Source organism: Somniosus microcephalus, chromosome 15, assembly GCF_052327205.1.
Source record: "Somniosus microcephalus isolate GS21.2 chromosome 15, FLI_Smic_1.0, whole genome shotgun sequence".
In the NCBI taxonomy this organism is placed as follows: domain Eukaryota; kingdom Metazoa; phylum Chordata; class Chondrichthyes; order Squaliformes; family Somniosidae; genus Somniosus; species Somniosus microcephalus.
The window spans coordinates 47,668,301-47,782,714 of NC_141001.1; the positions used below are offsets into that span (position 1 = coordinate 47,668,301).

Genomic DNA, 114,414 nt, shown 5'->3' on the forward strand with positions numbered 1-114,414 from the left:
CTCCCCTCGCCTTCCCCCCCTCACCCCCCTCCTCCCCTCACCTTCCCCCCCTCACCCCCCTCCTCCCCTCACCTTCCCCCCTCACCCCCTCCTCCCCTCACCTTCCCCCCCTCACCCCCCCCTCCTCCCCTCACCTTCCCCCCTCACTCCCCCTCACCTTCCCCCCCCTCCTCCCCTCACCTTCCCCCCTCCTCCCCTCACCTTCCCCCCCTCACCCCCCCTCCTCCACTCGCCTTCCCCCCCTCACCCCCCTCCTCCCCTCACCTTCCCCCCCCTCACCCCCCCTCCTCCTCACCTTCCCCCCTCACCCCCCCTCCTCCCCTCACCCCCCCCCTCCTCCCTTCACCCCCCCCCTCCTCCCCTCACCTTCCCCTACCCCCCCTCACCTTCCCCTACCCCCCTCACCCCCCCTCCTCCCCTCACCTTCCCTACCCCCCTCCTCCCCTCACCTTCCCCCCCTCACCCCCCTCCTCCCCTCACCTTCCCCCCCTCACCCCCCTCCTCCCCTCACCTTCCCCCCTCACCCCCCCTCCTCCCCTCACCTTCCCCCCCCTCCTCCCCTCACCTTCCCCTACCCCCCCTCCTCCCCTCACCTTCCCCCCTCACCTTCCCCTACCCCCCCTCCCCTTCCCCTACCCCCCCTCCTCCCCTCACCTTCCCCTAACCCCCCTCCTCCCCTCACCTTCCCCTACCCCCCCTCCTCCCCTCACCTTCCCCTACCCCCCCTCCTCCCCTCACCTTCCCCTCCCCCCCTCACCTTCCCCTACCCCCCCCTCCTCCCCTCACCCAATTCACAATTCACAATTCAAATCGCTTTATTGGCATGATAAGTTACATCTTATGTTGCCAAAGCATCAAAATACATTTATGGTTTAGCACATAAACGCAGTTCTATTCATAGTGTATAAACAGGTATATCCCTGAGTGTATAAATATACATTCGCATTGTTTATATATATTCTTTTCTTAGTTTACTGGTTGTCCCTCTGTTCATGGCAAGCTGTAACATAGTGTGCCGCCAGTGTTACACAGCTTCTCTCCTCTCCCAGTAGGAATGGGAGTTTTTGGTTGTCATTCAGATTTCTGAAATCAGGGCATATTTGTGAGAATTTTTGGTAGAAATTCTCCCTGATGCCCTGATATTTTCCGCAGGCTGTGAGGAAGTGCATCTCTGTCTCCACTACTCCCTGACTGCAGTGAGAGCATATCCTGTCTTCTCTTGGCAGCCTGGTCTGCCTGTGTCTGCCTTTTTCGATCGCTAGGCTATGTTCGCTAAGTCTGTACCTTGTCAAGGTTCTTCTCAGTTTGTTATCCTTTACCATGGTCAGGTAATCAGCTATGTTGTATTGTCTGTTTAGGGCCAAGTAGCAATTGAGTTTGCTTTGGGTTTTTGTTGTTTCTGCCCAATATGTCAGATATTTTTCCTTTTGCTTAGCGACGATTGTGTTGGGTCGAATTCTTTGTGTTACCCTGTCACTGTCCTGGGGCTGGTTATTGTTAGTATTGTTAGTAGTTACTTCACTGAGTCCCAGGACTAGTTGACTGAGGGTATTCTTCTTTATGGTCAGCTCTTGGCATTTCAGGGCGTCGTAGTGATAGCATTGGGGATTGCTCATTTGTAGGTGATTCCAAAATTTGGTGGCTCTTTTTTGGATAGTGATTATTAATGGATATTGGCCTAGTTCCGCCCTGCATGCATTGTTTACTGTTTTCCTTTGAGTCCGGAGGATACTTTTACAGAATTCTGCATGTAGGATCTCAATTGGGTGTTTGTCCCATTTTGCAAATTCTTGTTGAGTTAGCGGTCCCCATACCTCACTGCCATAGAGTGCAATTGGTTCAATTACTGATTTGAAAATTTTGAGCCAAATGCTAATTGGGATTTCTATTTGGATTGATTTTTTGATGGCATAGAAAGCCCTTCTTGCTTTCTCTTTCAGTTCATTCACAGCCAGTTTGAAGTTTCCCGTAGAACTGATTTTTAAGCCCAAGTATGTGTAGTTAGTGGTTTGTTCAATTTTGGTTGTTCCTACTGTGAAATTTATTTTGGGTCCCTGATGTTTGGATCTTTGCTGGAACACAAGGACTTTGGTTTTTTGGGGATTTATTGTCAGGGCCCAAGTCTGGCAGTATGACTCCAGCAGGTCCAGGTTCTGCTGTAGCCCCTCTTTAGTTGGTGACAGCAGAACCAGGTCGTCTGCATAGAGGAGGAATTTAACCTTGGATTCATATAGGGTGAGGCCGGGTGCTGTAGATTGTTCAAGTAGTTTTGCCAATCCATTTATGTAAATATTAAAGAGTGTCGGTGAGATTGGCGAGCCCTGCGTCACCCCCCGCCCCTGTGGGAAGTATTTTGTTTGTTTGTCTCCAATTTTAACTGCACATTTGTTGTTTGTATACATTGATTTAATTACATCATATGTTTTCCCTCCTACCCCGCTTTCGATAAGTTTCAGGAATAAACCGTCATGCCAGATGGAGTCGAAAGCCTTCTGGAAATCTACAAAGCATGCGTAGATTTTGCTTTTGTTATGGTGAACGTGTTTGTCAATTAGGGTCTGTAGGGTGAAGATATGATCGGATGTTCTATAGTTTGGCAGGAATCCAATTTGGCTTTTACTCAAGACATTGTGCCCCTCAAGGAAGTTTATAAGTCTTTTGTTTATGATGCTACAGAATACCTTCCCCAGGTTACTGTTTACACAGATGCCTCGATAGTTGTTTGGGTCGATTTTGTCCCCACTTTTGTATATGGGCGTTATGAGTCCTTTGTTCCAGATATCAGGGAAATAACCGACACTCAGAACCAAGTTGAAGAGTTTTAGGATAGCCAGTTTCATTTTGTTGTCTGTGTATTTAATCATCTCGTTTAGTATGCCGTCTGTCCCGCAGGCTTTTCCTGGTCGCAGGTCCTTGACTTTTTCAAGAAGTTCTTTTTCTGTTATTATGGCATCTAGCGGGTTTTGGTTATCTCCCCTCACCTTCCCCTACCCCCCTCCTCCCCTCACCTTCCCTACCTCCCCTCACCTTCTCCTCCTCCCCTCACCTTCCCCTAGCCCCCCTCCTCACCTCACCTTCCCCTCCCCCCCCTCCTCCCCTTCCCCCCCATCCTCCCCTTCCCCCCTCCCCTTCCCCTACCCCCCCTACCCTTCCCCCCCCTCCTCCCCTCACCTTCCCCCCCTCCTCCTCCCCTCACCTTGCCCCCCCTCCTCACCTCCCCCCTTCCCCCCTCCTTCCCCCCCCTCCTCCCCTTGCCCCCCCTCCTCACCTTCCTCCCCTCCTTCCCCCCCCTCCTCCCCTCACCTTGCCCCCCCTCCTCCCCTTCCCCCCCCTCCTCCCCTTCCCCCCCTTACCTTCCCCCCTCCTCCCCTTACCTTCCCCCCCTCCTCCCCTTCCCCCCCCCCTCCTCCCCTTCCCCCCCCTCCTCCCCTCACCTTGCCCCCCCTCCTCCCCTTCCCCCCCCTCCCCTCACCTTCCCCCCCTCCCTCCCCCTCCTCCCCCTACCCCCCCTCCTCCCCTTCCCCCCCTCCCCCCTCCTCCCCCTACCCCCCCCCTCCTCCCCTTCCCCCCCTCCCCCCTCCTCCCCCTACCCCCCTCCTCCCCTCACCTTCCCCTACCCCCCTCCTCCTCCCCTCACCTTACCCCCCTCACCTTCCCCTACCCCCCCTCACCTTACCCCCCCTCACCTCCCCTACCCCCCCTCACCTTCCCCTACACCCCCCCCACCTTCCCCTACCCCCCCACCTTCCCCTACCCCCCCCTCACCTTCCCCTACCCCCCTCACCTTCCCCTACCCCCCCTCACCTTCCCCTACCCCCCGTCCTCCCCTCACCTTCCCCTACCCCCCGTCCTCCCCTCACCTTCCCCCCCGTCCTCCCCTCACCTTCCCCCCCGTCCTCCCCTCACCTTCCCCCCCTCCCCTTCCCCCCTCCTCCCCCCTCCCCCCTCCTCCCCTCACCAACCCCCCCCTCCTCCCCTCACCTTCCCCCCAGTCCTCCCCTCACCTTCCCCCCCTCACCTTCCCCCCCTCCTCCCCTCACCTTCCCCCCCTCCTCCCCTCACCTTCCCCCCCCTCCTCCCCTCACCTTCCCCCCCTCCTCCCCTCACCCCCCCTCCCCTTCCCTCACCTTCCCCCCCCTCCTCCCCTCACCTTCCCCCCCTCCTCCCCTCACCTTCCCCCCCTCCCCTTCCCTCACCTTCCCCCCCTCCTCCCCTTCCCCCCCTCCCCTTCCCCCCTCCTCCCCTTCCCCCCCTCCCCTTCCCCCCCCTCCTCCCCCCCCTCACCTTCCCCCCCTCCCCTTCCCCCCCTCACCTTCCCCCCCTCCCCTTCCCCCCCTCACCTTCCCCCCTCCTCCCCTTCCCCCCCTCACCTTCCCCCCCTCCTCCCCTTCCCCCCCTCACCTTCCCCCCTCCTCCCCTTCCCCCCCTCACCTTCCCCCCCTCACCTTCCCCCCTCCTCCCCCCCTCTCCCCTCACCTTCCCCCCCCGTCCTCCCCTCACCTTCCCCCCCGTCCTCCCCTCACCTTCCCCCCCTCACCTTCCCCCCCTCCTCCCCTCACCTTCCCCCCCCCTCCTCCCCTCACCTTCCCCCCCTCCTCCCCTCACCTTCCCCCCCCTCCTCCCCCCCCTCCCCTTCCCTTCCCCCCCCTCCTCCCCTCACCTTCCCCCCCTCCCCTTCCCTCACCTTCCCCCCCCCTCCTCCCCTCACCTTCCCCCCCCTCCTCCCCTCACCTTCCCCCCCCTCCTCCCCTCACCTTCCCCCCCCCTCCTCCCCTCACCTTCCCCCCCCTCCTCCCCTCACCTTCCCCCCCCTCCCCTTCCCTCACCTTCCCCCCCTCCCCTTCCCTCACCTTCCCCCCTCCCCTTCCCTCACCTTCCCCCCCTCACCTTCCCCCCCCCTCCTCCCCTTCCCCCCCTCCCCTTCCCCCCTCCTCCCCCCCCCTTCCCCCCCGTCCTCCCCCCCTCACCTTCCCCCCCTCCCCTTCCCCCCTCACCTTCCCCCCTCCTCCCCTTCCCCCCCTCACCTTCCCCCCTCCTCCCCTCACCTTCCCCCCTCACCTTCCCCCCCTCCTCCCCTCACCTTCCCCCCCTCACCTTCCCCCCCTCCTCCCCTCACCTTCCCCCCCCTCCTCCCCTCACCTTCCCCCCCTCCCCTTCCCCTCACCTTCCCCCCCCTCCTCCCCTCACCTTCCCCCCCCTCCTCCCCTCACCTTCCCCCCCTCCCCTTCCCCCCCCCTCCTCCCCTTCCCCCCCTTCCCCCCCTCCTCCCCTTCCCCCCCTCCCCTTCCCCCCCTCCCCTTCCCCCCCTCCTCCCCTTCCCCCCCCTCCCCCCCCTCCCCCCCCTCCCCTTCCCCCCCTCCTCCCCTTCCCCCCCCTCCCCTTCCCCCCCTCCTCCCCTCACCTTCCCCCCCTCCTCCCCTCACCTTCTCCCCCCCGCTCCCCTCACCTTCTCCCCCCCGCTCCCCTCACCTTCTACCCCCCCGCTCCTCCCCTCACCTTCCCCCCCTCCTCCTCACCTTCCCCTCCCCCTCCCCTCACCTTCCCCCCCTCCTCCCCTCACCTTCCCCCCCCGCTCCTCCCCTCACCTTCCCCCCCTCCTCCTCACCTTCCCCTCCCCCTCCCCTCACCTTCCCCCCCCTCCTCCCCTCACCTTCCCCCCCCCCTCCTCCCCTCACCTTCCCCCCCCCCCTCCTCCCCTCACCTTCCCCCCCCCCTCCTCCCCTCACCTTCCCCCCCCCCCTCCTCCCCTCACCTTCCCCCCCCCCTCCTCCCCCTCACCTTCCCCCCCCTCCTCCCCTCACCTTCCCCCCCTCCTCCCCCTCACCTCCCCCTCACCTCCCCCTCACCTCACCTTCCCCCCCTCCTCCCCTCACCTTCCCCCCCCCTCCTCCCCTCACCTTCCCCCCCCTCCTCCCCTCACCTTCCCCCCCCCTCCTCCCCTCACCTTCCCCCCCCTCCTCCCCTCACCTTCCCCCCCCCACCCCCTCCTCCCCTCACCTTCCCCCCCCTCCTCCCCTCACCTTCCCCCCCCTCCTCCCCCTCACCTTCCACCCCCTCCTCCCCCTCACCTTCCACCCCCTCCTCCCCCTCACCTTCCACCCCCTCCTCCCCCTCACCTTCCACCCCCTCCTCCCCCTCACCTTCCACCCCCTCCTCCCCCTCACCTTCCACCCCCTCCTCCCCCTCACCTTCCACCCCCCTCCTCCCCTCACCTTCCCCTACCCCCCCCCTCACCTTCCCCTACCCCCCTCCTCCTCCCCCCCTCACCTTCCCCTACCCCCCTCCTCCTCCCCCCCTCACCTTCCCCTACCCCTCTCCCTCACCCTCCTCCCCCCCCCCCGGTACTTGACTCTTCCTCCTCCCCGGGCCACTAACGGATCCGGTGAAGTTACGGAGCTGAGGATCAACTATTGGGTATTACGCATGCGCGGCCTCAGTAATCAGGCGCAGAAGCGGAAAGTCCGCGCACGGCCGGCTCTGGGATACAGCGCGTGCGCAGAAGGCTTCAAAATGTTGGTTTGATCACAGCGCGATTGAATGATAGTTTGTAACACAGGGTGCTGGTTGGGGAGAAATGCTGGAATTTGACGGTGGCTGGGAGCTGGATTAGTATCAGTGGAGATACTGTCAGTAACACGGGATACTGGCTGGGACAAGTTGCTGAGGGTCTGGATTCAGTGCTGGGAATCAAAGGCGGAAGAGAAGAAACTGGATTGGGAGGGTTGGCAATGTCTCGAATTCGGAAAAGGAGCTTTACCGAGCAGATTTGGCCACAATCTCATTCAACTGAGGTTTACTTGAAAGCTCTTCTAGAAGTATCAGCCCCAACTGGTTCGAAAGATCAGGATTGAACCAATGCCTGCGAACGAGGGCTGTGACACAGCGACTTGATTGGTGCAAAAACTCTGCTGATCTCCTAGGATACAGCATCGCATTAATGGTTAATTCTTGTCGGATGTTGCTGGGCGGGCTGGAAATATAAGATGAACTGCTAAAGCAAAGAGGGCAGGTAGAGGGAGAGAAAGAGGAGAAAAGAACGTGAAGGGGAGAGAGAGAGGACAGAATGGGGAAAGGAGGAGAGAAAGGAGAAGAGGAGGGAGGATGCGAGAAAAAATTAGCCCTTTACACTTGGGAAGAGATTCAGAAGCACAATAGCAAGACGGACAAGTGGCTTGTGATTGATAGGAAAGTATATAACATCACTAACTGGGCCCTAAAGCACCCGGGAGGGCTGCGGGTTATCAGTCACTATGCCGGAGAGGATGCGACGGTAAGGAGACCACCTTAAAAATCATTAAATCAAATATAACGATTATATCTGCCTGTATTATTGGAGAGATGCTGCATGCGTGTAAAGTAAGAATGCATTCCAGTGAGTGAGGGATGCATTCTCTGAGCGTTGTTGCTGTTCTTTTGTGACCCGTCAATACATCGTTGCAACATTTGAGTTTGGGGATATTCATGGATATTCCTTTCATAATTGCGAATTGATAGTCTTTTCCCAGAACATCTTTTCGGCGCAGATTGCCTTGCACTTTTTAAAAAACATCTTGATTTAAGGTACGGAGAAACACCAGTTTCTTGGCAGAAGGCCAAGGTTACTTGAATTCAGCGATCCGAAGTTACTATCGGTCAGTTGAATCTGGGCCATCGTTCTTGAAGGAACACCTCCTTCTGAGGCTGGGAGCTGCCCGGATTAAATCTCTAGGCGAGTTCTACATATGGATTATTAAATCGCTGGGACTACTGGTGAACATTAGAGAAGCACAATTCTTCTGAGTCACGCATGGGAAGACAACAGTTTTTTTTAAATGATGATGAAGCATAATTACCAAAACCACTGAGTATGGTTTTCACAAAAAAGTGGATGGATTCTTGGAATACAATTTCCAAAATACCCATAGCAGCCTTGGAAAACCCAGTACTACCATGTGATAAAAATTGCTTTATTCATTCACCATAAATGAGTGGGCGATATAATATAGAATGCTGCTATAGAATGCAATCTCCAAAACACTGCTAAAAATCCTGGAATCCCAATTAATAAAAACAGATTTTGACTTATTCGGTCACTGTAATGCAGCGACCCTGATGAGTATGATTTAATTGGAATGCAATTCAAATTCCTGCTACAATATATTAACATAATTGAAAGTTCCCCGAGATGGGATATTGCTAATAATCTATACTCATTCAGAAGCGATTGCAAATAACAAGGACTTTTTTTCCCATTTTCTCCAATTCTCGCCCCATCTCTCTTGAAAGTGCTGACTTTTTGCTGAGGCACTGCTCCAATAGTGCTTGTCAAGTGGCCATTCTTCACGTGTGCCTAGACGAGTGTCACCAGGCTATTCAATTGTAGGGGACAATACAGCTCATGTTGTTACCCAACGTCAAACCGAATGGACCCTCCAGCAGGTGGTGCTGGATATTGGTCAGGAATTGGAACCTTGGCTGATTTCCACCTCCCAAGCTGAGGACAGATCAGCCAGCTCACTCTATACTTGGAATTGACCCTGGGAGCTTGTACTCTGTATGGTTTAGTCCCACATTTAGTGGAAGATTTACGCAATGAGCTATCACAGGAGCTTGATACAACATTCTTTTGATAAACTGATCTGTTTAAATATTGTTGTAAGTTTGTTGTGATGTCTGTTCATCCCAGTGTACATGCTGCCCCAAATAGGCCCTCCTGACATGAGACATGAATTCTCTTGATATTGTTGATAGTACCTTATTAATAGGTGTTTTTACTATACTCCCAGCTCAGGTACAGCATGGGTTAGCGTAAAACTGCCTTTAATTGGGAGAGCTGTCCCACAGACTAATCAAGCAACAGCCTGACATAGTCATACTCACAGAATCATACCTTACAGCCAATGTCCCAGACTCCTCCATCACCATCCCTGGGTATGTCCTGTCCCACCGGCAGGACAGATCCACCAGGAGTGTCGGCACAGTGGTATACAGTCGAGAAGGAGTGGCCATGAGAGTCCTCAACATTGATTCTGGACCCCATGAAGTCTCATGACTCCAGGTCAAGCATGGGCAAGGAAACCACCTGCTGATTACCACCTACTGCCCTCCCTCAGCTGATGAATCAGTACTCCTCCATGTTGAACACCACTTGGAAAGAGCACGGAGAGTAGCAAGGGCACAGAATGTACTCTGGGTGGGGGACTTCAATGTCCATCACAGAGTGGCTCGGTAGCACCAGTACTGACCGAGCTGGCCGAGCCCTGAAGGACATAACTGCCAGTCTGGGCCTGCAACAGGTGGCGAAAGAACCAACACGAGGGAAAAACCTACTTGACCTCATCCTCACCAACCTAGCTGTCGCAGATGCATCTGTCCATGACAGCATTGGTAGCAGTGACCACCGCATAGTCATTGTGGAGATGAAGTCCCGCCTTCACACTGAGGACACCCTCCATCGTGTTGTGTGGCACTAACACCGTGCTAAATGGGACAGAATCAGAACAGATCAAGCAGCTCAAAACTGGGCATCCATGAGGCGCTGTGGGCCATCAGCAGCAGCAGAATTGTACACCACCACAACCTGTAACCTCATGGCCCAGCATATCCCTCATTCTACCATTACCATCAAGCCAGGGGATCAACCCTGGTTCAATAAGGAGTGTAGAAGAGCATGCCAGGAGCAGCACCAGGCGTATCTAAAAATGAGGTGGCAACCTGTGGAAGCTACAACACAAGACTACATGCATGCTAAAAAGTGGAAGCAGCATGCTATAGACAGGGCTAAGCGATCCCACAATCAACAGATCAGATCAAAGCTCAACAGTCCTGCCACATCCAATCGTGAACGGGAGTGGACTATTAAACAACTAACGGGAGGCGGAGGCACCCTGAATATCCCCATCCTCAATGATGGTGGAGCCCAGCACGTGAGTGCAGAAGACAAGGCTGAAGCATTTGCAACCATCTTCAGCCAGAACTACCGAGTGGATGATCCATATCGGCCTCCTCCTGAGATCCCCACCATCACAGGAGCCACTCTTCAGCCAATTCGATTCACTCCACATGATATCAAGAAACGGCTCAGTGCACTGGATACAGCAAAGTCTATGGGCCCTGACAACATCCCTGCTGTCGTGCTGAAGACTGTGCTCCAGAACTAGCCGCACCTCTAGCCAAGCTGTTCCAGTACAGCTACAACACTTGCATCTATCCGACAATGTGGAAACTGCCCAGGTATGTCCTGTCCACAAAAAGCAGGACAAATCCAACCCGGCCAATTACTGCCCCATCAGTCTACTCTCAATCATCATCAAAGTGATGGAAGGTGTCATCAACAGTGCTATCAAGCGGCACTTACTCACCAATAACCTGCTTTCTGATGCCCAGTTTGGGTTCTGCCAAGACCTCTCGGCTCCAGATCTCATTACAGCCTTGGTCCAAACATGGACAAAGGAGCTGAATTCCAGAGGTGAGGTGAGAGTGTCAAATGCTGCCTTGATGTCAAGGGCAGTCAGAGTGTGGCATCAAGGAGCCCCAGTAAAACTGAAGTCAATGGGAATCGGGGGGGGGGGGGGGCGGGAAACGCTCCACTGGCTGGAGTCATACCTAGCACAAAGGAAGATGGTTGTGGTGATTGAAAGTCAATCATCACAGCCCCAGGACATCGCTGCAGGAGTTCCTCAGGGCAGTGTCCAAGGCCCAACCATCTTCAGCTGCTTCATCAATAACCTTCCCCCCAACATAAGGTCAGAAATGGGGATGTTCGCTGATGACTGCACAGTGTTCAGTGCCATTCACAACTCCTCAAATATTGAAGAATCTATGCCCACATGCAACAAGACCTGGATGACATTCAGGCTTGGGCTGATAAGTGGCAGGTAACATTCGCGCCACACAAGTGCTAGGCAATGACTATCTCCAACAAGCGACAGTCTAACCACCTCCCCATGATGTTCAACAGTATTACCAGCGCTGAATCCTCCATCATCAACATCCTGGGGGTGGTGACCATTGACCAGAAACTTAACCGGACCAGCCACATAAATACTGTGGCAACAAGAGCAGGTCAGAGGCCAGGTATTCTGTGGTGAGTGTCTCACCTCCTGACTCCCCAAAGCCATTCCACCATCTACAAGGTACAAGTAAGGAGTGTGATGGAATACTCTCCGCCTGCCTGGATGAGTGCAGCTCCAACAACACTCAAGAAGCTCAACACCATCCAGGACAAAGCAGCCCGCTTGATTGGCACCCCATCCACCACCTTAAACATTCACTCTCTCCATCACCGGCGTACCATGGCCACAGTGTGTACCATCTACGAGATGCACTGCAGCAACTCGCCAAGGCTTCTTCGGCAGCACCTCCCAAACCTGTGACCTCTTTCACCTAGAAGGACTAGGGCAGCGGGCACATGGGAACACCACCACATCAATGTTCCCCTCCAAGTCACACACTATCCTGACTTAGAAGTATATCGCTGATCCATCATCGTCGCTGGTTCAAAATCCTGGAACTCCCTCCCTAACAGCACTGTGGGAGTACCTTCACCACATGGACTGCAGCAGTTCAAGAAGGTGACTCACCACCACCTTCTCAAGGTCAATTAGGGATGGGCAATAAATGCTGGCCTTGCCAGCGACACCCACATCCCATAAACAAATTTTAAAAAAAATACCGTTCACCTAGCATGCTTGGGTCTTTTAAACCAGAGTAAGGAACCCCTGCTGTGCTCTATCTCATTAGACCACTGCAGTTTACCAGAGTAATATTCCCAATTTAATGCCAGCCATCCTTGCAGCCTCTTCAAGTAGAAGTGCCAATAAGGGCTGAATCATGGATAGTTATGCACTGTGTGTCCATGCCCACTACAGACTGTCCCAAACTCATTACACATTGGACCCTTCCAACCAGCACCAGAGGAGAATTTCATCCAATGAATCTTCGGTAGGTTTGAACCTGGATCGGAGTGGTAAAGGACAATGCTCTCTCTAATCATCTACATCACCCATTTCCTATATGCTTCAAAAATCACTTTCAATCTTTAAATGAATTGTTATGAATATAGATACAGCAGATTAATGTGATGCAATGCAAAATGATACCATGATGTCTTGTAGAAGATGGCACACTGAATTGCTTTGATGTCCAGTTTGAATTCAAATTTTTGGTGCAATATTACAGCTATATTGGGCCAACAAAGTGGCCAGTGATGTCTGATGGTTAAATAATCCCGTGATGAAATGCACTGGGGTGGCAGGTTCCCCCCAATGGCTCAATATGATACAAAGGCACCGAGAACTGAAATGTCTCCGGTTCAAACCTTAGCCTGTGTTGAATTAACTCGCCTCAGCACCCTGGGCTGAGGAGGAGGATAAAGTAAGCAGGGGTTTCCATTCCCACCCCTGATCACTGTTCAGACACACCTGTTGGAAAATATGTGGATATTTGTGAACGGAGGGTGCGAACAGGATCAGGCTTGTCCGTGATGCTCCCCTGTGGTTGAATAGCCTGACGACGTTCACAATGTAGGATCACTCAGGAAGAATGGACATTTGGGTAAGGTACTGCTGGAGAGTTGTCTGTGGAACCATACCACACCATGAGAGAACCCATTCATGAAAGGATCGGGTGTAGTACAGGCAGTCGAGAAACATGCTCAATAGGTAAAGTACATGTACAAGATATAGACTGTCCAGTGGTTTGAGTGAAACCCATTTAACTTTTCCCTGATACTCCACAGATGGAGTGATGACACAGTGTCCCTGTCCGTGAACGGTGGAATTATCCTGTCTGAATGATATTGCCACTGCCTCTGTAGCTGTTACTGAGATGTTAAATCTTCTTTTGAAGCTGCTCTCGATCGATTCATGGGTAAATGCAGCACGGGTACTAAGCAAGTCTCTGTCCTGTGCTGAGTTAGCTCATTGCAGCTGAGGCAGCGATAGGGATCCTGCAATTCATAGAATCATAGGATCTTACAGCAGGAGGCCATTCGGACCGTTGTGCCTGTGCCGGCTCTTTGAAAGGGCTGTCCAATTTAGTCCCACACCCCAGCTTTTTTTCATAATGCTGCAAATTAGTCCTCTTCAAATACTTGTCCAAGTGCCTTTTGAAAGTTATTATGGAATCTGATTCCACCACATTTTCAGGTAGTATGTTCCAGATACCTCTGAAGAAATTTCTACTAATTTGTCCTCTAGTTCGTTTGCTAATTATTTTAAATCTATAACCTCTGGTCGCTGATCCACTTGCCAGAGGAAATACTTTCACCCTATTTGCTCTATCAAAACCCCTCATAATTTTGAATACCACTATTCGGTCTCCCCTTAACCTTCTCTGCTCAAAGGAGAACAAGCCCACCTTCTCTAATCTCTCCACATAACTGAACTCGCTCATCCCTGGTATCATCCTGGTAAACTTCCTCTGTACCCTCTCCAGGACCTTGATATAATTCCTAAAGTGTGGTGCCCAGAATTGTACACAATACTCCAGCTGAGTCCTAACTCGTGATTTGTAACGTTTTAGCATGACTTCTTGGCTTTGTAAATAGGGGCACTGAATAAAAAAAACAAAGTATCCCATAAGCTTTCTTAACCAACTTATCAACTTGCCCTGCCACCTTCAAGGATAGGTAATTATGCACCCCCAGGTCCTTCTGCTCTTGCATCCCCCTCAAAATAGTAGTATTTAGATAAATACTGCCTCTCCATGTTCTTTCTCCCAAAGTGCATCACTTCACACTTACCCACATTAAATTGCATCTGCCATGTGTCTGCCCATTTCACCAGTCTGTCTATGTCCTTCTGAAATCTGCTACTATCCTGCTCACTATTTACTACGTTGCCAAGTTTTGTATCATCCGCCTGCTTCGAAATTGTACTCCCTATACTCAGTGTTCCCTTTAGGCTGCGCAGCTCTCTGGATGTTGAGCGCAGCCGGCTTGCCGGCTTTTCAATGCGAAAAAAAGCACATGCGCGGTATTTTGAACGGGCTGCACACCCTAAAAGAAATTAACGGAAACATTGCCTGTCCAGGTGATTTATATATAACAAGAAAAGCAATTGTCCTAATACCAACTCTTGGGGGACCCCACCCAATACTTCCCTCTTGTCAGAAAAACATCCGTTCACCACCACTCTCTGCCTCCTATCCCTTAACCAATTTTGTACCCAAGTTACCACCGTCCAATGGGCCCAGAAATTCAGGTCTCCACGGGTGAGTACGCATGGGGTACTCACCCGTAAGCCCAATGGAAGTGCCGGTTTCCTGCATGCGCGGGAAACCGGCACTTCCGTTCCCGTGAAAGAAGGGGTTAAGAGGTGGAACGCGTGCGCAGGAGAGGCAGCACGTGCGCATCGAACTTACGTTTTTTTTGCAGGTTTTCCCGGGAAGGTAAGTCTCCAGAAGTTAGACATGTAAAAAGCAGTCGCAAGGCCTGCTTTTTACAAGGTAAGTGGTGAATTGATTAAAATTAAAACATTTTATTCCAAAGGTTTATTATTTTTAAATACTTTTAAAGAAAGGTAAGTTTATTTTTTAGCCCCGTTAGAAAATAAAATTATTTTTTTCAGTAATTTAAATTATTGTTTAAAATAGTTATTTCATGTAATTTATAGTTTATTTTAAAAATGTGATGTTTTTTAAAAATTTATTTGAAGATTTAGTGATGTTTTGGGGCTTATAGTATTTATAGGTTTGACAGGTCTTCCTGTCAAACTTATGAATGAAGCATTCCCTGCTACCATTGGCTCTCCATGGCCCATATGATCCCAGGGGACGCATCGAACTAACTGCGCCCCTGGGATACGCAAGCACTGCGCGCCGGCAGTTGGAGGAGGCCCAGGATCGCAATTCCATGGGGGCCCACAGCTCAACGGCCGGCACGCTAGGTAAGTGTAGGTCGAGGGCTTGCACCCGCAGGAAGCCCCCGACCCGAATTTCTGGGCCCATATGTTTCTTTTTTCTGAATAAATCTGTTATGCGGTACTTTATCAAATGCCTTTTGAAAATCCATATATACAATATCTACTGCACTACCTTCAGCAACCCTCTCTGCTACTTTATCAAAGAACTCAATCAGGTTAATCAGATGCGATTTGCTTTTAACAAATCCGTGCTGGCTATCCCTTATTAACCCATGCTTCTCCAAGTGAGAATTAATTTCGTCCTTGACACTGGTCTCTAGTAGTTTTCCCATGTTAGACTGATTGGCCTGTAGTTACCAGGTTTATCCCTCCTTTTTTGAACAGAGGTGTAACATTTGCAATCCTCCAGTCCTCTGGCACCAGTCCCATATCCAAGGAGGATTGAAAGATTGTGGTCAGAGCTTCTTCTACCTCCACCCCAGCCTCTCTTTTCTGGGTTAGGAAGGGGAAAAAGATCAAGTCAAGGTTCCTAGTCTTGGTGGCAGCACAGTGACCTCTCCTGGAAAGGGCACATATGTGGATGGCAGGTAAGGGCAGAATTGGTCTCAGCTGTGATACTCTCCGTGACCAAATAGCTTGATAATACTCACTGTCTAGGCTTGCGTATAAAGAATGACCACATGGATGAAATTTTGGCACTTGACCAGTTCCTGTGCAACTATACCCACAAGTGTAGATGAGCACTTTCAGGAGAATATCAGATAAAACTGAAGACAATTGCCCCACTCCCCACCCACACCCAACTACATTTGGTTTAGTAACTGCAAACTTAATGTTTTGCAAATTAATTCCTCTTTCCCTGCTGCTCTTTTCTCTCATCCTCTCCTGAAGGCATTGGGGTATAGTTCCTCACCCAAGTAGCTAATCTTCATGGGTGAGCCAAGGCTATTTAACTGTGGAGGGCTTTGCAATCAAGCCCTGTCCTGTCCTTCCTCTCTTGAAAATTGAACTACAGATGTGCCAAGTGTAAAGTATCATGCAGTCCCTTTCTGTCTTTGATGTGTGCACACACACACTTTGCAGCATGGGTGGCGGCAGGGGGGGAGGGGGGTTGGGGGGGCGGGTGCGGTGTTTTCTGGATTGGAATTCAAAGGTGGGGAAGGGATGCTTCAGTTGTACAGAGTCTTGGTCCGGCCCCATCTGCAGTACTGCATTCAGTTTTGGGCATCGAACCTCAGGAACGATATACTGGCCTTGGAAGATGTACAGCGCAGATTCACCAAAATTATACCAGGCCATCAAGGGATAAATTATGAAGACAGGTAGCATAAACTTGGCTTGTATTTCCTGGAGTTTAGAAGGTTGAGGGGTGATCTAATCGAGGTATTTAAAATGTTAAAGGGGTTAGATACAGGGAAATAGTTTCCTCTGGTGGGGAATCCAGAACAAGAGGGCATAATCTTAAAATTAGAGCTAGGCCGTTCAGGGGTGAAATTGGGAAGCACTTTTCACACAAAAGGTAGTGGTAATCTGGCACTCACACTCCCAAAGGTTGTGGATGCTGGTCAATTGAAATTTTCAAGACTAATATTGATAGGTTTTTGTTAGGTAAGTGAACAAAGGCAGGTAAGTAGATTTGAGGTACCGATCAGCCATGATCTAATTGAATGGTGGCACAGGGTTGAGGGCCTGAATACCCTACTCCTGTTCCTATGTTTCTATAACAATTGAGAGAGACCCCTGATTTTTCTCTCTTTCTCCCTAGCTGAGTGGTACTGAGACCAATTGTAATGTTCAAACCGCCACCCTAGCTGAGTTTGGGTAATTCAGTGAGGATCAGGAAATTGAGCCAGGACCTTTTCTGGTCTATATGGGTCAGCTACATGCAGTTTTATCAGCTGAGAATCTGGGAAAGGTATTTTCACTTTAATCAATGGTGTTGTTGCCCAAGGAAGAAAATAGCAATGAAACCTATAATTAAGGCGTGGACTTGAGAAAGGTAATCAGCTGTTGTGTACATCGAATACCAGCACGACACAGAAATGGCACATTGATGTAAGGCTCACATACTGAATCCTCTGGGCATATTAATGAGCCCCAAGTGAGTAGAGTTTTTGCTTTGGCAGCTGGGTTACAGCGCCAAAAGGTGGGCAGAGGAAGGAGGAGTAGGAGACCCCAGAGGATTAGGCTTTTTCCTCTTGGGGAATTTAGCATTCACGTAATAGCAGTGTTTGTACTCCATACCAATGCTACATAACTGAGCCTAACCACCTGCACTCACCTAATCCGATACTTGATACAGTCGAGACAGACAAACACATGTTGCTTATTTCTACCTGTTGCAAACCGATTGAAAATCTATGTACTTGCAAGTTAAGATTGTTAGAGATAATTGGGAGGGTGGGGGGGGGGAGAACATTGGCCTTTAAATAATTATAGTGGATCTCCTGTGATATTGCTCATGGTAAGTTGAAGGAAACGTTTTATAAGGACAGGAGTGTTATATTATGCACAGTGTCTTCTGGTAATGCTGTGTCGCTTTAAGACCATAATGTCTAATTGTTAAGTGAGCAGCACTTCAAGCCAATTCAAATTTAATAGTTTGGTGAAGAAAAGTGTCCAAATTGTAAAATGCTTACGTTTCAGGATCCAAGTCAGAAGCGCCTGGTATTGTTACTGGCTTTTTTTTGGTATTTTTTCTGTAACAGTGACACATCTGGAGTGTAATGGACAAACCATGAGGTAGATGAAATATATTAAGCACACTCTGAAATGTCCTGTATTCCCCCCACCCTTTCCTCATAAGCTATTAAATTGAATTTCATCAGTCATCAGCTTGATGCATATCAATATTTTGGGTCATCTATAATTTATATGAAATCTTAGCTATTGGTTGTTAAAAGCTTCAGATCTCCATTTATAATATGGACTTAAAATGTTGACTTGTGCAGTTTTTAATGAATGTGGCTTTAAAATCTGGTTTCACTGCACATACTTGTGCAGTGATAAAATCACATTACATCAGCAAGAGATTAGTTGATAAACTGGAAATTCAATTAGATTACAAAATTCATACATATACAGGGTAATGTGTATTCAATTTTGTAATGCTTTCAAGTGTGATAAAAGATGGTGTAATAACGAATGTCTTACAAGCATGAAATATGTGTTGTCAGCAATACATGGATGACTGAACCTATACTGTATGTGAGCTCTCACTGAGGTAACCGTTTCCACCATGATCATCCTCCTATTGGCTCTTAGCATGTGTTGAAACTGAACTCTCATTATTAAGTAATTGAGATCAGTTTCATGCTGTTCTTGTCAAAGGATTTGGTTATTTGACACCAATTAAGCACTAAATAATGACTTAGTCCGAATTAAAACATTTATTAATTTGCTTGAAATCAAATCAAGCATCAAAGAAAAACCTGTAAAGAGAGGAAAGCATTGGACAAGTTATTCTGTAAATCTATATATTACAAATATGACAAATGAACACACGTAAATGATGGGCAGGAAAAGACCAGCTGGTTCATTAAGCCTGCCCCACACTCATGATGCCTGGACTCCTTGTGCCCCCCCACCCCCAGCAGAAGCCATATGATCTCCTGGGAGAGGCAAAAAACAGAAAAGTAACACAGGACAAAAAGGAGAAAAATATTCCTCTCCGACCCCCATCAAGGCATCGAAACCTCTCCAGGAGACCACATTGAGCCTGTGTATATTAACTGTTAGATCACTTGCCTTCTGTATGATGACATCTCTGCCCCAGCCAAGAACTGGTCCAGCTCCCTCTTGAAGGCTTGCAGAGAGTCAGCACACAGCGCACAAGTCAGCAACGCATTCCAAAGGTTAGCTACTCTCTGGGAAAAGCCTATTTCTACTCTTTATCCTAATATAGACTGGGATAGTAATAGTGAAAAGGGCAGAAAGAATCTGAGAAATGAAATAATCTATCAATAGGCACACAATCCAGCCCTTTAATTGTTTTATCAGGTCACCTCGAAGTCTGTGCTGCACTTTCATACTTTTATGTCAAAGTTTTTTTTCATTATAAATTATTATATCCACATTTATGATGGAAAAAGTCTTGTGTAAACCTGTCACGTTGTAATGGCACAATCTAGCCGCTTGGTAGCTCTCTGCACAGCTTTTATACATTATCAGAGACTCCATCTGCCATGTCGTTCTCTTTTTTTCTATCTTCACTACCCTGACTACAAGTATCTTTTTCCCTCCGCCCCGCTTCCCCCTGCAGCCTCTCACGTCCCCACACTGAGCACTAATGCCGTTCCCACCACTGCCAACACATCCCTCGCAAGCCCCATAGACGTGCTTTTTCAGCAGTATCTCCCCTCCCAATTCTCCCATGCCAAGAAGCCACTTTCTCAATGCTCCCATACCCTGTCACTGCCGATGGCCCCTTACCTGTGCCTCATGATCGTGACCCCAGAACCGCCCTGCCAACACTACCAACTCACATAGCCCACTCCCTGATTTTGCCACAGGCAGTTCCTACATTCCACCTCCCTGGAATCTTACCCTACAATCTTCCTCTGTATCCTGAGCTTTTTAAAAAAAAAGTGAGAAGAAATTAGCTACATCATTAAAGCAACATTTAAAAGTAATTACGGTCACTAATTTACAGTTTCTGTGTAAACAAGAATGGAATTTGAGCCTGAAAATATTAACACTCCAATTCTCTAAAAAAATCACAATTTGACTTATTTTAATCATTGTAAATCAGTTGCCGTGATAAATTACAAGAGCCACTGATTTACATATGTCCTATTGAGCAGCAGAACAGGAGATAAATTTAACACTTACATATATTAATTAGAAAATTTATTATAATGTGACTGTATATGCAGAGAAATCAGTTGGAAGAAATTTGCCTATAACTGGATGTGATATAGAAGTAATGCACAGGAAATGTAAGCGATGGGTACTATTTATTTATTGGTTCAAGTGTATGTTTGTCACACATATAAAGTCTCTATCGCACAAAAAAACGTGCTACATTCCTGGGAAAATTTATCGAATAAAAAACTTTACCCACTCTGAGCAAATCTGTCTCGAACGTCTTTCCAAATGCTTTCGCTGGCCACACGCACCTGCTGCACTCCAGCACCTCCATTTGCTCAGCATAACCCTGACTCACTGTGAGCACCATCATATTCAGGTATTTCGGTCTTTAATTGATCTGAGAAAGCTACGTAAAATAGCTTCAAATTGATTTCAGGAATCAAATTTAAAAATAAAAGCAGAAACTGATCTGACTTCTAATTGATTTGAAAAAAGTAATTAAACCTTGTGACCACAAAGGTACACAGTAAACAACAACAACACTTGTATTTATATAGCGCCTGTAATGTGGTAAAACATGCCTAGGCACTACACAGGAGTATTGTAAGATGAAAAAATTTGACACCGAGCCACATAAGGCAAAATTAGGGCAGGTGGCCAAAAGCTTGGTCAAAGAGGTAGGTTTTAAGGAGTGTTTTAAAGGAGGAAAGAGAGGCGGAGAGGTTTAGGCAGGGAATTCCAGAGCTTAGGGCCTAGGCAACAGAAGGCAGGGCCACTAATGGTTGAGCGATTATAATCAGGGCCAGAGAGCAAAATTAGAGGCGGCAGATATCTCGGGTGGGGTTGGTGGGTGGTGGGGTTGGGTGGTGGCGGGGTTGTGGGGCTGAAGGAGATTACAGAGATAGGGAGGGGTGAGGCCATGAAGGGATTTGAAAACAAGGATGAGAATTTTGAAATCGAGGCATTGCTTAAGCAGGAGCCAATGTAGGTCAGCGAGCACAGGGTGATGGGTGAACAGGACTTGGTGCGAGTTAGGACACGGGCAGCTGAGTTTTGGATGACCTCAAGTTTACGTAGAGTCGAATTTGGGAGGAATACTTTGGAATAGTCAAGTCTAGAGGTAACAAAGGTATGGATGAGGCAAGGGCGGAGAAGGGCGATATTACGGAGGTGGAAATAGGCGGTCTTCATTATGCTGTGGATATGTGGTCGGAAGCTGATTTCAGGGTCATTTATGACACCAAGGTTGCGAACAGTGTGGTTCAGCCTCAGACAGATGTTAGAGAGAGGGATGGAGTCAGTGGCTAGGGAACGGAGTTTGTGGCGGGGACTGAAAACAATGGCTTCGGTCTTCCCAATATTTAATTGGAGAAAATTTCTGCTCATCCAGAACTGGAGGTCGGACAAGCAGTCTGACAATTTAGAGACCGTGGAGGGGTCGAGAGAAGCGGTAGTGAGGTAGAGCTGGGTGTCGTCAGCATACATGTGGAAACTGGCGCTGTGTTTTCGGATGATGTCACCAAGGGGCAGCATGTAGATGAGAAATAGGAGGGGGCCAAGGATCGATCCTTGGGGGACACCAGAGGTAACGATGCGGGAGCAGGAAGAGAAGCCATTGCAGGTGATTCTCTGGCTACAATTAGATAGATAAGAATGGAACCAGGCGAGTGCAGTCCCACCCAGCTGGACAACGGTGGAGAAGCGTTGGAGAAGGATAGAGTGATCAACCATGTCAAAGGCTGCAGACAAGTCAAGAAGGGCGAGGAGGGATAGTTTACCTTTGTCACAGTCACAAAGGATGTCATTTGTGACTTTGATGAGAGCCGTTTCTACCTCTACCTCTCTTTCCTCCTTTAAGACATTCCTTAAAGCCTAACTCTTGGGCCAAGCTTTTGGTCACCTGCCATAATTTCTCCTTATGTGTCTCGGTGTCAAATTTTTTTGTCTTCTAATACTCCGGTGATGTTTTCCTACATTAAAGGTTGTTGTTGTTTCGGTACGTGGCAGGGGCGAAAACCTGATTGGAGGGATTTAAACATGGAGTTGCGGGAAAGATGGGCACAGATTTGGGAGGCGACAACACATTCAAGGACTTTGGAGAGGAAAGGGACGTTGGAGATGGGGCGGTAGATGGCAAGGACGGAGAGGTCAAGGGGGTGATGACAGCAGATTTGAGGGAGGGGGGGCAGTACCTGAGGAGAGAGAACCGTTAACAATGTCAGCTAACACAGAAGTCAGAATAGGAAGTTGGGTGGTCAGCAGTTTGGTGGGAATAGGGTCGATGGAGCAGGAGGTGGGTCTCATGGACAAGATGAGCGTGGAGAGGTCATGAGGGGAGATCGGAGAGAAACTGGAGAAAGATGTGAGTTCAGGGCTAGGGCAGGGGGGAACCTTAGAGGAAGTTTGGCCCAGTGGGATGGTGGAAGGAAGGGAAGTGGCAGAGGCAGCTGAACGGATGGTCTCAATCTTAGAGACAAAGAAGTCAATGAACTCCTCACACTTGTTGTTGGAGATGAGAGTGGAGGAGACAGGGGAGAGGGGTTTAAGAAGACAGTTAGCAGTGGAGAATAGAAGCCGGGGTTTGTCTTTGCAATCCAGAATGATTCTGGAATAGTGAGCAATTTTGGCGGACGAGAGCAGGACCCAATAATGCTTTGTGGTCCAGCCAGATCTGGCGGTGAATGGCTAAAGCAGTTGTCCACTATATCTGTTCAAGTCCGTGTCCCTTGGACTTAAGGGAGCGAAATGAGGGTTGTACCGGGGGAACGGCCAGGGTGAGAAAGAGTAATTGTTTCAATAGGGACTAGGGCAGCAAAGATAGTGGTGAGGGTGTGGTTGAGCAGATCGGTAGCTGCAGAAATGTTGTGGTAAATGGAGGGCCAAAGGTTGGACAGTTGGGATTTCATAAGTGCAGTTGTAAGAGAATTGGGAGAGAGTTTTTTACAGGGGCGGACACAGAAGGAAGTAGGGTTGGAGGGGGTGGAAGGGGGATGTGGATGGAGAGCGATACGAGGAAGTGGTCAGAGATAGCCTTATCTGCGATTGACACGATCGGAGTTGCGAGGCCACGAAAGATGGCAAGGTCAAGGGGGTGGCCACGAATATGGGTTGGGGAGTTTACGTGGAGGGAGAGATTAGGGGAGGATAGGAGACTAGTGAACTCAGAGGTGAGAGAGCATGATGAATTGAGATGGAGGTTGAAATCACCGAGGTTAAGAAGTCGTTCGTTGCAGAGGCTGAAGGAGGAAAGCATTGAAGATATCTCAGTACCTGTAATAACATTTTTATGGTACTTTGGGTGGGTGGTAGAGAGCAAGAATTTTAAATGAGAGGTGGGAAGGGTGGAATAAGGTGTGATGCTCAAAGGAGGAGAAAGTGCCGGAAGAGTAGGGGGACAGACTAAGGTGTGATTTGGTGATGAGAGCCACACCGCCACCACGACAGTCTAAGTGGGGCAAGTGGTGGAAAGTATAGCCAGGGGAGGCTTCATTTAAGGGTAAGGTGTCATCACCCCTCAACCAAGTTTCCGTCAGGGTCATGATGTCGATGCAATCATCCACGATAAGCTCATAGATGGCAAGGGCCTTGTGCGCAAGTGAACAGACATTCTGGATGGAGATGCGGAGAGGGTCGGTGATGGCTGACCCACTGCCAGTGTCCACAGGGTCAGTGCTGGGGGTCGGGGTGGGCGGGGGAGGTGAGTTGGACGGGGAGGAGATTGGCAAGATTTGCCCCCAGTGGGCGCGCTGGGTGGGAAGGTCGGCGAGAGAGTAGGATGGGAGAGTTGGGGTTGCTGCACGTAAGGAGGCAGCGATGAGTGCCTCGATGGGCCCTTGGTAGGATGCCAAGAGAGGCACAGAGGGAAGTTGTTGGCTTATCGAATAGGGAGTCAAGCCTGGGATGGCGGCAGGAGAGTAGGAAGGTCGCAGAGTAATGAAGGATTGGGGTAGGGATTTGGGAGGGCAGAGTATCCGAAAGAGGAGAGATGAAATGAGGCATGATGACAGGAGAGAGCGGTCAGGGTAGGATAGCGAGAAAAGGAAAAAGTGGTGAAGTATTGAATGGCTCAGGTTCGGAGCGGCAGCCAAAGTGTGCACGCAAATGGACACAGGAAAAGCTCAGGTTACATAGGCTTGATTAAATGTAGTAATTAATGGGATACATATTTCTGGTAACAGGGAATAGGTTGGAGACAATAGTAGGGAGACCAGGGTCAAACCGCTGTCCAAAGCAGGCGAGTGAAATCCAGAGGCTATTTGAAGAGGAGAGATTTTGACGATGGAGGTTGTTGCCGTAGGAATGAGTGCAGAAAGATGATGGCGAAATTGACACAAGTTGGAGGTCGCCGTAGATCAAAGTGACGGAGAAAAAGTAAAACCACATTCTAGCGACCAGCAAAGCTGGAAATTGGTAGAACGAGTCACAGCAAGTGAAACAGCAGCTGCTAGCTAGAGGCCGGCAGAGCTGAGAAACCAGTACAATCAGTTCAGCAGAGACACAGCCGCAGTTTAAAAGTTTAAAAAATCTTTTAGCAGCAGAGATAGAGACACAGCAGGTAAGTCTTAGTGTAGTCCAGTGTAGCAATGTAGTGGTGTAATCCAGTGTAGTTCAAAGCAGAAATGTAGTCTAGATGCCCAGAGAAGTCCAGGAACTTGGAAACCAATTTGAGAAAAGAATTCAGCAGCATAAGACTTGAAGTGACTGAAAAGCAGAGCAGAGTCACAGCCGCTGAGTCAAACGATGTAGTCAGTAGAGCAGCGTAGTCCTGTTGGTAGAGGAATCCAGTGATGGAAGTCAAGTTTCAGCAGAATTCCGGCAGCTGAAAGAACTCAGTGAGAACAAAGACACGTAGGGTCGGGGGATGGGCAGTGGACTCTGCAGGGGGAGCTTTAAAACTTGTATTTTGAACTTGTAGTTTGGGTTGAAATACCTTCACTATCAGAGCCAGAGCATCGTAAGTATTGGAGGAAGAAAGGGCAAAGGATGGCAATGGATGACCAAGGATACAGTTGAAGAGAAGAGCAGTTCAGTAAGGAGCTGCCAGCCCAGGAGCCATCTTGGGGGAAAAAAACTGCACACAGCTAGACTTTAGCAGCAACATTTTTTTAATTTATTCATGGGGTGTGGGTGTTGCTGACAAGGCCAGCATTTATTGCCCATCCCTAATTGCCTTTGAGAAGGTGGTGGTGAGCTTCTTCACCACATAGACTTCAGCAGTTGAAGATACTCCCACAGTGCTGTTAGGTAGGGAGTTCCAGGATTTTGGCCCAGTGACGATCAAGGAAGGGCAATATATATCCAAGTCAGGATGATGTGCGACTTGGAGGTGGCGGTGTTCTCCTGCACCTTTTGCCCATGTGCTTCTAGGTGGTAGAGGTCGCGGATCAGGGAGGTGCTGTTGAAGAAGCCTTGGCGAGTTGCTGCAATGCCTCTTGTAGATGGTATACACTGCAGCCACGGTACGCCGGTGGTAGAGGGAGTGAATCTTTAAGGTGGTGGATGGGGTGCCGATCAAGCGGGCTGCTTTGTCCTGAATGGTGTCGTGCTTCTTGAGTGCTGTTGGAGCTGCACTCATCCAGGCAAATGGAGAGTATTCCATCACTCCTGACCTGTGCCTTCTAGGTGGTCGAAAGATTATGGGAGTCAGGTGAGTCACTCGCTGCAGAATACTCAACCTATGACCTGCTCTTGTAGCCAGAGTATTTACCTGGTCCAGTTAAGTTTCTGGTCAATGGTGACCCCCCAGGATGTTGATGGTGGGGGAATCAACAATGGTAATGCCATTGAATATCATGGGGACGTGGTTAGACTTTCTCTCTTGTGGAGATGGTCATTGCCTGGCACTTGTGTGGCGCGATTGTTACTTGCCACTTAACAGCCCAAGCCTGGATGTTGTCCAGGTCTTGCTGCATGTGGGCGCGGACTGCTTTATTATTTGAGGACTTATGAATGGAAGTGAACACTGCAAACATCCCCACTTCTGATCCTATAATGGAGGGTAGGTCATTGAAGCAGCTGAAGATGGTTGGACCTAGGACCCTGCGCATTATATGGTATAATGCACTTGTTCTTTATAAAACAACAACCATGAGCAGCACCATGAGAAATCTGCCAGTATAAAAGATTTGAGATGTGTCCAAAGCACTTCAGTCGTCTTTGTTCTCTAGTGGTATGTTAATTTTTTTATCTTATCTTCTAATCAAGGTATACAAAAATTAGCAAGCATTCACCTTTAATGATCTCTGGACATGTAGAACAGGAATTAGCCTCTAGTTGTGCTTTTTACAGCGACTAGACCATGTGGTTTTAAAAGAACAAACCGGGTTAAATACAGCTGTACAATAGCAGCAGAATAATACCTTGTGGGCCAGATGGTGTAATTCTCCTTTGTTCTAAAACACCATGGGCTGGATTTTGTCAGCCCCGAGGAGGCGGGACTGCCGGTAAAGTTGCAGAATTCCCACCTTCATGCCCTTTTGCCAGGAGGCGGTAAGCCTTCCTGCCCCGGGTCCCATCTCCTCGAGGTGGGAAAGGGATTAAAGCCTATTAACTGCCTGTTAACAGGTAGTTAACAGGCAGAAAATAGGATTATCCCCATTTTTCCTTCCGAAGTGCAGGCTTCCCGACCTCAGGGAACCCCGCCAGGGTGTAGGAGACGAGTAGGAGGTCTGCGGGGGTCGGAAGGGTCTGAAAGTGCGGGGTCTGAAAGTGCGATGTAGAGGTGAGTGATGGGTGCAAGTGTGGAGTGGTAAGTGTGTAAGGTGAGTGTAAAGTGTTAGAAAATGTTCACTTACCTTTGTTTCTGCCTACAGCCTTCAGCCATTGTGGAGCCGGAGTCCCGACATCTCCATTGTAGATTTCACAGACTGGCTGTTGGATCCTCCGAATCAACAGCCAGGTAATTTCTGCAAAGTTGAAAGGTTTGATGAATCCTGAACACAAGTGCGCATCAAACTACATAGAATGTCAATGTTTGACAGCTTCACAGAGCTGTCAAACGACATTTCTTCTTTCAAAAGTTCTTGACAGATGGCACGTCATACGTTGACATGCTCTGTCACTGACTTCCCCCTAATTGGTCTGCTGAGCCTGCAGGTCAATCGGGAAAATCCCGCTGGTTGGCCAGAAGCTGATGGAGGCAGGATTGAAAGCCAGCAAGCAGCAGTCCTGCCTCCAAAAGCTTCCCATTGAGAAAATCCAGCCCCATATCTTCCAACTTACTGTGAACAACGTCACTGGAGATCTGCTAGTGTGTATATATAAAGGTTATTTGAGTTTGTCACAATTCAAATTGTTACACTTTGTTACAGATGCAAAACAACTAGTTTTTGTGATTTTTTTTTTTGGATGGAAGGGGTAGGGGAGGCAAGGAGCCAGGGATTTACAACTACCTATCAATCTGTACAGAAACAAAACCACTTCACCTGGGGATGTTCTTAAGAGAAATGAGTCTGTAATTTAACTCGGGATGCCCCTATTTACAGCATGTTGTGGGCTTAGCAATCAAATAATATGTGTTTATGTGTTATAATAATACTCCTGTTCTTCTAAAGCATAAAATCCTCTGACTCACTATGTCACAGGGTATCCGCTGGTATTCCGAGGTAAATCCAGGCTTTCCCCATGGATCAGCTGGTTAAGGCAGAAAGCAGTCGAGTCGTACAGCTGAGGAAGGCCCCAGGTTTGTTCATCGTCTGTACTGAGTTAGCTAATCTCAGTCAAGGCAATATCAGGGAAACTGCACTTGGCCTCCGAGGGGAAAATCAATCAGGATTCCTGCTTCTAATCATTACCCAATGATCCCCACTGGAAGTCCATGTGTGGATGTCTTGTGAGGCCATGATCAGCCTGAACTATGATCATTGAGTTGGAGAGTCTGGCTATTGCCCCACATACTGAGGGCATCCAAACCAAGAACTTGGACTGGAGTCTCTGCTGGTCCATCAGGCACTCGGCCTGGACCCTCTAGTTCCATATTGCAGAACATAAAACTTGGAGAGAATGGATGAGAAATATTTTAAATATCCCATAAAAATTATTTGGGAACAAAAGAGTGAGCTGATCTAAGCGTAAAGAGTGGAACTGCCTAATTCACTGTGGGGAACGAGTGAGACAAATAGAGAATTTTAAAATTCAGGTGCCACAGTGCAAGATGTACATTCCAGCCGCTTGGCTGCTGGCTGTAGGTCACTGGGTTACAGCAACAAGAGGCTGATTGTATTTGACATGGGAATAAAGGATGATGCCGGGACCATGTGATTAGCTGGTGGGAGGACTGCTATTCAGACGGAGCATTCCAAGTTCATGAAGGAGGGGAAACTGGTGTGAAATTTCAGTCAGTTCCTCTCTCTTCCCTTCACGGTTGTTTGTTTATTAAAGGGTAACGGCCCATGGTAGAGGATACCACAAATGTTGGAAAGAGGAGAGTAGACTAGGCAACTGAAGAAGCGTGATCTGTAGAGAGAGAAACAGAGTTAACGTTTTGAAGTCATTGTCTCTGTATCTCTCTCCTCCATGCTGCCTGACCTGCTGAGTGTTTCCAGCATTTTCTGTTGTTATTTCAGATTTCCAGCATCCGCAGTATTTTGCTTTTGAAGAAGCGTCATGCCAGGCTTGGATTGTAAAAGCCCGTGGATCATAGGGGAAAGGAAAACTGAGGAGGCGAGGAGTTAGTTAGCCTGAAACAAAAACAGAAACTGCTGAAAACACTCGGGTCAGTCGGCATCTGTGGAGAGAACAGATGAGTTAACATTTCAGGTGTAGCATCTTTGTCAGAACTCAATCTGAAGTTAAGCAGAACACCTCACTACCGCACAGGGTGATTGGTTCTCACACCAGCCATGTATGTGGTGACTATGAATGAAGCTGTCAGTTCACGCCAGAATCTGGTCAGTTTAATCTTGTAAACTTCTGTCAACGACAAACTAGATTGAGGATCAGGCTGACAAAATACTCAGGATCTCACAATATGGTATCATATTGCTATGCTGTGCACAGTTAATAGACCTGAGCAATTGTCATATTTGGGATGTCATGGTACGATGGTGTATCTCGAATTAGCCAATGTAAAGGAGTTGAACATTCATCTAGCTGCTGCTGCACTTTAACCTTTGTACAGGTTCCAAAGAAAAACCACGAATGCTGGAAATCTGAAATATAAAAAAAATAGGCCGGCATTTAGTCGAAGCGGCTCCCGCTCTGTTGCCGCAACTTTGTGGCATGTAATCGGGATTTCCGTCGCACTGCTGGTGAAGTTACAGCCGGGGAACGGGAGAAACTCCAAGGAAATTCCCGGCCTTGGAAAATGCTGGAAATACGAAAAATGGACGAATATTTCACGTGGATCCTTCATTCAGCCCAGCGGATGGGGAAGAAGGTCTGTTTCTAATAGGAAACTGGGCTGTGTAGTTCGATAATAACGCCTGTAGAAACTGAGACCAAATGCAGCCCAAAAAGAATGACGTTTCCTCTCTCTGGCAGACTGGGAGGTGCAGTGGGTGAGCACACTGGTCATTTGCCTCTGGGACCTGGGTTAAAATCCAGTCCACAGAAAGAGGACGAAGGATCAGTACAGGGGGCTAGACTGCGGGATAAAGTCACCCCTCTCTGATGCTCATTAGCTAAAGTGAAATTGGGAAGTCTCACTCTATTTATTGACCTGTCAGCATTAATTGAACGCCATCACACAGGCAGTAGATGGGGTGAGAAATGGAGCACCAGTCCATTAATGGGTGCTGTTATGGGTTTAAGACGGAGGGCTGCTTTTAACTCTGAGCTAGTTTTACACAAGGAGATAATACGGCAGGAGGAGGCTCGTGTGGAGCATAAACCTCGGCGTTGGCCTGTTGGGCTGAATGGCCTGTTTCTGTGTTGTAAAGTTCCATATAACATAATTAATTTCCCTTTCGACGGTAATTGGCACATTTCACCACAATAGAACTCGTTCGTTGACCAGCGTGCTAAGTCGGCTTTTTATAAAATTAGTCCCGACCCCCACCTGTCAACCATCTGGAGTCAGTTGCTGTTTACATGCTGTTTAACTGCACTGAAAGATTGCAACAGAGCACCAGCCCTCACTGTTTCCCAGCCCTCACTGTTTCCCAGCCCTCACTGTTTCCCAGCCTTCACTGTTTCCCAGCCCTCACTGTTTCCCAGCCTTCACTGTTTCCTAGCCTTCACTGTTTCCCAGCCCTCACTGTTTCCCAGCCCTCACTGTTTCCTAGCCATGCCAACTCATTGGCTGCTTTAGGTTGCATTTTATTTTACAGTAAAATGCCGCTCTTGGTTTCATATTACCTCAGGATTCTTGGACTTTAACAGCTGGAGGAGTGGAGCAGGTTCCTATCAGCTGCTACTCCACTGTACGATAAATTAACAGAACTGGGAATTGTGTGCTCATCTCATCTCGGCTCATGGGGAATGCCGGACTGAAATCCCTCAAAATTAACCACCAGATTTAGTCAACCACTTTTGACCATTACTGCTGCTGACCCAGTGAGAGCAGTTCTACTGTCCTAGACAGCCTTCTCATATTTAAACCACTTTCTTTGCCATTGCTACACCCTAGGTATCTCTGCAAAAATGGCTGCTGAAGAATTTGAAGTGTACAGGAAAGGGAAAGGATGGGATGACGGCCTGAGGACTGACCATGGGAATCGCAACAACAACTTGCACTTTTATATAAAATCTTTTAAACGCCCCAGATGCTTCCTGGCAGTCAAGCCTGGGGAACAACAGACGCTGAGCAGGAGTTGGGAGAAAAGTTAGGGGAAATGGCCAAAGGCATAGCCAAAGAGGAGGCTTTTGAGGGAAAGAAGTCTTAGGCAGTCCCTCGGAACCAAGGATGACTTGCTTCCACACTAAAAATGAGTTCGCAGGTGACTGCTGAGTCCAATGCGGGACCTACAGTCTCTGTCACAGGTGGGGCAGACAGTGGTTGAAGAGGCGGGTGAGTGGGGTGCTTGGGTTGACGTGCGCTCCTTCCGCTGTTTGCGCTTGGCTTCGGCTTGCTCCCGGCGAAGAGACTCGAGATGTTCGGCGCCTTCCCGGATGCTTCTCCTCCAATTTGCGCTGTCTTGGGCCAGGGATTCCCAAGTGTCGGTGGGGATGTTGCACTTTTCAAGGAGGCTTTGAGGGTGTCCTTGAAGCGTTTCCTCTGCCCACCTGGGGCTCTCTTGCCATGTCGGAGCTCCAAGTAGAGCGCTTGTTTTGGGAGTCTTGTATCAGGCATGCAGACGATGTGGCCCGTCCATCGGAGCTGATTGAGCGTGGTCAAAGCTTCAATGCTGGGGATGTTGGCCTGAGCAAGAAAACTGACGTCGGTGTGCCTATTCTGCCAATGGATTTGCAGGATATTGCGGTGGCAGCGTTGGTGGTACCTCTCCAGTGCTTTGAGGTGCCTGCTGTACATGGTCCATGTCTCTGCGCACAGCAAGCTCCCACAAACTGCAATGTGATAATGACCAAATAAACTGTTTTTGTTATGTTAATTGAGGGATAAATATTGGCCAGGACAAGGGGAGAACTCCCATGCTCTAATTCGAAATAGTGCCGTGGGATCTTTTACGTCCACCTGAGAGAGCAGATGAGACCTCATTTAACATCTCATCCGAAAGGCAGCACCTCCGACATTGCAGCACTCCCTCAGCACTACACTGGAGTGTCAGCCTAGATTTATGTGCTCAAGTCGCTGGAGTTTGGACTTGAACCCACAACCTTCTGCCCCAGAAGCGAGTGTGCTACCCACTGAGCCACAGCTGACACTGGATTATGTGTGAAATGAGTGTGGACAGTTTCATCAGTTTCCAGTGCTCAAAACGGCTCTTTATTTTGGCACTAGCTGGCACAAGTTTGGCATTTTCAGAGTACCATCATGGAGACCTAGAAGTGCCATGCTGTTGTGCTCTGCAGAATTGTAGCTGATGCATATTGTTGGGCAGAGGGAGCTTTACACTGCATCTAACCTGTGCTGTGCCGTACCTGGGGGTATTTGATGATAATACTGGTAATGACTAACAAATTGTTCTGCTCTTCAGCATTTACATCCCTTGCCTTGATGGGACACAATAAATTCACCACATCAAAAGATTTCCACTCTTCTTGCTCTGTAAGCTCATTTGTATCATTGCTTTTGTGATTTTTTTTGCAGGAGGCATTCCAAGCTTTCCACCCAGACCTTATCTATGTCTGTAAATTTATGAAGCCTCTCCTGATTGGCGAGTTGGCTCCGGGAGAGCACAGCCAGGACCGGCAGAAAAAGGTGAGCTGTTGTTTCATTAGATGATATTGGTTGTTTTGACCAAAGTTATCACAATAATTTTCCTGTGACTCTGTAGTGGTAATTTTGAAATATCTATACCAGTGGCACTCTCCTGGTTACTCTCCTGGATACTATCTTTTTCAAATATATTTTTGTGATGTCCCTTTAATGTGTTTCCTCTACCTACTTCCTCCATACCTTGAACAAACTCAGAAAAACATGGACGTATTTTGAAATAAAAACAGAAAATGCTGGAAATACTCAGCAGGTCAGGCAGCATCTGTGGAGAGAGAAACAGAGTTAACGTTTCAGGTCGATGACCCTTCGTCAGAACTGGAAAAAGTTGGAGATGGAAGAGGTTTTTAAGCCAGTGCAGGGGCAGGGAAAGGGGGGGGAGGGGAGGAAAGAACAAAAGGGAGGGTCTGTGATAGGATGGAAGGCAGGAGAGATTAAGAGATGGTGCAAGGCAAAAGGAGATGGTAATAGGACAAGTTAAGAAACAAAAGATGGCTCTAGATGGAAGGCAGGAGAGATTATGAAACATTAATCTCTCCTGCCTTCCATCTAGAGCCATCTGCAGAAGTAGTGTAAAGGATGCCATGTTGCAGATGGTGAGTTTCAGAGGGCAGAAAATGTTGGTTACTGCATTTTTAATACATATAGAGATTCCTTTAGCTTACAAGTTTATAGATCCAACTGTATGTCCAGTGCCACCTCATTAGAACCTCTCTCACCATTGACAGATCACTTCTGTCATCTCACCTGCAGCTGCCATCTATTGCAGCAACATCGGAGCCATTGAAACAATCAGACCTTGGTCCTCCGAATCCTTCCACGATCAGCCCCAATACCAACATCACTAGGCACACCAACAACATCACCAACCTTCTCCACCATCATCTGATGCTGCACTGGACACAGGGCATCAGCCCCTGACAACATTGCTGCTCAGGAGGCCAGCGATGGCATCACCATGGCCAGATTTTCTTCACTTGATGCTGTAAACCCTGGCTGCCACATGATGCGCCAGGTTAACACCATCCTACACCAGCACCGTGAAGCATCCCTTTAATGTCCAGGCCATTCCATGCACACTCATCACTATAGCAGGGGGAGGGGGCGGGGGTTGTCTGAACAATCACTGGAACTCAGTAAGACACTTCTCAAGGTACGCTCAGAAATGTCCAATAAGGGGCTCTTTTTGAAAAATAGATTTCACTGTATGACATCACATTACCAGAAACTTCACATGGACATTGGCTAAACCTCTCAAGTGCCCACCCTTGTGTGTTGTTAGTTGGCATGCTTGCAATAGGATGAAGGTGAGTGTGTGGGGTGGCTAGTGAGATGGGGAAGTGATAAAGTAGATAGAGGGTTGGGTGGAGTTGCGAGGTAAGTTGGTGTGAGTAAGGATGTACAGGAGAAGGGTATGGAAGGCAGAGTGATGGGGATGCGTTGAGTGACACAGCAGGGTGAGTTTAGAGTCATAGGCCTAGAAATTGACTATAGCCCCGTTTGGGGCACCAGCCTCGCCAGGGCGCTAAAAGTATCGCCCTGGAAGCATTCGCGGCCGCCCGCCGGAAATTCAGTTGCAGCGCCCCAAAGGGAAGCGCGGCGCTACTGGAGGCGCCCCGCATCCCTCTTGGGGCGCTGCGACTGAATATCATTGCGCAATGGCGCTGCGGCACGTTGCGCTGAGGTACTGCAGGCCTTCCTCCCCTTCTTAAAGGGGAGGGGCCTTGTTCAGCGCGATCTGGGGCCAGCTGGGCCCCCGAGGATCGCGAGTGCCGGCAAAAGAGCCTGGCACCAAGGAGAAGTGCCGGGCTCTTGGAACGCATAAATTGCGCCTCTACCGCCGCAGGTAGGCCCCCCTGAACCGGTCGCACATAGCGTCTGGCGGTAAATCAGGGGGCGCTTCCAAATATCGCGGCCGGGGCATCAGCGGGGCGCTGCGCACACCGATGACGTCATCGGTAGCGGCGCAGCGCTAACGGCTAGCGCCACCACTAGCGTCCCGCTGAATTTAGCGGGAGGTGTGGCCAGTGGCTTGCGACCCACTTAGTGCCCTCTTACGGCGCTAACGGGTGGCGCAGCCCACTGAATTTCTAGGCCATAGAGTTATACAACACAGAAAGAGGCCGTTCGGCCCATCGTGTCTGCGCTGGCCATCATGCCCTGTCTATTCTAATCCCATTTTCCAGCACTTGGTCCATAGCCTTGTATGCTATGGCGTTTCAAGTGCTCATCTAAATGCTTTTTGAATGTTGTGAGGGTTCCTGCCTCTACCACCCTTTCAGGCAGTGAGTTCCAGATTCCAACCACCCTCTGGGTGAAAATGTTTTTCCTCAAATCCCCTCTAAACCTCCTGCCCCTTATCTTGAAACTATGCCCCCTGGTTATTGACCCCTCTACTAAGGGGGAAAGTTCCTTTCTATCTACCCTATCTATGCCCCTCATAATTTTGTACACCTCAATCAGTTCCCCCCTCAGCAGTGTGTGTGGCTTTGCAGTAACGTTTTGTGATCCACTGAGATCATTGAAAGTTTGGCGCCACTGCAGCCAGGGACTCCTGATGACATTCCTACTTTTGCCCTCCTGTGCAATGTGCAACCAAGCTGCGTTGGTGTCCTGGGGAGGTCTCTTTCGCCCATGAGAAGGGAAAAGAACCTCCCTGCGTGCTGTGACTCCCTCCATAAACATAGGGAGGGAGTTACTGGAGAGCCTGGATGCAAGCGTTCATCTTTGTGTAGTGCTTGTCAGTGTTTGCAGCAGCTCAAACACCATGTGGACGTGGTCCCTTTAAGGAAACCGGCTGATGACATGTCATCAAATGACGTCATCAGGCCCGCTTCCTGCAATTGGCCGGGAAGCCCGCAGGGCAGGCTTAACAAGGCCAATCAAGGGAAAATCACATTTACAAAGCGGCTGCAGCCGGGAGTGGGACGGGAACCAGGAAACCAGCTATCCTGCCCCCTCCATTAAATTCGCGGTCATTGTCTTAAATTTCTACCTCTGCAATTTTAATGCAGCCATTAACCATTTTCTTTTCTTTTACTTTAGTTTATTTTAAATGGGTTAATAACTACATTAAAATAGCCCAGGAATTTAATGTTAATGTGTTTTTCTCTGCACTAGTGTGATGGTTATTTAAATATGATTGTTTCTGCTTGTCCTGTATAATGTTATGCAATGTTTATTGCGTGTTACTTCTATCATCTGACTGTGCCTCTCTGTTCCCCTCTTGTTCTTCTCTTGTGGTTTGCTTCTTTCCTTATGTCTCTTGTGTTCTCGTTCCTTGCCCTGCCTTGATAGTCGAGCATATTTTGCAGGGCACTACAAACCTGGGATCAGCTGACTGTAGAACAGTGGAAAAAGAGAAGCAAAAGGACTCTCCTACCTGCCCCAGATTTCCTTTTCCCAATCATCCAGCTATCTAATGTGTTGAATCTCATTACGATGCTTAGGTATCCCCAAACCAAGGCACTGAGAAACTCGTGTAGGTGGACTTTGTTTGCCTGTTTGATACAGGGTGCACACACTCTCCTATAAGAACACCCCTCACTTATCTAAGTCCAAAGAGCTTATATGCAGGTTGGTATGACCCAAGCCTTCAGCACTCCCAAGTATGTGTGGAATAGTTCTGGAGTTTAACCGGCTAAAACTGTTCAGCTTGCCAGCACAGATAATCTTCTCAATACCATTCAACTAGGACTACCTTATTTACTGGGCATTGACTTTCAGGGTTATCTGGAGCCTTGTGGGAAGAATCCCTGTCCTAGAGACAAGATTAACCCTCCAGGCCCCATTAGTGAGCCAGTTTGGATAGTTAATCATCAACCGTATCCTGGGGTACGGCGGACTTTCTTGGCTTAATTATTATTGAGCCTATCGCAGAGGGTTGACTTGGTTCTAATCAGCTGATCATCTGGTGAGCCATCTCAAGCACCCAAAGAGACCCTGCTCACCTGTCTCCCTTCCCAGGGCAATAGTCAGTAGTTGGTCATCAGCTAACTGACAAGTATGGGTTTGAGCCCTTGCCAGGCTGATAGATACTGATTGACCTTGGGCAGTGCTACATTACCTGATATTGGCATATAAAGTCACTTCAGTTAACTGGGCATGTGGGCTTACCTACAGGAATGATTTTTGTCACTGGACTCAAGAAAACTATCCAGTGCAGCCTAATAACTTGCTCGAACACCCTTCTCTTTCCTGTCCCCCCCATCTATCTATCAATGTCCTCAGTTCTCCTGCTCTTCCCTCCCCTGCCACCCCCTTTGTTGCGCTCTCCCTTTTTTCTTTCTCCCCCTTGCCTCTGGTCTCACTCTCCAACCTCTCTGGTTTCTCTCTTCTTCCCCCTCCTTTCAATCTCCCTCCCTCACATCTCTCCGTCAACCATTCTCCCTGTCTCTGTCTTTTTCCCACTACCTCTCAATTTCTTTCTCTCATCTTTGTCTCCCCCTCCTCCTCCTTGCCCCCTCCTCTTTTCCCTGTATCTCATTAGCTCTTGCCTCAGTCTCTACTCCTCTCTCTACCTGCCCGGTCTCTCTCTCCCTCCCCAATCTCTTCCACACTCCTCTCCCCAGGCCACATCAATCTCTTCCTTTAGCGTCTCCATCCCTCTCTTCCCCCCCCCTCCACTGGTCTCTATCGCTTCCACCGCCCCCCCCCACCCTCCCCTGTATCTCGTCCTCTCTCTCTTTGTACACCCATCTCTTGCTTTCCTCTCTCTCTAACCCATCTCGTTCTCTCTCGCTCCCTCTTTCCCATTCCTCTCTGTACCCCCTTCTCTCTCTGCTTCAATCTTTCCCCACCTCTTTCTTTATACCTCCATTCCTCTCACTGTACCTCCATCTCCCATCACTCTTGCACATCTCTCTCTCTCTACAGCCATCTCTCCCTTTCCTCTCTGTGCCTCCATCTCTTTGCCCATCTCTCTCTCTGCCTCCATCTCTTTCTCCCCGTCACTCTTCCCCATCGCTCTGTACCTCCATCTCTCAATCCCTATCTCACCTATTCCTCTCTCTCTATCTCCATCTCTCTCCTCATGCCTCTTTGTTCACCCTCTCTCTCTCCCTCCATCTCTCTGTCCATTCTCCCATCTCTCTCTCTCTCTCTCTCTCTGCCTCCATCTCTTTCTCCCTTTCTATCTTCCCCCATCTTTCTCCCATTCCTCTCTCTGTGCCCCATCTCCCGGTCATTCTCCACCATCTCTTCTCCCCCCACCCAAGTCCCACCCTCACCAGATCGCACCCGCCTTCTCTGCCGGACTGCTCGAACAACGGCTGGACCTCGTCACACCGCACCTCCGGGAGAAGCTTCCCCGTGAAGAGCTTCACCATCCTCGCCGTGCGGGCAGGTGCTCAGTACCGTCACAAGGCAGCTCGAACTGGGGAAGGGAGAAATGCAGAGTCATGGCCCGTCTCCAACCGCCCCCAATTCACAAAATGGGCCTTCCATTGGCTGCTCCCCGTCACTTCGCATTGTGATTGGTCTTCTCTGCCGTCAATTAACTGCCAGACCTGTGGACAGCTGTCGATCAAAGAATCTTAGCTGATTGGCTGTCAATCAAAGAATCTTACAGCTGATTGGCTGTCTTGTTCCCGCCCTCCTCTTCCTGCGGCGCACAGCCGCTGTTTCCGCCGTTATGTTAACCATTCGCCGCCCACTTCAGCAGCGCCAGGCCGCTCCGCTCTCTATCACCGATTGGGGTTTTTTTGTGGACCCCCTGGAAAGTCTCTGTGTTCTCCCCCCGGGTCTGCGGACCCCAGTTTGAGAACCACTGACCTAGAGGTCCTGGTGATGCCAACTTCAGCCTGGACACAGAGAAGGAGGAAAAGGCATTTTGCTCTTTCTTCAATAGCAGAAAGCCCCAATGCGGGTTAAGCTTGTGGTGTATAAGACGTGTTCAAAGAGCTTTTTTTCAATGGCTCAGAGCTCCTAAAGGTGCAAGAGAGGGGTTTACGTAGATATGAAATGGATTTGCAGCAAAAAGAGGAATGGCAGCAGTGAGGGAAGGAGCCCTCCGGCCTAACGCCAGCCTATGGCGGAGTGACATGGAGAGGAGTCAGTTTCACAGAGGGCACAGCAGCCTTTTTGACAAAGCCCCTAACTTGAGGATAGTTGGGGATGAATAAACCTGGTGCACGGCAATGGACCTGGACATTAGGAACATTGAGGTGGATGGCATGTCACAAGCTGTCCTGTGAGCAGGTTCTTGTACTACACTGAATACAGATCTCTTTCCTATAGCTGATGAGGAAACTCTGAGACTTGGGATGACCTTGAGGCCAGATATGAGAACACTCGCTCATTTATCTAAGTGCCCTGGGTGCCTAGTGCAAATGAATTGCAGAGAGTTAAACGGCTATTCCGCACCTCCCAACTTTTTTGGGTGTCCTCTTTAGGAGAGACGTAAGTAAGAGATTCAACTGCCTCAACCACTCCAAAGTAAATAGACAATGGAAACATTTCAAGTGCAAAGTTTCATTTGTATCACAGGTTTATTCGTCACTAACTGCTTAATCCAGGTGTTTGTATCAGGGAGTTTAGTAAAAGGTAAGCGAGGCGGGGTTCCCCTCCAAGGTGCCCAGTGACATGTTGATGTCGGTCATTGCCCTCCCTCCCTGCAATCAAAATGGCCACTGAGATTCTGTCAGATATATGTGATCCAGTTTGTACTTTTTTGCAGAGAATTTTACTGTTTAGTCATTTGGAGGCCACTTCTAAATAGCACAGGAAAAGCCACAGCCTGGATCTGTGTAGAGCAGCAGTGTTTGTCCCATTGGAACACAAGCCTGATTTTTCCTACTTATTGCCAGAGTCCTCATTGAGCTCCAAGTACCATGATAGGGAATTCCATGAAATCTGCCAATTCTTCAAAGTGAAACCATGTAAGCACAGACCATGTTACTATAGCAATGCCATTTTACAAAGAATTAATTAGATTCAGATTATATTTAATATTCATGTGTCTTGTATTTAGAATATTTCAACACTTTTTGAATCGGTCATTTGTTTGAAGGCCTACTATTTGTCACAGGGTTTGGAGAAAATATTGAGGTAGACATTTTCTCTCTCCCTTCTCCAGTGCCTCTGGCCTTCCCCTCCCTCCCCACCCCTCAGCCTTGTCCAGTAAAGTGGGTAGATGATTTGCTCACGGGTCCTACTTAAGGTATTTTTCTCAATGTCACACACATGCTTGGGAGCCTGTTGCACAGAGTATAGCAGGTACAAAAATATTTCCTAACAACCTGTGTCGCAACACACAGGCACGTCAACACATGCCAACACAATGCTGGGCTGAAAACCAGATTCAAATGTATTTGGATGACCAGACTTTGACCGTGTAGTTTTATTGCACCCACACATTTTTGTGAAATCTCAGTGCACTGTATTGAGGTGTTTTTAGCCTGTGGGAGCGAGGGCAGTAAGCCTAGTCTTCTCTGTTTCAGGTGGGACATCAACACTGCAATAAGAGGCTCGGTAGCATAGAACAGCCTATTAATAAGGATCAAGCAAGAAACAAGGCTCCAGTTACTTGTGATCTAAAGGTTCCACTAATGCACTGTACAGGACTGGTATCTGCTTATCAGTGCTGAATGAAATTGGTAACTGTGCACTCTGGCTGCTACTTCACCTGGAAAGGATTTTGTACAATAACAGACCTAATAGGAATTCAAGCTCCCTCTTTGTGCTGTGATGTACAGTCCGTGCTGGAGTGGATGAGGGCCAACATCTCAGTCATTGTAGTCTTATTAATCTTCAGGGCATTTTTTTTTGTGCACATTGAAGTCAAGAATGTCAGTGCTAGGATTGGGCAGTATTTCCACTTTTGACTTCAAGCCTGTGAAGATCACATGCACATGGGTTAGGTTCAAGTTAATGTTCCCTCTACACTATCCCATCCCAGATCAAGTACTTTGGTTAGATGCAGAGTTAAATTCCCTTGATACCGTCCCATCAAGTATTACCAGGTCAGGTACACTACATGTTAGACGCAGAGGAAAGCTCCCTCTACTCTGTCCCAAAAAACTTGCCTTAACAAGCAACTATATTTCAAACAGGATCCTTACAGGCAGCACAGAGAGGAGACTTAATTTCATCGGCTGGGCTGGTTTTGAACTCTGTCCCTTTTAGCTCTAGGATCTATGTGCCAATCCACTCCTTCACTCTGAACTGCTCGATACTGTGTAAAATTACATACATTTACAGGTTGACTGAGTGGGTCTGTCGTCTACTCATGATGAATATTTTTAATCCAGTTTATTTCTTTCTCTTTAAAAACAAAAGGCAGCACTTACCCAGACAGTGGTTGTAATGTAATGTGATTTGAAGTGCTTCAACCAACAACCTATAGCACTCCTTGTGTATAGTGAGGTCTTGGAGTGCTTTACAGGGTGAAAAGAGAAAAGTAGGGACTGAGCAAGAGAGAACAAAACTGAAAACACTGTCAAAGATAAGGGTTTGAAAGCAGAGCAAGAGGTGGGAAGGTTTAGAGGTGAAATTCCAGAGGGCAGGAGCATAACAGCTGAAGGAGTGGTGCCAACAGTGTAATGGAGTGACCAGGGAATGAGGACTAAACTGATGGTGAGGAGGAGAGGGGAGTTTATGCAGGAATGCATGGCTGGAGGAGATCATTGAAGAAGGATCAGACAAGCCCATGGAGGAATTTGAAAGCTAGGATGAGAATCTTAGTCGTTTCAGTGGAGTTTGATTCTAGTGGACTTAAGAGTGATGGGTGAGGAAAATAAGTCAATGATCCAATAAAGGACATTTAACTGTGGAATTCCTTCCTTTTGTCCTACAATCTACAGGATCTTAAAATCCAAACTTTGTTTCAACTAATCACCACTTCTTGATTAAAGTTGTCTTTTCTGCTACTGTTTGTTGCTGGTATCCTTAAATGATGAGTGCTTCTCAATTTGACAAACAGACACGTGTATACTATTTCATGGCCTGTGCACACTGGATGGTGCTACTGCTGCTGTGATATGTTTAGTCATGGGTCAAAGTTGATATCTGAGGGGAGACAACAATGTTTGTCTCAAGTCTTAATCAAAAGAGTGATGGGGTTGTGTGGTTCCTGAGGTGGAAACAGCAGAGAGATGAAAGAACTGGAACAGAGAGAAGTACTTGAGGAGGATTCAGAATACACTAAAATTAGAGGAAACAAGTGGGGGGGGGTGAGGGGAGGGGTTTGGTGGCACAGTGGGTTAGTCACTCGCCTTCCACCTCTGGGACCTGAGTTTAAATCCAGCCCAGAGCGATGAGGTGAAATTCTCCTCTGCTAATTTGTAATTGTGTGAAATGTGTTTAGCCAGTCTTAATCCAGCTGCTAGTGGACACAAGCCTACGCAATCAGCACTCAGGTGGGCTTAAGCATGGTTGTTGGAGAAAATAGAAAGAAATGCCACACTGGTGCAGTAGGAGGAGCTGTTCTGAGATTGGGACTGAGGCACATCATTGGGCTAAGTTAGAGTGATCTTAAATCTGCATCTAACTGACCTAGACTTGACCTGGGAATACTTGGTGCTGAAACTGAGTGCCTGAAAAGGGATGTGTTTCATTCTCCAGCAGTAACATCCCTTGCCTTGATGGAAAAGAGAAAGCAAGTTCACACCACAGAGATACACCACAAACAGAAAGGGGAGGGAGAGACCCAGAGACCAAAGTTTCTTAGGTTGGAAGTGACAAATATTGAGCAATGTAGCTGGAACCAGACTGGTGTCAGTGTTGTCTGTGAAGTAACACTGGGCACCCCAGCTCCAGAACACCGGGAGCAGCGATACCACAGGCGACAGAGGGAAGAACCACTGACCGAGGACAGCTCAGGCTGCAAGGGGGACCCCTACACAACACTGCCGTTGCCACCCCTGCAAGAAACCAGGACTGTTTTTTCAGCCCGGGGTAGTACAGCAGTTCTTGCATACCGTGGGTATGCAGGAACAGACCCAAGGGCTGGGGAACAGCCTAACGGACTGTTCAATTTGATGGGACTTTGGACTTTATTTATTTTTAATGTGTGTAAAGATTGCATCAATTAACATGCGTAGCATCAAATGCACTACGCAGTAACATCCCTCGCCTTGATGGAAAAGAGAAAGCAAGCTCACGCCACAGAGATACATCACAAACAGAAGGGGGAGGGAGAAACCCAGAGACCAAAGTTTCTTGGGTTGGAAGTGACAAATATTGATCAATGTAGCTGGAGCCAGACTGGTATCAGTGTTGGGTGTGAAGTAACACTGGGTAGATGGTAATTTCACACCATTCCAGTTTCAGGTTCACACTGACTGCTGCAAAGGCAACACTGTCAAGTTTAAAATTGAAACATAGAAACATAGAAGATAGGAGCAGGAGTAGGCCATTCGGCCCCTCGAGCCTGCTCCGCCATTCAATGCGATCATGGCTGATCATCCAAATTCAATACCCTGTTCCTGCCTTCTCTCCATATCCCTTGATCCCCCTAGCCTTAAGAAATATATCCAACTCCTTCTTGAATATATTTAATGAATTGGCCTCTACTGCCTTCTTTGGTAGAGAATTCCACAGGTTCACCACTCTCTGGGTGAAGAAATTCCTCCTCATCTCTGCCCTAAATGGCTTACCCCTTATCCTTAGACTGTGACCCCTGGTTCTGGACTCCCCGACCATCGGGAACATCCTTCCAGCATCTAGTCTGTCTAGTCCTGTTAGAATTTTATAAGTTTCGATGAGATCCCCTCTCATTCTTCTAAACTCCAGTGAGTACAAGCCCAATCGACCCAATCTCTCCTCATACGTCATTCCTGCCATCCCAGGTATCAGCCTGGTGAATCTTCGCTGCACTCCTTCCATGGCAAGGACATCCTTCCTCAGATAAGGCGACCAAAACTGCACACAATACTCCAGATGTGGTCTCACCAAGGCCCTGTACAACTACAGCAAGACATCCTTGTTCCTGTACTCAAACCCTCTCACTACGAAGGCCAACATACCATTTGCCTTCTTAACCGCCTGCTGCACCTGCATGCTTACTTTCAGCGACTGGTGCACAAGGACGCCCAGGTCTCGTTGCACTTCCCCTTCTCCCAATCTATTGCCATTCAGATAATAATCTGCCTTCCTGTTTTTGACACCAAAGTGAGGTTTAAAGAGAACCCTTGTGGTGCGTTGGACCGGCTTTTAAGTTGTTGATGTTTGAGGATAACATTCTGCCATTTTAACTATTTTAACACAAAATGGCCCTGGCAGTCAGAGCCCAGTGAGGAGATCTCTACTATATTAGGTGGTGTCAGACTAAGAGAGAATACAAGAAGGTCTAAGATAGGTTTACAGTGCATGTGTATGAATGTACGAAGTGTGGTAAATAAGGTTGGTGAGCTGCAGGCGCAAATAGACACATGGAAATATGATGTTGTGGCAATAACGGAGACCTGGCTCAAAAAAGGGCAGGATTGGGTACTAAATATTCCTGGATATAAGCTGTTCAGGAAAGATAGGGAAGGAGGTGGGATGGCATTATTGATTAAGGAGAATATTACAGTGCTGGAGAGAGAGGATGTCCTGGAGGGGTCAAGGACAGAATCTATTTGGTTAGAGTTCAGAAACAATAGAGGTGCCACTAGCTGTAATGGCAACTAGGAATGGGCAATAAATGTTGGCCTTGCCAGCGGTGCCCACATCCTATGAACAAATTTTTTTTGTAAAAATTCTATATGCCGCCAGCTAGTGGGAAGGCTACAGAGGAGCAAATTTGCAGGGAAATTACAGAGAGGTGCAAGAATTATAGAGTAGTGATAATGGAGGACTTCAACTATCCTAATATAGACTGGGCTAGTAATAGTGTAAAGAGCAGAGAGGGGGAAGAATTTCTGAAGTGTGTTCAGGAGAACTTTCTTGATCATTACATTTCCGGCCCAACGAAGAAGGAGGCATTGCTGGATCTGGTTCTGGGGAATGAGGTGGGTCCAGTAGAGCAAGTGTCAGATGGGGAACATTTAGGGAACAATGATTACAGTATCATAAGGTTTAGACTAGCTATGGAAAAGGACAGGGAACAATCTAGAGTAAAAATATTTAATTGGAGGAAAGCCAATTTCAGTGGGTTGAGAATGGATCTGGCCTGGGTAAATTGGAATCAAAGATTGGCAGGGAAAACTGTAATCAAACAATAGACTGCCTTTAAAGAGGAAATAGTTCGGGTACAGTCGAGGGACATTCCCACGAGAGGGAAAGGTAGGGCAACCAAAGCAAGAACTCCCTGGATGACAAAAGAGATAGAGAGTAAGATGAAGCAGAAAAAGGGGGCATATGACAGATGTCAGGTTGAGAATACAAGTGAGAACCAGGCTGAATATAGAAAGTTCAGAGGGGAAGTGAAAAAGGAAATAAGAGGGGCAAAGAGAGAGTATGAGAATAGAATGGCAGCTAACATAAAAGGAAATCCAAAAGTCTTCTATAGGTATATAAATAGTAAACAGGTAGTAAGAGGAGGGGTGGGGCCGATTAGGGACCTAAATGGAGACCTGCGCATGGAGGCAGAGGGCATGGCTGAGGTACTAAATGATCAATTTACATCTGTCTTTACCAAGGAAGAAGATGCTACCAAAGTCATAGTGAAAGAGGAGGTAGTTGAGATACCGGATGGGATAAAAATTGATGATGAGGAGGTACTAGAAAGGCTGACTGTACTTAAAGTAGATAAGTCACGAGGACTGGATGGGATGAATCCTAGGATGCTGAGGGAAGTAAAAGTGGAAATTGCGGAGGTACTGGCCATAATCTTTCAATCCTCCTTGGATACGGGGCTGGTGTCAGAGGACTGGAGAATTGCAAATGTTACACCCTTGTTCAAAAAAGGGTGTAAGGATAAACCCAGCAACTACAGGCCAGTCAGTTTAACCTTGGTAGTGGGGAGCTTTTAGAAACGATAATCCGGGACAAAATTATCAGTCACTTGGATAAGTATGGAATAATTAAGGAAAGCCAGCATGGATTTGTTAAAGGCAAATCGTGTTTAACTAAATTGATTGAGTTTTTTGATGAGGACAGTGCGGTTGACGTGGTGTACATGGACTTCCAAAAGGCATTTGATAAAGTGCCACATAATAGGCTTGCCAGCAAAGTTGAATCCCATGGAATAAAAGGGACAGTGGCAGCATGGATACAAAATTGGCTAAGTGACAGGAAACAGAGTAGTGGTGAACGGTTGTTTTTCGGACTGGAGGAAGATATACAGTGGAGTTCCCCAGGGATCGGTTCTAGGACCACTGCTTTTCTTGATATATATTAATGACTTGGACTTTGGTGTACAGGGCACAATTTCAAAGTTTGCAGATGACACAAAATTTGGAAGTATAGTGAACAGTGAGGAGGATAGTGATAGGCTGGTGGAATGGGCGGACATGTGGCGGATGAAATTTAATGCAGAAAAGTGCAAAGTGATACATTTTGGTAGGAAGAACGAGGAGGCAATATAAGCTAAAGGGTGCAATCCTAAAGGGGGTGCAGGAACAGAGAAACCTGGGGGTACATATGCACAAATTGTTCAAGGTTGAGAAAGCGGTTAAGAAAGCATACGGGATCCTGGGCTTCATAAGTAGAGGCATAAAGTACAAAAGCAAAGAAGTTATGATGAACCTTTATAAAACACTGGTTCGGCCTCAACTGGAGTATTGTGTCCAATTCTGGGCACTGCAATCATGGAAGGATGTGAAGGCCTTCGAGAGGGTGCAGAAAAAATTTACAAGAATGGTTCCAGGGATGAGGGACTTCAGTTTCGTGGATAGACTGGAGAAGCTGGGGTTGTTCTCCTTAGAGCAGAGAAGGTTAAGAGGAGATTTGATAGAGGTGTTCAAAATCATGAAGGGTTTAGACAGCGTAGATAGAGAGAAACTGTTCCCATTGGCGGAAGTGTCAAGAACCAGAGGATACAGATTTAAGGTGATTGGCAGAAGAACCAAAGGCGATATGAGAAAATACTTTTTTACGCAGCGAATGGTTAGGATTTGGAATGTACTGCCTGAAAGGGTGGTGGAGGCAGATTCAATCGTGGCTTTCAAAATGGAATTCGATAAGTACCTGAATGAAAAATATTTGCAGGGCTACGGGGAAAGGGCGGGGGAGTGGGACTAGCTGAAGTTCTCTTGCAGAGAGCCGGCATGGGCTGAATGGGCCGAATGGCCTCCTCCTGTGCTGTAACCATTCTACGATTCTTATTTCTATATACTGTTTCCGATCGGGTAATTCGACCTTGGCAGGAGTCACGTGTTGACACTTTCATTAAAACCAACATTAGCACCTTGATAATGTAATCATTCCCTGGATTTGCTTACTGCTGTTACACTTTTATTAAACTTTTTTAATTTGGACATAAGTCAAATTGAGCAACTTTGAATTAAGAGGAGTAGAGTGTAATTATTCTGCATCGACCCTGTGCTGTACTTGATCCAGGAGTGCTTGATGCTGATGAGGGGACAAGTGTGCTATCACATAGCAGTTCTTTACAGTATTTTGTTTAGGGGATAGAGTTAGACGCTTGCCTGGAATCTGGGTTCTTTCATTTGCTTGCAGTGGAGCTTCTCTGTGAAATGGGTTTGTGCAGTCCCAACCCAGTTTATTCAGGCATGAGCCTGCAGCAGTACGTGGCAGCAAGTAAAACTAAATTGGTAATCTCGCTTAAGGAAACTGTGGGATGGCTATGTGGAAATGTTGAATGCCACACTGGTGCAATAGGGGATGCTTTTCAGGTTGGGACTGAAGCACATTTTGGGGTGGAGTAGAGGAAGCTTATACAGGCTACTGATAATTCAAAGTTATCTGCTTAAATAAAATGATCAAGCAGCATGAATTAAGCAATTATAATAAAACACAGGCTTTTTTATTACACTTTTTAAATTTGGATTAATCGATAAGTCAAATTGAGCAACTTTGAATTAAGAGGAGTAGAGTGTAATTATTCTGTATAGACCCTATGCTGTACTTGATCCAGGAGTGCTTGATGCTGATATCAGGTGACTGAAATGGAAAATGTTCCATTCCTGGCACTAACACTCCTCACCTTAATGAGCACAAAAGTGGAGAATACAAAACAGTTCCTTTGGAGACTGTGTGGGAGTATCTGTATCTGTAAACACACGAGTCACAGGGCAGGCAGCAGTGACAAAGGGCATGCAGCATAGGGAAGAAGGATGAAATCATCAGTAAATAATTTATTAAAAGGTTCAGTTTACCTCATTGATCCAGGTTACCATTTGCCTACAACAATACAGATGGTCTCAGTAATCCAATTCCCCGCTCGCTTTTCGGTAGAAAGCCCTGCTTTGCAGATGGTGTATGTGAGCTAGAAATGTTTGTGACTCCTTGTAACTTTGGATGATCTAAAGCTTGGTTGAGCAGCACAGAACATAAATGGACTGAGGGGAAATGTGTTTTTAAGTTTTTGTATTTCCGGCCCCCACCTCCCCCAACCCCCCGCACACACAATCATAGCTGGAGTACGGTTGCACAGTTCCCCAGCTGCTCTTCACTACCTCACCTAAATATCCATTCTTCATCTGTGAGCTGACAGCTCTATGTACCATCAGGGTATTTGCTACAACAGTGATGCCATTGATGAGCAATCATGTCCTCACCTGACCTCCACATAGCTGTGCCTTCCTACAGGTGTCATTGGATCGTGATCAGCACTGGGAACCCAAAATGATTTTTTACTCTTCTAACCCCACCTCCCCAACATGGAGGTACTGAGCACAAATGGAGAACTCCTACCACCTCCCCGTCAGAAAAATCAAATCAAATCAAAAATCAAATCAAATCAACTTTTATTGCCATTGTTAGTGCACAAGTGCAGTACAACGAAATGTAGGCTTGCGGCTCCCGAGAGTGTACATTTAGATTAAGACATTTAAACATTCAACATACATTTGGCTTGTAGTATATTAACATAAACATAACCATAATAAAGTGCATTGGCAGATGTGCAGGCTTTAGAGTTTATTTGTGGAGTTCAGTAGGATGACAGCCCTGGGAAAGAAGCTGTTCCTAAATCTGGTCGTACGGGTGCGAATGCATCTGTAGCATCTCCCAGATGGCAGGAGGGCGAACAGACTGTGGCTGGGGTGGGTAGGGTCTTTGATGATGGACCGTGACCTCCGTAAACAGCGTTTCTGGTATATGTGCTCTATGGTCGGTAGCCGGGTGCCGGTAATGCGTTGGGCAGTTTTGACTACCCGCTGCAGGGCTTTCCGGTCATAGTAGCTACAGCTGCCATACCATACTGTGATACAGTTCGTCAGGATGCTCTCTATTGTGCAGCGGTAAAAGTTTGAGAGGATCAGGGGTGACAGGTTACATCCCTTCAGCCTCCTTAGGAAATATAGGCGCTGCTGGGCCTTCTTCACCAGAGAGGAGGTATTGAGGGACCAGGAGAGGTCTTCCGTGATGTGGACTCCGAGGAACTTAAAGCTGTCCACCCTTTCCACCACAGCCCCATTGATGTGGATGGGGGTGTGACTTCCGCCTTTAGACTTCCTGAAGTCCACAATGATTTCTTTGGTTTTCTTGATGTTAAGGGCCAGGTTGTTATCGGCGCACCACTTCACGAGATGCTGGACCTCCTCCCTGTAGGCTGACTCATCGTTGTTGGTGATCTGGCCTACTACCGTGGTATCATCCGCAAACTTGATGATGGTGTTGGAACCATGAACAGCCACACAGTCGTGGGTGAAGAGGGAGTAGAGGAGGGGGCTCAGCACACATCCTTGTGGGGCCCCTGTGTTCAGGGTCAGGGGGGGGGGGGGGGGGAGGTGTGGTTACCTAATTTGACAGACTGGGGTCTGTTTGTTAGGAAGTCCAGGGTCCAGTTGCAGAGGGAAGTGTTCAGGCCAAGAGTTTGGAGTTTGGTGGCCAGCTTGTTGGGGACGATAGTGTTGAATGCTGAGCTGTAGTCTATGAACAGCATTCTGATGTAGGTCTCTTTACCATCTAGGTGATTCAGTGCCGAGTGTAGAGCAGTTGTGATTGCATCCTCCGTTGATCTGTTTGCACGATAGGCAAACTGGTGTTGGTCAAGAGAGGCGGGAGCACTGGCTTTGATGTGAGCCAGGACCAGTCTCTCGCAACACTTCATTATGATGGGTGTGAGTGCGACAGGTCGATAGTCATTCAGGCACGTCACAGCCGTTTGTTTTGGCACAGGAATAATGGTAGCGGTCTTGAAGCATGTAGGACTACTGCCTGGGCCAATGACAGATTGAAGATGGCGGTGAAGACATCAGCCAGCTGATCAGCACATTCCTTGAGTACCCGTCCAGGGATGCTATCCGGTCCAGCAGCCTTTCGTGTTTTCACTCCGCGTAGAACACCCCTTACGTCGGAGGTCGACAGAGTGAGCACCTGGTCTTCCGGGAGTGGCAAGGCTTTGGTAGCCGGCTCCCTGTTGTCCCTGTCGAAGCGAGCGTAGAAGTTGTTAAGCTCCTCCGGAAGGGAGGCATCGCTAACCGGGGGGCTGGTGTTTTTGCCCTTGTAGTCAGTGATGGACTGGATGCCTTGCCACGTGCGCCGGGGGTCCGAGTTGTTGTGGAAATGATCCTCTATCCGCAGTGTTTGTTTCCTTTTGGCAGTCCTGATACCCTTTTTTAGGTTGGTCCTAGCTGCACTGTAAGCCGCCGCGTCGCCAGATTTAAATGCTGCGTCGCGTGCTTTCAACAGCGAGCGGACCTCTCCGTTCATCCAGGGTTTCTGGTTGGGGTATGTCCTGATATTTTTATGGGTTGTGACGACCTCGACGCAGCTGTTAATGTAGAATAGCACTGTGGATGCGTATTCCTCGATGTCATTATGGGCAAACATGCCCCAATCAGTGCGTTCGAAGCAATCCTGAAGCTCCGAGACTGCCCCCTCTGGCCATACTTTCACTGATGTTCTCACTCTTTTGATGAGCGGTTTGTATGCCGGGGCTAGAAACAGGGAGAGGTGGTCAGACTTCCCAAGGTGGGGGCAGGGAATGGCCTTATAAGCGTCTACAATGCTCGTGTAGACTTGATCCAGTGTGTTCTCCCCTCTTGTGGGGCAGGAAACATTCTGGTGGAATTTCGGTAGTACAGTTTTTAGGTTTATGTGATTGAAGTCCCCCGCGACGATAAAAGCTCCGTCTGGGTGCGCAGTTTGTTGTTCGCTGATGGCCCTGTAGAGGTCCGCTAACTCACCACAGTTAAGAGATCAAACCTGGAACCCTGCTTGGTGTGTGTGGTCAGTTCCACACCAAGCAGTGCATTTCCTCTTCAGCCGTTGGTAGAGGCCTGAAAGGAAATGTTTGCGCCCGGGACTGAAATGATTAATTCATGGGTGGAGCTGGAATAATAAGGTTTGATTGTAGGTGACCTTTGGAATTTGACCTGTGGTCTTCCAGTCAAGGTCACTGTTGTAACTAGCATTGTGGTTCCACAGGAAATTCAGGGTTAGAAGCCCGTCGAAGGGAGGGAGATTGAGATGGACAGTATTCAAGAGGCATGGATTAAGGGATATGTTAAAGGGTTAGGAGGGGAGGCTCAATGACAAAATATACCAGCTTGTTCAGCCCTATGGCTTTTTCCTGCTTCCAAATAAAAATGTTTGATCATATCTACAGTAATTAAGTCTTGATTTTTATTCAACCCTCCACAATGCTCAAACCATTACCCTGTTGAGAGAACAACCAAAACCCAAGTCAATGCCACCTTTGGAGATGACATTGGGAGATAACGCAAGAGTGCCCCATGGTGACTCTGCACTCTGATTTCTGTCTCCCTGTGGGAGAAATGGCTTGCAAAATGGCCAAGATCACGAACCTATGTATAGAATCGCAGGAACAAATCAGTATCCCATGATACCGTGCAGTCAAGCATCATGCCAGTGACCTATTTACAGTTTGATTTTAACTGCATTGAAATGGTTTGAAGCAAAGGAAACCCTGGTGAAATCATTGCAGAAATCAGATTGTTATTCAACAAATTAGTACATGCCCGCTGAGAATCAATTCCCACTCTAGAGCATGACCTAAAAACTACACTTGGTATTGATTCCCTGTGTGCAACACCATGCAAAATAGACTACTAATAGATTAAAAAAATCTTCTGTCAACACGTACTTCCTGCCACCATTTTGCCATTATAAATTCCTACGCCCACATTTATAATGGGAACCGTCTATGTAAACTTGTCACACTGTAATTACTCCCTCCCCCATTAGAGGCACTGCAGTGCCTCTACTGACAGGAAGGTGACCAGTTTACTTAAGTAGTTTCCATTCTTAATGTGGGCACAGGAATTTATAATGGGAATAGAAAAGTAAGGACAAAATGTATGGTTTTAATTTGGAGACTGAATTAGATCTGCAAACCCTGAGCTAATTATCCCAGCCCTCTAACCCCGTTTCATCTGGGGACTACACTTGGTTTTCACTCCCTTTGTGCAATGACACTGAAAATCAACTAGTTTTAAAATTAAAATGAAATGAATTTGAATGTAATAGGGGCTTTGCTTTTTATCTAGGGAAAGTGTTTGATTCCCAGCAGTAACATCTAACACTAACATTTGATGAGCATAAAATTCATTGAAAAAAGAGTGGTTACGGAGCACCCGTTGAAGATTCAGTGAACACTCATTCATTTGGTTTCAGATTGAGTTGATTGAAGATTTTCGGGCATTGCGGAAGACAGCGGAGGACATGAAACTATTTGACACAGATCTGGTGTTTTTCTCTCTCTACTTTGGCCACCTCTTGGTCTTGGAGTTCCTGGCCTGGGTGACGCTGTCATATTTTGGAACTGGCTGGATTCCAACTCTCCTTACTGCATTAATCCTGGCAACCTCACAGGTAAGGAACAGTCATCACTACATAATCAGATCAATGAAGGGCGTGGAACCAAGCAAAATGAGAATACCTAAGCATGGCAGGGTGAGGTACTGTGCTACGTCACTCCCTTTTTCTCCAGGGTGCAAACTCTAATTAAGTTTAATCGAATGGGATGATCTCTTAATGTGATTTCAGTTAAGGATCCTGAAGAACACGAGTTTGGCTAATCCCAGTGCGGGATCCAGAAGGACAGGGAGTTTAGCCGATCCTATTCCAAGATCCTAAAGGATAGTACATTCAACTCCATTCAATCACTGACATGCTCTCTCTTTCCCAGCCCTACGCTTGATGTAAAGTGGGCAAGCAGCCACGATATGGGATAAAATGAATGCTTCCTCCGAAATCTATGGATTAATTAAGGATAGCCGGCTCAGATTTGCAAAAGGAAGTTGTATCCGACGAATTTAATATTGTTTTTTGAGGAAATATGGAGCGTATTGATAATGGAAATGTAGGGGTCAGTTTTTACCCGGCCAGTTTCCTCCAGGTAGGCAGTTAAAATTGAGCAGGTTACTTTCCTGCTCATAACCCAATCCTTTCCGATATTAAACTGCAGGATTTCACAAGCGGATGAGTCAACTGCCTAAAGCAGTCGGGTGCCTCAATATATGCAAATCAGGGTCCTATTAAGTCAATAGGTGTGTTCAACATTATGAAGGATTTTGCTAAAGCAAACACAATAACTATTTCCACTGATCGATGAGTCAGTACCTAGAAGACATAAATATAAGATCATCGACAAAAGAGAGGGAGGCTAGGAGAATTTTTTTAAATGTGTATATATTTATTATGCAGAGGGTTGTTAATGGAATGGCTTACCAGAAACCGAGGTGGAAGCAGAGTCCATAATATCTTTTTAAAAAGGAGTGAATAAATACTTGGGGGAAAAAAAATTAAGACTGTATGGGGAAAGGGATGGAACTAAGTCAGTAGCTCTTTTTGGAAATTGGCACAGGTGCAGTGTGCTGACTTGTCGCCTTCTGTGCTGTAATACTCTGTAAATAACTCAGTGAATCTCAGTGTGACTCGTACAAATCTCAGACATCCCCATGGCAATTGATTATGGGAATCCTTGATGCTGTGTAGCTACAGGGATTTAGAATCTTCATCCTTTTGAGCGAGGGGAGTCTTTTATGACTCTTGAATATCTCCTGGATATAAACACTGAGGAATTCTCCCTTGAAAATAATGGACCAGTCCTACATAGAATGAACAAACCCCTTCAGCCTGTTCTCAGGGATCTCAAGCCTTGGTTGAAACCCTTGCCTCTACAGTGAGATGGGTGAATGACTGCCATGAAATAATGCTGAGTTATTTGTTGGATGAACTGATCAGCAGTTGTGGGGGTGAGGAGGCGGGGACGGTGAGAGCCGCTGAACTGTTTATCTGGGAGGATCATTGTTTTTATTACTTTCTATAAAACAGTAAAGAGAATTCAATCTATTTTCCTATCCCTGTACAATGCTGTAAAGGTGTTTATCTTTTTGTGGATTCCAGGCCCAGTCAGGCTGGCTTCAACACGATTTTGGACATTTGTCTGTATTTCGGAAATCAAAATGGAACCACCTGCTACATAAGTTCCTGATCGGTCACATGAAGGTTAGCATGGGGGAGGTGTTCTTCAGACAATGCTAATTTAAAAAAATTGGAATGCTGCAGGGTTTTCTGTAGTCTATTCCAAAGGACTTTACAAAGAATGGGTGTGGTGTATGATTATGTTGAGGCTGAAGCTACTTTTCTTGCTGATTCTGAAGCTGGCTAGGGGAACTTCAGCTTTGCTGATCCCAGACTTGGTATTTGCCCATTAGGCCAGTTATGTTACACAGTTTGCAGTAATGTGAAATAAAGCCAGAAACCTTTTGGAAACATTCAGCAGGTGAGATAGCATCGGTGGAGAGAGCAGACAAGTTGAAGTTTCGGGTGTGCGGACCCTTTGTCAAGACATGGTCTTCCAATGTAGGGGCCCCAGCCCAAGCCCCAGGAAGGAGCAGGTTGGTGTTTGGGATGGGGACCCTCCGTCAGGATACCATGATGGGAAGTTGGTCTGTACCCTTGGTGTCGACTTGCTTTTTACTTCTACCAGGCTCCTGGGCCGCTGGAGCACGTTCTGCTTTGCCATTTATGCTTCCCTCTCCACCTGCCCATCAGCCATCTCTTTAAGCTATTCACACATTTTCTGTGTCTTGTATTTCTTTAATTTCGCTCATTATGTCTCCTATTGTCTCATCCTAATATTACTTCTGCCATTTAACCATCTCCCCTTCTCCATTTAAGCACTTTAGAGGTCATTCTGTTTCTTTCTCTGTGACCGTGTCTATATATTTTCCGTCCCCTTTCCCATGTTCTGTTCCTTTTTAAATGCTGTTCATCGGTAATATCGGCAGTCTTTACTTGTCTGTTCTCTCCTCCGATGCTGACTGACCTGTTGAATGTTTCCAGCATATTCTGTTTTTGTTTAAGATTTCCAGCATTTGTAGTGTTTTGCATTTGTTCATAATGTGCAATTGTTAAACAGCTTTGATTTCATATTGATATAAACTGTGTAGTGTAATTTGAGTGTGGACTCACTTTATGGGCAAGGAGACAGTCTCGCAACATTTCTGCTTCACACCCATTGCAGTGTATCTGTGGCCTTGTGCAAAGTCAAGGTTAAAAGATTTGACTGGATTGCCTGGGAACTTCTTAGCTGTGTTTTGACTCTTTCTGATGTTATTAGAAAGCCAAAAGGACAGCCCACTAACATTAGCATTTAAGCTCTATGAACAAGCATGCGCAGAACTTTCTTTGCCTGGACTAGACAGCACCATAGGAGCTGGCAACTTGGGTATGACAACCTTAGCTTGCTGTGAGGTACCAGTATCAAACTGGCATTTGTGGCACAGCAATGCCCCAAGTAAAAGTGAGGGGGAAAGGGTTGCAATTGTGCCAGCTGTTTAAAGATGATTCTGACAGAGAGCAAATGCTGAGCATGATTGTCAACAAGTGTGAGACACTAGACCTGGAGGGGTTGAGTGAGATACCGAAACTCGTGTGGGTGATTAAGAAAGAATTTGAAACTCATATAAGTAAAGAGCTGGATTGCCATGCTTTTAGTATATTGTGTGATACTGTATCTCTGTTATAAGGGGGCATCTGGGAACTGGTGGAATCATCGACACTTCCAGCACCACGCCAAGCCCAACATCTTTAACAAGGACCCTGATGTGAACATGCTGAAGATGTTTGTATTGGGAGATACACAACCCGTGGAGGTAATTTCTTTATATTGAGAAATCTAGGAGAAGGGCCTGGGCCCATAGTGCAGGACAAGACCAAGTTTGGAAAGAGTAGGAGAGGTGGTGAGATAAATTGGGGAGTTCTGACTACATGATGCCAAGCTTGTGCTGCAAGACGATGGATTGAAGTAGGTAAGGAAGCCTGAGGAAGGTAAGGAGCGCCACAGTTTTAAGGTCCTGGCGAAAAAGTGAGTTAGAGTAGGAGACAGCACAATGAGTCTTGCTTTCAATAGAGCAAGGATTCAAGGAAGAAGGATGGAGTATTCACATCTTAGGAGGAACAGTACAGATTCACTCCATGTTCTCTGTGTTTAACATTGGAACCAGAAAGGATAAGATCCTACAAGTATAGTAGAATGTTATGCAGTCTGAACTCTTCATACATTTAGCAACAGAATCATGTGGGCTGGGATATTTCCCTCAGTGTCACAAAAACCTCACCGTTAGTATACTCTGGGAGACATGTTTACACTCGCACCAACTTTTTCACTAACATTAGCAACTGGAGGAAAATACATCTTGCAGAATAGCAGATAGCCGGGAGTGAGTAACAGGTTGAAATCGAATCAAGGGGTTCAGATACTTTATATGTAGAATAACGGATACCCGGAAGTGAGTTGTAGGTGTGGAATTTCCTCCCATTTACATTTCCCACTGGAAGTATGGTGGGCCAGGACTTCCACCTGCCTGCGGCCTGGATTTTCTTCTGTAAAACCACCTGTTCTCAGATGATCATAGGTTGGAAAGTGAAAGAAAATGGGGCAGGGAGGCCTTCTGCCAAACCCTTGCTCCTGCAAATGACGGACGGTATTTTTCCTCCCCATTTGACAATGACAGCACTCACCTGCTCACTGCCCATCCCATTACATGTAAATAACAGAAAGTAGGCAGGGCAAAGGTCTTAAGTCAATGTCCCTCTGCTGCTCCAATTGAATGGCCAGCATGGACAAAAGGAAGAGGCACTGGGGATACTGTAGTGGCAGGTGGAACAGACTCTTATGGAACTACTGGCAGCTGGACACTTTTCTCCCTCTTCCCACTGCTTCCTACTTCCCATGATCTAACCAAAGGGTTTGGATGATCATATCTAGAATAGTGGCTATCTGAAAGTAAGTTTACAGGCTGAATCCAATCAAGTGTTTGGATGGATTGTTTGTATCTAATAATTATTTGGTATTCTGTGATTTCATGCTTCTGGCAGGTAGTTGTGCTCGCTTGCAGCAGGGATGAAGAATCAGGGATAAATGCTGTAGCCCTGTCTCCAGTGTTCTCCCTGCTGGGAATATTGGACTGCAAAATTACCCCATAGAACAATGGATACCTGGGAGGGAGTTGTGGGCTGGAATTTAATTGCGACGTTTAGATGGTTTTATACAGAATAATGGGTCCTCAGTTCAAATGTTTCTGTGAAAGATTTACGGTCCCTTGTACTGAAGGCCTAGTGTAGATGCTGACCTGATTCCTCCTAATTCCTCTTTTCTCCCTGTAGTTTGGAAAAAGGAAGATCAAGTATTTGCCGTACAACTATCAACACGAGTACTTTTTCCTCAGTAAGTATGACTCCTTGACCAGTCAGTGTGATGCTATCGGTTGTGACGGTTGTTTCCTGTTGTGATATCACCTGTGTTGTCACTTGCTGCTCTCTCTTTCAGTTGGCCCGCCCCTGCTAATCCCGGTGTATTTCTACATTCAGATAATGATGACCATGATTACCCGTCGAGATTGGGTGGTAAGTACGTCAGAACGTGTAATATAAGGATTTGTTTTCCCTCTCCCACTCCTCACCACCTCCCACTTTGAATTTTATTTTCCTCTTTGTCTTCCCTCATCACATTCTGCCATTGCTCGATGGAAAGGGCAGGCTGGTGACCCTTGCCCCGATCTAGAACTAGCCAGTGACACTTGTGTGAGAAATGCCAAGGGTGACTGGACCTGTGAGTTCCTCCTGCCTCCCTGAAAGGAAACGCCACCTCTTGCTGGCACTAGCCCCTCTTGAGTTGAGGGCCTTGTTATGCAGGAAATTCTGGGCACCAAAACAGACTTACAAACACTGCAGCGTAGCACATTAGCTTTCGTTTATGTATAAAAAGACGCTGTCCAACATGTAACTGGGGAGCCACAGTAGATTGACACATTGGCACCAAATTCCTGGGGCCTGGGAGGAAGGAAAGCCTGATTTCTGTCCCGGGTAGGAGAGCCAGGCATTTGGATTGGAACCTGGTTACATTGGCAATCCTCCCCAGCAATTCACTCCCCAGCAGTAACATCCCATACTTTGATGAGCACAGAATTTACCCCCCAAAAATGCTTCGAATAACATTACTTGGATGGAAGTGATAGCATAAGATGAGACCTGAAGCATGGCACTATCTGGACTTATTGCACTGCACACACAGCAGAGCAATTTCATAGCTTTTATATATATACTAGCTGGGGGAGCCCGGCTTTGCCAGGGCTGTTTTGGGCTGGGCGGTTTAAATCGAGTGCCAGGCTTTGGGGCCTCTCTGTGAATCTGCTGCCGGGCAACATTTTAAATCGAGTACCAGGCTTTCAGGCCCTGTCTGCCTGTCCCTCTGTGAATCTGGTGCCGGGCAACATTTTAAATCGAGTCCCAGGCTTTTTGGCCCTGTCTCTGTGTCCCTCTCTCAATCTGCTGCCGGGCAATATTTCTACCTTTTAATACCTTGAAAGATGAAAGTGAAAGTACTTCTAAAAGATTTTTGGTAAATCTTTTTAAAATAACATAAGAGATACTAACGTTTTCGAAGCTGCATCAGCAGATTTTGAGCTGGAAGGAGTTGAAGCAGCAATGCTGTTTTTAGCTTGAGGCAATGGACGCCACATCCCTGAGATGAAAACGATTAGTCCCGCCCCCACACACACACCGATTGGCCAACCATCTGTACTGTAGGATTGGTCAATCGTGACGGCACAGGATTGGTCGAACCTTGACGTCAGTCAATCAATGCTAAGTAGCAGATAATGAGTTTAATTTTGAAGGTTTTTTGCATAAGGCGCGAACAATTTTCGTCCGACCGAAAAGTAAATACGCTTACGACCGTCCCGGAACCGTAAGCTTTCTTTGGAGGTAACGCACGCGTAGGTACGCTCTATAACTTTCGAGCGCATAGCCGGACAGACGCACACGTGAGGACAGACAGACAGATAGACAGACAGAAAGAAGTATCCGTTTATATATATATAGATAGATAGATAGATAGATATATTGTAAATCAGTAATGATATCACAATGCCTTTAACACAGTTCAGTTTCCTTCTTCTCCACTTTGCAGGATCTTGCCTGGGCTACAACATACTACATCCGCTACTTCAACACCTACATCCCATTTTATGGATTTTTCGGTTCCATACTCTTTGTCCTCTTCGTCAGGTATGTACAGTTGGAGAGAACTCCTCCTGTTCCAATCTCAGTCACTAATGTTATAATTTATTAGGATTCTAAACCAAGGTGCTACCTTGTTTAAATAGTTGAGGAGGACTTTAGGTTAATTTAGTATTTTGGAGAAGGGGATGTAACCCAAGTCAAAAATATGTGAGGGAGATATTTCCCCCTCCCCTTTTGTTCTCCTGTCAGTGGCTGTGCCTATGATTTAAGTGATGTGATTGGATTATCAGACAATTCATATTCAGTGTCAAATGCCCAACCTGCCCCAAATTCTTGTAATGACCAGTCTAAATTGGCTCATTCAAACTGGTATCAATTTAGAGCAGCTCTGTATCTTCATTTATATCTGAATTCCAGGTTTTTAATTTTCCTTTCCTGGTGGGACAAGGTGTTGCAGCAGACACGGTGGAAAGGATAGCAATTTACTGACAAATAAACCACTGACGTCGGGTGCACAAAGTACAAGCTAGTTAGAATTTGAACAAAATGACCATGTATAGAAAGCAAAGTCCATTAAGAAATGTTCTCCAGCTCGCTAGATGGCGGTCAGTAAAAGTGTATGTAACGGAGCTATTCAGAACAGGAAAATCCCAGGTTTAATCCCCCAGTCTGTGCAGAGTTAGCTGATCCCAGCTGTAAAAAGAAAGACTTGCATTCATGACCTCAGGATGTCCCAAAGCATTTTTCAGTCAATTAAGTACTTTTTTGAAGTGTAGTCAATGTTGCAGTGCAGGAAACGCAGCAGCCAATTTGCGCACGGCAAAAACCAATGTGATAATGACCAGATAATCTATTTTTTGGTGTTAGTTGAGGGATAAATATTAGTCAGGACACCAGGAATATGCTCCTGCTCTTTGAAATAGTGCCGTGGGATCTTTTACGGCCACCTGAGGGGGCAGACAGGGCCTTGGTTTAACATCTCATTGAAAAGACGACCTCTGACAGTGTAGCACTCCCTCAGTACTGTGCTGGAGTGTCAGCCTGGATTTTGTGCTCAAGTCTCTGGAGTGGAACTTGAACCCACAATCTTCTGACTCCAAGGCGAGAGTGTTACCCACTGAGCCACGGCTGACACTAATGGCAGTAGGGGGTGCTACAATTGGCCTTAGTTTCTCTGAGCTAGGAGGGGGAAAAAATCAGTGAGGCTTCCTCCTCATGATTGCTGTCCAAAAAGCCTTCTAGAAAGTGTTTGTATGTGGACATTGGGTGAGGACAGGTTCATTCTCAGCTGTGATACGTCTTGAAACTTCCCAACTTTCAGTGTCTAAGCTCACGCATGAAGAATGGCCATTTGGGAGTCTGCCGGTCCCTATGGAACTGTACCCAAGTGTGAGTTGGTACCTTCAGGAGAGGGGGGAAAAACATTGGAGAGGCAGAAAGTTAGAGGGAAAATGTTCTCTGGTCCCAGTTTATAATGTTCAAAGGAGGAAGAGCACCCAAAAGAGGTTTCCAAGAAACTGTTTAACAAGTACCTGTCTGTTCTGAACAGAATGTAGAAGAATCAGCACTTGAAGAGTTTAGATAGTAGTTGATACCTGACCATTGCCCTGGTTCTCTCTGCAGGTTCATAGAGAGTCACTGGTTCGTGTGGGTGACCCAGATGAACCATATTCCAATGAACATTGATGATGAAAAGCATAAGGACTGGCTCACTATGCAGGTAACCCTCAGTATAATGGTCAGATTTGGAATTTACTTTTAGCCGTTTGTGACAGTTCCCATTTAAAAGAAACAAAATGTTTTTAGTCATAAGTGCATTAGAATCATGTATTCTTATCAAAATGGCTGCCCACTAAATTGTAGTCAGTACAGACAAGCTACATCATGGGGTAACTTCACAAAATGGCCATTGTATCTCAGTTTTTCCAAGTGCCCAAATTGCTGCCATCATCAAAAAGGCCATCTGGCTTATAGACAGTGATCTTGATTGGTTGTCATCATGAAGACTGGTTTTCTGCATCAATGAAGAACGTCTGTTTGTTTGTTCCTTCTGCCTCTTATTGAAAGTATATGATATGGAAGACTGGGGGTATGTGGAGTTGGATGAAGACAGGATCAGTCTTGGCTTTGATGTCACTCTGGTCACAAGCCATTGTTTAGTCTCAAATGGAGAATGGCTACTTGTAGAAGGTCCTCGAAAGTGGTCCAGTGTTTTCAGGAGAGCAGTGAGGAAACAAAGGAGAGAGGCACAACAGGAGCACAAATCAGCAGAACTGTTAAGAACATAAATAGGAGCTGGAGTAGGCCATTTGGCTCTTCGAGCCTGCTCCGCCATTCAACAAGATCATGGCTGATCTTCTACCTCAACTCCACCTTCCCGCACTATCCCCATATCCCTTAATTCCCTCAGTTTCCAAAAATTTATCGACCTCTGTCTTGAATATACTCAACGACTAAGCATCCACAGCTCTCTGGGGTAGAGAATTCCAAAGATTCACAACCCTTTGAGTGAAGAAATTTCTCCTCATCCCTGTCCTGAATGGCCTACCCCTTATTCTGAGACTGTGACCCCGTGTTCTAGATTCCCCAGCCAGGGGAAACGTTTTCCCAGCATTAACCCTGTCAAGTCCCTTAAGAATTTTATATGTTTCAATTAGATCACCTCTCATTCTTCTAAACTCTAGAGAATATAGGCCTAGTCTACTTAATCTCTCCTCATGGGGCAATCCCCTCATCCCAGGAACCAGCCTAGTGAAACTTTGTTGCACTCCCTCTAAGACAAGTATGTCTTTCCTTAGGTAAGGAGACCAGAACTGTACACAGTACGTCAGGTGTGGCCTCACCAATGCCCTGTATAATTGTAGTAAGACTTCTTTACTCTTATACTCTAATCCCTTTGAAACAAAAGCTAACATACCATTTGCTTTCTTAATTGCTTGCTGTACCTTCATGTTAACTTTCTGTGATTCATATACAAGGACACCCAGGTCCCTCTGAACGCAAACAGTTCCCAGTCTCTCACCATTCAAAATGTTTTTGTTTTTCCTACCAAGGTGGATAACTTCACACTTCTCCACATTGTATTCTATTTGCCATGTTCTTGCCTGTCAACCTGTCTATATCTCCCTGCAGCCTCTTTGCATCTTCCTCACAGCTTACTTTCCCACCTAACTTTATATCATCAGCAAACTTGGATACGTTACACTCAGTCCCTTCATCTAAGTCATTAATATAGATTGTAAATAGCTGAGGCCCCAGCACTGATCCCTGCTAGTTACAGCCTGCCAACCTGAAAAAGTCCTGTTTATTCCTACTCTCTGTTTTCTGTCCATTAACCAATCCTCAATCCATGCTAATATATTACTCCCAATGCCATGAGTTCTAATTTTGTGTAATAACCTCTTGTGGGCACCTTATCGAACGCTTTTTGAAAATCCAAATGCACTACATCCACTGGTTCCCCCTTATCCAGCCGACTAGTTATGTCTTCAAAATACTCTAAGAGATTTGTCAAACACAATTTCCCTTTCATAAAACCACGTTGACTCTGCATTATCATATTACGATTTTCTAAATGTACTGTTACCATGACCCTAATAATAGATTCTAGCATTTTGCTTACTGCTGATGTCAGGCTAACTGGCCTATAGCCATTGCTTCTCTACCGTCATACCTTTTAATGTAGTTTCCCAATCTACCTTAGGCAACTCGCCCCTCATACCTACGTAGTTTGCCTTGTTTAGATTTAAGATCCTAGTTTTGGACTTAACTAAATCACTTTCAAACTCAATATAAAATTCTATCATATTATGGTCACTCTTCCCTAAAGGCCCCTTTACTACAAGGTTATTAATTAACACTTTCTCATTGCACAATACTAGATCTAAAATAGCCTGTTCTCTTCTATGGGGTGCTTCATTTCTGTGCCTCTATTGTCACATTGAGATGTTGTATACTAGATGTGCAAAGATGTGCGGGTTAGGTTGATTGGCTATGATAAATTGACCCTTAGTGTTAGGGGGATTAAATACGTGGGGATAGGGTGGGATATGTGTTGGTGTAGGGGTTACGGGGATCAGGTGGGATATGTGTCGGTGCAGGCTCGATGGGCTGAAATGGCCGCTATCTGCACTGTGGGGTTTCTGTGATTCTGTGATCTCTCATTAACCTGTGGAGGCCAGACTTTGTCCTGAGAAACAGATTGAATTATATGCCTGTTCCTGTTATCTATTTCAGCCTCAAATTTCAATGACTTTGTTCTCCAGAATGTTAAGAATACAGAAGGCAGCTCATTAAAACATTAATGTAAAATATTTAGAATGTTTATAGTAGATTAAAGTTTCATGATACAGAAAAGTGCAGCCATGATGACGCAGATCCATGTCAGGAGCTGACAAAACAGACGGAATCTGACAATTGCAAAGAGAATTTAAAGGATGCTGTCATGTGTCAAACTGCAAAGAAAACCTGGCACGTTACTAAACCGAACAAAGTGCATTGGCATGATTGGTGATACAAAGATGTCATGTCATCACAGATCACCCTGCTGCTAATTTGTAAAACTGTGCAGCGCTGAAGATAGCTCATTTCAGCAATGTTTAGATGCTTGCACAAGCAATGAGTTATCTCATTGGAAACCTAGGACCATTAGAGCTTTCAAATGTAGGCTTAATTTTAATGTAATGTTTTGATGTGGTTCTTCCAGAGATACAACCAGATCAGGCTAAGCTGTTTAATTTCTTGATTGGCCTAAAATGGTGTTTGGAGCTACATTTTTAGCCAATATGGGTCATACCTGGGACCAATATTGTGTCGAAGACATTCAACATCAATCGTGAAGGGGGTCAAGCAATGTTGTCTCAGATCAGTCACCATTAGGAATTACATGAAAGTCCACCACTCTGGCCAATATCAGTCAGGCCTGGAAACAAGCCTGTGGTTCTGGGGACCACCATGGTGGTGTGTTTTATTGGTGCCCCAGTGTATGATGCTGTGGACTGCTAGGTATGAGTTTGTGACCATGATTCCCTGCGTAGTGAGTTCCCTATCTTGGTAAAGGTTCAGAGGAGGCATGAAAACAGAATCAGGATGTGCAAGAGGGCAGAATTGAAGGAGTGCAGAGATCTGAGGCTTTGTAGGGGTGCAGGAGGTTACACAGATGGGGATGTAGATACCTTGAGCTATAGAGGATGGGTAGAAAAGTAAGATTAGGAATATCGATCACCATGGCCTCCTGCAACTTGTTCGATTGCCTTTGGCGAGGAATTTTCATAGTGTTTTCCTAAATTGGCCGAGAATATTTTTTTCAGTTTTTTTGCCTCTTCCAGGAAATTGCCTGACTGGGAGAATGAGTTGATGGTGCCTATAGGTTATACCAGGTCAGGGTGGGGCAGACTTGCTGGACCAGATGATCTTTTTCTGTCCTTTTTCATATGTTTGTAAGTACACTCTCCTCCTTTGCTCCCCCACATCCTTTCTTTCCCTATGTGCTTTAATATTCCTCTTTTTCAAACAGAGATTAGGCTAGAGATGTCAGACCAACTTCAGGAGATGGCACTGCTTCCACTTCACATTCTCTGCAGTATAACTGCAGGCTGATACAAAGCCAAGTTCTTAAGAAATAAAGAGAACTAATGTAGCACTTGACTCTCTAACATTAAAATTTAACAAGCAGAGTTCTGTTACATAGGAACAAGAGTAGGCCATTCAGACCCTCACGCCTATTCCTCCATTCAATTAGATTATTTCTGATCTGTATCTTAACTCCATCTACCCGCCTTGGTTCCATAACCCTCAATAGCCTTGCCGAACAAAAATCTATCAGTCTCAGTTTTGAAACTTTCAATTGACCTAGCTGCCACAGCTTTCTGGGGGAGAGAGTTCCAGATTTACACTACCCTTTATGTGAAGAAGTACTTTCTGACATCACTCCTGAACAGCTTAGCTCTACTTTTAAGGTTATGCGCCTTGTTCTGGACTCTTCCACCAGAGGAAATAATTTCTCTGATCCACCTTATCAAATCCTTTAATCATCTTAAACACTTCAATTAGATCACTCCTTAATCTTCTATATTCAAGGGAATACAAACCCAGTCTATGCAATCTGTCCTGATAATTTAACCCTTTTGGCCCCAGCATCATTCTGGTGAATCTGAGCTCCAAGGCCAACATATCCTTCCTGAGGTGTGGGACCCAGAACGGAATGCTGTACTCCAGACAGAGTCTAACCAGAGCTCTGTACAGCTGTTGTTCTTATGCTGAGAGTGATTTAGAAACTGGCAGTATAACTCTGGTTTCTCACTCCCATGCCACTCCGTACAAGTATGAGGTCAGTACCTGTAATATAACAACTTGCCTTAGAAGACAGTAATGATATAGAATCTGTTTCCAAAACAAGCACCATTGATGGTTTGTTTGTCAATGTGCAGCTCAGTGCTCCCTGAAAAACAGGCTGGTCTGGGCAGAGCAACAATACAGAGAAGTTGCATTCAACCTGATTCAGCTCAACTCAGCAAACCTGTATTATGTATTTTGCCTGGCTCATGTCAACAAAACAAATATAGTGAGGGAATGTAGCTTTATAATAAACTCAACAGCCAGCTTCATGTCCTGATACTGTACCAACAAGACACCTGATGTGGGTGGTCAACAGGCTGGAGTGTCGAGGCACAAGCCTATAGGCCGTCTTCAACAGTTTGAAGTCTGACTGTCAACCTGCATGCCAGGTGTTTTCAGATCATTATCCTTCAGGATGTCTAATGACGTACCATTCTGTTTTTGATTCTCCAGTTGGACGCCACGTGTAATATTGAACAATCCTCCTTCAATGACTGGTTCAGTGGCCATCTCAACTTCCAGATCGAGCACCAGTAAGTACTGTCCTCTTTCAAACAGGAAACATTTGGTAAGGTAGGGGACAGGTTTTTTTTTTGGGGGGGGGGGTTATGGATGGGGGCTCACAACATTAACATATTGGCCTTTCACCTCTTTGAGACCAAGGTTAGAATCCAGACCTGATTCATGGGATCTTTTCATGGGCTCCTGATCTGAGTATGTTTGCTGTGACACTGTGGGGAAATAAATGTTCCATTGACAAATATGCTTTGCCTTAATAAGTAAAACAATGACCCAATAATATTAATACATCATGATTAAAACCTGTTTACTGCTGCATTTTAAATTGACAAGATTGCTAGATCTCTGGCTCTTTCTGTTTCATTGGTGATTCTGATTTAAATTAGCCATTCCACTCTCTGTACTTTTACTGCTTCACTACACTACCACATGTACTGAGTTAATAATTCATACATTCCATCATTACACGTTATGAATATGATACTGGTATTTTTGTAAACTGTCTCACAAAGCACAAAGTCCATAAGATACACACCAGGTAAAAGCTGACTGTCCGCACTCATCACCTGGTCATGTCCCTGTTGTGTGCCTTTGTCATGTAGATGAATTGTGTGATCACCATTGTAGTAGATCCAATATCTGAGAATAGGACAAGCGGTGCAGGTGATGGAGGAGCTGATATTCATTCATGTCTGATGGGCACAACAGCCAGAGAACATCCTCCATCTCCAGTACAGATATCTGTGCAACATATGGCATGTACGGTACACACTCTGGTGTTAGCACATTCACCTGACAGATAAAGGAGTACACCCCATCTCGGGGAGCATGTAACATGTGTTTTGATTTGTAACAGGAAATGTTTGTATAGCCCGTGTTACCACACGGACTGCAGCAGCTCAACAAGAAGGCAACTCACCACCACCTTCTTGAGCAACTAGGGCTGGGCACTAAATGCTGGCCTTGCCAGCGACACCCACATCCTGAGAATGAAAAAAGGACATTCTTTGTTGGCCAGAGCTCAGATGTTCCAACCTGAGGAACATTTTATGAGGTGAAGGGTTTAAACACTGATGGTGCGAGATGCAGTAAACTTGCTAAGGATTTGGAGGCTGCTTTGGGCTCCAGAGCTTTTTGTATTTTGTAACAAAGTAATGAGATTTGTGTATGTCTGTTAAAATGTGAGAATGTCATTGTTTAACTGGGACTGATTTAGATGTTCTGAGTGTTAGACCTTGAAGATATCAGTAACATGCCCTGGCTGGGGGATGGAGAAGCCATTTGTTGATTTTAACTCTTGGGGCGGCTGGTCAGTGGAGTGTTCCCAGTCCTGCCAGCGAGTGGCCCGGTCCATTCCAAAGGCCAGGCCTCATTATCATGCAGCTCGCTGGATCTGGGCCGGTGCAATATCTGGTGTCCCAGAAGCTGACGCGGCCAGCAGAAAGGTAGGTAGGTCCGGGGCTGGGGAGGGGAGGGGGGTGGTGGAGTCCAGGGTGGCAGAGGCCCACATTATTCTGTGGAGCCTGGAGCAACACTCCTCAACCCCTGGCTCCACGAATATAATTTTTCACTTCCCTTTTTGAGGTTTCTTGTTTTTCACTGCATAGTACAACTGGAAGAAACCTGCACGGCACATGCTGTGCCCAGTTATCCCTCGATATTACATTGGGATATGATGTATGGCGTAGGAGCACGATTTGTTTAGAGGAATGAGGCCCCCACCTGATTCAGGCAGACGCCTGGGCCACCCAGCAGAAGGCCCCAGTAACTATGGCGGCTGAGCGGAAACAGGGAGCTAAGTTCACCGTGCTGATTTGAACTCTGCCAGCGCCCTGATTCTGCCAGGTGGGCTGAGTTAAAACTGGTCCCTTAGTCTTGAGTAGAAACAAAGGAAGGAAGAAGCTGGGGCTGGACTGGGGTAAAGGGAAAAGGGGTCAATAGTGGGGCTCCAAGTCACTGCTTCTAGTTGCAGTACTATTCAGACACCAGCCTCCTTTACAAATGAGAGCATTTAATTTCCTTTCTCTAATATATTTTTCTGCAGTCTTTTCCCTACGATGCCTCGTCACAATTACTACAAGATTGCTCCTTTAGTGAAATCGCTGTGTGACAAGCATGGCCTGAGCTACCAGGTGAAGCCTTTGTTGCAGGCCTTCAAGGATATAATAGGGTGAGTAACCCACACATCATTAGCACCGTGACACCGGCCATCAAGTGTCCAGTTTCCACACACACAGGTTGCCATCTTAACCCTCTATTCTTTGGGAGATTTAAAATTGAGCCTAACTTCCACCTCAAAGCTGTCGGGGGGAAAAGAGTTTAATTCTATGCGTGGCCTTTGTTCCTTTATTTCCTGTACCTATTATAGGGTTAAAACAGTGGCATAAAAAACCTGTTCCTTTCAAAATAGTGCGCACTGATTACCTGCCTGGGGAATTAGCTGAAGCCAGACGCAGTGCGAGGGAGGTGATGTGACATTCATACAGATAATAGTTGGTGACACAGGGTGCTGGCTGGAAGGAGTTCATTGAGCCTGATGCATACATGCCAACTGTGTGTTTTATGCAGACACTCAGCACTTTTCTCCTCATGTCAGTGTTTGCCTGTAAAAATTAGCATGGCTTCAAAGTTCTTTTGCTGCTCCGAGATTGCCCCATCAGCACCCCTACATTGACTAGTCTGGACATATGTGGTGGCATTTCCTAATTCACTCCCCTCTTCCCTGCTCTCCTCTCCTTGCCCCTTCTCTCTGCTCCATGGCTTAATGCCTTTTTTCTGGCCAGCAGGCTTCAGTACTGTTATTAGAGATTGTGCAGGCTGTAGTCCCAGTGGCTTTTTATGGAATCATGGAGCAGCCGAGGAAAATGTAATGTTGGTATTTACAGGGATCATTCTGGAGAGATTGCAGAATCAAATAATGAGCAGGACATTAGTCTGGGCTGTGGACAGCATGGGTAGGAGAGTGTAAATGGTGCTGTTTACAACTCAGCAAAAAAAAGGGACATAGGAATTGGCCATTTGGCCCATCAATCCTGCTCTGCCATTTTGTTACCCATGGTGGCTCAGTCTTTGTTCATCCCAATTCCCTTCCATTTCTACATATCCCCTAATAACCTTACTTCCCAATAGCATATTAACTCCCGTTTTAAACATCTGAATTAACTTTATATTCATGTACGTCTTCGGTAGTGTTTTCCGTATTCTTGCAAACCTTTGTGTATAGATGTTTTTCCTAGATTTACTTTTAGCCAGTGTAGCTGGAATTTTAATGGGGTGATTTTAATCCTACCTTTCCAGTGGAAACTGGGTAGGCTGTTACAATCAGCCAGGTAACATACCCACCACCTCCCACATCGATCCTGCCACCTTCTGTTTTAACCTGCTTTGAGCAGGTGGCAAGGACACCCACCTGAAGCTGGCAGGGTCCTGCTTTAAATATGCAGATCAGGGGCCCATTGACGTCATTGGGCCTTGACGCTAATTCTAACGGTGGCTTGAGTGGAGAGGTTGTTATGGGCCCAGTTGAAACCCTCTCTCCATGATTTACCTTGTTGCAAGTGACAGTTTCTTTGGTTCCGCCCTCCTGTTGTCCAAAACTCAGCTCCAGTATCAGGCGGCCAGCAGACCAGCGACTTGCAGATGAGGCCTAGGAGTTAAAATCGCTTGGGCCTCACGCTGGCAAGGTCGGGGGGGGGGGGGGGGGGTGCGGTTGGCACCTCACCTTGCCCCCTCCCATCCGATTCCCACTCCCAGTTAAAATTGGGGCTAAAGATTATGTCACCTTGTTCAGGATTCCTACATATGCATACATAAAAGGTGGCACCCCAGCACCAATCTTTGGGGATACTATTTCTCACTACAACCAATCCAGGAATGCCTCTTTTATCCCAACTCTCTGCCTCCTACCTCATAGCCTGCTTTATATCCATGATGACACAAGGTTATCTCCAATTCCACAAATCTCAATTTTAACTAGCAACTCTTGTCTGGAACCTCCAGAAAATCCATGTATACAATATCCATTGATTCCCCTATCTACCAACTCAGTGACTCTATTAGGCTAGTTTTATAAAGGGCCTACCTTTAAAAAATAACTCTGACTCTCTCTAATCAACTTATATATTTTTCTAACTGGCTACTCACTCTACTCCAGATGATGAATTCTCAATTTTCCCACTATTGACACTAAACTCACTGATCTATAGTTAACCTGGTTTCTTTCGTTCTCCTTTTTTGAATAAGGGTACAACATTGGATACATTTCAAAGTTCCAATCCTCTGGTATTATCCCTGAAACTATGGGAACTTTATAACTAATATTTTCAGCAAGCAAATATTCAATTTATGAGTTCTGTTGTGTGTGTCTAATGTTAGATGAGGGAAAAATGTCGGAGCAAATTGGACATCGATTCATACGTGCACACCGTTCTTAAGCAGACACTCAGCAATTACAGATCCGATGTCTGTTCATCTGTGTTTGTGGACAGAGGTCAGCAGGGATTCGAACTTTCCACACTCCAGAGATGTTGCCATGAGCACACACCGCTCTGTGGGAAGATCCAGCTCCGTCTCCCCACACTCCCTTCACCGCTGCTCCCTTGATGCCACTGCACTTCCAGTGTAACTACATTCGGGCCTGTTTTTGAGTTGTCAGTTTTGTGGGGGGGTGTTGTCCAGCTATTGCTAATTTTCTAGGTTGGCATGTATGTTAGCACAGTGTGAAGGAGCTGGGTTAAACACCAGTAGGGATGCATTCAAATGATACAGGGTGCTGGCTGGGAGGCAGGCATCACTGAGTCCCACAGTGTGAAGGAAATGGATTAACATCAGTAACAAATGTGTTTGTAGGGCACCAATTCAATGCCCACAGTGAGGTCCGAGTACTATTCCTAGTGGGAAGTTTTTAACTATTCAGTCTCTTAATTGCCCCATTTACGGTTCCCTAATATTTTGTAAATCGAGCCTATTTAAGTCTGCCACTGATTTACCTGATGTGCTACTTTTCTCCCCCCAGGTCCCTGAAGAAGTCTGGTGATCTGTGGTTAGATGCATACCTCCACAAATGAGGCAACTCCATCAATCCTCGCTTCTCTCTCTTCCTGTCTCTCTCTCTCTGAATTCCAGTACTGCGTCAGAGTTCCTGTTTCTCGCTCAGTTGTGTGCATCTCAAGTGATTTCTGCAGTATTAACAGGAAGCTGCCACTGGCTTTCAGCATGACCTGATGAATGATCTGATCCTCAATTGATGGCTGGTGAAGAGTATCTTGAATCGAGTTGCTCTGTCTCCCCTACCCCCGCCCCCCCTATTCAAGCCTTGGTAGGCATCCACTGCCAATGGAGTAGACTCCATTTTAATTAGACAAGAGACATATGTAGGACAATGAGCTTGATTTTATTTCAATTTATTGTGTTTCCTGACACTGAACAGAAGTTCTTTAGTGCTGTGACACCAATAGTTTATTTTGTTGAGTGGTGCAAAGGGGGATTACTGCAGCAGCTGTGTGAATGTTTAACCTTCAGTTAAATGTACGTCCGACATGCTTCACTGTAGCCACTGCCATTTATTGGAGGGGGTGCCAAGGAGGAAGGGCAATGTACAATACCAGTGTTGAAAGCAACAATTTTACCTCTTCTCTGTCTAACCCTGGCAGGGTTAATTTACTTAAATTAGTCTTTTTTAGATACAGTTGAAATAACGCAGGTCACGGGCGGGGGTCTAGAGCCTGCTTTCCTTCTCTTTCGCAAACATTCCAAATGGCAGCAGGTTGCAGTGGCAGTACCACTTCCAAAATGGCCTTATGGGTGAGACTGGGCAGATGGGGCATTTGTCACTCCAACTACCAGCTACCCTGATGGCACCACTCAGTGTGGTGCAGAGCCTTACAGACCAGGCAGATCCTATGTTCATATCCCCAGTCTGTGCTGATCTCGGCCAAGGTGGCAATCTGATTCTGTTGTCACCAACACCCGTACTGACGCACTTTTCAGCAGGGATCGCAGCCTAGTGATCAGAAGCCAGAACCCTGGCTGATTTAAGATGCTACAATTAGTCTTAGTACCCCTGGACTGGGAGAGACTGCTGCTGATTGCTGGCCAGTGATTTCCCCCTACTGCCAAGTGCACTTGGGTGGATGTAGCTGAGGACATGATTAGACTCTGCTTTGATGTCCCTTGGATTCAAAGAGCTTGCATTTATTAACCCTCAAGAATGACACCTTGAATGAGATACCAAAGGGCACCTATGCCGATGGAACTCGTGTACCCCAGTGCAAATCACTGCCTCATGAACAGGGTACAAATTGGGGGTGGGGGGGTAAACTGTTGCTACCTCCTGTCCAATACCCACCTCCCCGCCCCCCCCCCCCCCAACACCAGAAACTGAGGACAAGCAAAATATGTTACGCATGCATTTGGTGATACTCAAAAGTGAATAAAATCAAGCCCCGTGAGTCCATTTAAAAAAGAAAATATTAACGTTTCTACAAATGACCTGAGGAATGAATGGTTCTGTAACAGTTTGGGGTGAGTTTCAGCGATCTGGTTCTGTGCCGGTTTGGAGTATGATACATCCAAAATGTGGATTCAAGCCGCCATCAACCCCTTTCTCGCGAAATATCATTCCTTCCCTGCTTTCTGCAACCATGATTGGTAGGTTCCCCACTTCTATGTTTGTCATATGTCTCTATACCTGGTTTGTTATTCTAACAAGCAAAGGTCTCTTTCAGTCATGTCGGTCTGTAATTTATAGTAACAAGGAGGACAATGGCATAGGTAATTTTTTAATAAACTGACTAATCCTGTTTCTGTCACAACTCAATATCGAAATAATTGTTGATTCCTTTTAATCTCACCCACTCACCGGTGAACATCATTAACAAAGATTGTATTCTTTAACTAACCTTAACAGCAGCGTCAATAGTTGGCCTCACTCATACCACCAGCTGCATATTTACTGGTTATCACCGAGTACAGTTTCTGTCCTGAGTTAGTTTGCATAATAACTGATATAAAATTTAAACACCCACACACTGTGCTTTATAAATATAGAGGCTAGATTCTACACTACCAGTCTACAGTTGGTCTCAGTGCCACAGGGCAAGGGAGGGGGAGAAAAGCAGCCAGGACACAAAGCGGCCATTAACTGAAAGTGGAATAATGTCTTTGTTATTTTTTCTGTAATGAACTGGCTAATCAAACTGCACCGTGGTAAGCGGAGACCAGAGATCCCGAGCTGAAAATTGAGTAGCGCCCCATTTGGGGCACTAACTTCGCCGGTAGTGCCCTGGAAAAATTAGCGCCCCCGCGCCAGAACTTGAGTGATTGCGCCCCAAGAGGGAAGCGAGGCACGACTGGAAGCGCCCCGCAACCCTCTTGGGGCGCTGTGAGTCAATATCGCGGCGCTACGAGCCGCAGCGCCACGCACTGCGGCACATCGTGCTGCGGTCTTGCTGGCCTTCCTCCCCTTCTTAAAGGGGAGGGGCCTTGCGCAGCGTGACCCAGGGCCCAGCTGGGCCTCCGGGGATCGGGAGTGCCAACAAGAGAGCCTGGCACTCAAGAGAAGTGCCGGGCTCTTGGAGCGCAGCCGGCACTCCGCGGGGGGGGGGGGGGGGGGCGTTCAGGAGGCCGGGGACGGGAGCGCAGGCAGGTGCTGGCAGGCGGCCAGCAACAAAAATGGCCACCCCGCACCTCGCCTTTAAATTGTGCCTCGCTGGCCGCAGGTAGGCCCCTCTGACCCCGTTGGACATAGGATCCGGTGGTAAGTCAGGGGGCGCTCCTGAAGATCGCGAGCGGGGTGCTGCGCACGGCGATTACGTCATCGCTGGCGGCACTGCGCTACAGGGCACTACCGGTTAGCGCTGCCACTAACCTCCCACTGAATTTCGCGGGAGGCGTGGGCGGCACCGCGCCCGGCGCTAGTTGCTTTGCGCCCCGTTACTAACAGTAGGCGCAAAGCAACTCAGTAACACCCCCCACCCCGGTCTCTAAATACTGGGCTGACATCCAGAGGTGTACTTACATGAATGCTGAAACCCCCCCCACTCTCCCCAATTGCATCTAGCTGGTGCCCCCTGGTCAGGCTAATGACCTGTCTACATAAAAAGGTGTCTTTTTTATGGGAACAACCCAGAGTACAATTTGCTGGATGTAAAAGCAGTGGAAGAAATAGGTTGCTTCATGGTCACTAGGCACGGAAGAGGAATGAAACTGCAAGAATGTGAAACTTTGTGAATAGCTGATTTCTGAGAATGTGATTTCATTTGTGAGTTGATCATTATGGAGAAAAGCAGTTATTGTGTTTTCAAAAGGAATGCCCCATCCCCCATCACTGTCCAATGACCCCTGCCTGAAAAATGCACATGTAGACCTCAGGTGACAACAGGATTGGGCTTGACTGTGATGGTTCCCACAGTTGAATAGCCTGCTGACACTTGGTGCCCAGTTTCTTGTGAGAAGGAATGGCCATTGGGTAAAGGAAACGAAGAGCTGATGCAGTCACTAAACCATATCCCAGAAAGAGTCTTCTACACTCCTTTTTGATCAACTCTGGCATGCCAGGAGCAGCATCAGGTGTACCTGAAAATAAGGTGCCAACCTGATGAAACTACAACAGTTTCATGCTAAACAGGTGTTGCAGCATGTTATAGACAGAACTAAGCGAGCCCACCTACCCTTGAGAATCCATAGCATTGCCATTGCTGACTCTTCCCCCATCAACATCCTTTGGGGTGGGGGGCAGGACGGGTCACCATTGACTAGGAACTCAACTGGATCAGCCACATAAATGCTATGGCTACTAGTGCAGGTCAGAGGCTGGGTATTCTGTGGCAAGTGGCTCACCTCCTAACTCCCCATACCCTCTCCAGCACCTACAAGGCACAAGACAGGAGTGGGATGGAATACCCTGTACGGGCCTGGATGGTTTCAACTGCAGCAACACACAAGCAGCTTGACGCCATCCAGCAAAATGCAGTCTACTTAATCAGCAGCCCATTCACCACCTTAAACGTTATTCCCATCCACCACAGGTACATCGTGGCTGCCGTATATTATCTACAGGATACAAGTTGCTAAAGCTTCTTCAGCAGCACCTCCCAAACCTACAACCTCCACCACCTAGAAGGACAAGGGCAGCAGGTATATGGTAACAACATCGGCTCCAACTTCCCTTCCACATCACACACCATCCTGCCACTTATTGTTGCTGGGTCAAAATCCTGGAGCTCCCTACTTAACAGCACAGTGGGAGTACCTTCACCACATGGACTGCAGCAGTTCAAGAAGGTGGCTCACCACCACCTTCTCAAGGGCAGTTAGGGATGGGCAATAAATACTGGCCTTGCCAGCAACACCCACATCCTGAGAATGAATAATAAAAAAGTACAGACCTACAAGGGAGGAGAAAATAGTTGAGGGTTGAGGAATTAGATTCTTCCACTAAATATCTCTGCAATCCCAAACATACAGAACATATTGCAATCAGTGATGATGTGAATTTTTGTACTCTAATCATGTAACTCAAATTTCTTCAACATTTTCTGACCTTGACCCAAATTTCCTTGAGGGAGGGTGAAAACTTGGCCGATTGCCTATTGGGTTTCCGCCCTCTTTACGATACGACCCAAATTCCGATGGGGGAGGGGTGGGGTGGTTGGAGAAATCTTCTACCCATACTCCCTACTTCGGCATCCAGCTTTGGGATGTTCCTGGGCTACACCAATAATTACACCCATTACACTTGTTCGGGCCCAGTAGAAGTCACAGCTGCTGAGAACAGGTATGGGATCCGTACTGGGTCTGCCCAAGGAGCCAAACAACTCAAAAGTAACTGATGGAATGGAGGCCAAGGCCTGTATTCAAAGTCTATACATTACCTCTTCAGCCCGTGAAGGGCCTCTGCCTCCCCCAAAATCTTCCACCTGATGTACCTCCTGACTTCAAACATTAACCTATCCCCTGGGTCCTGCTCCAATTTCCCTGCATTTTCTCCAGGTGGGCACCTCTCTTCCACCTCCCCAATTATTCAAATGGGATTTAGGATGGGGTCAGCATCCTCTTCAACAGGTGACGGGCTTCCCACTCCACCGTACTTCTGGCAGTAGAGCAGGGACCGTAGAATTTTGGCCCCCGAGTCTTTAACTGCAATGATCTAATCTATTTAATAGTGACCCAGTGGCTGGCATACATAGGGAAAAAGGGTAACCTAATTTTATCTCCTGAGTGTGGGGGATAGGAACCATGGAATAAGGCCATCTCTAAGAGGATATCAGTGGTGCAGCATCTAATTACTTATGGTACAATAAAACAAGTTAACCATAAGAATATTTAGAAACAAGGAAAGGTCATTAGGTCGAATAAACCCCTCCCTTTTTCCCAAATCAATCCCCAACTATCCCCTTCCCACCATATCGCCCAATCCTTCCTTGCTCCAGGAGCATATATAATTGTCTCTTGAACCTATTTAAACTGTCCACTTCAATGGCCTTTCTTGGCAACTTGTTCCACAAGTCAATTATCTTTCAGGTGGAAAACTTCCATCTGACTTACCTTCTTACTAATGACATTCTAAATTTTAACTTGTATCACCTGCTTTTTGAACAGCAACAACTAAGTCAATCTCCTTCATAATCTCAATCTCTTTTGAAATTAAACAATCCCAACCTACTTAACCTTTGCTCGTAACTTAACTTTCTTGGAATTATCTTTTCTGCTGATGTCCATGGGAGGAAGTAAAACTCAATCTGTGACTCCACATTGATGCGCTATCAATTACTCATAAAAGACTGAGAGTTAAGAGAGTAACGAAAGGCTTTTATTAACAAAAGAATGAAGGTCTGTCTCGAGTGGTCGACTGGTCCAGAAATACAAAGGGCTGGGGAGCAGTCACCTTTATACTAGGACTTGTGGGAGGAGTCAGCTGAGGCATGTCCAGGCATGTACACAGTGGAATACAAACAGTGGTTTACCACACACATAACGACAGCTGTTGGATTATTTTAGCAGAGGTGTGTGCGCATTAATTGCCTTTTGATAGATGCTGTGTTTCTCATGTTGCTGAGTATTCTGATAAGCATCTGTGCATTATTTGTAGATAAACTTATGGTAATTATGTCAGGTTATTTATCCTTTGGCAGGTCCACTGTGATACATTTATGCTTTTATTTAACATAGTAAAACATCCCAAGACGCTTCACATGAATGTAATCAGACAAACATTGACACTGAGCCAAAGGAGATATTAGGATAGAGGACTAAAAGCTTAGTCAAAGAGGTAGGTTTTAAGGGGCATCTTAAAGGAGGAGAGGTGGAAAGGATTAGAGAGGAAATTCCAGAGCTTGGGCTAGACAGCTGAAGGCACAGCTGCCAATGGTGGGGCAAAGGAAGTGGAGGATGCACAAGAGAGGCCAAAATTGGAGGAATTCAGATTTCTGGAGTTATAGGACTGGAGAAGGTTATAGGGAGGGGCAAGGTCATGGAGGGATTTGAAAACTAGGATGAAAATTTTTAAATCAAGGCATTGGTGGACCAGGAGCCAATGTAGGTCAGCGAGCAAAGGGGTGATAGGTGAACAGGACAGTGCGAGTTAGGATACGGGCAGCAGAGTTTCGGATGAGCTCAAATTTATGGAGGGTGGAAGGTGGGAGGCTGGCCAGGAGAACATTGGGATAGTCGAGTCTGAAAGTAACAAAATCATGGATGAGGGTTTCAGCAGCAAATGGGCGGAGACGGGCGACATTACGGAGGTGGAAGTAGGCAATCTTTGTGATAGAGAGGCTATGGGGTCGGAAGCTCAGCTCGGGGTCAAATAGGATGCAGAGTTTGCAAACAGTCTGATTCAGCCTGAAACACTGGTCAGGGAGGGGGATGGAATTGGTGGCTCGGGAATGGACTTTCTGGCTGAGACCGAAGACAATGGCTTCATTCTTCCCAATGCTTAATTGTAGGAAATTTTAGCTCATCCAAGGCTGGGTGTTAGATAACACAGAGGCAATGGAGGGGTCGAGAGAGGTGATGGTGAGGTAAAGCTGGGTGTCGTAAGCGTACAGATGGAACCTGACGTCATGGCTTCAGATGATTTTGCCGAGGGGCAGCATGTAGATGAGAAATAAGCGGAGGCCAAGAATAGATACTTGTGGGACAGAGATAATAGTATGGGGGTGGGAAGAGAAGGCATTGCAGGAGATTCTCTAGGTACGAGCGGATAGGTAAGAGTGGAAACAGGCCAGTACAGTTTCACTCAGCTGGACAATGGAGGAGAAGCATTGGAGGAGGATGGTGTGGTCAACCATGTCAAAGACTGTAGAGAGGTCGAGAAAGATGAGGAGGGATAGTGCACCATGGTCACAGTCACATAGGTTGTAAGTTGTGAATTTGATTAGGGCTGTTTCAGTGTTGTGCCATGGCTGGAAACCTGATTGGTGAGATTCAAATGTGGGGTTGCAGGAAAGATGGATACAGATTTGGGAGATGACAACATGTTCAAGGACTTTTGAAAAAATTAAATCATTCCCCCACCTCCTGGCGTAAATACTAATAAAAGAGCAAACACCCTGGAGTGATTACAGCAATCATCAATCAAGGGCTTCACGTGAAGTCCTACATTGTCAGAAAGAAGCTAAGAGGTTTATAACCAGCATCCTATCCCCTTGATTAGGATCCAGCAAATAACTCACTTTTGGGTATCAGTTACTCTGTATATAACACATCTGAACCCTTTGATTAGATTCCAATCACTCCCAAGTTCTTATTATTCAGCTACGTATGAACCCCTCGATTAGATCTCAACCTGTAAGATATATGTTGTCCTGGTGTGAATATATAACCCTCTTTATATGAACGAAGTCCTCAGTAGCCAAGAGTTCTGATGTTAGGCACAGACATTTAATGGTGGTAGCTGGTAGGGTATGCTGCACGGTCTGGGAACCTCATTTACTGACTGTTCCTCTTTTACCGATTGTAGTGCAGACCCTATGGAACATAATTGGAGTTCTGTAAATCTGTTACATTGTTGGCAAATCTCATTAAATGACTGATGCTGAAATACTTATGGTCAGAGATGACCTGTATTCTACCACAAGTGCAGGCCACCTGCCACACACCATCATTTCAAAGGCTACCTTTGTCCAGTTTCCTGTTTCCTACCTGAACCCCTCTAGACTCCACCTCTGCATCCTGATGTCCAGTCTCTCCACTTACCCACTTTGTGGCAGAGGTCACACAGGCTGCTTGAAGTAGGTGATTGTGGATTCCAGGGATGTGAAATATTGAAAAATCTCACCTACTGTAAGCTTTCTATGAAAAACAGGCCTCTCTGGTGTGAAGAATAATAATAGTGAAGAAACTTAAGGGATAGAGATACAGTCTGCATTAACCAGGATGAGCTGGACCAGAATATTTCTTTGGTACTGGTCTGTTGCTAATTTAAACAATTATTATATCTAGCTACAGCTGCTATTAACTTGAATTCATCACTTCCCAGTTCTGACTAAAAAAATGTTTATTTAGAAAGCACCTTTCACAACCTCAGGACATCCCAAAGTGCTTTACAGCCAATTAAGTACTTTAGAAGTGCACTCACTGTTGTAATGTTGGAAACGTGTCAGCCAATTTGTGCACAGCAAGCTCCCACAAGCAGTAGTGAGATAATGACCAGATAATGTTTTTTTTTTAGTGAAGTTGGTTAGATATAGCTGTCAAGAGACGTGCTTTACCAGGACAGTCTTCAGTATATCACAGGCTGCAGTCCCTTCTCACTTGCAGAACATTTCATTCCCACCAACAAACACTAAATGAAACCCTTGCCCAGGCCTTAATTGACAATGTAGGTCATAGCCTTGTGGGCAGGCAGACATTTTAGGCTGTTTCTTAAATCACTTACGTCAAGAATCACCAGAATGTTGAAATTGTTATCGGTTCCAAAATAGCAAACGACAATTGATTCTTTGATTAATCAGAACAACTGCCTTGAACTGTATTTATTTTGACTTAAGTTTCATTTAATCTACTGAGGTACAAGAGAGAAGTTTGATGTTTTTAAAAGTACAATGCCTCAGATGTACAGTTAATAAAACCTCTGTTAAATGGAGTTGAGGTGTTTGGTTTCCTTATTCTTGTTAAAAAGCTGAAAAAGCTGTCTGGAATTATTTATAAACATACCCTGGGCATAAAAATACATTTTCCTTTTCTGATAGAAATCTGTTTTCCAGCTACGTGAAACTGTTGTCTCTGGCCCTGGTACCATCCTGATGCGACATCATCAGAGTAACATTAAAGCTCCTCCAATTCCCTGATATCCTCTGATGATATAGCCTGTATTTGGCTGCTGGATATTTGAAAACTTTGAGAGTTGCTATGTTTTACATTATCCCTAGCAACTCTTTGAATTTGCGAGGGATGATGTTAAAAGTCCAAAGTCCAGTTTTAGACTTGACAAAAGATCAACCCCGTTAACAGTACAACAGCTTCATTCCAAACTCACAGTCTGCTTCAGTAAGATTCCTTTAACCACTTCCGATTATGTCTGGCTTTGTATCCATCTTGGATTCCTTCAAGACCACTGCTGCAGCACTAAAGGATGCAGGTTATTTCTCATTGGCAACCTCTCCATGAGTCCGATGGGAGATTGTTTTAGAGTTACTCTTGCGTATTAGGGTGTGCAAAAGCCCAAGTCTACCTCAAATGATAAGGGATTGGTTTGCGGTCAGATCAGCGGTACCACGTGTTGTGTTAGTTCCTATAGGTTGATTGCCGAGTTCTTGCATTTGCACCACTTGACTCAACTGTCAACAAAGCTCAGTAATACCAGAGGGCTTGTTAGAGAAGCTGAGGTTTGGTGCCCATTTTCTATCTGTGTCCATTCCTCTTCTATTCATTTTAACCCCGATAATGCCTCCCCAACAATATCCATTTTGGTTCATTTCTATTAATTCACATCTATTATTAACCATTCCTGAATGCTTCAATTAATTCTGTCCTTTTTGGTTTATCTCCAGTTTTCAAACTCCTCTTGTGCTGTTAGTCAGTTCCAACACTGGCTCACACAGCAATCTGTCAGCCCCTCTTGTGGGGGGAGGGGAGTGTTCCCTCAGTCCCAGCACTAGTTCGCACAAATCTGTCAGCCCCTCTTAGGGAGTGTTTCCTCAGTCCCAGCACTGGCTCACGCTGCAATCTGCCAGCCCCTCTTGGAAAGGGTAGCTGGGGGTGGGGGTTTCCTCAGTCCCAGCAAAGCAATAAGCTGCAAGTTGTGCTGTAAGGGAGGAGAATATGATTCATTACTTGTGTGTAGCACAACTGCCACAAAATGCACTGATGTATATTCAAGAAAATCCAGTCTTACTCTTCAAAGTGATGAGATAAAGTGCAAGTAATACCCTCTAACTACTATTGGTTGTGTCCAGCACGTGTTTGTAAATACTCTACCATTATAAAACCATCTAATTGGAAAATGGACGTTCAGAGCTCTCCGCTGAATAACTTGCTCTAACTACCTGCGGATGTTACACGATGGTTATTCATATTTATAGAATCTATTGGAAGCTTAACAACATGTAGAAGGTTCTTGGCTAACAGAGCCACTGAGAAAGATGGGAAAATAGTAAATTGTACATTCAACATGCATGAGATATTAAAGGTAACATTTTTGAGATTTAGTGAGGGTAGTGTGTACCATAAAAATAATTGGTTAGAAACTGGCTTGTCACCTATGGCACTTAGGTTCAACTCTAGCTCAGACTGAGGAGGTGAAATTCCTCCCTGACTACTGGTTGTAAGGGCCCCAACTATAACGAGCTTGGGCAGTGAGGATGAGTCCTCAGGTCAAAACTGAGCGTAACTCAACACTCATTGGCACTCTCACTCTGAAGAACAGGATGTTTGGTGTGGAAAAAGGGGAAAATGTCAGACTGATGAGTAGGAGGAGGCTTTTTTAAATATATGGCTAAGACATATTAGGGTGTCGTTGAAGGAGTTTTGCATTGCTCTTCCTGACCTTGATGGCAATGCTTCTTGTTATAAATCTCATCATTCATCAAGAAACTACTCATGAAATAACGCTGGACTGCCAGCTGGTGGCGCCGTCCAAGGAGTATAAATACTCGGGCGTCGGCCCCAGCTTCCAGGGACATTTTGTAAGACAAAGAACTAGTGAAATACAACTAGACCTCCATGTTCTGAAACAAGTTGATTAAAGACTTGCTTTATGCTCAAACCAAGTGCGTAGTGAGTTTTATTACGTCAATTTAATCAACTTGATATCGACTCCACGCTTTGGGTGATTTCGGGAACAGCCAGCTACGACTCGAACCGTAGAAGGGAACTCAGACAAGTAATCGATCCATCATGGAGAAACTACTCAGACCCACCCGTCTTGACCTGGACCCGAATTCACTTACAGCTGCTAAGGTATGGAAACACTGGTATCGTACTTTCAGCAACTTCCTCAGGGTGTGTGGTGAAAATGTTCCTGATAAATTAGAGATACTTGCTAATTATGTATCCCCTCATGTGTTTGATTATATCGAAGACTGTGTAGACTATGACGCCGCTATCCAAATACTACAGCAGCTATATGTCAAGTCCCCAAATGAAATTTTTGCTCGGCATCTACTGGCCACAACTTGACAACAACCCGGGGAATCACTTGACGAATTCCTTCAGAAACTTCGCAGGCTCAGCAAGGATTGTAATCTTAAAGCTGTTGCAGCTGAGCAGTACCAGGAGGAGTTAATTCGTGATTCCTTTATTAATGGGATTGCGTCTCCCTTCATACGTCAGCGTCTGTTGGAGAATAAAACCCTCAAGTTACAAGCTGCCTATGACCAGGCATGTTCTCTGGACTTAGCAAAGAGGAATGCAGATACCTATCTTTCACCATGTGCACGGGCTGCTGCTATCACTTTTAGTGACTCTTTCGATAGGCCTCGGGCGGAAGCCCTCACGGATGACGACTCCAACCCGGCTGATGACAACCCTACCCTAGAAACCTACACTGATGACGACCCCGCCCTAGCGGCATCTCGGCAATCTGGATGGAAGTGTTTCTTCTGTGGCGGTGCGTTCCATTATAGGAAATTTTGTCCTGCTCGAAACGCGACCTGCAATCATTGCAGCAAGAAAGGTCACTTTTCTATGGTATGCCAGTCAAGAGCCGCTGTTAGTAAGAAAGGCCACCTTTCTAAGGTATACCGGTCGAGAGCTCCTGTTAGTTTTGCAGCTACTATCTATAAAACTGCTCCTGCCCCAAGAGCCACTACTAAGGTTAAAGCTGCAAGCTATAAAACTGCTCCTCCCCCAAGAACCACTACTAAGGTTACAGCTGTCAAAGGTAAAACTGCCCCTCCTCCCATCACAGCTGTTTTTCCCCAAAGTCTGTCCCATGCAGCCATGAAGGTTTCGGTAAATGGACACATTTTGAGTGCACTAATCAACTCATGCAGCTCTGACAGCTTCATTAGTGAGCGGGCTGTCAGTAAGTTAAAACTGCGTATTTACCCCTTGGACAGGGAAATTGCAATGGCTCTGACGACACTGACCACCAATTCTTCCGGCTTTTGTCTTGTCGACTTTATTCTCAATGGCTGCACTTATTTCTCCACCCGGCTCAGGACATCCAGTTTGTCCTCATCCAATTTGACCGTTGCAGCGGAGGCGATCAGGAATTTTTCAAAGCACCTAAGCCAGTGAGCAAACTTGGTGGGTGCGTCCGCCTCCCGATGGTCTAAGTCTAGGCATGCTGGTGTGAGGATCTTCTCCATTATAAAAAATCTTGTTAATAAAATTGATGCGCTATCAATCACTCAAAAGACTGAGGTTAAGCGAGTAACTAACAGGCTTTTATTAACAAGAGAATGAAGGTGTGCCTCGAGTGGTCGACCAGTCCAGAATACAGAGGGACTGTGGAGCAGTCACCTTTATACCTGGACTCGTGGGAGGAGTCAGCCGAGGCATGTACAGACATGTACACTGGAATACAAACAGTGGTTTACCACAAACAGGAGAACTTAACGGACACTTTTCCATATCTGGATAATATCACCATTGCTGGTCATGACCAGAAGGAGCATGATGTCAACCTCCAGAAATTTTTTGACGTTCTCCGTCGTCGCAACTTAACCTTAAATGAGTCCAAATCTGTGAAATCAGTACCATCAGTCAACATCCTTGGCTACTGGGTGGGCAACGGTGTCATCAAACTGGATCCAGAGCAACTTCATCCGCTTCAGGAGCTCCCTCCCCCTACGAATCTCGGCTCTCTTTGTCGGGCACTCGGTATGTTCACCTATTATGCGAAGTGGATACCCCACTTCTCTGACAAGATCCAGCCCCTGCTTCACGCAAAGTCATTCCCATTAGAGGCAACGGCTATTTCAGCTTTCAACCTCCTCAAGCGACAACTGGAAAAAGCCATGCTTTGTTCCATTGATGAAAATCTTCCTTTCGTGGTCGAGTGCGATGCATCTGATGTGGCAATCGCTGCTACCTTGAATCAAGGTGGTCGACCCGTTGCATTTCTGTCCAGAACTTTGCAGGGTAGCAAGCTCCATTATCCTCCTGTCGAGAAGGAGGCTACGGCCATCATCGAAGCGGTACGTAAATGGAGTCATTTTCTCGCCCGTCGCCATTTCACACTTATAACCGATCAGCACTCCGTGGCCTTTATGCTGGATAACCAGAAACGCACTGTGATGAAATAACTCTGTGTTCTAGCATTTGTATTGTTGTTGTTGTACTTGTTAATGTCTGGAATGTTCCACCGGTGTAACCACTAATGCTCCTCCCTAGCCCCGCCCCTCTTCTGGAATGTTCTACCAAGGGCTGGGTCAGTGATGAATGATGGCTGCCCTGTGTTAACTTGATGCCATGTTCTTACTTAATAAAAGCCTTTAGTTTTAAGCTTTAACCTCATGGATTCAGGCAGTTATTTGGCACATCAATTTTATTAAGTAACAACTTTTGGAAGATGGATCGATTTTTGAAACCAGAGCGCCTGGATATCGATCCCCATTCGGCAGACGTGTCAAAGAAATTTACACATTGGCTTCGATGTTTTGAACACTTCATCGCATCGGTCGATTCGACGGTTAACAAGTTGGGTCTTCTAACCAACTTGGTGAGTCATCAAACTTACTCGATAATTGAAGATATTACTACATATGAAGAGGCCCTCGCAGCCCTCAAGGCCCAGTACCTTAAGTCGGTTAACGAAGTATACGCCAGGTATCTTTTGTCTACTCGCAGGCAATTACCCGAGGAATCTCTGGATGATTTCCTGCAGGACCTTAAGGCTTTGGCTAAGGATTGCAACTACAAGGCTATCTCTGCCATAGTGTATCAGGAAGAAGCCATCCGCGATTCTTTCATATCTGGCCTCCGATCTAATTATATTAGACAGAGACTCCTCGAGAACAACTCGTTAGTTTTAAAAACGGTCGTCGCTACTGCTCGATCGTTAGATGTAGCCCAGAAGAATTTAGAAGTGTATGCATCAGCCCATGCGTCTCTCTCAGCCTCGTGTGTTCCGAGTATGGAGGCATCCATAACACCAATGGCGCCTCCACTTAATCCTATTGTTGCGGCTGTACCCCATGGGTCTAAGTGTTATTTTTGTGGCCAATCTAAACACCCCAGGCAAAGATGCCCAGCCAGAGAGGCTACCTGTTTTAAATGTAAGAAACAGGGACATTTTAGTAAAGTGTGTTAGGGTAATCCTGTACCCGATGTCTTCTCTGCTGCCGCCTATCGTTTTACTCTAGCCTCGGCTATGGTTGACCAGACCATACCGTGTTCCTTGTCGAAATCTATGATGGACATCAAGATTAATGGTCGTCCTACTGGGTGTTTGATAGACTGTGGCAGTACTGAAAGTTTTATACACCCCAACCTTGTTAACCCCTATTCATTGAAGGTGTATCCTACTCGAAGTGAAATTGTGATGGCGTCCAAGTCCCTTACTTCGGAGGTAACTGGATATTGTAAAGTCACATTGACCGTTAAGGATATGGGGTATAAGGACTTTAAACTCCTCATATTACCTCAGTTGTGTGTGAACTTAATTTTAGGCTTGGACTTCCAGTGTCAGCATGAGAGCGTTACCCTTAAGTATGGTGGATCTCAGCCTCCACTCACAGTCTGCGGCCTTTCTACTTTAAAAGTAAGTCTGCCTTCTTTGTTCGCGAACCTTGCTCCTAATTGTAGACCTATAGCGACTAAGAGTCGATGGTATAGTTTAGAAGATAAAACATTTATAAAAGAGGAAGTGGAAAGGCTTCAACGGGAGGGAATCATCGAACACAGTAATAGCCCGTGGCGTGCCCAGGTGGTGGTGGTTAAAACTAATGAAAAGAAAAGACTTGTGGCCGATTATAGCCAGACTATAAACTTGTATACCCAATTAGACGCCTATCCTTTGCCTCATATTTCTGAGATGGTGAACCAGATAGCTCAGTACCGCGTGTTCTCCACCATTGATTTAAAGTCTGCCTACCATCAACTCCCCATTAAAATAGAAGACCGACCTTATACGGCCTTCGAAGCTAATGGGCGCCTGTACCAATTCCTTAGGGTGCCCTTTGGAGTGACGAATGGGGTATCCGTCTTCCAACGGGAGATGGATCGTATGGTGGATGAATACGCGTTGGAAGCAATATTCCCGTACCTGGATAATGTTACTATCTGTGGGCGCGACCAACGGGAGCATGATCAAAATCTCGCGAAGTTCCTAGAGACTGCAAAGAGGTTAAACCTGACCTACAACGAAAACAAGTGTACCTTCAATACTACACGTTTGTGTATTCTTGGTTGCGTTGTGGAGAATGGGGTAATCGGGCCGGATCCTGAAAGATTACGCCCACTTAAGGAATTACCTTTACCTCACACTGTAAAAGCTTTAGCAAGGTGTCTGGGATTCTTCTCGTACTATGCCCAGTGGGTGGCTAACTACTCAGATAAAGTCCGACCTCTTATTAAGTCGACAGCTTTTCCGCTATCGGCGGAAGCTCAGGAGGCTTTCCTTAATATCAAACGGGACATTGATGAGAAGATCCCTTTTCAAGTGGAAAGTGATGCATCTGATTTTGCGTTGGCAGCAACTCTTAACCAAGCTGGTAGACCAGTAGCTTTCTTCTCTTGTACATTGCAAGGACCAGAAGTTCGACATTCTTCAGTGGAAAAGGAGGCACAGGCAATTATCGAAGCAGTCAGGTATTGGAGACATTATCTCGCTGGCCAACGTTTTACGCTCATTACTGACCAGCGATCCGTGGCCTTTATGTTCAACACTAAGCAGAGAGGCAAGATCAAAAATGATAAGATTTTAAGATGGCGAGTAGAACTGTCAACATATGACTATGATATTCAGTACAGGCCTGGAGTATTTAATGAGCCATCGGATGCTTTGTCATGAGGAGTATGTGCTAGTCTAGGTATAGATAAGCTTCAAAGTCTCCACGACGCACTCTGCCACCCTGGGGTTACCAGAATGAACCACTTCATTAAGTCCCACAATCTACCCTACTCTATTGAGGAGTTCCGGACAATGACCAGAACCTGTCGTGTTTGTGCTGAATGCAAACCCCGCTTCTATAAGCCGTCCGAGCCAGCTCATCTTATTAAAGCAACTCAACCACTTGAGCGTTTGAGTCTCGATTTTAAAGGTCCCCTTCCATCGAGCGACCGTAATGTCTATTTTCTTAATATTATAGACGAGTACTCTCGGTTCCCTTTTGTTATCCCCTGTCCGGATGTGACTAGTGCTGTTGTAATTAAATGCCTCTGCCAACTGTTTTCCTTGTTTGGCATGCCTAACTATATACATAGTGATAGGGGTTCTTCCTTTATGAGCGAAGAATTGCGACAGTTTTTGCTATCGAAAGGGATTGCAACAAGTAGAACTACCAGCTATAACCCTCGTGGTAATGGGCAGGTCGAGAAAGAAAATGCGACAGTGTGGAAGGCTATCGTACTATCTCTGAAGTTGCGAGGCCTGCCGACCTCTCGCTGGCAGGATGCCCTGCCAGACGTGCTGCATTCCATAAGGTCTCTTTTGTGTACAGCGACGAATGCCACCCCTCATGAAAGGATGTTTAGTTTTCCAAGAAAAGCTACTAATGGAGTAATGTTACCCACATGGTTGACGACCACGGGCCCTGTGTTGTTGCACAGACATGTGAGAGGCCACAAGACTGATCCACTGGTGGAGGAAGTACAACTCCTCCATGCTAATCCCCAGTATGCGTATATTCAATACCCGGATGGGTGAGAGGATACGGTCTCTATTAAAGATCTTGCACCATCTGGAACTCGAAAAGAGTTCGACTCTGAGAGTAGAGTTTTCAATCGTGGTATTGGACCTTCAGAGGCACAAACCCTCAGTGTGGAAAATACTGGTGATTCTGGGAATTCGAATGAACCGGAGTTAGTACTCCGGGAGGAGCCTCAGCAAGAGTTACGTCATTCCCAGAGGATTATCAGACCTCCTGACAGACTGAATCTATAGCAGGGGGTGAATGTGATGAAATAACTCTGTGTTCTGGCATTTGTATTGTTGTTGTTGTGCTTGTTAATGTCTGGAATGTTCCACCGGTGTAACCACTAATGCTCCTCCCTAGCCCTGCCCCTCTTGTGGAATGTTCTACCAAGGGCTGGGTCAATGATGAATGATGGCTGCCCTGTGTTAACTTGATGCCATGTTCTTACTTAATAAAAGCCTTTAGTTTTAAGCTTTAACCTCATGGATTCAGGCAGTTATTTGGCAGATCACGCACTAAGATCAAGAATAACAAAATACAACTCTGGAGGATGGAATTGGCCGCCTTTGGATACACCATACATTATCATCCCGGCAAAGAAAATGTGGACCCGGATACCCTCACGCGTGCATTCTGCTCTTCTATGTCAACTTCGACTCTGGCGGATCTTCATACTGACTTATGCCATCCTGGCGTTACCCGTATGTTGCATTTTGTGTGATCTAAAAATCTCCCATTTTCTACAGAAGATGTGAAAAGAACATGCTCCTTGTGATAATAATAATAACTTCCGGGCAGTTATGTGCATCACTTCCTGTGAACTGTGAACTATGAACTATGAACTTTGTACATACATCACTTCCTGTCATATGTCACTTCCTGTTGGACTGGTATAAATAGTGAACTCCTCAGTATTGTAAGGGGCTTCTACCAGAGGCATGGTGAAGACTTCTCTTGTATATAGTATAAGTTGCTTAAAGCTTACTTTAAAGTTACTTAATGTGTGAGACTCCTTTTTCTTACATCAATTTAAGCAACTTAGTATTTACACTCACAAATACTAGACCTTCGGACAAACTCGGAGTTAAGGATCCAGGGAACCACCCATCATGGAAAAGATCCTTAAACCTACTCATCTGGACTTGGACCCAAAAACACCAGCAGCTGGCAGGGTATGGAAGCATTGGTACCGTACTTTTGAGAATTTTCTGGATGAATGTAACGCGGATGCTCCAACTAAACTGAGGATACTTATCAACTATGTGACTCCAACAGTGTTTGAATATGTTGATGAATGGGATAATTACGATGAGGTGATTCGGGCGCTTAAAAAACTGTATGCCAAGACTCCAAATGAGGTCTATGCTAGACATCTACTGGCCACAGCCTGACAAGGGCCAGGGGAATCGATTAACGAATTCCTTCAAGGACTTCGCAGGCTCAGCATAGATTGTAACTTTCAGGCAGCCTCAGCTGAGCTGTACCGCGAAGAAATGATTCGCGATGCTTTCATCTGCGGGATTACCTCTCCATTTATACGCCAGCGTCTACTAGAAAGGAAAACACTTGAGCTACAAAAAGCTTTTGACCTAGCTTGTTCTCTGGATTTGGCAAAGAGAAATGCAAACCTCTATCAGCTGCCCAGATCTCGATCTGCTGCTGTAACTGCAACCAGACAATCCAAGTGGTCTCAGGTGAACCCTATCATGGAGGAATCTAATCCTGATAATTCTGATGAAGAAGAGGAGGATGACCCCACTTTAGCAGCCTCTTGGCAATCTAGGAAGAAATGCTTCTTTTGTGGAGATGCTTTTCACCCTAGGAAACTCTGCCCTGCCCGCAATGCGTTCTGCAGTCATTGCAAAAAAAAGGTCACTTTGCTAAAGTTTGCCAATCAAGGGCCTCTACGAGGGCCTATCCAGCTAAGGCCTACCGAACTACCCCAATTAGGGCCTATCAAGATGCTCCAGCTAGGACCTATCAAGCTTCCTCTCGAGCTCTCTCCCGAAGAAGCACACCGAGAGTTTTAGCCACTCTCTGTGCAACGACACCAATTACAGCTGCTTGCCCACAGAACCTGTTTCATGCAGCTACAAAAGTTTCAATTAAAGGGCATACCTTAGATGCCTTAATTGACTCAGGAAGTACTGATAGTTTCATTAAAGAACAGATTGTTGCGAAATTGAAACTACATGTCTTCCCATCGGACCAGGCAATTGCGATGGCTCAGTCATCACTTAATACCAGAATCTCCGGCTTTTGTGTTGTTGATATGACACTACATGGTCGTATGTATCCCTCCACCCGACTTTCGGTGCTCAAGGACTTATGTAGTGATCTCCTCTTAGGGCTGGACTTCCAAAAACAGCATAAGAAACTCACCATTGAGTTCGGTGGATCCAAACCCGGACTTACTATTTCTAATATACCGTCTAAATTACCGTTTTGTGCATTGTCAGCAGCTTCACTTGATGAACCCTCATTATTTGCCAGTATTCCGCCTCGATGCAAACCAATAATAACAAAATTGCGGCGCTTTAATCAGGAAGACCAATCTTTTATTGAGGCTGAAATCTCTCGACTTCTAGCAGAGGATATCATCGAACCATGTTCGTCGCCCTGGCGGGCTCAAGTCGTCATTGTCAAGAACCCTCTAAAACCTCACAAACAGCGACTATGCATTAATTATTCGCAAACCATCAATCAATATACCGACTTGGACGCCTACCCATTGCCACGCATTGATGATATGGTTAATAAACTGGCCGAATACAAAGTGTTCTCAACTTACGATTTAAAAAGTGCCTATCATCAGGTACCCTTGAAGGTCTCAGATAAGCAGTACACGGCCTTTGAGGCTAATGGACGGCTGTACCAATTTCGTCGCCTCCCATTCAGGGTTACTAATGGAGTGGCTGTCTTCCAACGGGCAATGGATGGCCTGGTTAAGCAGGAAAACCTAAGGGACACTTTTCCCTATCTTGATAACATTACCATTGCAGGTCACGATCAACAGGAACACGACGCCAACCTCCAAAAATTTCGGGATGCCCTCCATCGCCGTAATTTAACCCTGAATGAATCCAAATCTGTTGAGTCGCAACCGACCATCAACATCCTTGGCTACTGCGTAGGCAATGGTATCATTAAGCCAGACCCAGAAAGACTTCGCCCGCTCCAAGAGCTCCCGTCACCTAAGAATCTGGCTTCTTTACGTCGGGCTCTCGGTCTGTTTGCATACTACGCTAAATGGATTCCTCATTTTTCAGACAGAATCCAACCCTTGCTGCATGCGAGATCATTTCCATTGGAAACGGCGGCTGTTGCAGCCTTTAACCTTCTCAAAAAACAGTTGGAGAAAGCGGCTCTTCACTCCATTGATGAGAATCTCCCTTTCATAGTCGAATGTGATGCCTCGGAGGTGGCGATCTCGGCTACTCTAAATCAGGAAGGTCGTCCTGTAGCATTTATGTCCAGGACCTTACAAGGTGCCGAGCTACATTATCCTCCGGTTGAGAAGGAAGCCACAGCCATCATAGAGGCAGTACGGAAGTGGAACCATTTTCTAGCTCGCCAGCACTTTACATTAATTACGGACCAGCGATCAGTCGCCTTCATGCTCGATAATCGGAAACGAACCAAAATTAAGAATAATAAAATACAACTTTGGAGGATGGAACTGGCCTCTTTTGGTTATACCATTCACTATCGACCTGGCAAGGAGAATGTGGCCCCGGACACCCTCACACGGGCATTCTGCTCCACTATGTCGTCCTCTACTCTCATAGATGTCCATAATGGATTATGTCATCCTGGCGTTACGCGCATGCTACATTTCGTACGATCACGGAATCTCCCTTTTTCTACTGGTGATGGAAAGAAAATATGCTCAGAATGCCGGCTTTGTGCGGAATTAAAACCTCAGTTCTTCCGCCCCTCAGATGGTATACTCATACATGCAACCCAACCGATGCAACGACTTTAAGGGCCCAGTGCCCTCTTCAATTCGGAACACATATTTGCTCACCATGATTGATGAATATTCACGTTTTCCGTTTGCCTTCCCCTGCTCCAATATGCTGGCGTCCACAGTAATCTGCTGCCTTGAGCAGGTATTTTCTCTCTGTGGCATGCCGGCTTATATTCACTCAGATCGGGGTCCATCCTTTATGTCAAAGGAACTCAAGGACTACCTCTCAGAACGGGGAGTTGCTACAAGCAAAACAACACCATACCATCCCATCGGAAATGGGCAGGTAGAGAGGTATAACAGTATCATCTGGAATTCCGTACGTCTTGCTTTAAGATCTCGGGGCCTACCAGACCAGCAATGGGAAGCAGTGCTTCCGGATGCATTGCACTCTATACGGTCCCTTCTTTCTACAGCCACAAATACTACACCTCATGAGCGGTTCTTTGGATTCCAGCGTCGCTCATCTCATGGGACATCACTCCCGTCATGGTTAACTACTCCTGGACCGGTACTACTCCGAAGATACGTTCGGACGTCTAAAAATGAACCCCTCGTAGACGAGGTCAAACTAACCGATGCCAACCCCACCTATGCAAACATACGATATCCCGACGGCCGAGAATCTACCGTATCTTTACGAGATCTGGCTCCCTGCCCGCCAGGACCTAGTGGGACATCGGGTGATGGTATTTCACCAGGAAACTCTTGGGCCTAGAAATTCATTGACGCCACTTTTGGGGCGCTAAAGTGGGGCGTCCGCTAAAGTTTGCGGCCGCCGCCAAATCGATGCCACTTCTCCGATATTCATTAGCTTCGCCCTAGGAGTTCGGGCGAGCGCTAAAACTGCTGCTGGACGCCTCTCTTTGGGCGCTAAGCCGGAGGTGGTGATCGATAGCGCCGAGGCCGGGCGCAGCGCAGGTGCGGCCATCTCGTGATTGACAGCAGACACCCTGGCGCCGGCCAGCTCTTAAGGGGGAAGGGTCGACTGTGTCTGCTGCCACGCCCTGGATAGTGGAGCCCTCCAGCTAGGCCTGAACACTGCTGCTGGACCCAAATAGCGCCTGAAGACATGGAGAAGGCCCGTGAACGTGTGCAGCGCTTCTCAGAGCGTGATCTGAGTGTGCTGCTTGCTGCTGTGGAGAAGAGGCGCCATGTTTTGTACCCGGACAATGGCAAGAAGGCGACGGTCCGCGTCTACAGGAGAGCCTGGAGGCATGTCGCCACCAAGCTGTCAGCCAACAGCGACGTCCCCAGGAGCGGTGCCCAATGCCGCAAAAAGTTAAATGACCTCACATGCATTGTCAGGGTGAGTACCCTTTCCAGTGACCTCCTCATCCTTGCATGTGCACCTCACATTATGGGCAAAGGGACCTGAAAGCTCTAATGGCCAGCCTTCATCCAGCAGCTATGGGACAGGCATGAGCATCAATTGCACATTCTGCACTTAACACACTGGCCAAGCTATTCCACCATGGGAGGCATTGCACACCAGATCATGGCAACACACTGGCCAGGCTATTCCACCATGGGAGGCAGTGCACACCAGATCATGGCGACACACTGGCCAGGCTATTCCACCATGGGAGGCAGTGCACACCAGATCATGGCGACACACTGGCCAGGCTATTCCACCATGGGAGGCAGTGCACACCAGACCATGGCGACACACTGGCCAAGCTATTCCACCATGGGAGGCAGTGCACACAAGATCACGGCGACACACTGTACTTAGAGGCCGTCCTTTCTCTTGCAGGCCAAGCTGGCGAATAATCGCAAGAGCCGGACTGCGACCGGGGGAGGCCGACCCCATATCCAGCCACTCACCGACCTGCAACATCGCGTGGCGCGCCTCATGGGTGGCCGGGTGATTGGGCCCATTGCATGTGGAGATGCCGACCCTGTTCTGGGCAGCAATGGTAAGGACATCACCTTTTGCACCTCTCTCGTCCCACTTGCGCATCAGATCTACATCCTTTGCCACTGTCCGACCAATGCGCTGAATGCCACCACTCATGCATCCCGCACTGATGCCCTCTCCTCACTCTAAAGCTACTCTTGTGCCTTCCTGCTTTCAGATGGTGAAGAGGAGGTCCCTCAACTTGCCAGTGACAGACCCTCCGAGGAGGAGCAGGAGGAGGAGCAAGAGGAAGGCGGCCCATCAGGGGAACCCTCAGCCGCGGCCACCCAGGCCAATGTAGGGGACACGTCTTCCCTGGAGGGCAGCGTGGCGGAAGTGTCGAAGGGGAGGGGAGCTCCTGGGACCTGCGGGCTGCAGAAAGGCGGGAGGGGGGTGGAAGCTCGGCGGCCTTCTCCCCAGAGGGGGGAAGCGTCGGAGGGGAGTCCAATTGCTGGGCCCAGCGGCCTCCAGCAACGCAGGAAGGGTCGGCCAGCTCGGCGGCCTTCTCCCCAGAGGGAGAGTCCGGCCTCCAGTCAGGAGATGCTCTTCGCCGAGGAGATGGAACGCCTCGAAGACTTGTCCGCGGACTCGGAGCGCCGGCACACGGAGCTCATGGCGGCAGTGGCACGGTTGCCTGAGTCCATCGATTCCCTCTCTCGGAGTGTGGCCGAGTTCGGGCCCTCAGAGGCCACCAGTCGGGTGGAATACCGGGCAGATCAGGCAGCGAGTCGGGCGGAATTCGGGGCAGCTCTGTCAGCGACTGGCCAGATGATCAGTGGTGCCGTCCAGTCACTGGCTGCTCTGATGCGGTCAGTGAACAGGTCAACACGGGCACTCACTGCTGCCACACTCGCTGTGTCAGCCAGGCATCGCCAGGGCACCCGGCGCGCTGCAGCAGCACAGCGGTCTGTCCCTCGGCAGATTGGTGCACATGCTGCAGTGCTGGCCCGGGCGAGTGCCAGTGTCTCAGGCTACCAGCGAGCGCCTGCCATCCGCCAGCTTGCCGCCATTCCTCCAGCCGCCACTGCCAGTCCCCCAGTGGAGCTGCCAGGAGCTGCTGCAGCGACTGATGCTGGCCAGCCACAGCTGCAGCAATCAACAGCCGCCCGCTCGACGGCCAGACCTCGACTAGGCCGACCCCCAAGGGCATCTGCCGTCATGACATGTGCCCCTCAGGAGCCTGCCCGCAGCCTTGCAGCAGCCAATGGCCTTACTTTGAGGCGGAGCAGCAGGGCGGGCAGGTGCCACCCAAAGATGGCCAAGGCATCGCCCTAGCGGGCCAAATAGTCGAATGTGTGGCCATTTGTGTTTGTTTCTTGAGGCCGAGAATTGGATGTTTGTTTTTTGAAGGCCGATGATGTGATGTTTGTTTTTGACGAAGGCCGAGAATGACGGCCATTTTAGTTGCCCTATTTTGTTAATCCTCTCCAGGTTGTGGGAGCGAGTAATGTGTTTGAGTGTTTTTCGGGGGTTTCGTCTGTTTTTGGTTTTCATGTGGGAAGGGCCCAGAGTTTGTACAATAAACCATTTTATTTATTCACATTGTCCATGTTTGATCTTTGAAGTGTTTGTTGCCTTAACCGGCTGAGGGCTTGCGGAGCGGCTGCAATCATGTTCTATCATTGGCACAAGCCATTCCCTGACAGGGGGCCTAGAAGTGACGTTCAATAAGCCGACGACGGGCGGCCCTTGGACCTTGTGCCTCCCTCCTGGGCTGGTACTCCTCGTCCTCCTCATGCTCCTCCTGCTCCTCCTCCTGAGGTGGTGGTCCAACGTGAGGTGGCAGTGCCTGAGTCCTGCGGATAGCCAGGTTGTGCAGCATGCAGCAAACGACGATGAATTGGGAGACTCGATCCTGCGAATACTGGAGGGCTCCCCCGGAGCGATCGAGACAGCGGAACTGTTGCTTGAGCATGCCGATTGTTTGTTCTATGAGGTTCCTCGTCGCTTGATGGCTCTCGTTGTATGCCTCTTCAGCAGGGTCGTGGGCGCGCGGAGCGGGGTCATGAGCCAGGTACACAAAGGATAGCCTTTGTCCCCGATAAGCCATCCTCTTGGGGGAGGCTGTGCCTGGAACATGTCAGCCACAGTTGTCTGTCGCAGGATAAAGGCATCGTGGCTGCTGCCTGGAAAGCGGGCATTGACAGCTAGGATGCGCTGCCTGTGGTCACACACCAGCTGTACATTGAGGGAATGGTAGCCCTTCCGGTTGCGGTAATCCTCGGCATGCTCAAGAGGTGCCCGCAAAGCCACATGCGTGCAGTCAATGGCGCCCTGCACCATGGGGAAGCCCGCTATTCTTGCAAACCCCACTGCATGCTGCTGCTGCTTGTCCAGGGTCATGGGGAAGGAGATGAATTGATGTCTCCTTCTGAAAAGGGCTTCGGTCACCTGGCGGATGCAGCAATGCACGGCGAACTGGGAGATGTTAGCGATGTCCCCAGTAGCGGATTGGAAGGAGCCGGTGGCATAGAAGTTGAGAGCCACCGTCACCTTCACTGCCACCGACAGAGACGTCCTGCGCATCAGCTGTGGCTGCAGATCTCTCTGAAGCAGCCGGCAGATGTCTGCAACCACCTCCCTTCGGAATCGCAGCCTCCTAACACACATCGCGGCAGACATGATCAGATAGGAGGTCTGCTGGCGGTATACCCTGCGTGGGTAAGGCCTCAGTTGGCGACGCCTGTTGCCCCCTCTGCGTCTAGCCAGGGCTGCCACTCTCACGGCGTCTGTAAGCCCTTCTGGCATAAGGCTGAAATTCAGCTTTGCCACCCAATGCAGCCCCCATTATATGCTGGCAAACACTGAGCTCTGAATGAAGGCAAAGATAATTGGTAAGCTCTGGCCTGAGCCAAAAATACCTGTCCAAGTGTTGGTCCAAACCAGTAAACTCTCCTCCTTGGTCTCTGTCCAAAAAACCGTTGCACAAGAGTGAATGCTGCAAAATGGCTGGCCTTTATACTGCTGGGTAAGTGCCCTTTAATTTGCGCTCCCCGCGGCCCGGCTGGGCTGTGTACCGTTCCACTTCACAGTCGCTCGGGCCGCCCGGCGCACAATGGGCCGGCGCGAGTGAAGTTCCGGTTCGGGGCACACAAAAGGCATTGCACTAGCAAATGACGTCATGATGTGCGCGCGCAGCAGGGCGCGCGCTAAGACTTTGCGCCGGCGCTAAATGTGTACTGAAGTTGGGGCGAGGCGCAGATCACGCTGCGCCCGGCCGCTAAGCGCCTAGCGCTCGAAATCCAATCCTCCTAAGGCGCTAACGGCTGCCGCGCCCAACTGAATTTCTAGGCCTTGGAATCTATCGGGTACCCCTCTCCAAGATCCTGATCGGACACCAACTAGCTTGGTGCCGGTAGAACCCCGTACTCAAAGTTGCGACCCTCCCAGTACCGCACATGAAAGTACTGGTCCGCCACAGACCAGCTCTGCACCTCCCTCTGAACAGAGGCAGACTGACTTTGAACCTATTGGGGCTCGTACACGAAGCCATGATCTCCCCGACCCTTCACAGGGTAATCCAGGCCACACAGACTCTGACCAATGGCCAACTGCATGTAAGCGGACCAGCGACCCTCTACGACGGGAACCCAAACGGGTGCAACTCTTCCTCGTTCGGCGGCTGCGGAACAAAAGGAAGACCACAGCCTTCTAATCCTGCAGGAGGGAAGAATGTGATAATAATAATAACTTCCGGGAAGTTATGTGCATCACTTCCTGTGAACTGTGAACTATGAACTGTGAACTTTGTACATACATCACTTCCTGTCATATGTCACTTCCTGTTGGACTGGTATAAATAGTGAACTCCTCAGTATTGTAAGGGGCTTCTACCAGAGGCATGGTGAAGACTTCTCTTGTATATAGTGTGATTATAAGTTGCTTAAAGCTTACTTTAAAGTTACTTAATGTGTGAGACTCCTTTTTCTTACATCACTCCTCCTGTAGAATTTGTGCAGAATTAAAACCGCAATTCTTCCACCCATCGGATGGCTCACTCATACACGCTATGCAGCGACTCAGCATTGACTTTAAAGGGCCATTGCTCTCCTCAATGCGAAACACCTACTTACTGACTATGGTGGATGAATATTCATGCTTTCCCCTGTCCCAATATGCTTACTTCCACAGTGATCAAATGTCTTGATCAAGTCTTTTCCCTTTGCGGTATGGCCAATTTCATCCACTCTGATCGGGGTCCCTTCTTCATGTCAAGTGAACTCAAAAGTTATCTCTCCCAATGGGGAATCGCCACAAGTAAAACGACACCATACCATCCCATTGGTAACGGACAGGTTGAAAGATACAACGCTATCATTTGGAACGCTGTTCGTCTTGCGCTGAGGTCACGCAACCTACAAGACCAGCAGTGGGAAACTATGCTCCCTGACGTGTTGCATTCCATCAGGTCTCTCCTTTCTACGTCTACCAATGGCACACCTCACGAGCGATTCTTCAGCTTCCAGCGTCACTCCACCCATGGGACGTCTCTACCATCATGGTTGGCAGCTCCCGGCCCCGTGCTGCTCTGAAGATTCGTCCGATCATCTAAAACCGATCCTCTCATCGATGAAGTAGAACTCACGGACGCCAACCCCACGTACGCGCACGTGCGGTACCCGGATGGCCGGGAGTCCACTGTTTCGCTCCGGGACCTGGCTCCCTGTCCAGCCGGTTCCACGGACCCAACCGATAGAGGGACCCACGGGGATGATGCTGACACTCTGCGCTCCCCCGAAGATGACGCTGTACCTGGGGCATCGAGAGATCTGCCAGCTGCCCCACCGGATCCACTCGGGGAGCCGAGTGCTCCCCATGGGATGGCCACCTGAGGCCAGGACGCTGGTCAATCCCCGGCTATCCAACAGGATGAAGCCAGTTCTGTTCCTGTGGGGACCCACACCCGAAGTCACGATCTCCCCAGCCTCCCTCGGGTCGATCAGAACAACACGGGCCCTGTCGATCCACCAGTACGGATCAAGCGGCCCAGGGACCAAGACACGGTCCGGGGAGATGTGCCTTCTAGCCATAAACAAAAATCTAAAAGACTGCGGTTATTCGTGGTCCGCCTGATCCGCTAAGAGGAAGTCGTCGGACTTCCAAATCTTTTAGGCAGGAAGAATGTTATAAATCTCATCATTCATCAAGAAACTACTTGTAAAATAACGCTGGACGGCCAGCTGGTGGCGCCGTCCAAGGAGTATAAATACTCGGGCGTGGGCCCAGCTTGCCAGGGCATTTTGTAAGACAAGGAACTAGTGAAGTACAACTAGACCTCCATGTTCTGAAACAAGTTGATTAAAGCCTTGCTTTATGCTCAAACCAAGTGCGTAGTGAGTTTTATTACGTCACTTCTGTTCCACAGCAGGAACATCCCTAGACTTGCTGAACACAAAATTCAATAAAAAATTGAAAAGACATGCCGTCTTCCTGCAAGGGGATTTTAGGACCGGAGTAATCAGCAGAAAAAAAAAGGGAAAAAGTTTGGAGCAAAAATAGCCGAGGCCTTTGTCCTACGTGAAAAAGCTTTTCAGCTATGTGAAGTGTGACTTCTAAAGCCCCATCATGGTCTGCTTTAATCCAGTCTCAGGAGAGTTATTAAGGCACCACAGCCACAGGCAGATACTACTCCCTTTGTTGGCAGAGGCAGCCATGTCTGAAAAGGCCAAGAACCAGCATTACCAAGTTGGCTTCGGTCCAGTGAATAATGCTATGGACTAGACCCTGCAACTGAATTAACACCAGTTGAGTACAGCACAAGGGTGCCCACTATGTGGACATTCTGAGTATGTGTACAGCAAGTATGGGGTAATGTCACCCATTTACCACAAAATGCCAACATACAATTTACTACTTTCACAAGTGTAATGTTCTGCTGGAGTAAGTTAAGTCACACAATCAGATGTAAGGGAACCACGGGACTCAAAGAGGAAGATGGGAAATCTAAGTAACTGGCTATTTGGACCACTTGTTTTCACCAGCCTGCTCCTTTTGGTGATTATCCCAGACAGTGATTACATCTGAGAAAAAGAAAGGTGACCTTGAGGAAGTTGAGGGTGATTTTAACCAGGCGGGTGGCCAGTTAAAATCGACACGGTTTATTACCTGCCTCGGAGCCACCAGAAACTAACCAATTCTAATTTTAACCTGCTCTACTGGGCAGGTGGCAAGAACAACCAGCAAATCTGGCAGAACCTTTTTTTTACATATACGTGTAAATCATTGAGACCTGACTGCAATTTTAACTGGATGGCCTGAGTGGGAAGCCACAGTGGCTTTCCTACCAGTTCAAGACAGCAGGTAAGAGGATCTGGGTCAAAACAGGTCAGCTTATTTTCTTTGTGAGGTCAGGAGGAGCAGCTTGATTTCCAGGCTCCACAGAGAAAGCTTAAGCCTCCCCTGCCGCGGATTCACCCCCATCCGCCCATTCCCAATTCCGAGAAAGCCCGGCAGTCAATCCCGTCACCTACCTGGTCTTGGTGCACAATTTTCCGTCGCTTCCCGTCGACTTTCCACCCAGGAATGGTGGGAAATTGGCCAGAGGAATTAAAATCGTCTGGCTCTCATTCTGCTGTGGGCAGGCGGGAAAATTAACTCGCCAGCATGGTTACCCACCCGAAACCCACTGGCAGTTCAGATCCAGGTCTGGTCTTGCACAGGCTGAGTGAGGTCAAGTCCAATGCTTCTGAATCTAGGAAGAGCTTTTATTACAAATGGTCTTGTCAAACAAATACTTATTTTGGAATATTGGCCATATTTCTGACAGTGAAAAACATTTAGCAAAAGTCTAAAGACATTAGACACAACAGGTTCATCATTTTTGATACATCAACCCCACCCATCCACTTTCTCACCTTATCCCTCAATCCTTTCTTTCTTCAGAAATGCATTCAATTGTCCCTTAAACCCATTTATACTGTCCACTTCAATGTCCTTCCCTGGTAATGTCTTCCTTTGTCTATTATCCTTTGGATTAATGTTACACCTGACTTTTCTTATTCCTAATCTTTTACTTAGCATCGCTTGTTATTTAAACTGTACTTCACACTGAACAATTTGCCTGGATCAGCTTTGTCATATCTCTTCATATTATTAAAACTTCAATTAAATCACCTCAAAGTCTTTTCTTTTGCAAAGAAAATAGACCCACATTTTAAAAACTTTTTGTGCTAACTTAGATTCCTGATAACCTGGAAACAAGATATCAACAAGATTAGTATAGTGCAATCCATTAATACAGTTTTTTCTATGCAATTATTGTTTGGTTACGACAGGTTTGCTATACACGGTATGCTATACATGGTGCACTGTGGTAGGAAATAAGCTTTACTGAGTGTCTTGGGTTGTGGATGATTTGGAAACTGATTCCAGGAAGTGACATGGTATTAGTGTGTAATCCTGTATTTGGCTGCTATGTTGGTGCCTGATGGATTTTAGTTATGAAACCCGAGCTTTGGGAGCTACCTTATTTGGTTGGGATCATTCTTCCAGGTGGCAGTGGTGTTAATGTGCACTGCCATGTTTACCTGTTGCATTAGCAAGCACAGTCATACACACCAACACAACTGCTCCACGTTCAAGATCACCATACAAGATATGCCGCTCCGCCATTAGCTTCACGAAAACAGCAACTCACTGTCTGACTCCCCATTCCAATGCATTGAATGGTGTGAAGTTGCTGTGCTTGCATGGCAGATACAAAGTAAACTTGCCACAGAGTGTTAAGTCTTGTCCATTTCAGCCTAAGTACCCTTTTAATGGCGTGATAAGTGTTAATTACTACCAGTCAACCTCTCTGGCACTGAAAATAACTATTACAAATGTGGGGTCTCGATCCTTCAGGTTTTAATTGTTGGAGATTTTAAAATGTAAAATTTAAAATTAAAAAAATGTTTTTTTTTACTTTTCCTGTCTGTTTCTTTATTTCTCTCTCTTAATTCAATCTTTCTTTCCCTCTCTTTATTCTCTTTCTGCACTTGATTTGGCATTGAATTCACCCACTCTAACTTACATTTACTTCTCTGTTAATTTCACAAATCTTCAATCTGATTGGCTGAGGAGATACACAGTTGCTTGCCCTGTTCATTCAGGTCCCAGATGCCCGGTTTCCCTCGCTGCGACGTTATCAGCTCACACTCTCAGCAACTTGCCATGCAAAAAATTTTTTTTTTTAATGTGCAAGGGCCAGTCTAACTCATGGCAGAGACTGTTAGATGCCCCGCCACAGCAAATTATGGCCCAATATGACTGGTGTCTGAACTAAAGGAATCAAAGCTAAACCAAGACAAAACGGCTTCATTTTTGTCACAGCTGCATTAAAATTGTCAGATTAAATCTCCCAGATTCCGAGGAAATTTAAATCTGCTGATTTCACTGGCAGCAAATGTGGGCTGCCTGTTGGCTGTTCTGAGAGGCCTGCAATGACCAAGGCTCAGGACTTAGTAAAGGTTTGTTCTCAGCCCAGGAGCAACTAAGATTTTATTGAAAGATGCCAAATCCTGGAAAGATGAGACTTCACTTAACATTTCCAGTTGAAATCTATCTTGAAAGAGTTAACTCAGGACCTTATGTACCTCACTGCGAGATGTTTCTGGTGCAATCCGTGAAGGATGTGATAGCATCTGACCTGCCAGTTACCTGGAGAAAGGCCGATACAAAACTCATACTACTAGAAAAACACTAATGCTCTGCACGTTAGCTCAACATTTTATATTTTGTCACCAGTGTTCAAATTTGTTCCACTTTAAATCAACATAGAACCTAATTCCGATTAGGCACTTTACAGCCTTCCGGACTCAACATCGAGTTCAACAATTTCAGATCATAACCTCGGCCCCTATTACATTTTTGCTTATATTTTATCCACATCTTTGTTTTGGCCCTTTCCCCCCCCCCCTTTTTCTCTCTCCCACATGGCAGCTGTCTCTCATTCTGCCAGAACATTTCACACCTAATCTAGAGCCGTCTTTTGTCTCCACTAGTCCTATCACCATCTTGTCTCGTTTTGAATACCTCTTAATGTCTCTTTACTTCTTTTGTTCTCTCCCAGCCCTGCCTTACGATCTATTTCATTTCCTTCCAGTTTTGAAAAAGGGTTAGACCCGAAACGTCGACTCTATTTTCTCTCCACGGATGTTGCCTGGCCTGCTGAGTTTTTCCAGCATTTTCTGTTGTTATATAGAACCTAATAGATTCACTGTTTCAGTCTGTCCGAATGCTGTTGTGGATTCAGGGTGTCGTAAATTAATGTATGAAGGAAAGTAGTGATATTGAGTTAGCTGACCTTAACCAGGGTGATGGCAGGGGAGCTAAAATTGGTCTATGTGCCCCAGGGTATCTGCTCCTGATCACTATCCAGTGACCCCTGCTGGACAGTGCATCAGTTGTGACATCCTCCATTTTGGTCAAATACCCGACCGACATTCACTGCCCAGGCAGACACGCGAAGAGCAGCTCTTTGTGTGAGATTGGACAAAACTGTGGAGCCTTGTCCCAAGTCAGTACCTCAGCAGTGGGGGGGGGGGGGGGGGGGGGGGGGAGGAGATGGGGGGTGTGGGGGGGTGGGTTAGGGGAATGGGACCAATTAAATTGAAAATCAAGAATTAGGTTAAGAACAAAAGAATGTCTACATCATGCCTGGTTTTGAAGGGTCCGCAGGGGTGATTGTTTCCGTGACAGAGAGAGAGCCACATTAACATTAAACTTCGATCCTCAGTTATTCCACAGTTTAAACTGCCCTAAAATTGGAAATAGCAGCAATAAAGGGATTGAAACGTCACCCCACTGCCAACATTGATCAGTCGAGAGATATATTTCTCTTTTTTACTTAAAACTGCCTATAAAGCTGAAGAGTTGGATTAAAATGATCACCATTTTGAGAGTTTGTGGCCATGCAGAGCAATCCCAGCACTCCATACATGGCAGGCAATCTATAGGTTTGTGGTTCAGCATTTCTTGAGCAGAGGAGGGCTGTTCAATCCATTTCAAAATGATGAAATATCTCTGGTTGGTTTATTTTTGGTTGTTTTGGCTTGTTAATTGCTGAATTACTGCTCAACAGCACACCACGCCCATATTTAATAGACTAGTGGAAAATGCCAGTTTGTGCTAATTATGGAAGGGATAATAGCAAAGTAATCGTTTTTCTAAAGGTGGGAGATATTCCCGCAGACTGGATGATTGCACCCACATGTCCTTTGTGTCTTATTTCCACACAGTATTTCAGGAGCTTAAACCCCCATCCCCGACATCACCTCAAGGCTTGATCTAATCCATAGACATGCTGGCTTGGTTCGGCAGTTTCCAATTCCTGCTACTCCTACACACTGGTGCAGTAGGTAAATGCACTGCCTGGTGAGGTACTGAGCCATACAGATTAGCAAGTCCCCAAGGTCAGTCTCTGATCTTTACTGAGTTAGTTTAGCTCAGCTTTGCTAGGGGGAGAGACCTTACAATTGGTTTCAGTTGCTCCCGAGGCCATGAAAGAGGGGGGAGGGGTGGGGGGGTGAAGGAGGGAGGAGGGGGGGTGAAGGAGGGAGGAGGGGGCAGAAGGAGGGAGGAGGGGGTGGGGGGGGAAGAAGGGGGTGGGGTGGGGCGGGGGGGGGGAAGAGGGGTGACCGGGTGAGAACAGGCTCAGCTGTGATGTCACCTTGAAGGCAAGGGAGAGGAAGAAGGGGGTTGGGGAGAAGAAGGGAGGAGGGAGGAGGGAGGGGGAGGGGGAGGGGGAGGGGGAAATTCAGCTTGTGCTTGTACTCCTGATCACTGTTCAGTGAGGGGTGACTGGGTGAGAACAGGTTCAGCTGTGATGTCACCTTGAAGGCAAGCAGTCTGCTGACTCGTGTCTAGACTCCCACGTGAAGAATAGCGGCTTGCACCAGTGGGTGGTCAGCTCGAACACTAAGTAATTTTAATCTTTAGGCTGCCATAAATTTGTTTTTTCCAGAGCAACGGTGAAGCAGGAATGCAGTAATCCAGGATTATTGATCACACTGGGAGCAAGGCAGGCAGATCTGCATGCAATCAGAGTGAAGGAACAGAAAGCTACCTTTGTTATTGTCTCTCCAGTTTTCTCCCCTCCTGTCGTACTGGGGTAGAGTCACACAACCATCTGGAACAGGGAGACTCCCCAAACATAGAAACATAGAAGATAGGAGCAGGAGTAGGCCATTCGGCCCCTCGAGCCTGCTCCGCCATTCAATGCGATCATGGCTGATCATTCAAATTCAGTACCCAGTCCCTGCTTTCTCCCCATACCCCTTGATCCCTTTAGCCTTAAGAAATATATCCAACTCCTTCTTGAATATATTTAATGTATTAGCCTCTACTGCCTTCTGTGGTAGAGAATTCCACAGGTTCACCACTCTCTGGGTGAAGAAATTCCTCCTCATTTCTGTCCTAAATGGCCTACCCCTTACCCTTAGACTGTGACCCCTGGTTCTGGACTCCCTGACCATCGGGAGCATCCTTCCTGCATCTAGTCTGTCCAGTCCTGTCAGAATTTTAAAGTTTCAATGAGATCCCCTCTCATTCTTCTAAACTCCAGCGAGTACAAGCCCAATCGACCGCTCTTCATGTGTGAGCCTAAACAGCGAGTACCAGTAGGATATTTGACTTTAGAGGGCATCACAGTCAAACTTGAGCACCGATCACTGGACGATGATCAGATACAGGACCCCTGTTTGCTGTTACCCCTCCCAATGAGAGCCGAGTCCAACTATAACATTTTCACCCCATGAATAAAGCGTCACACTGCGCTCTGGTATAACTGAAACACTCAGGTGCAGCGGTCAGCCTACCCTGCATGGTTTTCCATCCATTAAGTTTAGGAATGGAGAATCACATGGGGCACGCTTATTTTTGTACCAGAATCCCTGACCAGTGCTCCCATTGCATGAACCTCTGTGCCAGGAGAACTCATTTGTAAAACCTACTCCCACCATTTTATCCATTTCAGATCCAAAACTACGATAAAATCTCCCCTGTAAAGCTAAAGGTTCCAAACTGAAACTGTTGCTATTTTGCCAAGTAGCAATTGCCATTTTATATCGATAATGTGTCGCTGTCGGCAGGCACACCTCATCAATAATAAAGGAGGTGAACTGCACGCCTTTGAGAGTGTCCATCACCTGAAGCTTCACGGGTCTCGAGCACAGCCAGTGGAGGCAGCAGAAATTGTGGCTCTGCACTTTACTGACCCTCCACTGGAATCAGCAGGCACTGGAAGCACAAGAAACAGTTGAAGATTGTGCCTGGCCGGCGTGGGTCTTTGCCTGTTGGACTGAGAGAAATGAAGAAAAAAGGAAAAAGAGGATAAGAAAGAGAGCATACAATAACACCACATACATCCCTCAAAGTCCAAGCGATGGCCACAGTTTGCTGCTTTTAACCATCTTTATATTTTTGGTGGAAAGCCATGCCTTGGGTACCCAGGTGGACAGAGGAAACGCTTCAAGGACACCCTCAAAGCCTCCTTGAAAAAGTGTAACAACCCCACCGACACCTGGGAATCCCTGGCCCAAGACCGCACAAACTGGAGGAGAAGCATCTGGGAAGGCGCCGAACACCTCAAGTCTCTTCGCCGGGAGCAAGCGGAAGCTAAGCGCAGGCAGCACAAGGAACACATGTCAACCCAAGCACCCCACCCACCCGCCCCTTCAACCACCGTCTGCCCCACCTGTGACAGAGACTGTAGGTCCCACATTGGACTCATCAGTCACCTGCGAACTCATTTTTAATGTGGAAGCAAGTCATCCTCGGTTCCGAGGGACTGCCTAAGAAGGAGAACATAGCTCTTGATTGAGAATTTTACAGGTGAGATGTGCGCTGTGTTGATAGCCCTGCCTTTCTGTATGAATCAGTCAAATACTCACCAGTAATATTTTCTCGCTGCAGGGTTTATTTTTAAAAGCAATTTTATAAGTTATACTTCATGTTTTATACAATTGGACAGCACAGGGATGGGGTCAGGGAATGACTGGGGTTGGAGAGAGGGTTAGTTCATTTTATGACCGGGTCAGACAGGGAGTAGGATTGAGGTATGACAAGGGCCGCACAGGGGATGACTGGGGCCAGACAGGAGGTTGGATAGTGTAGTAATATTGATAATAAATCAAATCCTATCACACTGTATTGCGCTTAAATGAAACTGATTCAGTGGTTGTATGCAGTTTTCCAGCATTATGATGAGTTTCACCAGGGGCCCCATATTTGGTTGGTGGTGCCCCTGGACACAGGCCCCTTAGGTCCTGTATGATACTGAACCATACATATCATCAAACTCAGCTTTCATCCCAAGTGTGTGTTTAGTTAGTTAATCTCAGCCAAGATCTCACAGGAGTTTGGTCCTCCACGCCCCCGGGCTGGGTTCCCACTTCTGATTACTATCCAGGGGCCACTGCTGGAAAGGAAGCTGACAGTAATGTCAACCCCACCCTCTCATAAATCAAGAGACCAACTCTTAAAAATCAAGAGATTTGATTTAGAAATCATGAGTTGTTATTTTGTTCAAACATAAACCAATATAGATATATTGACAGTTGATGGCTTATTTAATTTCTAACCGGTCAGACTTTTTAACAAAAACATTACTGCATCTGAAAATGCTTTACAAAAAACTTAAAAAAAATCCTACCTGTTATCACCACGTTGCTATGCATCTCAGTTTAAGCCACTCTGGGAGGGGGCTGCTCACTCTGGTCACCTTGGATCATCCCTGTGGAGGGTGGGGGGGGGAAACACACAGCAACCCAACCCCGCACCCCCCCCCCGACTTCCCCGGGCGGCCCCACACATACATACGCCTCCTGTCCACAGAGAGCACCCTCCCCACACAACGCCCCCTCACCTTCAGCTGGCCATGCAGCAGCACACCCCCGCATCTCGCTGACTGGTTCTGGAGGTGGTGGGGTGGATCAATGGCCCTGCTGTCGTGTCACTTGCAGGCCGGCCTCGCTTTGCTTTTGACCGTTACTCTTTCCGGAACATTACCTCCTCCAGCACTACAACCCTCCGAGATATCTGCGCTTCTCCAATTCGGGCCTCTTGCACATCCCCGCTTTTAATCGCTCCACCATTGGCGGTGTTACATTGGAATTCCCTCCCTAAATCTCACCGTCTCTCTTTCCTCCTTTAAGACGCCCCTTAAAACCTACCTCATTGACCAAGCTTTTGGTCACCTGCCCTAATTTATCCTTTTGTGGATCGGTGTCAAATTTGTTGTCTTAAAATACTCCTGTGCAGCGCCTTGGGACGTTTTACTACGTTAAAGGCGCTATATAAGTACAAGTTGTTGTTGTTGTTGTGTCACACACCCAGCCCCGTTAAACCGGCGTGGTAACGAATTTTTCGCGCATGCGCAAATCAGCAAATTTGACATTATCAGGCATTCGGCGTGAATCCCCCAAAAGATCCTGCGATTTCGGAGTTCCATCGCGAGATTATGAGTGATGCTTTATTTCACTCAGAAATCGCGTCTCTCGTGCTAGATTCACGAGAGCTGGCAACACTGAGCTGATAGCCCTCTGGTAGGATGATGGGGCTTGGTGGTGATGGCCCCCATGGTCAGACAACCTGTTAGCACTGACCGTCTAGGATTACACACAAAGAAAGCCCAATTGGACAAAGTACCGGGTGTTATTGACTCTATCCCAGTATCACTGAATGCCTTCAGAGAGGAGGGAACAAAGTTTGAGGAACAAAACAATGGTTACGTTCCCACCTGAAGTGTGAGCTCCACCCAGTGGTTGAAGGGAGTAGCAGCTATTGCAGAGACAGCTCTCACCAATGTTATATTTTCACCTGGCCCTGGGATATTGCCTGAATTGGGATTCAGCGCTTTTCCTTCTCCTTTTCTTGCTGCCCCATCCAGGTGAGTGGTGAGTATTCCATCACACTCCTGGTTGAGAGGCTTTGAGGGGTCAGGAAGAGAGACACTTGTCACAGAATACCCAGCCTCTGTGGTGCTTTGGTAGCCACAGTGTTGATATGACTGGTCCAGTTCAACTTCTGGTGGTTCTGAAGGTCAGGGTCATAGAATCATAGAAATTTACAGCACAGAAGGAGGCCATTCTGGGTAAAAAAAAATTCTCCTCAACTCCCCTCTAATCCTTCTACCAATTACTTTAAATCTATGTCCCCTGGTTATTGACCTCTCTGCTAGGGAAATAGTCCTTCCTATCCACTCTATCTAGGCCCCTCATAATTTTATACACCTCAATTAAGTCTCCCCTCAGCCTCCTCTGTTCAAAAGCAAACAACCCCAGCCTATTCAATCTCTCCTCATAGTTAAAATTCTCCAGTCCCGGCAACATCCTCGTAAATCTCCTCTGTACCCTCTCTTGTGCAATCACATCCTTCCTGTAATGTGGTGACTTGAATTGTACTCAGTACTCTAGCTGTGGCCTAACTTGTGTTTTATACAGTTCAAGCATAACCTCTCAACTCTTATATATTCTACTAGCTGGAGGGTTTTTTGAGGGCATGTTGTTATGAAAAAAGTAGAATTAATTTTTATCCATATATATCAATGAGTCTGTCTGTCTGTGTGGGAGAAGGAGAGAGAGAGAGTGGAAGGAGAGAGAGAGGGCGAGAGGGGGAAAGAGAGAGAGAGAGAGGGGGAAGGAGAGAGAGAGAGAGGGAAGGAGAGAGAGGGAAGGAGAGAGAGAGAGAGGGAAGGAGAGAGAGAGAGGGAAGGAGAGAGAGAGAGAAAGAGGGAAGGAGGAGAGAGGGAGGAAGGAGAGAGAGAGAGAGGGAAGATGAGAGAGAGAGAGAGAGAGAGGGAAGGAGAGAGAGAGGGAAGGAGAGAGAGAGAGAGAGGGAAGGAGAGAGAGAGAGAAAAAAAGAGGGGGGGAAGGAGAGAGAGAGAGGGGGGGAAGGAGAGAGAGAGAGAGGGAAGGAGAGAGAGAGAGAGAGAAAAAAAGAGAGGGGGAAGGAGAGAGAGAGAGAGGGGAGGAGAGAGAGGGGGAAGGAGAGAGAGAGGGAAAGAGAGAGAGAGGGGGAAGGAGAGAGAGAGAGAGAGAGAGAGGGGAGGAAGGAGAGAGAGAGAGAGAAATTCCTGAATCAATACTAATGAATCAACAATTTCCTCACCTCCATGACCATTTTTTTAGCTTCAGGCCCGGCCGGTCTTTAATGGCCACCACTCACCTCAGCTCAGCTCCTGATCCCGCACTAACGGCAGTTTAAAGGATTAGGCCCTGCCCACAAACACCATGAAACGCCCCCCGTGCCCCCGTAGGATTGGTCAACCATCCCGTCACTCAACGCTAATGAGCGGTAGGATTGGTCAAGCGCTAATGAGCGGATTTTGTCCGTTTTTTGAACGTTTTTTGTATACTGTCCGACCAAAAGGTAAATACGCCTATGACACTCCCCGAATCATAAGCTTTCTTTTGATATAACATATGTGTAGGTACGCTCTACAACTTTTGAGTGATGCCCGGACAGACAGACAGACAGGCACCACAATCCTTTTATATCTAGTGTGTCTGTCTGTGTGTATGTTATGTCCAGGCATCACTCAAAAGTTATAGAGCGTACCTACACATATGTTATATCAAAAGAAAGCTTATGATTAGGGGAGTGTCATAGGCATATTTACTTTTTGGTCAGACAAAATTGTTCGGACAGTATACAAAAAACGTTCAAAAAACTGACAAAATCCGCTCATTAGCGGTTGACCAATCATACCGCTCATTAGCGTTGAGTGACGTGATGGTTGACCAATCCTACGGGGGCGTTTCATGGCGTTTGTGGGCGGGGCCTAATCCTTCAAACTGCCGTTAGTGCGGAGCGGGAGCTGAGCTGAGGTGAGTGGCGGCCATTAAAGACCGGCCGGGCCTGAAGCTAAAAAAAATGGTCATGGAGGTGAGGAAATTGTTGATTCATTAGTATTGATTCAGGAATTTCTCTCTCTCTCTCTCTCCTTCCCCCTCTCTCTCTCTCCTTCCCCCCCTCTCTCTCTCCCGAAGCGGGAGCTCAGCTGAGGTGAGTCGCGGCCCGAGAGCCCAGCCGGGCCTGAAGCGCTAGGCCACGCACGGTCACCACGGCCTGCTCTAAGTCCTTCCCCCCTCTCTCTCTCTCTCTCCTTCCCCCCTCTCTCTCCTTCTCCCCCCTCTCTCTCTCCTTCCCCCTCTCTCTCTCGCTCTCTCTCTCTCCTTCCCCCCTCTCTCTCTCTCTCTCTCTCTATCCTTCCCCCTCTCTCTCTCTCTCCCCTTCTCCCTCTCTCTCTCTCTATCCTTCCCCCTCTCTCTCTCTCTCCTTCTCCCTCTCTCTCTCTCTCTCACTCTCTCCCGAAGCGGGAGCTCAGCTGAGGTAAGTCACGGCCCGAGAGCCCGCCGGGCCTGAAGCGCTAGGCCGTGAACGGCCACCGCGGCCAGGCTAAATTTTTCAAGCCCTTCTCCTGGGGTGTGCTGTCTCTCTCTCTCTCCTTCCCCCTCTCTCTCTCTCTCTCCTCTCCGCCCCTCTCTCTCCTTCTCTCTCTCCTTCCCCCCTCTCTCTCTCACTCTCTCTCCTTCCTCCCCTCTCTCTCTCTCTCTCTCTCCCGAAACGGGAGCTCAGCTGCGGTGAGTCACGGCCCGAGAGCCCGGCCGGGCCTGAAGCGCTAGGCCGCGCAGGGCCACCGCGGCCGGGCTCAATTTTCCAAGCCCCTCCCTTAGGGGGTGAGCTGTCTCTTCTCTCTCTCCTTCCCCCCTCTCTCTCTCTCTCCTCTTCCCCCCCTCTCTCTCTCCTTTCCCCCTCTCTCTCACTCCTTCCCCTCTCTCTCTCTTTCTCTCTCTCTCCTTCCCTCTCTCTCTCCTTCCCCCCCTATCGCTCTCATCTCTCTCCTTCCCCCCTTCTCTCTCTCTCTCCTTCCCCCCTCTCTCTCCCTCCTTCCCCCTCTCTCTCTCTCCCTCCTTCCCCCCTCTCTCTGTCCTCCTCCCTCTCTCTCTCTCCTTCCCCCTCTCTCTCTCTCTCTCCTTCCCCCACTCTCTCCTTCCCCCCCTCTCTCTCCTTCCCCCTCTCTCTCTCGCCTTCCCCTTCTCTCTCTCTCCTTTCCTCTCTCCCTCTCTCTCCTTCCCCCCCTCTCTCTCTCTCCTTCCCCCCTCTCTCTCTCTCTCTCCTTCCCCCCCTCTCTCTCTCTCTCCTTCCCCCTCTCTCTCTCTCCTTCCCCCCTCTCTCTCTCTCCTTCCCCCTCTCTCTCTCTCCTTCCCCCTCTCTCTCCTTCCCCCCTCTCTCTCCTTCCCCCTCTCATCTCTCTCTCTCTGCTTCCCCCCTCTTTCTCTCTCTCCTTCCCCCCTCTCTCTCTCTCTCCTTTCTCTCTCTCTCTCTCTCTCTCCTTGCCCCCCCTCTCTCTCTCTCTCTCTCTCCTTCCCCCCCTCTCTCTCTCCTTTCCCTCTCTCTCTCTCTATCCTTCCCCTCTCTCTCTCTCTCCTTCCCCCTCTCTCTCTCTCTCTCCTTCCCCCTCTCTCTCTCTCCTTCCCCCCCTCTCTCGCCTTCCACCTCTCTCTCTCTCCTTCCCCCTCTCTCCTCTCTCGCCTTCCCCCCTTCTCTCTCTCTCTCCTTTCCCTCTCTCTCCCTCTCTCTCTCTCTCTCCTTCCCCCCTCTCTCTCTCTCTCTCCTTCCCCCCCTCTCTCTCTCTCTCTCCTTCCCCCCCCTCTCTCTCTCTCTCTCCTTCCCCCTCTCTCTCTCTCTCTCTCCTTCCCCCCTCTCTCTCTCTCTCTCCTTCCCCCCTCTCTCTCTCTCTCTCTCCTTCCCCCCTCTCTCTCTCCTACCCCCCCCTCTCTCTCTCTCTCTTTCCCCCCTCTCTCTCTCTCTCTTTCCCCCCCTCTCTCTCTCTCTGCTTTCCCCCCTCTTTCTCTCTCTCCTTCCCCCCTCTTTCTCTCTCTCTTCCCCCCTCTCTCTCCTTTCTCTCTCTCTCTCTCTGTCCCGAAGCGGGAGCTCAGCTGAGGTAAGTCACGGCCCGAGAGCCCGGCCGGGCCTGAAGCGCTAGGCCGTGAACGGCCACCGCGGCCAGGCTAAATTTTTCAAGCCCTTCTCCGAGGGTGTGCTGTCTCTCTCTCTCTCCTTCCCCCCTCTCTCTCTCTCTCTCCTCTTCCCCCCCTCTCTCTCCTTCTCTCTCTCCTTCCCCCCTCTCTCTCTCACTCTCTCTCCTTCCTCCCCTCTCTCTCTCCCGAAACGGGAGCTCAGCTGCGGTGAGTCACGGCCCGAGAGCCCGGCCGGGCCTGAAGCGCTAGGCCGCGCAGGCCACCGCGGCCGGGCTCAATTTTCCAAGCCCCTCCCTTAGGGTGTGCTGTGTCTCTCTCTCTCCTTCGCCCCCCCCTCTCTCTCTCCTTCGCCCCCCCCTCTCTCTCTCTCTCTCTTCGCCCCCCCCTCTCTCTCTCTCTCCTTCGCCCCCCCCTCTCCTCTCTCTCCTTCGCCCCCCCTCTCTCTCTCTCTCTTCGCCCCCCTCTCTCTCTCTCTCCTTCGCCCCCCCACTCTCTCTCCTTCGCCCCCCCTCTCTCTCTCTCTCCTTCGCCCCCCCTCTCTCTCTCTCTCCTTCGCCCCCCCCTCTCTCTCTCTCTCCTTCGCCCCCCCCTCTCTCTCTCTCCTTCGCCCCCCTCTCTCTCTCTCTCCTTCGCCCCCCCCTCTCTCTCTCTCTCCTTCGCCCCCCCCTCTCTCTCTCTCTCCTTCGCCCCCCCTCTCTCTCTCTCCTTCGCCCCCCCCCTCTCTCTCTCTCTCCTTCGCCCCCCCCCTCTCTCTCTCTATCCCTTCGCCCCCCCCTCTCTCTCTCTCTCCTTCGCCCCCCCCCTCTCTCTCTCTCTCCTTCGCCCCCCCCCTCTCTCTCTCTCTCCTTCGCCCCCCCCTCTCTCTCTCTCTCCTTCGCCCCCCCCTCTCTCTCTCTCCTTCGCCCCCCCCTCTCTCTCTCTCTCCTTCCCCCCCCCCTCTCTCTCTCTCTCCTTCGCCCCCCCCCTCTCTCTCTCTCTCCTTCGCCCCCCCCTCTCCAATTCCAATTCCAATTCCAATTCCAATTAAAATGCTTTATTGGCATGAAAGTTTACAGAGAACCATATTGCCAAAGCTTACATAGCAAAAAGGTACAGTTTTCCAACATTCTGTAGGTGTCAATCGATTTGACATTTGTTGGGTACATACAATATTACTTTTAAACAATATTAATTTTAAACAGTCTTTGTACTTCATTTGGTACGTTCAATATTAATTTAAACAGTCTTAATTTTAAACAGTCCTCAGGTTGTGACATGTTGTTACATATTTGGCCCCAAGGTATGGTCTGTCTCCTTCTCCTAGGACTAATCTCAATTTTGACAGATCATCCAATTCCTTGAAATCTGGGGTTGTTTGGCTTAGCTTGTTGAATAATATGTTTCTTGATGTGTTGAATTTTTCGCATTTTAGGAGGAAATGCATTTCTGTTTCAACCTCGCAGCCAGGACATTGATCGCATATTCTATTCTCTCTAGGCTGCCAGGATTTCTTGTATCTGCCTTTTTCAATTTCAAGTTGGTGGTCGCTTAGTCCTGTACCTGGTGAGGGTCTGTCTCTGTTTTGTGTCTCTGATGGTCGTGAGGTAGTCTGCCAGTTTATATTCTCTTTTTAGGGCCCGGTAACATTCTAATCTGCTTTGGTTTTCGGTTATTTTGTTCCAATGTTCCAGGTAGGTTTCTTTGCATTTTTTAATGATTTGGTTCACTCGGATTGGTGTTTGGACGGCTGTGTTGGTCTGGGGCTGGTCAGGGTCCGGCTGAGTACTTAGTTTCCGTAGCAGCTGACTCAGGGGACTCTTTTCTGGGTTTAGCTCTTGGGTCTGAAAGGCTTTGAAATGAAGGGTGTCTGGGGAGCTAGATTTGAGGTGATTTAGGAAGTTTAGTGCTCGTTTTTGGATGTTTATTATCAGTGGGTATCTGCCTAGTTCGGCTCTGCATGCATTTGTTGGCGTTTTTCTTTGGGTGCGAAGGATGCTTCGGCAGAATTCTGCATGTAGGGCTTCTATTGTATGTTTTTCCCATTTAGTGTAGCTTTGGTGATTTAGCGGGCCCCATACTTCACTACCGTACAGTGCA

The 114,414-nt window shown here is 47.5% G+C and overlaps 1 protein-coding gene across 1 annotated transcript; it reads left to right on the top strand.

Annotated features, from left to right (window-relative positions):
• The first annotated feature begins 6,532 nt into the window (after window positions 1-6,532).
• On the top strand, window positions 6,533-72,082 carry fads2 (fatty acid desaturase 2). The gene is made up of 12 exons (XM_086007767.1): window positions 6,533-7,270; window positions 31,801-31,911; window positions 51,553-51,750; window positions 53,287-53,388; window positions 54,915-55,040; window positions 56,554-56,614; window positions 56,717-56,793; window positions 58,358-58,455; window positions 60,034-60,130; window positions 65,200-65,279; window positions 67,310-67,435; window positions 70,280-72,082. Exons 1-12 carry the CDS (start codon window positions 7,064-7,066, stop codon window positions 70,329-70,331), a joined length of 1,335 nt encoding a protein of 444 aa, XP_085863893.1. The 5' UTR covers window positions 6,533-7,063; the 3' UTR covers window positions 70,332-72,082.
• The last annotated feature ends 42,332 nt before the right edge of the window (window positions 72,083-114,414 follow it).

Coding starts and splice junctions, on each gene's coding strand:
- fads2 (XM_086007767.1), top strand. CDS start 7,064: ATGGGGAAAGGAGGAGAGAAAGGAGAAGAGGAGGGAGGATGCGAGAAA. Junction 58,456..60,033: donor CTCTTTGTCCTCTTCGTCAG/GTATGTACAGTT, acceptor TTCTCTCTGCAG/GTTCATAGAGAGTCACTGGT. Junction 60,131..65,199: donor AGGACTGGCTCACTATGCAG/GTAACCCTCAGT, acceptor TTGATTCTCCAG/TTGGACGCCACGTGTAATAT.